This window comes from Pongo pygmaeus, chromosome 14 (genome assembly GCF_028885625.2).
Source record: "Pongo pygmaeus isolate AG05252 chromosome 14, NHGRI_mPonPyg2-v2.0_pri, whole genome shotgun sequence".
NCBI classification, from domain to species: Eukaryota; Metazoa; Chordata; class Mammalia; order Primates; family Hominidae; genus Pongo; species Pongo pygmaeus.
Window position 1 is genome coordinate 67195216 of NC_072387.2, and position 144179 is coordinate 67339394.

Genomic DNA, 144179 nt, shown 5'->3' on the forward strand with positions numbered 1-144179 from the left:
TCAGCCTTGAGAATATTTTTCAATATTCTCAACTCCTTTTAAGTTAATTACTAATATTTTTGGTACAGAAAATTATCAGTGATTGATGTCATAATTAATTATTGCAACATTTTACTGCTCTATTATGAAATATACATTTATACCTCAATGATAGAATTTCAATATACAGTGCACACTGAAAGGTTATTTTTTACTCTATCGTGAATCCTTACCTATATTTGAAATGGATATTCATCAGATATTACAATAAATTTGAATGATGACATGATTTGTTTTTATCACTGGCATTGTTATGCGAGTTCAGTGATAAGTATTAATTCTAAAGTATCAGTCTATTGTTGACCCTGCAAGTGTTCAAGTAGGCAGTCAAAGGTTAAGACCACAGTTAAAGAATCATAGTTGCCAATCAATATCTCCAGTATCTTAGTCACTAGACAATGAGCAAAACATTTACTTTAGGATGTACTTTAAGGGAAAAAGGCAGAAAGTCAAGCAGTAGCCATGTAACTACCTCTACTCTAACATTTCTTAATCACACATACTGTTGTCTTATCTTCACTCTTGTTTTATACTTTTATCTAGCAGAAAGAAATCTCTACCTGTTTACTTACTAATGTGTTCCAAAGGCATGCCCTTCTTTGGGTATGTATGTTTAAATATATTTCTCTCTTTTGTGTACCATTACTGTGATTCTTTCTGCCAAATCATTTCATTTATTTCAAATAAAAATAAGCTTAAATTACCTCAAACACATAAACTATTTTCTTTGAATTGTTTACTTATAAAATTAATTTTATAACTTTCAGTTTCTTAATTTGGTTGAAAAGTTCTACCATCTTTTGATTTCATACAGTCTTCCAAAGTCAATTCTAGGGTATTTTCATTAACATGTTTTCAATTTATAATCTATTTGCAACTTAACTCAGTATTTTGCATGCAATGGTTTACCAAACTTTTTTCTTCCAGAATATCACCACAAGAATTTATTGAATAAATCATTCATTCTTTGCCATTCAGCTGAAATATTGCCTCTATTGTTTATTCGATTCTCACATTTTCTTTTCTATTTGTGATCCCTCTATTTCATTAATCTACATGTTTATTCCTATGCAATAACTAAATCAATTTTATTAGAGTGGCTGTATAGTTTTGTATGATACATAGCAAAGCAATCCCCTATTTTCTCCCTTTTTATATATCTCTTGGAATTATCACAAGCTTAAACATTTCTTAGTCATAACTAATATTTCTATTATATGAAAAAACCCTTCTGAGAATAGAGATTTATTGTCATGTGTTTACATCTTATTTTTAATTCTCTATAAGATTACATGTATTATTCTATAGTTTATATTTCTTATTAAACTTATACCTATATATTTTATACTTCTTTTGCTACTATAAATGAACTAAAGTCTTACTTTATACAAAATTGGCTTGTATCCCTGTATACTTTACAATACATTTTATTGTTAATTGTAATTTTTACTTGTATCTTTTGAGTTTTCTTGGTATACTATCATGACATCTGCAATTAAAAAAAACTAAAACATATTTTCCTTTTCAATGTTTCTACAAAGTCTTTCATTTTCTTATCTTACTGAACTTGACTTTTATTGCAATCAATTTGAAACTTACTTTATATCGGATGAAATTCTAATTTTATTATAGCTGAATTAAAATTAAAGTATAATATCAAGAATATGTCTCTGTCCATCTCCTTATATTTAATTAACATGTTTTTTATTGATTTTTCTAATTACAATGATTTTTTACTGTATTTTTCAGAGAACAGGCTTAATTCTATTTAAGTAGATTCTTTCTCAGCTTCCCTTGCAGCTGTAACCAAAAAGGTAACTTGGAGTCTAGCAATCAGAAGCACCTTTATAAGAATAAAATTTAGAAGTGGTTAATATGAAGTAATGGCTCCTTGTAGGGAAACTGATCTTAGAAGTGCAATGGCTCAGTTTTGTCAATGCTGGCAGGGGAAGTGCTTCTGACAATTCTGAATTTCATAGATGATTAGAAGCAGTGGCAGTGTAGTTTTCTGTTAAAAAGACTTCTCAGTGGTTAACATGATTCCTGGTAGGTAGGCTTTGTGCTCTGGCTCTCTTTTCCAGAGATGGCCATAATACGACTCATTCTTAATAAATCTGTTTCCTGTTTAAACTAGCCAGAAAGGATGTTGTTGCTCACACACCCCAAACTGTGCAGTGTGCTTGGTCACAACACAGGCTGCAGACAACTCTGAAGAATATGTGAAATGGGGATTGATTTTTCTGAAATTGTTTGGATTGGAAGCCGTAAGGATCCAATTTATACCAGGGCAGGGGAACATAATAGTCCTTGACTGCAGTGGGCATTCAGTAAATTTTTACCATGCTTATGAAAACCATGGTTTTGGCTTACTGAATAGCTGGTAACACAGACCATTGTGAAGAAGACAAGAAATACATATGAACCACTGAATTGAACAAATGCTTCTAATAGTGCTGAGGAGCTTAAAATAAATAAGCTCAGAGTTTGAACTTTGTGTTTTCAAAATGGTCAGACTGGCTTAAAATAGCTTTTTCCATCTTGTAATTGTAGGGATAATGCAACTAAAAATTGAATCCATTGTAGGAACCTGTGTGTTGCTGATCTGCGGTAGTTGAATCCAGAATTTCATGAGGTCTCTATATAAAAATTAAGGTTTTTTCTGTGAAAAACTGGGGCATAAGTTTGGAATTTGGCCAAGTGAGAAAGTAGGTGACTCAAATAATTCCCAAATCCCTTAGGCCTCTCCTCTTCTATTTTGTGAGGCTGTTTTGCCTTTGAATCCCTATAATGACTTTCCCTAAGGCAGATATCTTACAAGGAAAAGTCAATTCTCATATGCCATTTTTTTTTCTAGTCCTCATTTCCTTTAGCTCCTGGGGGCCAATTACATGATGAAACCTTGAACAAGACTTATATGTCAAATAGAATTATAAGCATGTTTTTTTTTATATCTGCCCTGACCTTGGAAATATACATAAGAATGAATACAATGAATTCAGAACCAGGAAGAAAGAATCAGGACTATAGATTGGTCTAAATTTTCTACTATCTGTACACTTGCCAGAGTCTCTGGATTCAGTAAGTAATTTTGAGTAGCTACAAATGGTTCTAATTTCTGCTGTCCTTGTAAACTGACACATTCTCAGTGGTGTTCTAAATTAAATGAAGTTGAGATGCTCACAATTCTGAGCATTATGTGTTATTATGTAAAAAGAGGACTCAAAAGACAGAGAAAGGAATGTTGGAGTAGAAGACTTTGTGTACTCTGTCTACTTGTCCCTATCCATGAATCTGAGAATACCTGTGGGATAGCCTCTTCCCGAAGTAAGTGGGAAATCTATACATCTGTGAAAAGGGTACTCACTAACTTGAAAAATTCTGAAAGGATGGTCCTCTGAGGGCCTTGAATGCAAGTAGGAAACTCAGCCCTCAAACAAGCCTCCTTCATTTTACTGTGGCTATTGAGATACTGGGGCAACAGAGGCCAGCAGCAATATTTAATTGTCAGAGAAAATAAAAAAGTTATTAATAAAATAGTTATCATGGTTAGAGTAAAAACCAAATATTTTTACCCACAGGGATGTTTGGCAATTACTAGTCAATGTACAGTAAAAAATAGATAGATAGTTCATTAGGTCCCGAAGAGCTGTATTAAAAAAAAATACAGGTCATATGACCAGAGTTCCAACATGAGCTACTGCGCTAAAACCATTTCCCTTACCAGGACACTGTAATTCCAGATAGCTTCCCCACTCTGTCCTTGCCGTCCCCACCCCCCAGTGAGAAAGAATCTCAGAATAGAATAGCTGCATTTTTCCATCACCTCTCCTCTTCCTTCCTTCAAACAACTCTTAGGTTTTGCTAATTTTTTTAACTTTCTGTTACAGAATATTATTAGAATTTTCCTCATGATAAGTTATATCTATGCCAAGAATCCTTATTTCACATTTAAAAACATATTCTCAGGTTAGCAGTGTAGTCAATTTAGGATCACTCTTTTACTTAAATTCTTATTTTATTGTAGCTTTTGATTTTGAGGCAAGAATTAACATTTACCTGATACAGAATTTGTCTTAGGGGACTAACTCAGATTGTAATGATAATTATTTAGGTGTATTTTAAATGTCTAAAGAATCAGTACCTTCTCTAAACAAAAATAAGAAACTAGAAAAAAAGATCTTATAAAAATTTTAATAGGATTTAAATCTATTATAAAATATACGTTATTGGTGATCTTCAAACTCCTTTGTAAGAAAAATCAACTCTGTAAGTAACAACCATGCTTTTTTTTTTTTGTTTTGGTTTGGTTTGGTTTTTTGCTGGAACCAAGAGAGTGTGTGATGGCTTTAAAAATTTCAGGTGCCTATGGAATCTTGAAAATAGGAAATAGGAACCAAAGTGGTTTTATAGAGTTTCCTCTGGGGTAGTGGGGATGACGACGGAGCAGTTAGAAGTCAGGACACGGGAAAGACTAGGGAGAAGATAAGGTCTAGTAAGAATTTTGTATACGTAGGAAACACTACCAACTATGTATTGTGAACTCCTGATTCCTCAAAAACAACACAAAATAAAACAAAACAGACATGATTTGTGTTATTGTGGAAAACAACAAATAGGCTGATGTTATTTAGTAGGTAGTGCTCACAGATTAGGGCTCAGTTTGCATTGGGGTTATGCATGTCTTTACAAACATTGTGTATTCACAAAATGTCATGTTTATATTGATATCTGTTTAATCATGCAAGCCCTCTCACTTATAATAAGACAGTTTTAAAATTTTAAGGATATAAAACACAGTGTCACTAAAATAATTAATAATATTATGAATTGGAATTTAAGTATTCATTTCTATCTTGGAAGTAATCTTAAATGTACATTTTCTGTTATTTCAGTGTCTTATAGATAATGCAAAGTGTTTTAAAAATTAACTAAAAAGAAATCAAGAAGTATCCATATATTCCACATAAGGTTTCCTGACTCACCGATGTAGGACTTGCCCAAAATGGTTTTGTAATCCATCAGTCTTTTAAAAGAGGTTTTGCATAACTATAAATTTTCTGTCCTACTATTAACAACAACAACAAAAAATGTGGCTATACAGATTCAGTGCATTCATTAGACTAGAACAGGGAATGGAAAAATTTGTTAGGCAAAGTTAATTAGTGCCCCTTGGTGTTTTGTGATAAGGGCACAGAGAGAAGTTTGTGACTCTACGTTAAAAAAAAAGTCTGAAAAAGAATGGTAGGCTTGTAGCAAGCTAGCATAACAGATTGAAGAGAAAGGGCTAGAACAGTAGCTATCTATGTTTCCAGGTTTGATAAACTTTTCTGTCGTCTGGAAGGTATGCCTAGGAGGTAGCTGTGCTCAAGTCTTCTTGACGAGAGCAGTCCAAGAGTCCTGCCTGCTGGGGTATCCACCCACTGAGGCCGGTGGGATTGCATACAGCAGAGCTGAGGCGCAGACTGGAGATATAGTGTATGCCCATCTTTTGCCCCACGGGAAGATGCCAGGAATGTTTCTCAGCCTTGGGAGAGAAGGGAACCTCCAAAGGGCCCACAAAATGATCACATTAAATGGGAGTGAGGAGTATGAGCTGCTGAACACTTAACAAGCTGGAGGCACTTTTTTTTTTTTTTTACAACTTTTTAATTATTACTTCAAAATGCAGTTATACACAAAGAACAATGAAAATTAATTTAAATGTACAAATATTAAAATACTATCTTCACACCCACTGCAATGTACAGGATTCATATATATATATATATGTATGTATGTATATTAAAGCAAATCCAAACTGATTGAGTGACATCCTGCACAGCCAGTTATAGATATGTTTATGTTGTTTTAAAGCACTTATGAATATGATTATGAGAAGAATTCCATGGTGGTGTGATGAAGCTAAGAAACCAGAGTAGCGTACAGAAGCTGTAACGCTACCTGGGTCCATTTCTGCTTCCTGCTTGGCGACCCCAGTGCTTCACCCTTGGATCTTCTCTAGCTAGCTCTGCTGTTGGGCAGAGAGTTCAACCTTGGGAGTTTCATGCAAAATTCTACTACATTTTCAAATAGAAATTATGAGTTGCTTCCAAGGAAAATTGAGCCTGTCTCCTTATGCTCTCTGCAGAACCAGGTACTGCACCACTCAAGGTGACCAGGTGAATGGGTCAAAAAGGAAATTGTTGGGTTTTTTTGTTTGTTTGCTTTTGTATAACCACCCTAATCTCTTTCTCTAACCATCAAGAATCCAGAAGCTCTCTAGAACAGAGGTGGTAGGTGGAGCTCAGATGGTAAAAGCTCAGACTAGCTTCCATTTTGCACTGCTAACCTGCAGAATATTATATTGGGCTTTTTTGGGGATGAGAAATACTTTAAATTAGATAAAATAAAATCTTTGATATTATTTTATACTCGGCTTTCTCGTGCCCGAATTTGAATGTTTTATGCCAAAAAGTCAAATGGAAACTATGGTGCACATGATATATCATCCAGCAACAAGTTAAAATGCAGTATTGTAGAAAAGCTGATGTTTGAATATTGTTGCAACCCTCACATTCATGCAACTTAAACAAGTGATACTTATTCCCATTTTCTTTCAAAATATTCAGCGTAGGAAATATTCAAAAATCCATTAAAATATAAATTTAATGATCTTTGGAGTCCGAAAAACACGGTGCTGGATACCAGAATGCAAAAGGAAGGAAAAGTGAAGTGGGGGCAGAATGGCATAAAGAAGTAGTTAATTAAAATCTTCATGGTATAATTGCCTTCAGGGCTAATTAATTTTGTCTTGAGGTAAGGGTAAATGGAGTTTATTCTTGTGTGTTTCTGCATAGGTATAAGGAGGTTTTGGGACATAATTGTAATATTTTTTTTTTCCAAATATGGGAGAATTCAGCTTCTGAATGTAATATGAAAATTAACGTGCTCATGGGTTTGGGGAATTTATATGAGGATTCTCATATAAAGGAGGATATAATTTATTGGAGAAATTTGAAAAGGAGCTATATATATATAATATGTATACACACACATTTTTGCCTGCAATTCTGTGGTGATTTGTAGGTATTATATGTGTATAAGTACTTAATAGCCAAACTGCAAAGTAGCTTTGTTATGATATTAAGGATTATTATTGTGAAATTTTCTTTTTCTATATTTTTTTCTTTAGAGAATATAAGGAAATTTTGCAAGAATCATTGGAAATTCTTTCCAAAGGAGTTAGAGGACAGCTGAACATAATGTCAGTGTGTACTAACAAGTAGAATATTTTGCAAACAATATCAATAAATGTATGGCATTAATTTCCCATTACTACAGTGTAATGGATCCTAAATAGTTTGAGTTTTAACTTTTTATGTGGAGAACACCCAATTGGGTGAGAGTTATTTAATGGCATTTTTGGTACACTTTCCCCTATTTGAGTTTTTTCTTCAATTTTTGAGTACTACTATTGCAAAACTACCTATAATTTACTGTCTATATTTTAGAGTCAGGAAGTAAATATATAAGTAGACACTAAAACTTTCAAAAAATATTGTTGTCACTGATATAGTTTGCCTCCTTTCCTCTATAATCAATTAAATAGGTTTCAAACCTCGTTGCTCATTGGAATCATTTGGGGAGTTCTTACAGATTCCTCAACTTCATATAAATGGTCTGGGATGAGGCCAGAGGAATGAGTGTGTTTAAAAACCTCTCCAGGTGTTCCTAACTTGTGACCATTACATTAGAATAAGACTTCAAGCTTTACTGTTACCATTGTTCACAGTTATTATTCTCTAGAATTCACCTTTCTGCAATAAAGAATTTTCCTGTAACCTTTAGAATATTTAATCTACTTGTTTTTGTTATGAATTTTTAAACTATCCCTAAAAAATAGTTTGAGCATACTTTGAAAAGTGAAATAATGGATATCACAATGGAGGAAAAACTGCATTATATGAAATGTTCTGATTCAGTTCATATGGAGTATGAAGAAAAGATTTTGAAAGAGTGTTGGAAGATACTATAAAACTGACCTAACTGGCCTGGCAAGGATTAAAGATGAATTGCCTGGGATAAGTAAATGAATTTGGCAGTACTGAAGAAAAATATGAAAGAGAAGAAAAAGGTAGGGTTAAGAAAAGAGGCAACTATTTCCAAATAATATATTTGTGCCTGTGTCCTATTTCAAATTCTACTTTGTAAAATTTCTTCCAGTTTTAGGTTGGGTATGTGGAGCCCTACATTTCCTTTGTGTGAAGAAGGCTGGATCTTTCTTTTCTTTGCACATTGTCTGTATTACTGTGTTTCTATGTGTCTATGACAATCATCAGAACTTGTATTCAAAAACCAGTTCCAGGAATCTCATTCCAAGTTTTAATCAGAATCAATGCACATATAAATACCATCACCACATTTTTTTGGTGCTGTGTTTTTTACTTACATAATTTTAGCTATGACACATTTTAACCTTCTTTGAAGCTCAAAGTGGGCATGATGTTTGATTCTTCGTAATTTAGAGAAAATCATCTGGAAAATTTTTTAAAAGGCTTGCTTCCATTATAAGAGATACTCAAAGTTATAAGAATGGCAAGGCAAGGAAGACCCAGGATATCATGAACAAAATGTGCTAGGTTATAATTTCTTATGAGTAAAAATGGGCAAGGCATGGACAGATTGGTGGCACTGTGTATTAAGCTATGACCTGAATGGTGCCTGATAGCCTTGCTTAAAATATAAATTGAATAGGCAGTGGGAAAACACCAAAGTGCCTGTGCAGGGTGATGGCTGAACCCATGAGAGGAAACTAAATGGATGAAAGTTCATTGAACTACTTAACTGAATAACAAACGTCATACCTGGTAAATTCCTTCCCCAGTAGGTCAGAAGAAATGATTTCAACTATCATATAAAGCACAAGATAAGAATATTAACAGAATAAACAGGCTCTCAAGTCAGTAAACTTAACACATTTTTAAAGTGTTTCTAAATATTTTTAAAGACTATAACCCATTACTCATCTTTTCTTAACAAGGAAGTTTGGTAAATCTGTCCACATTAAGAAAAAATTTCTGATTAAAAAAATACATTTGCTTGATAGATCTTCCTCCATCCCTTTATTTTGAGCCTATGTGTGTCTCTGCACGTGAGATGAGTTTCCTGAATACAGCACACTGATGGGTCTTGACTCTTTATCCAATTTGCCAGTCTGTGCCTTTTAATTGGAGCATTTAGCCCATTTACATTTAAGGTTAGTATTGTTATGTGTGAATTTGATCTTGTCATTATGATGTTAGCTGGTTATTTTGCTCGTTAGTTGATGCAGTTTCTTCCTAGCCTTGATGGTCTTTACAATTTGGCATGTGTTTGCAGTGGCTGGTACCGTTTGTTCCTTTCCAAGTTTAGTGCTTCCTTCAGGAGCTCTTTTAGGGCAGGCCTGGTGGTGACAGAATCTCTCAGCATTTGCTTGTCTGTAAAGTATTTTATTTCTCCTTCACTTATGAAGCTTAGTTTGGCTAGATATGAAATTCTGGGTTGAAAATTCTTTTCTTTAAGAATGTTGAATATTGGCCCCCATTCTCTTCTGGCTTGTAGAGTTTCTGCTGAGAGATCAGCTGTTAGTCTAATGGGCTTCCCTTTGTGGGTAACCCGACCTTTCTCTCTGGCTGCCCTTAACATTTTTTCCTTCATTTCAACTTTAGTGAATCTGACAATTATGTGTCTTGGAGTTGCTCTTTCGAGGAGTATCTTTGTGGCATTCTCTTGATTTCCTGAATTTGAATGTTGGCCTGCCTTGCTAGATTGGGGAAGTTCTCCTGGATAATATCCTGCAGTGTTTTCCAACTTGGTTCCATTCTCCCCATCACTTTCAGGTACACCAATCAGACATAGATTTGGTCTTTTCACATAGTCCCATATTTCTTGGAGGCTTTGTTCATTTCTTTTTATTCTTTTTTCTCTAAACTTCTCTTCACGCTTCATTTCATTCATTTCGTCTTCCATCACTGATACCCTTTCTTCCAGTTGGTCACATTGGTTACTGAGGCTTGTGCATTCGTCATGTAGTTCTCCTGCCATGGTTTTCAGCTCCATCAGGTCCTTTAAGGACTTCTCTGCATTGGTTATTCTAGTTATCCATTTGTCTAATTTTTTTTCAGAGTTTTTAACTTCTTTACCATTGGTTTGAACTTCCTCCTTTAGCTCGGAGTAGTTTGATCTTCTGAAGCCTTCCTCTCTCAACTCGTCAAAGTCATTCTCCATCTAGCTTTGTTCTGTTGCTGGTGAGGAGCTGGGTTCCTTTGGAGGAGGAGAGGCACTCTGATTTTTAGAGTTTCCAGTTTTTCTGCTCTGTTTTTTCCCCATCTTTGTGATTTTATCTACCTTTGGTCTTTGATGATGGTGACGTACAGATGGGTTTTTGGTATTGATGTCCTTTCTGTTTGTTAGTTTTCCTTCTAACAGTCAGGACCCTCAGCTGCAGGTCTGTTGGAGTTTACTGGAGGTCCACTCCAGACCCTGTTTGCCTGGGTATCAGCAGCGGTGGCTGCAGAACAGCAGATATTGGTGAACCGCAAATGCTGCTGCCTGATCATTCCTCTGGAAGTTTTGTCTCAGAGGAGTATCCAGCCGTGTGAGGTGTCAGTCCGCCCCTACTGGAGGGTGCCTCCTAGTTAGGCTACTCGGGGGTCAGGGACCCACTTGAGGAGGCAGTCTGTCCGTTCTCAGATCTCAAGCTGCATGCTGGGAGAACCACTACTCTCTTCAAAGCTGTCAGACAGGGACATTTAAGTCTGCAGAGGTTATTGCTGTCTTTTGTTTGTCTGTGCCCTGCCCCCAGAGGTGGAGCCTACAGAGGCAGGCAGGCCTCATTGAGCTGTGGTGGGCTCCACCCAGTTCAAGCTTCCTGGCCACTTTGTTTACCTACTCAAGCCTGAGCAAAGGCGGGCGCCCCTCCCCAAGCCTTGCTGCCACCTTGCAGTTTGATCTCAGACTGCTGTACTAGCAATGAGCGAGACTCTGTGGGCATAGGACCCTCCGAGCGAGGTGCAGGATATAATCTCCTGGTGTGCCATTTGATAAGCCTGTTGGAAAAGCACAGTATTAGGGTGGGAGTGACCCAATTTTCCAGGTGCTGTCTGTCACCCCTTTCTTTGACTAGGAAAGGGAATTCCCTAACCCCTTCTGCTTCCTGGGTGAGGCGATGCCTCGCCCTGCTTCGGCTCATGCACAGTGCGCTGCATCCACTGTCCTGCACCCACTGTCCTGCACCCACTGTCCAGCACTCCCCAGTGAGATGAACCCAGTACCTCAGTTGGAAATGCAGAAATCACCCGTCTTCTGCATCGCTCACACTGGGAGCTGTAGACTGGAGCTATTCCTATTCAGTCATCTTGGCTCAACAAGTGGGCAAAGGATATGAACAGACACTTCTCAAAAGAAGACATTTATGCAGCCAAAAAACACATGAAAAAATGCTCACCATCACTGGCCATCAGAGAAATGCAAATCAAAACCACAATGAGATACCACCTCATGCCAGTTAGAATGGCGATCATTAAAAAGTCAGGAAACAACAGGTGCTGGAGAGGATGTGGAGAAATAGGAACACTTTTACACTGTAGGTGGGACTGTAAACTAGTTCAACCATTGTGGAAGTCAGTGTGGCGATTCCTCAGGGATCTAGAACTAGAAATACCGTTTGACCCAGTCATCCCATTACTGGGTATATACCCAAAGGATTATAAATTATGCTGCTATAAAGACACATGCACACGTATGTTTATTGTGGCACTATTCACAATAGCAAAGACTTGGAACCAATCCAAATGTCCAACAATGATAGACTGGATTAAGAAAATGTGGCACATATGCACCATGGAATACTATGCAGCCATAAAAATGATTTGTTCTTGTCCTATGTAGGGACATGGATGAAGCTTGAAACCATCATTCTCAGCAAACTATCACAAGGACAAAAAACCAAACACCGCATGTTCTCACTCACAGGTGGGAATTGAACAATGAGAATACATGGACACAGGAAGGGGAACATCACACACCGGGGCCTGTTGTGGGGTGGGGGGAGGGGGAGGGATAGCATTAGGAGATATACCTAATGCTAAATGACGAGTTAATGGGTGTAGCACACCAACATGGCAAATGTATACATATGTTAACAAACCTGCACATTGTGCACATGTAGCCTAAAACTTAAAGTATAATAATAAAAAAAAAATACAAAGTCCACCAGAAAATAGCAAACTGGAAAAAATATGGTTAAAATATAGTGACAGCTAAAGAGTTGTTTTTTCACATATAAGAACTAACAACAATCAATATATAACAGACATCAAATTGAGATTCATAGAAGAAATGGCACAGAAACATCAAGAGTTCAAAATCACCAATAAAAAAAAAGCAACTTAACATTTTATTTACTTATTTATGTATTTATTTATCTATCAGATGGAGTCTCACTCTATCATCCAGGCTGGAGTGCAGTGTCACAATCTCAGCTCACTGTAATCTCTGCCTCGCGGGTTCAAGCAGTTCTTCCTCAGCCTCCTGAGTTGCTGGGATTACAGGAGTATGCCACCATGCCTGGCTAATTTTTGCAGTTTTAGTAGAGATGGGGTTTCACTATGTTGGCCCACCTGTTTTCGAATTCCTGACCTCAAATGATCCGCCTGCCTTTAATTTATCATTTTAAGGAAGATTGAAAGTATTTATAATTCCAAATGTTGTGTGGTAAATAAAAAGAATGTTTAGTTGTAATAATGAAAATGTGTGTACTTTGAAATTTCACATTGTGTTTTGCAACTTATTTTATAACATTTTATATGATTAAAAGTTTTCACTTTTATGTAGTTTATTACTTAATTGTGTCTATCAGGATAATTTATTTACAAGAGTTATTTCATCGCAGTATCATGCATTTTTCTATTTTTAATAGTACTCTTTGCTGTGTGTTTCAGGTTAGGATTACAATATCTTAAATCCCCTTCCCCCTCAAATAAACATACTCTTTAAAATCTTAATTCAGGAATAAAAAATCCTCTCTTGAAAATAACTTTGTCAAAATACTTGGATAAAATGTTATCTGTTTTTTATCCTTTTTTTTAAAATTTTACTTTAAGTTCAGCCTATGCAGAACATGCAGGTTTGTTACATAGGTATACATGTGCCATGGTGGTTTACTGCACCTATCAACCCCTCACCTAGGTTTAGCATTAGCTATTTGTCCTTATGCTCTCCCTTCCCTCACCCTGACCCCCAACAGACCCTGGTGTGTGTTGTTCCCCTCCTTGTGTCCATGTGTTCTCATTGTTCAGCTCCCACTTATGAATGAGAACATGCGGTGTTTGGTTTTCTGTTCCTGTGTGTGTTTGCTGAGGATGATGGCTTCCAGCTTTTCTTGCTAATAATAAAGGAAACATTTGATGGGTGCTGCTATAGTTTGGATATTTGTTTCCTACAAATCTCATGTTGAAATATGCCTCTAATGTTGGAAGTGGGGCCTGGTGGGAGATGATAGGGTCATGAGGGTGGATCTCTCATGAATGGCTTGGTGCTCTCCTCATGGTAATAAGTGAGCACTCACACTATCAGTTCATGTGAGAACTGGTTGTTTAAAGAACCTGGTACCTCATTCCTTCTCTCTTGTACCTTCTTTCACTACGTGACATGCCTTCTCACCCTTTGCCTTTCACCATGATTGTAAGCTTCCTGAGGCCCTCACCAGAAGCAGATGTCAGCACTATCGTTCTTATACATTCTGCAGAATGGTGAGCCAAAAAAACCCGTTTCCTGTACAAATTACCCAGTCTCAGGTCTTTATAGCAATGTAAAATGGACTAACACAGGTGGCAGTGATTATTGAAACAGCATTCAGTTAAGATAAGCAGTTCAATCCTCAAATTCTGCTTTCATAAATATATACACCCTGTGCAAGTGCATCTTGACATGCCGAAGCTTATGATTTGAGTAACGGATGTGAGAAAAAAAATTGGTCATCATTCAAAATCAAAAACACAATAAGGAAATACACACATTATAAGGCTCAGTTAATTTGCTAATGACTAGCTCTGCTTGATTGTTTGAACATAGTGATCAAGAAAGTTTATGGTATGTAGACCAGAAAAGAAATCTAAGGTAAAGACTCTTTAATCACTCACCTTGAAAAGCTGTTAAATTTATGAAAAATGTTTACTTACATTCTGATGAGTACAACTTTAAGAAATGTGAAAATTATCCAATCCTAGCAATTTTGTTAGAATAGTCTTGGTCAACATTAAAAAGTAGGTAATTCCGATATATATACCAATGGAACAGAACAGAGGCCTCAGAAATAACGCCACACATATACAACCATCTGATCTTTGACAAACCTGACAAAAAGAAGCAATGGGGAAAGGATTCCCTATTTAATAAATGGTGTTGGGAAAACTGGCTAGCCACATGCAGAAAACTGAAACTGGACCCCTTCGTTACATCTTATATAAAAATTAACTCAAGATGGATTAAAGACTTAAACGTAAGACCTAAAAACATAAAAACCCTAGAAGAAAACTCAGGCAATACCATTCAGGAACATAGGCATGGGCAAAGACTTAATGACTAAAACACCAAAAGCTAAGATTTCATAACTAAAACACCAAAAGCAATGGCAGCAAAAGCCAAAATTGACAAATGGGTCTAATTAAACTAAAGAGCTTCTGTACAATAAAAGAAACTATCATCAGAGTGAACAGGAAATCTACAGAATGGGAGAAAATTTTTGCAATCTATCCATCTGACAAAGGGCTAATATCCAGAATCTATAAGAAACTTAAATTTACAAAAAAAAAAAAACATCAAAAAGTGGGCAAAGGATATGAACAGACACTTCTCAAAAGAAGACAATTATGTGGCCAACAAACATCTGAAAAAAAGTTTATCATTGCTGGTCATTAGAGAAACACAAATCAAAACCACAATGAGATACCATCTCACGCCAGTTAGAATGGCAATCATTAAAAAGTTAGGAAACAATAGATGCTGGGGAGGGTGTGGAGAAATAGGAACGCTTTTACACTGTTGGTGGGAGTGTTAATTAGTTCAACCATTGTGGAAGACAGTGTGGCAATTTCTCAAGGATCTAGAACCAAAAATACCATTTGACCCAGCAATCCCATTACTGGGTATATACCCAAAGGATTATAAATCATTCTCCTGTAAAGACACATGCACAAGTATGTTTACTGTAACACTGTTCACAATAGCAAAGACTTGGAACCAACCCAAATGCCCATCAATGATAGACTGGATAATGAAAATGTAGCACATGTACATCACGGAATACTATGCAGCCATAAAAAAAGATGATCCATGTCCTTTGCAGGGACATGGATGAAGCTGGAAACCATCATTCTCAGCAAACTAACACAGGAACAGAAAACCAAACAATGCATTTTTCTCACTCCTAAGTGGGAGTTGAACAGTGAGAACACATTGACACAGGGAGAGGAACATCACACACTGGGGCCTGTCAAGGGGTGAGGGCCTAGGAGAGGAATAGCATCAAGCGAAATACCTAATGTTGATGACGGTGTGATGGGTGCAGCAAACCACCACGGCACATGTATGCCTACGTTCTGCACATGTATCTCAGAACTTCAAGTATAATTTTTTTTAAAGTTACCTATTAAAGAAAACAAAACAAAATTAAGTAGGTAATTTTTTTTTTTACCTATCTTCTTTTGACTTTATTGTCTTTTTCTTATTTCTCACAAGTCCTGTAGTCATGCTAAAGGAAAAATTTGATGAATTCATCTATACATCCTAAGATATTAAGGTCACTCTGTGGTATTCTCACTTTCTAAGGGTTCCCCTTAGGAGAAGAGAGAGAAAGAGGCAGGGAGAGAGAGAGAGATTAAATTTACTATATATGGGAATGATTTTTTCATTAATGGGATTTAGATACTTTAGGATAGATATCAAAAATTATTCTACAATGAACCTGTTCTCTCTCCTGGTGCTGGTCTGCCCGCCACTCTGCTAAGGTTCCTGTTTCCCAGTGCAGTAAATGGTTATCATCACCCTTCCTGTTATATAAACTAGACATCTGAAAGTCACTCTTTTTTTTTGAGATGGAGTTTCTCTCTGTCGCCCAAGCTGGAGTGCAGTGGCACGATCTTGGCTCACTGCAAACTCCGCCTCCCAGATTCATGCCATTCTCCTGCCTCAGCCTCCCGAGTAGCTGGGACTACAGACGCTCGCCACCACGCCTAGCTAATTTTGTTGTATTTTTGGTAGAGATGGGGTTTAACTATGTTAGCCAGGATGGTCTCGATCTCCTGACCTCATGATCTGCCCGCCTTGGCCTCCCAAAGTGCTGGGATTACAGGCGTGAGCCACTATCAGGCCAGGCTTGATGTCAGTCACTCTTGACATCTCTCTCCACTGTGTCAAATCCAACTCCAAGTTGTATTGATTTTTATCATCCAAATATGTCTTACATAATTTCATTTCCATCCATCTCCACTCCCTCCACCCTTGTCCAGGTTACATTTTTTTTTCTCGATTTACTGAATAAACAAGTTCAGACTATTTTCAAGAGCCAATGGGCAAATTTAGCACAACAATTTGAGGTAATGTTCTGAAAGGAAAAAAAAAATCTTAGAGAAGCAAAGATTCAAACTCTCCAAGTATGAATATTTGCCTAGCCTCTTAGAGGAGCTAATCCCTTAGTACTAGGCTTCTTTTTATGATATTAAAAAAAGAAATATTTCCGGTTATAATTTGATAAATCTAATAAAACTAAACTTTTTATTTTGTATCTACCTAATTAAAGCATCAACTAATCATAGTAGAGATGGGTTTTTTAAATCTAATTAAGTTTGCTCAAAGCCTTCTAAGAGAATTTATGATGCACAAAATATTTGTCTAGTAGCAAGCAATTTGGCAGCATTTCTAACTGTTTTGCAAAGATATTTTTACCCAAGTGATTAAGAGATGTTTTATTTGGTACGCTGCCCCATCCCTGTGGCCAGGTATAATCTCTGAAAATTTCATGGTTTAATCCTGTGTTCAGTTACATAAAATCTCATTTTAGAACTTATGATTTTAATTGCCTCAGAGTAATAATATTGAGCACAATATATATGAGTATACTATTGTATAATGTATATATGTATTAGTATATAAGACTATACTTTTGAAATTTGCATGTGTGTGTTTGTGTGTGTTGGTGCATTTACTACTTTCTTTTTCAATCCCCAAAGTAGCTCTCTGGCATAGGTAGGTAAGATGATAGGGATTATTATAACTCCGTATTTATGTATGAAAAAATTAAGATTTTGAGAAGTGTCTTGATTTGCCCTAGATCATAGAAAATGTAAAGGCCAAACCACTCAGAAATAAACAAAAATCCATGTGAGCTCAGAATTGCTAATAAAATTCAATATAGGCCATTCTTGGGGCTTAGTGATTTTGTAAAAGCCTTTAAATAAAGTCTCTGAAATCTTAAATTAAAAAATACAGGTACTAACAGAACAAATCAAGACAACTTCTACTTTGCTCTTCAGAATACATTTTGAAATATGTTTTTCTACATATAACTTTTTAATGTGTGTGTGTGTGTTATGAATTATACAAATCACGGGCTAGTGGAGCTAACATTAACTTCTAATCTAGATATCTTAAACGTCTCTACTAATATCTCACAGTTTAATGATAAATCTGTATTTGGTACTCCTTTTGGGTCTACTAATACCATCGTTAGTTTCTTATGCAAGTCAAGAACCACAAAACTAGGCAGGACAGAGTAGAGCAGGCTACCTTGTAAGAAGAGATATTGAGAATGTTCAATTGATGACTAAAATAAGTTACTTTTAAATCAGTTTGATTTGATTTGATAAAATATACACAGTTTGTGCCAGGTGCCATGAGGAGTAAACAATAAACAAAATATAATTGTTTCCATAAGTAAACTATAATGCACGAGAAAGACAGCAAACATAAGATGAAATGAATTAAGTAGAATAACAGGGTTTAAGAAATTCATGAAAGTTCTATGAAATAAAAAAAAATCATTTCTAACTAAGGAAGTAGTTAGAGTTTAGGGTGGAATTTGAATTGTGCTAAAGGTCGTGTATAAAATTTTCCAAGACAAAATGGATGATAAAAATATTGTAAATTAGGGGATTATGAGTCAATGATTATTTTGAAGACCTCTAAACATGGTTTTATGACTTAATTTTACAATATGTAGAAGTTCGGTGAAACTTAAGCCTAGAGAGTTAATTTGGGAAAGAGGAAAAGGCTTTGAATATGATGCTAAGGAATTAAGATGTTTCAGCCAAGATTAGGGATTGAGAAAGGGTTGAGATTTGCATGCCAACTCTGATTGATTGATAGTGACTGCACAGACTGTGCTGTTGAGAGGCCTTCGGAGCACCAGTGTGAGCTTAGGAATATGTTTGATCAGTAATCTCTTCCAAAAGAGGGATGGAGAAGGAATTTGCACCATGGCTAATCAATTAGTTTATTCAAAAGCCTGAATTAGGCAGGGGACGAGCATGAAATTGTTTTATTTTCTCCTCATCGTTGCCTTTAACCATTCCATATCAATTTTCCCTTCCCTACTCTTACAGACATCTAAGTAAATCTTAGAGCCTTCCAGTAACTTTCCATTATAAGAACTTTGAGATTTTGTTCTCATTCTGATTTTAAAAAAAGGAAGCGCTTATACACTGCTGATGGGAATGTAAATTAGTTCAGCCCTTGTGGAAAGCAGGTTGGAGATTTCTCAAAGAATTTAAAACAGAACTACCATTCAACTGGGCAATCCCATTACTGGGTATATGCCCAAAGGAATACAAGTTTTTCTACCATAAAGGCACATGTACACATATGTTTATTGCAGCACTATTCACAATAGCAAAAACATGGAATCATCCTAGATGCCCACCAATGATGGCCTGGTTGAAGAAAATGTGGTACATATGCACCATGGGATACTACATAGCCTTAAGAAAAGAATGGAATCCTATCCTTTACAGTAACATGGATGGAGCTGGAAGCCAATATTCTAAGCAAATTAACACAGGAAGAGAAAAACAAATACCACACGCTCTCCCTCCTAAGTGGGAGCTAAACATTGAGCACACACGGACATGAAGAAGGGAACAATAGACACTAGGGCCTACTTGAGGATAGAGGGTAGGAAGAAAGTCAAGAAAAAACTATCGGGTACTATGCTTATTCACTAGGTTACAAAATAATCTGTACATCAGACCCCTGTGACAAGAAATTTACTCATGTAACAAAGTGGCACATGTACCCCCTGTACCTAAAATAAAAGTTGGAAAGAAAAAAAAATTAGTTCCGGTCAAAAATCACTAATTTTTTATGCAATTCAACGTACTTCTGCGTGTTTTCTCTTCTCTGATGGTCAGTCCCTTTGAATTGTCTTGACAAGATTGTTCAAGCCTGCTAACTTTTCTGGCCCACAGTTTTTGTTCCACAGAGGACGGACTTGCCACAATGAATACTGCCTGATGTAGCCTGTCCCAGTGCTGACCCTCTCTCCACGAGTCTACTTTCTCTTAGGAACTTGTTTACCCCCTTGCTTAAATAAGATAAGGGTAAATCTGGTTTGCTGCCTACTATTTTTTGTTTGAATTACTTTATCAGAAGCCCTTAAACAGGGATTTCGGGGCAAATAGATCATGAAGGAGGTGAAGGCGTGGGAATGGGTTGTGACACAGTGAAGGGAAGTAGCTCACAGGGGTGGTTTATCAAGCCAGTCGCTACTGTGATCAATGAGCCATAGTCCCTCACACAGGGGATACTCTAGGAGCCAGTGGAAACCCTTACTTCAGAGCTAGTTGATGCCAGGGACGTATGTGAATGTATAGAGCAATTTCTATCCATTATTATTGAGCACAGTTCATTGTGAGGGTGTGTTCATTCCCAGATCCTTGTGACTGGCTGGCTACACAAGTGACGAAGCAAGGTAAGAGTAAGAAAAAGGTCTCAGACAAAGGAATGCAGGTGCTAGAAATAACACATCTAGTTGGTACCCTCTAAAGTGATAATGGGAAGGGCATATGGATGGGGCACCAGCAACATCTGCTATACTGCTTGACCTCAAAGCCTATGAGGGACTCCCTTGTAGGCCCCTTTTCTTGGCTTGAGGAGTATTGCTCATTAGGAAAGAGGAGCAAGACCACAGATATCTCCCCTGAATCCAATAACTCCCAAAATGTGGCCAGTTCCAACAATTCTTGTGTTTGAATGTCTAGTCTTTTGCTCACATTGACTGATGAGGTGACAGGCACAGGATACTTTTGGCCAAATATCATAATGAATTGAAGACTTGATTTCTAATGTGGGAGGTCCTTAGCATCTATAAAAATATGTACTTATGCCACAGCTTTTTGTAGTCCTCAAACATATTTTCACATTTTTCGCTCTTACTGTTTTATCAAAATAGGTTTTCATCATATTCATAGTCAAATAATATAGCTTCAAAAAAGTACGTTTGTTACCAATACCTTATTTGCAGGATTTCACAATGGTAGATAAAATCTCAAGTAGAAGAAATACAGATCTAAGTATAGAGAAGACAAATCTTTAAAAACCTTAGTGTAAAAAATTTCTTTATTGCTTGATATTTTACCAAAAGTGACACCAGGAAAAATATAAGTGCTCCCATGAATTCTATCTTGTATGTTTTTCTTCTTGTTTTGCAGTAATTATAATGCTCACAGTAACTTAAGTATGGAATTTAAAAGTTACTTACCCAGAATTATTTTCAATTTAAAAATGGAAATGACATCCAGGAGCTTTAATGACTTCAGTGTTCCAGTTTACCTAGAGAAATTTTAGTTAAATGTTTTATTTAAGTTCTGTCAGCTGGGTATTTTTATATCTAACTCTTACTTTTGTCCAATTCCTCTTTATTCAGTTCCTGTTGTTATGTCTTACATGATTGTCTCCCATGCTAAATTTTAAATTTCATTAAGAGCAAAGATTGTCTTTCTAATATTAGATTATCAGCTTCCCCACCAACACCCCCAAATTCCAGTACTCACAAAATGCTTTGCATAAAAGCTCTCTCTTTATACATTACTTTCAGCAAAAAAATTAAAAATAGCATCTGAAAGTTTGAAATACCGTTCGTAAAGGGATCTGTCTTATCCTCATTCCCTTTTGCCCTTGAAACATTTGTGGAACATACAGTAAAACAAGCAACTAATTATTATTAAACTGAAGGCTATTCATTATAATCATTCCAATGTAGACATTGTACACTATTCTGTATGCATGCCCTTGTAAGTGGGCTTAATTTTGTGCTCTTAAAATGATTAAAAGAAAAAATACTTTGGCATATAAAAGTTCAGCTCCTTTCCTATCAATAATATATTTAATTGTGCAGATCCTAAAGGGAGATGGTGGTGGCCAAAAATAGATGCTTTTGCTGGCACCTGTAACCTGCATTTAGCCCAATCAGGCCTATAATCCTGAGGGATTCCTAAAAAAGAGGAAGAGCTTTCATTTAGCCTGATATATTTAATTTTCATCAATTTTGTAATCAAATACTAGTAATGTTTTTCATCAAATACTAGTAATTTTATTAAGGTTTTAAAATGCTATAGAGTGTTTGAAATGATGTCCTACTTTAGTACATTGTCTTTTGTGTTTCTTTTTTTTTTTTTTTTTTTTTTTGTTGCTACCTAATCATTTTACTTTTAAAAGAATAATTTAGGACTTCATAAAAAAATTTTGTATTGCAAAGAACCATGAGTAGAAATCAGAAACTCATAGGATGATCGGCTAAAAGCAGGAACTAGGCTGCTTGAAAAGAAATAATAGTAATTAATAATAATAATAATAATAATAATAAAAGAGCTAACACCATTGAATCCTATTGTGTTCTGGGGATTTTTTAAGTGCATGACATACAGTCTCTCACTAAATCTTCCAAACAAATTTATAATGCAGATTCTATAATTCTTTTCATTTTACAGGGGTATTAAGAGTCTCTGCAGTTCAGTAACTTGGCTGATGTCCCTCAGCTGGTGAGCAATAGAGCTGAGATCTCAGCCTAGGTGATGTGATGGCAGGGCCTCTTTTCTAAAACAGACTGCTAAATTATTTCAAAGAAAGACACGTTACTGTAAAACTCTATGCTTGAATTTCTATTAGAAAAGAGAAAAGTAAATATTGCATGTGTTTATTTTAAACAAATACGGTTTGTTGTGTAACAAGTATATTTTAATCCCATGACTGAAAATTAGATTGCCTACAATATTTGTCTTACTCGTTACTGAATTAAAATGTTTCTTTTCTTACTGTTAATTCAGGGATACAATGCTTCCCTCTCTATGCCAGATTTGGCTCTTGGATTAATTCTACCAGCCCAGGGACTTCTAGCTTTATAAGGCAACAGCACCCAGCCTTAGAAATAATTTCCTCACTAGTAGATTGCTGTGGCTACTTGCTAAAGAGATAACTGAACATTTGGATATTGCAAAGTTTTGGACCCTATGTAATATCTCCAAGTTTCAAAGGACAATAAAAACACAGGGTTGGCGTATTAAGCATCCTCACATGTCTTATTCTAGGAAAGTCATCTGAGCATCTACTAAGTGAGTCTCTGTTTTCTTTTTCTGTCCTCCACCTTGTTCCCTCCTTCTTGTTCTCCCTCCCTATCTACAATTCTTTCTGTTTCATTTCTTCTCTCTCTAACACCTAGATGTCTTTTCTATTTCTTTTTCTTCACTATTATGGTTCAACAACACTTACTACTTTAAGAGGTGGAAGAATGAAACATATTTTGTTCCATCCCTCAAAAAAGAGCTAAGCATAAATTTTAATACATGTATTTCTGCCCCTTGATTGCTAAAGTTCCATGAAAATTAGTCCATGGGGTAGAAAAGAAAAAGCTCTCTAATCTCAAAATGTTTATGCTATTTTCCAAACCTACACGATACAAAAGGTTTTACACGTATTAGTGTTATATGTTCAAAGGTTTAAATGGTATCCAAAACAGTACATGCAATTAGAGATAAAATTTTTCTTGATACTGTGTGGATCTGTTATAGTTATCTGATGCATAATACATCACAATGGATTTAAAAAAATAGCAATTTCTTACCTCTCTTGGTTTCTGTAAGTCAGCAGTTTAGACAAAGGAAGCAGGGATCACTTATCTCTCCTCCATGATGACTGGGAGTCAGATGTCTGATGTGAAGCCCTGTGTGGGGCTGCAATCATTTGAGGACTCACATGTCTGGTGGCTTATGCTGGCTGGGGACCTTAGTTCTTCTCCATGCTTGCAGGCCTTCCAAGAGGTCTGTCTCTGTAGTTTCTCGTAGCTTCTTCTCAGCATGGTGGCTGAATGCGAAGGTGAATATCCAGACAGGAGCAGGAGGAACCACATTACCATGTGTACTCCAGCCTCAGAAAGCACATAGCATCTGCCCACCATGTGCTTGTGGGTGAGGCAGCCACAAGTCTCATCCAAGTTCACAGAAAGGGCAAATGGGTTCCTCATCTGGATGGGAAGGGGGCAAGGTTCTGGAGGAGCATGGGAGACCAGAAATATTGGTGTGCAATTTTGAAAAATGCAATGTGTCCAAGGATTTTTTTATGTTCTTCATGCATACATAAACTATACACAGCAACATGTTAACATTGTTTTTCTTTTGTAGGTGGAATTCATGCTTTGAAATATATTTTATTTTTATTTTAGCATATACATTCAAAGATAATGACCATGAATTACCTTGTTAATAAAAAAGAGAAAGATAAAAGAAAACAGCAGATGCTTCCTTCTCCTCTTTAAGCTACAGGAAAAGAAAAAAAAAAGCAAACAAAACTCAGGACCAAGAAAGAAGCTCTTGCAACAACTGAATATCACTCTCTAATTTTCTCCCATAATATTTTTGTATTGTACTGCTGCTAGAATCAGCATCAGTTTCCTTATAACCATTGCCCCAAACGTTTCCAAAGCATCTGAGGTATTATTTCACACCTATCTACCTCCACCTCCATCTTTAGGGAAGGGAAGGAAGGAAGGTTCCAAATGCAGAAGATTCAGGAACTAAGTACAATATGTAAGCTTGACCTTGATAGTTTCTATTGAAGTATCTCAGAAAAAACTTTGTAAGTATTTTGGAGAATAAATATATGCAAAAAATACCAAAGACAAATGTACTAACCTACTTTTTCATTATTCTGAGTCATCTAATATCACTTTAAGGTTTTTTAAATTTTTGTTTATTGTTTTCAAAAGTTTCTGTGTCATTGACCAGTGATCACTCTCATGACTTATACAATAAATTTAATATATGTAACATATCTTTTAATTTCTTTGTAGCCTGAAATTGATCATCTCATCCTAAAAAGGATGCCAGCTATTAGCATCTATATAGTACTTTTCTTATGTAGAAAATGGTTTTATACATGTATGCAATTTTTTCTTTCAGAAATTGCATCAAAAGAAAAGTAATGCGGGGTTAACCTTCTTTGTCTTCAGAAGAAGGAAAAGACCTTAAGTTGCTTGCCCAGTAGTTACAGTAGATAAAACTTAAAAAAACCAAGACATTCTAATTGTACTAAAGAAGAAAGGATTATTTTAGACCTAAAATAGCTTTGTTTTCCCCTTTGTTCAAGATGTACTGGCCAGGGGTGAAAGCATAAAAGGCAATATGTTTACATATTCTAGATGCGTAATCCCAAGAACGAATACTCTTGAGAGGGTATCTCAATACCTTTTCTCATGTTATGCATGTCATTGCCATTAAAAAGTCTTTTTTTTCCAGTCTCATGCTTGACTGATTCAAAGAATCTTGGAATGTGGACACATGTCATGTAACTATCCCCTCTCATACTCTTTGCACGTTGAAGTAAGGCAAAACACTCCATATTAATTCATATGAATATTGCTAGTGGAAATTAACAGACTGCTTAAACTACTTCTTACCTTCAAAACTGCCCTGGCTGAGAGAGTGATACCCTTGGATCACTAATTAACCGTAATCATTATTAGTGTGGCTATTGCTTTAAAACTATTTCTAAGCTTACCAGTTATTTTCAGGTTCTGTGTTCCCCTTCTCCTGCCCACTTGATTGGTTTTAAATTGCAACTGTCGACTGCAGCTTTCTATAGCACTTACTCATGACTGCTCCAGCTTTCAACTTTCTCTTTCCATTCAAACAGCTAAATTGGAAGTGTGTAGTGCTTGATTCATATTTAGATGTATTTTTTAAATGAAGAGTTAAAAGTTAAAAGTCTGCACAGCTGCAGGAAACATTATTGAAAGTCCTTTAAAACCATTATGTAGACTCACTCAAATGGCCGCTACAAATGCACATTATAAAATCGGCCTTTTAGCTATTAGCATTTCATTTGAGTTTGCACTATTTTCCCTTGCTATTGTCAGTATTTAATGGTAATCATTTAGTATCATAAAGCTAGACATGTTTCTCTACATAAGAATAATAATGGCACGTATAGAAAAATAAATGGGCAAGGAAGAAAATTTTAAAATGCAGCGGAGGATTGGGATTAAGGAGTGCATCAAAATTAGTTTGTAGCAATATTGGAACAAACTGGCTCAAACAGTAAGTACATTTATCATTTTAAGAAAATGAAAGTCCATACAGAGTGTGAGATTCAGGGTGGATCGCTGTAGTGTCTCATGGGTGACATCATGGATCTAGAGTTGTCCTTTGTCTCCCAGTTCTGTCACCTTCAGTATCCGTTTTGTTCAGGGCTGGTTATCTTAGTGGGAGTAACAAGGTGGCCAAGCAAAGCTGCTTGGCCGCTTGTTGCCATTCTCATATTCAGCAAGAGAGGGAGGAAGTAAGGTGTGGAGATGGAGAAAGGCTGAGAAAGAGAAGAGAAGGGTTGCAGAAAAGAGAAGAGAGAAGAGAGAGGATGGCGGACAGAGGGAAAAGAGAAGGAAGGGGAGACACAGGGAGAGGGAGAGCATGACAACTAGAGAGGCACTCTCAAAAATCACTTTGGGCCAGTAACTTTGAGGTAGTAGATCAGGAATCCTGTACTGATTAGCTCAATCAGATATTCTAACCAGTCACTGGTGAGAATGATGGCCAACCATAATTGGAACAGACCATCAGATAAGAATCTTTCCCTGGAGCTGCAAATTAACTCAGCATCTCCTGAGGCTCTTGGAGTTCATGAGACTTCAGTAGATTCCTGGACAAGTTTAAGGTCCTTTTAGAAAGAAAGAGGATGAAATAGATATTGCATGAGAGCCAAAGGCATCTGCTATGTGTAGGTAGGTTTAGAAATCATGAAGTAAGAGTTAGCCATGAACAGAAGAACTTGACCTTTTTTCCAATGTTCAGTTCGTACTTATGAATATCTCATTGAAAAGAATTCAAATAAATTATAGATTATAAAACAAGGTACAGTAAAGTGAGTATATTTTAAACCATTCTTACTTCTTTCTTTTTCTCTTATTCAAGACCCTTGGGGGAAGTGTTGCAATTTACTACTTTTATTGAAAGAGAATATCAGAATATTTCTTTTTCCTCCAGGAAGAACTGCAACTACTATATTATTATTTTCCCATTCTGCCCTATGAAATATAATTCCAATATTGTCATAAAATAAATATATTAATTCATGTAACCTATACTTGGTAAACGCCTGCTATGGACAGGGTATACTAAGTAGATGTCTTGCAAACTATAAAAATGAGACTGAAAGAGGTTTGTTCCCCAAGCTGTTTATGGTATAATCAAAGAGACAGGACACTTGCATAGATAACTGCAGTGCCAGGTAGAAAATACATGCCATTAGAGAAGCACAGATAGTGGGCAATGGGAAATGAGTCTTTTTCCCTGGAAGATTATCAGTTATGTGAATATTCCAAAGCAAATCTCAATTTCCAGTTCTTGTAGAAATTATTACTAGCTCTTCTTACTTTATCATTACTTATGTCATTTTCAGCAACTCCGCTCACTCTTATCATATGCTAGTTTTACCTGCTTTGGAGTCACAGTAGAAGGACTTTTACAACAAAGCATTTAATTACTTCTTTGCCTCTGGGGATGTTATAAGCTAAGATATTAAGCTAAGATGGTGCCTATATGCTCAGCCTCAAAAATAGTCCTCACCTCTACTCTGTCTGTAACCTCTGAAATAAACAGTAGTCCGTTAATGCGGTAAAGTGATCCAATCACTATTTAAAGACTTGGTCAGTGATTTTTTTGGTTTGTTTAAAATTCTAATGTTGTATATTTCAAAATAGATAGAACAGTGATTTTTTTAAAAATTTGCAGCAGTCCTAAGTTGTGGAAAGTTTAGAATAAACTTACTCAAAATTTTGACTGGAGTTACTCATGAATTATAACACTATATGCTGGTTTGAACTAGTGTAAACAATTATGGTACATACAGAATGAAATTCTCAGAGAGGAAGTAATAAACAGCAAGGTAGTTAGTGAAAGTAGGCACTTTTTCAGCTACTGCAAATTGAGATCATTTTGAATATGTTTTTATAATTCATTTTGAGTGTGTTTGATTATTTGAAGTACTGTAAAATCACAAAACAGACAAAAAAGATTTGATCTTCAATCCTAATTCTACCACTTACTAGCTATATTACATTAATAATTGTATTTATTATCTGTCTGAATTTTATTCTCATCTGTAAAATGGGAGGGTTCAACCACTCAATTCCTAATATCTTCCTTTCATGTCTAAATTTTACAGTGAAATATTAGAACATTATCAAATATAAACGTAGATCACAAAACTGTGTGAAAATTATGTTCACATTATTTATATTTATCTGCATAGGAATTTTCATATATTAATATGGGTAATTGAGACTTGGCTGCTTTCAATTTGGCAATAATAATGTATTTACATAGGAAGAAATTAAGTGGTTTTCAGCTTTTTCAATGTGTCAGTTCCTGGGAACGTTGCCTGCACTGTCATTTAATTTTCAAGTAACCCTTCAAGGTAGATATTGCGATCTCATCAGGAAAGATGAACAATAAAGCACAGAGTTAAAAGTATTTGTCCAAGGTCATGCAACTAGTAAATTGTGGATGTGGGATATGAAGCCAGATCTGTCTATGCTTGTTTCCTGACATTCAAATGATCTGCATAATTTGTTGAGAAGGCCCTGTTGATCATACAGCATTTTTAATGGAAGTTAAAAATATATATATTCCCTTTTTAAGAATCATATATTTATAAATCATACAAAAAATGATACCTGCTAAAAGTTGAACAATTTTAGATTGCCCAAAGAATTTAAGAAGGATAGATTTGGATAGTGTAGAATAATCAGTCTTCTACTTCCTTTGTAGAAAGGAAGAAATTTCTCCACTCTAAGGCTCCAGAGAATGCTTTGAAGTGTGCTGCTAGGTATAATGGGGAAAATCTGGCCATAGCTTCCATTTATATAAAGAGAGTTTTTATTTTAAAAGCACTTTCACATGCATTATGTAAATATTCAGTAATGAATATTTAATCCAAAGGCATCTGAGCCTCATCTGTATTTTTATGGGGCATAATTTAAGCAACTTTTAGTCTCCCAATATCTCTGCCCTCTGAAGAACCCCACTTATAATAGCCCGTTAAAAACCAGATTTAATAAATGCCCAATATCAATTCACCTTGCATAGAAATAAAACACTTCATTCCAAAATACAATTTGTTTCAAATAGTTTTCATAGAGTCAGTGGGCAGCATGGTAGTGCAGTGGAAACAATGCACTGCAGGACACAGAGCAACCTAGTCTGTGAGGCTAAAATTGCTCAAGATTAAAATTAAAACAATAAACTTCAGCTTAGATGTGTCTTCATTACTAAAGCATTGGGTCATTTACTTTAACAATGCCAACTTACTTTCACTCTCACATTCCGTTTAATTAGTAAAGGAAGTAATATGCAAGAGCACACCTCATGGTGTCCCATTACCTTGGAGAGATGTTTTTTCTGTTCCTAAAAATAACATGTCCAACTCGTAAACTCTCTGTAGAATGAAAAGGTATCTCAATGGAAAGACAACATACAAAGACCAAATTAAAATGGCTACCAGCTTCTTAAAAAAATGTGCTTGGAATTAGAATAAAACACGTATGGCATACATTTTATATGTAACCATGTGTAAAAAAATGCATAGTTTCAAGCAGTTATATAAAAGCCATGTTGTCCAGGAATACTGACCAGATGGTGAAGGAAATCTGAAGAACAATACTCAGTAATTACTTCTAAATAAAAAAAGAACTCAAGCTTTATTACGTGTCATTCAAATTTTCATATAATAATGTTGAAATTGTACCCTTACAAAAGGTATCTTTAGTTATAGCATTTCTATCCTGTGATTTTCCTTGAAACTAACAGAAACAGTATATATTCAGTTTGGTAAACTGTCAGATTAGTTAATGCCAGTGGATGGAACGATTTAGCATATATTTTACTTCCAAGTATTTTGAAATTGTAGTGGAAAGGAAATCTGACATGTATTAGATGTGTTTACCAAACCCCTAGTGTGACCTGGCAGATTGGCAGTCATTATACAGCATTTTAAAAATAAATAATCTTAAGGGTAGTACACAATTTATTTCGGTTAACACAATGGAGAGTTTAAACAGTAGATTGTATAAGTAGGACTCATTAAGTGCAATCATAAAGAAAGTTTACTTGTCTTCCTTGTTTATTCAGGGGTATACTTTTCCCCCTGCCCCCGGATCATAACACAGATAGGCCCATATATATGCTATTCACACATAGGTAATAGAGTGTTCTGTGATCACATTAAGTCAGCAAACAAGCTGTGCTACATAGAAATTGGAATGTCCAGTCCAGTTTAGTTTTATTTCCCCCCCAACTCCCTCAGCTAGAGTCTGCTTCATGCAGGAAGCCTAAGGCCAGGGATGGGGCTTGGTTGACATCCTTCTCCACTGCTTCTCCGTCAGGTTGTTAACTCCATTTCTTCTTGGCCCCTTTGTTTTTGGAGTGAAGAGCAGGGAAGAGAAATAAAGGGAACAGGAAAGCATTGGATTTGGGGCCTCATAGATGTTTAAACCTGATCTGCCATTTGCTTTCAGTCTCTTGATGCATTTGATGCACACACTCTTCCAGTACAATTCATACCTTTTCTGTTGCTCCTGTGGGGCCAGAAATTTCTGTAGCCTTTCTTTGTAAAGTCACAAGGTGAAGCTCATTCAGACTTTTTGGTGCTTTTGACACAAATGTGGCCAGTGGAAACATGCACTCATATTTTTCCTTTGCTAACTCTGATAGTGCAGGCGGCTTGCAGAGCAGCCACCTTTCCTCAGCATGTCCTTAGCAGCATTCCAGTATCTGTGCCACACTTCCAGTTTCTCAGGTTTGATTTAGACCACTATTCATTGTATCACCACTCATCTCAAAGATCAAGAGACACATATTAAGTTCCCCAAGTATTTTCTTGAAGCCCTACTCTTAACTTGAAAAGACAAGTGACATAAATCTCATCCCCTTCCCACTTAGTGAGAAGCTGGAGGTGGCTGGGAGAATGAACATTACACTATATCTTTAAGAAATTTTCTATCTCCAAATATGCCCCAATCTCCACCCTCTGGGTAATTTTTTTATACCCTGGATTTCAGTGAAAGTTTTAAGAGTCACCTTATTAGTTTTCAGCCTCCAACGTTTAAATTTCTATAGGGTACACTGCTCTGGAATTAACTTCTATTGTCCTCATGTCTGAGCCAAAAGTGAGAGAGGAAGAATACCATTGTAACATCCTATTACAGGTGTTCCAGTACTTTTCTCCTCGAAGCTGTCTGCACAACACTGTTATGCAGAAATTGCTTGAAAAAATGATAATACAGACTCTGATTTGCCCCACAGAGTATTAGGAAGAGAATATTTAGAAACTAATTACACACTGGCATTTTAAAAATCATCTCAATATTTAGTTTTTGGTAGATAAAGCATAAGTACTGGCCACAAATGCAGTCATTGCTTTAACCTCTGCATTGATGATATCCAGCTAGATCCTTCCCCTCAGTGATACAAAAATCCCAACTAACTGCATACATTTTAATTTGTGCTAAATTTGCAAGAAAAACTTAACTTGTTTTACATGTTTTTCTACATAATACTAAATTGGAAAATTGAAAGAAGAAATTAAAAATATGTCATTGCAGAAATATCTGCATTTATAGCTAATTTCCAATTTGTGTTCAGATGCTTCACACTGAATCAATACATTAGCATTTTTCTCCCCTCAAGGATAGCAAAGAGACAAAACGGCAAAATTCAAGGGAGTACTTTAGTATTTTACATCATGAGAAAAGAATTATGTGTAAATATCCCTACATAACCAGTTGGATTTTCATCATGAACCTTTGGTCAAGATTTTATATTGATTATTCACTGCTTTATTAACAATCTGCTCAGAGATTGGACGAGATTGTTCATTAAATGCTCTATAGGAAGTTGTACTGTTGAAGAAATACTTGAAAATTGCCAACAGTGCAGTCTCAAGGAGAAAGTAGAGGTGAGAATATCTGAAAAACATTGTAGAAACATGGGAAGAGTCAGTACAATACCTATTAGGCTTACAATGAAAACAGAAAGAAATACAAAGAAGGCAAAATCTGTAACATACTTGTGTTTTCTTCTGTACAATAAATAAATGTCATCAATGGCTATAAAATTTGTAAATGTGGCTGGGCGCGGTGGCTTACGCCTGTAATCCCAGCACTTTGGGAGGCCAAGGCAGGTGGATCACGAGGTCAGGAGATCGAGACCATCCTGGCTAACAAGGTGAAACCCCATCTCTACTAAAAATACAAAAATTAGCTGGGCATGGTGGTAGGCGCCTGTAGTCCTAGCTACTCAGGAGGCTGAAGCAGGAGAATGGCGTGAACCCAGGAGGCAGAGCTTGTAGTGAACCAAGATTGTGCCACTGCACTCCAGCCTGGGCAACAGAGCGAGACTCCGCCTCAAAAAAAAAAAAAGTTATAAAGGTGATACAGATTTCTTATACTATTAGACCCAAGGCATTTGTGTCTTGATATAGTCCAATCATATCCTAAAATTTTCAGAAAAAGACAAACAAGTATAAGGCCAAAATTAAATTATTTTTCAGGCTAAGTTTCAAAAGGCAAAAGTGTATCTCCCAGTTCTCCAACTTCTAATTCCCGGGCAAATCTATAGGATTATGTTCCTGGGGAAAGCTCAGCAGTTCTAGATTATTAGAATCATCACTTCCTGGAAGGAAAAGGAAGTACTGCCTATACTGCCTGCCTTAGTCCCTAAAACAATTCTCCTTTCCATAATTACAAGGTCAGCTCCCTTTTCTCACTCCTGAATTGCAATCTCTCTACTCAGGTCAGCCTGGCAGCAGCAGAAGCTACTATTAACTGAATGTTTATATATACTAGATAGTATATAAACTGTTTAATGTACATTTTCTAACTAAGATCTACTTTACACTTTTAGGAGTAGGTTTTATAATTCCCATTAATATGTAAGGAAAATCAAGAATGAGGGATTAAATTTCTTTCTCAAATTATTTTAGCTCATAAGTAAAAGATTCAACAGACAAATCAAGGGTGCATTTACTCATACGCTTTTTTGTGCTACGTGATGCTGCCTGCCTAAATGGCTTTATATAAATGTGATACTGTATATAAGATGCTAAGCATGGTACCAGCCATATAGGCCAGAAACAGAACCTCTTCTGACTCATGGAACTAGATTTCCTTTCTTGTTATATGGCCAGGTGACAAAAGGTTCCTGGCCTATAATCCTGCTATATTATCTTTCCCAAATAGCTTTTTGTATGTAATTTTTGCTGCCTAAGTAAATAAGTCCATATACATATATACCTACACACACATACACACACACAGACACATATGTAACTGACCATTTACTCTTGGTAAGCACTAAAATAAGCATATAAATATGATTAACGCAGAATTCCTGTCTCTAAGAGCCTATGGTTTAGCTTGAAGACAAGATGGATTGCAACACAACCGGGTAAGTGCAGTGACAGAGAGATGAAAAAACAATATTTGAGTGTACAAGGATAGAATGATTTCCTCCTCTGTCTGTAGAAATTGGAGAATGAAGAGGCATTTTTGCACAGCAGATATTTCCTCCATGTTGTTACTTATATCACAATCAATCAAATTTATTACTCTATTTTTATTACTTGCATATCCAAGTAATCCATTCATTTAAGCAGCTACACCAGTAAGCATTCTTGCCATCTTGCAAGCATCTAATAAATAAGCCTTGAATGACTAAGCAAATGGGTGGGACTATGGCTTGGTTTTGTTTGAGAAGGGAAAGCCTACAATGATCTAGTTACTAACCTTAAGAAACTTAAGAGCAAAATATAAGCAAACAAATAAAAACAATGAAATGCAGAAAGTGATAAATATCATAAGTACTATGAAAGTGGCATAAGAAATAGAAGTGAGTCTTCGGGGACTGTTGTGGGGTGGGGGGAGGGGGGAAGGATAGCATTGGGAGATATACCTAATGCTAGATGATGAGTTGGTGGGTGCAGCACACCAGCATGGCACATGTATACATATGTAACTTACCTGCACATTGCGCACATGTACCATAAAACCTAAAGTATAATAATAATAATAATAATAATAAAAGAAAAAAAAAGAAATAGAAGTGAGTGTCCTGTTTTAAGTCACAATAGTTTTCATTGAACTGAAAGGCGTGTTAAAGTGAGCAACTCCCTCTTTTACTGTCTTGATTCTCCTCTGCTGCATAATCGATGATATAGCCAGCTTATTGTTATTCAGATAGGTACCAAAAATTAATGTTTGGAATCAGAGTCATTTCTCAAATGAGATTGAAAGAGGTTTGTAACGGCCATTACCTCATCAGCATTTAGCGTGTCTTCTGAAGGACAGGAGAGTATGGAAGAGAGGAATCAGATTTAGGAAAAGTGGAGATAAAAGAAAGCCCAAAGAAAAGGAATTTTTTTCATTATACTGTGGACTTTAATGGATCTCTGTTGTCAGTCTAATTTGTAAAGATCAATGGCTTCTGCTGAACTGCAGTCTAGGCTTCCCTATCTCCTTTTAATTCATCTACTCAGCACATGCTTTCCATTTTGAAAGATAAGAGCATGAGGGAGTTTTTAGATATTTTTACTAGTCTTTTTTTTTTCTTTGAGCTATTAAATAACCTAAAATGTATATGGTAATGAAAGCTTCTTATCAAGGAATAGAATTTGAAAGCCATCAGTTGAAATACCGTCAAAACACAGGCAAACTACTGTTTATCAGAGTGCCGTTAAGTTGTGTTTACAAGTTGCCAAACATGTGAAGGAAAACTTAGAAGTGGAGCCAAATTTTCAGAAATTTCTTAATAGCTAGCTGTAAAAACTATATCCCAACTGATTCAATTTTCACAATTTATCCAGATGGATTTTGTGTTTTAAAAAAAAAGCGAGCTGGGCGTGCTGGCTCACGCCTGTAATCCCAGCACTTTGGGAGGCCGAGGTAGGCGGATCACAAGGTCAGGAGTACAAGACCAGCCTGGCCAACATGGTGCAACCCCGTCTCTACTAAAAATACAAAAATTAGCTGAGCATGGTGGTGGATGCCTGTAATCCCAGCTACTCGGGAGGCTAAGGCAGGAAAATCGCTTCAACCTGGGAGGCAGAGGCTGCAGTGAGCCAAGATCACGCCATTGCACTCCAGCCTGGGTAACAAAAGCAAAACTGTCTCAAAAAAAAAAAAAAAAGCCTTAAAATTCTTTGTACAAACAAATTTTAGATATTTCATAGGATGCATTAGTCATAATACACGGCATAGATGATATGCTTCTTTTTTTAATAGTTCATACCTATTTATATATTGTTTCCCTATTTCCATAAAAAGCACCTCATTCTCAAAAAGAGAGTGATATTACAAATCAGTGCTATGTTATTGAAAACTTTTGGAATATAGAATGTGTTCTAATATATGGTCACAGATACTTTACACAATATTGAGAGGCACAGCTTATAATATTAACACTGAAATCCTAAACAACCTTCAAACATGGAAAGAATCAATTACCTTTTGCATAATGTACTATGAAGGTTGAGGAAGTTGGCTAATACATTTTAAAAGACTTTTCAATAATACATTTTGAAATGAAAGGGTTTCCTGTTTGTCTCAGTTAAACTGAAATCTAATTGACCACAATATTCCATTTCTCAAATATCTTAGTTAACTGAGATTTGCTCTGTGATTTGCTTTCACAGAATTTTGGTGTCTAAAGAAAAAAATAGCATAGAGGATGAAAAAGCATGTGACATGAGTCAGGTAGACCTGGGTTTGAAAGTTGTCTTTGTAATGGTCCAGCCCATTGCCACAGTATAGTAGAAAAGGATCTGAAAGAAATATGCTGAAATGTTTTACTTTCCTATAATGTTGCCTTGTAGCTGAAAGAACCCAACAGAGTTCAACATCTAGGGCAGTAAACCCAAAAGTGTCATTAGGAGCCACATTTACACTTTTGTTGCAAAAACTGATTGGACCCATGTCCCCTGGGCAAACAGCAAAGGTCTCCAAGACAACAAACCCCAATCAAAGCTACAATGGAACACAGGTTCACTTCCCATTCTACCCTTCATCAGTTCACATTCTGCTTTAAAAATCAACCATGAATGAGACATATATAGATAATAAAAACAATGAGAAAAGGATCTTAAGCACAAGACCTTTGAAAAGAGTAAAAATTGAAAACCATAACAAATTATTTGAAAGTACAAGAGAAGTTATAATGGGAGTGTTCAACGAAATAGTGCTCCTTAGTCTAAAAACAGTTACAGAAAATAGGACCTTTTAAAGTAAGCTCATAGCTCAGAGACGAGAAAAGGAGGTTTAAGGAAGTAATTATAAGACAAAAGGAGGTGAAATCAATCTGCAACTACTGAAACCAAAACAGAAAGATGAAACTAAAGATTTTACAGAAATGAAAGCATCATTCAATGCTTTCAGAAAATGACAACACGGACAAGGAAAGCTGAATCAACGTGAGGAGATTATAGCCATGAGGGAACATCATGGTTATCAGGCAAGTTAGAAGAGAGGACGGAAAAATAGGGATCAAGAAAGTAAAATAGGGATCAACGATCCTGACAGGAACATATAACAAAATTAAAGTAAATTCAGTGTATAAAGTATTCATCTTACCTGAAATTTGAAAAAGAAAAAGCTTAAATTTTCTAATTAAAAAGGGAAACAATTCCCCAAGGAGAAATCTTATAGTGAAATAATTAAGATTATTCAGGTGAAGCTATTGAATTTCAAGAGTAGAGAAGGTAAAAAAAAAATTAAATTCAGGTAGAAATGGGTAGAAATTAAGAATGACATTAGATTCTCTCATAGAAATAATCAGTAGCAGAATATACTGGAGATATATCTCAGTAGTTTGTAGATTTAAAAAATGAGTTATTTTGTGCTCAGAAACAAAGGAAAAGAAAGGAAACGTTCTCAATATGCATAAATTGGAATGGGTGTCATTAGACAGGATGATCTGCTTTTAAAAATGTCTTAGGGCTTAATTAGAAAGCTACTAACTCCAGATTGTGACATCATATAAGAAGTGGGAAAACCTTATCTACTGGAGATAGAATTTGGGATGAATGGAAGGATACGGGTTAAGGCAAAAACTATCCAGCCAACTTTAATTTTGGCAAACATTTTAGAAGCTTCTGAACACATGGACATTAGATCAGAGAAAAGAAATCTTCGACAGATTGGCAGAAAGTTGCTATAAGATATAGGTGGACTTTTTTAATGGGTCAGTTGAGCCAAGAAACTGAGTTTCCTGGGTATAACTTTTTTCAGGTGAACCTCTTTTAATTTAAACACTCAGAAGACGAAATATGAATGTACTTATTGTCTTATTAGAGTTCTAAATAAAATAATTTTATAAGTAAGTTACTGGTTTTCACCCATGCTCTCTTAAGAGAGAAAATCATTATAAAATCATGATTTTTTTTTTGTTCTATACAATAAAGTTTACTGAAACATTAAAAAAAACCACCAGGAATAATAAACATAAGAAAAACCCATGAGGGCTGGAGAAGGGTAGGAATGTTGAAGGAAGAAAACTTTCAGAAGTGAAATGGGGGGATAACTAAAAGAGTTCAGCACCTAAAGAGATTATTTAAATAAAATAATTCAGAAATGGAGAAGCTGTGTTTAAATGACTCATAAAATGACCCACGGAAGCAATTCAGTTATGAAGTGGAGCTTAACATGATTGGAAGTATGTTTAATAGAATAGAATGTAAATTAACAAAGGAGGAGCAGTGTGATAAAATGTGGCTGTGAGAATTTTTCTAGTTTCTAAAGCCAGAAATCAATAACTACAAGATGAAATATGCAGTTAAAAGATACATGATAACATTGGCACCACTTTCAGTAGTTTTCTTAATTTTAGAGGGACATTTTTAAGTATCATAATATTGGGTGTGTGCATGGATGGGTAAACATTTAAATTCAACAATGCCTTTCCTTATACCTCATTGGTGGCAGTTGAGTTTTATTGAAATTAGTGCTTTTTATAAAATGGTGTGTAAAATATAGTCCAAATTTTATATTATCACAGCAATCTCTTTTTCTATATGTATATGTTTATAAGAAAAAAGAGAATTTTAGACCAATATCCTTGATGAACATTGATGCAAAAATCCTCAATAAAATACTGGCAAACAGAATCCAGCAGCACATCAAAAAGCTTATCCACCATGATCAAGTGGGCTTCATCCCTGGGATGCAAGGCTGGTTCAATATATGCAAATCAATAAATGTAATCCAGCATATAAACAGAACCAAAGTCAAAAACCACATGATTATCTCAATAGATGCAGAAAAGGCCTTTGACAAAATTCAACAACCCTTCATGCTAAAAACTCTCAATAAATTAGGTATTGATGGGACGTATCTCAAAATAATAAGAGCTATTTATGACAAACCCACAGCCAATATCATACTGAATGGGCAAAAACTGGAAGCATTCCCTTTGAAAACTGGCACAAGACAGGGATGCCCTCTCTCACCACTTCTATTCAACATAGTGTTGGAAGTTCTGGCCAGGGCAATTAGGCAAGAGAAGGAAATCAAGGGTATTCAATTAGGAAAAGAGGAAGTCAAATTGTCCCTGTTTGCAGATGACATGATAGTATATCTAGAAAACCCCATTGTCTCAACCCAAAATCTCCTTAAGCTGATAAGCAACTTCAGCAAAGTCTCAGGATACAAAATCAATGTACAAAAATCACAAGCATTCTTATACATCAATAACAGACAAACAGAGAGCCAAATCATGAGTGAACTCCCATTCACAATTGCTTCAAAGAGAATAAAATACCTAGGAATCCAACTTACAAGGGATGTGAAGGACGTCTTCAAGGAGAACTACAAACCACTGCTCAAGGAAATAAAAGAGGATACAAACAAATGGAAGAACATTCCATGCTCATGGGTAGGAAGAATCAATATCATGAAAATGGCCATCCTTCCCAAGGTAATTTACAGATTCAATGCCATCCCCATCAAGTTACCAATGACTTTCTTCACAGAATTGGAAAAAACTACTTTAAATTTCATATGGAACCAAAAAAGAGCCCGCATCGCCAAGTCAATCCTAAGCCAAAAGAACAAAGCTGGAGGCATCACACTACCTGACTTCAAACTATACTACAAGGCTACAGTAACCAAAACAGCATGGTACTGGTACCAAAACAGAGATATAGATCAATGGAACAGAACAGAGCCGTCAGAAATAATGCCACATATCTACAACTCTCTGATCTTTGACAAACCTGAGAAAAACAAGAAATGGGTAAAGGATTCCCTATTTAATAAATGGTGCTGGGAAAACTGGCTAGCCATATGGAGAAAGCTGAAACTGGATCCCTTCCTTACACCTTATACAAAAATCAATTCAAGATGGATTAAAGACTTAAATGTTAGACCTAAAACCATAAAAACCCTAGAAGAAAACCTAGGCAATACCATTCAGGACATAGGCATGGGCAAGGACTTCATGTCTAAAACACCAAAAGCAATGGCAACAAAAGCCAAAATTGACAAATGGGATCTAATTAAACTCAAGAGCTTCTGCACAGCAAAGGAAACTACCATCAGAGTGAACAGGCAACCTACAGAATGGGAGAAAATTTTCGCAACCTACTCATCTGACAAAGGGCTAATATCCAGAATCTACAATGAACTCCAACAAATTTACAAGAAAAAAACAAACAACCCCATCAAAAAGTGGGCAAAGGACATGAACAGACACTTCTCAAAAGAAGACATTTATGCAGCCAAAAAACACATGAAAAAATGCTCACCATCACTGGCCATCAGAGAAATGCAAATCAAAACCACAATGAGATACCATCTCACACCAGTTAGAATGGCAATCATTAAAAAGTCAGGAAACAACAGGTGCTGGAGAGGATGTGGAGAAATAGGAACACTTTTACACTGTTGGTGGGACTGTAAACTAGTTCAACCCTTGTGGAAGTCAGTGTGGCGATTCCTCAGGGATCTAGAACTAGAAATTCCATTCGACCCAGCCATCCCATTACTGAGTATATACCCAAAGGACTATAAATCATGCTGCTATAAAGACATATGCACACGTATGTTTATTGTGGCATTATTCACAATAGCAAAGACTTAGAACCAACCCAAATGTCCAACAATGATAGACTGGATTAAGAAAATGTGGCACATATACACCATGGAATACTATGCAGCCATAAAAAATGATGAGTTCACGTCCTTTGTAGGGACATGGATGAAATTGGAAATCATCATTCTCAGTAAACTATCGCAAGAACAAAAAACCAAACGCCGCATATTCTCACTCATAGGTGGGAATTGAACAATGAGAACACATGGACACAGGAAGGGGAACATCACACTTCGGAGACTGTTGTGGGGTGGGGGGAGGGGGGAGGGATAGCATTGGGAGATATACCTAATGCTAGATGACGAGTTGGTGGGTGCAGCGCACCAGCATGGCACATGTATACATATGTAACTTACCTGCACGTTGCGCACATGTACCATAGAGCCTAAAGTATAATAATAATGATAATAATAATAATAAAAAGAAAAAAAAGAAATATTAGAAATTATGCTTAGCAGATGTTTGCCTAGGAGGTCAGATATTTTATGATAGTATTTCTATTCTTTGTATTTTTCTGAGTTCTTATAATGATCACATATAGAGAAAAATGCTTTCATTTTAGTCTTCAAAAATATCAGCGTATTTCTTTCATCTCTAATATTCTAATATTCTATTATTTTGTATTATCTTAAAAGAACTTTCCAAAAGTTCTTAATTATCATTTGTTTAGAAATGATTTATATCAAATTTATATGTAAATTTTGATTATATATTTGAATATATTTGATTTATATTTGCATTTAAAATTACTTATATCCACATATACAAAGTCTGGTTAGAACCAGACTTTTCAGAGGCTGTTCTGGAAGAAAGATAGTAATAATTAAACTAAACAGCAGGCTATTTTTTCTGTTTTAACTCAAACTTTTCTACAGATATTGAAACTAAAACAATATTAAACACACATCACTACTTCACATACCTGAGTCCCTAAAATATCTTCCTAGGCACATTCTCCAATCTATCACCACCTCTACCTGCTACATCAAGCAAGAACTATACAACATTCTTTCTTCTCATCTCTTAAAATCTCTGTTTTCCAGACGACCAAGGTTGCATCATGCCGGTATATAACCAAAATCAATATGGGCTCCACACATTCCACCTTAGACTTTTTTTGCTCCATGAGTCTGAGTTGCTCTGGTGATTGAAAGCCTTTAGGTTATTTTAAACCAGAAGGGATTAATGGTGCTCTACACTCCCATGTAAATAATTACCAATGGACAAATACTGGTCAGACTGTTGGCATGGGAGTCAGCACTCTTCCTCCCTGTTTCTTTTTCCTTTCAAGTAGGGACACATCCATTAGTATAACATTCTCAGTTCCTCTTCATCCATCCAATAACTCCTCCCTGAAAAGAAGAATGACATGTGATTAGTAAGTTTGGAAGAAAAAACTTGTCATGTAGAAAACTAAGCCTTTTGGTTTTTTGTTCTTCTTGAGAGAGGCTGTCTGTAGGGAAGCCTTCTGTGCTTATCCAGAGTAGCTTCTGGCTGTGAAAGGAAGAAGTGAAGATTTCCCAGTCATTCCATTACTGCTGGTTGAATAAGACTGTCTAACTCTGTGGTCCAGTAGCAGGAAGGCCAAGAGAAGCTACTTTACAAACGAATGATTACAAGCTAATGATTTGCATGTGCTACAATTATCAGTTTCTTAATAAAGATGATATTTTATCATTTGCCTGATGCTATGTATCTCTCAATTAATTTAGAAACTTTGAAGAGATATAGCATTGCACTTCTTACTGGAGTCCATCAAAGAGTGTTGTAAGTAGTAGAACAACATCATAAAATAGTAAAATTTCCAATCCTTAGGGTGTAAGATACTATGAAAGAGTGGTTTCAAATTTTAAATTTGCCTCTTAAATCTCTTTAAATGCAGTGTTTTGCATGCTGTAAACATTAATTCAGATATGTATTTAGTTGATAAATGTTATATTAAGGGCAAAGGGAAAATTATTATTATTACTATCATTACATTATATTGAACTTCAGAAAAAGAGCTTTTTTAAAAAATACAGTTCTTAAAAATACACTGTTCTTTCTTTCAATTCAAAGATTCATATTCTTAAGTTGAAATTTCTGACATAATGAGAGCATATCATAATTTGTTAGCATTATTCTGTTTCTTAGTAATATTAAAATAATGTTCTTATATTCAATAGAGTCTTAGATTTGGTGAAATATGATATAATAACTTTAAAAAATCTGCTTTAGACTATTTTGAAAAAAAAATGCCAACTTTTAAAATCTTTTTTTCTTAGTATCTCTACATGTATAGAAATAAGCCATTTGAAATGTGTTGCTGAAATAAAATCAAAAGAAACTGCTAAAAGATTTTACTTCTTTTTTTCTGAGATTTTATGTTGAAGAAATAGCCACATCTCTAGGAGTTAAAGACCTCTGAAAATAGGTACAGAAATAAGACTTTGGGATGTCCTGAAACTTCATTTGACCTGGGCTAGTCAGAAGTTGGAGATGCCTAGAAATGCCATCTGGTAAAAGAAGTCACTGTGCTTTCACAGCAATGTGCAGTTACTGGCCTGCTACCTGACAAATGCAGAAGACAATGGATGTGAATGGGGTCAGGGCAAGAGTCGTGTTCATTTTACAGCAGACTCCTGCTATATGCCTGGCAGCACTACACAAAAGTCCACCAGATGGCTTACAAAAATTCCAATCTTCACAAAAGAGCTGGGAATGGCCACAGAGGCCACAGAGGGAATGGCCTTTAGAAGACTAAAAATGAAAAGTATGATGGTCCACACGTGGCCCTCACCCTAGACAGCTATTGGAAGTAAAGCACATTTGTTAGGACTTGACATAATGAAGGGATGTTTACCCCTGCAATGGGGAAAATACTGCCGGGCCTCCTTATCTGTGCAAATGTCTTCATATAGTTTAAGTCTTACATGCTTTATATATATTAAAGATGTTCCTCTCCTTTGCTTTTATCTATAAGACCTTTCCATCAATCACAATAAGTGACATTACACTAAGTTCTGCATTTTAGTTAAAAATAAGGTGGTTACTTCCTTAAGAATAATTTTTGTAGAACCATTTAAGGAAGAATATAAATCTTGTAAAATAGTTTACTGTGCTTTTCTCCTTAAAAGGGAGCTTCCTTCTCTATATTAAATTGACAATAAAATGGAGAATAACTGGAGAGTAACTAACTTTAGCAAACTTGTAGTGACATTACTTTGCATCACATGCATAAATTGAGATGTAATTCCCTTCAGAATCATTAACAGACTAGATAATAAATCATGTGTGGTGGAACCCAGTTTTACTGCAGTTCAGTAGTGAGCTAAAGTCATAACCTTGCACACTCCCAGCAATTGTATTAACTATAGCAATACAAAGTCTGATATATATCATAGTCACTAGGAGTGAATTTGTCTCTTATTTTAAAATGATGGATCTATAAAGTATTTTAAAATATATATTTATTTTTGTTTTTAGATTAGGTAGCCATTTACATGCTTTTTATGTTAAAATACGTAAGGTCATTTAGCCTAAGGAAAAAAATAAATAATTGCGAGTTGTACTATGTTAGAAGTAGATGGTCACTTCTTTTCAAGCATTAAGTGACATTAAAAATTATAGTCAATATAACTATAATATCGTCAAAAACATTAACATTTTTCGTTAGAACAAAATGTGCTACTTATTCTCGGTTATTCAGCAAAATGTGGTTTTTCATATGTGGATAAATTAACTTCTTAAAATATTCAACTGAAAATAAAGAAGGCCAATCCATTTCCTTAATGGATGAAACCTGGCCCTGTTGCTCAGTGGTAGCCACTTTTTTAAAGAGACAAAAAGTCTCCTTGGCAGTGGCCATTATACAGAGTGTTATTTACACCACCTGAAAGCCATCGCGATACAAGATGGTTAGGTTTTTTTGTAAGAAATTGATTTCACCATAAAAATATCAGTTGTAAAAAAAAAAAAAGGAAAATCCCTTTCTGTGAGATGCGACATGAAATTTTCTCACTCTACTGTTCTGTCTCTTCTCCCCATTAACAAGGATACATTTTATTTAAATTTTAATAAATTTTATTTAAATAAAATGGAGTAAATTTTATTTAAATACAATGAGATAGTAAGTACATATAACAGATTGAATACTCTTACTTTTCAACTCTGAAATTTTCCTTTGTTATCATCAATATACTATTTTTATCTAAGAGAAAAGTACGTAAATGACATTTGGTGATTTTTTTTAAAACTTCCTGGCAAAGCAGTACAGCTTCTTCACACTCAATGTGGTTGAGAATTTATTATCTTTTGCTCCTCTAATCCCATCCTAGGAAACATATTGTAGAGCATATATCTAGTACTATGTAAAAATAAAAGTCCTAGGAAGTACCTATGTAAAATTTTCCTCTTTCTCACTCATGATTTTGAAATCAATACTAGTATTCAAATATTGTTTTTCATCATAATCAAATATCATAAATTATATATTATTAATATTCAACCCTTCCAAATACACTCAGCAATCCTAAAACTGTAATCATTGCAGTGCATTAGCTTCCATTCTGGAATTTCTCATCTTCTTGTTTTATTTTGTCATTTAAATGATCTCAGGTAAGAAAAGCTATTTTTAATAAATGGGAAAGAAATGAAATTCTAGGTTAAGTGATATTCACAGATGACAGTTTCTTGGAGTTTGAAATTTTAACCTTGAAGATTAGACCATGTTCAAGCAACAGTGAAAGCTGATGATACATATGATACATTGTAATTTATAATTTTGTTAAGCACACATTTGAATTGCCTGCAGTTAGGTAGGTATCCAAAAGTGAGTCATTTAGCAAGTACGTCAGATTCATTTAAGGTTCAGCATCAACTTCTCTACACAGTTTTCATATTTTTCTTTTCTTATAATATGCTGGTGATAGGAATCAGTGCTATTTGTCCTCTTAGTTACCCTGTGATCCCTGGGTACTCTAGAAATGACAGAGATAACCTGACACGCAGACTCCTATGAACATTTTTTGACCTCTTGCCATTGTGGGTATAGGGAATGCAAAGGACATAAAGTTTTCATATTAGAAAATTCCTTTTATGTTCTCTAGTCTCCAAAATGATAGCCATCAAATTAACAGTTATTAATAGATGTTTAGTGTTCCAAACAATTTCTTTCTCAGTCTCTTCTTAACACACTATTAAATACAGCTAACCCTATTAATGTTCTAGAATGCACCTGAGTATTTCTGGCATTTTTCTATCAAAGTGAGGTAATAGTATTTAAAAATTTGTAAAAGGTAAAGTTTGCATATCTATTTTGTTACCTAATACCATCATCTACAGGAAAAAAAAGAAACCTATAAACATATTTCAAAAATACTTTAGCCATTGCCTAAGTTCTTATTAAGTGAGAGATAAAACTTTAGTGAAGCATAAAATGGCAGTGAATTTATGGTGTGGGAATATGTTCAAGAAAAAGCTATCCATATCTTTTCTTAATTCCCTGCCAGGTCATAGATTTTCTGAAGTCAAGATATGTTATTATCTTTTAGAATATCCACGATACCTCTGACACCAAAGTGGTGTTAGTATAGTGGACCCTTGGTGGTTTTTATTCCCCATCTTTCTACTCCTCCCCACTTCTTCAAAGGCATGTATAAATGAATAGTCTTTAGTACAGTATTCTATCTATAAAGTCAATTTATATAGCAATTGACACATCTGCTAGCAATATAGGAGTGTTTTTGTTTTACCACATCCTCTTCAATCCTAAGAATTGTCAGGATTTTTCTTTTTTATGTTTTAAATTTTAGTTATTCCAGTGGGTGTTTAGTTTAATATTATTCTGAATTTCAAAGGTTTACCATTTGGACATTCTCCCACATGAATTGATTTTTAAGTATTTTTTGCATTTTTAATTGGACTGTATTTTTTCTTATTGATATTCAGAATTATTTATATATTCTTAATAGAATTATTTTATTGAATATACATATTACAGATCTACTCTGCCACTCTGGCTTTCCTTTTGACTCTTCCAGGAGAATCTATGAACCAAAGTTTTATTTTCAATACATTCTAATGTATAAGTCTTTTATTTAGTGCTTTTGGTCACAGTTAATAAATCTTTAATATCTCAAAGTAACAAAGATAGATTCTATGTGCTGCGGAAGCTTTATTGTTTTAACTTTCTAGTTCTGGTTTACAATCAATCTTTAATAGGCATAATTGTAGAGTAAATGTTTATTTTTTCCAATTTTCTTGTTTTTTCTTTTATTCCCATAGAAATTTCCAATTATTTATCACAACAGCATTCATTAAATGGTGCTTTGTCCACTATACATACAGTTGTGTCATCCTGGTCACAATTCAGATGATTGTATATGACTGAGAATTTCTGTACAAATGATTCTCTTCCATTGGTCTATTCGTCTAATCTTCTGCCAACAACACACTATTTTAGTAATCTTCACACACCATAGTATGCGTTAACATTTTAAAATGTTAATTTTTTATTGTCCTTGATTCTAACAACCTCACACTTAATCTAATGGTTTTTCTGTAGATTGTATGTATACTTTGTTAAAATAACATTATTTGTGAACAATAACAATTGTCTTTCTGCATTGTCAATTTTCACTGTTATTTACTTTCTTTACATTATTTTACTAGCTAATAGTAGAATGTTTAAAGGTGGAAATAGACTACAACTCTAATCCATTGCTGATATCTAGGAAAATATCTGCAAATATTTCAACATTAACTATGAAGTTGGCTTCAGGCATATTATGATACCATTTGTTAGGATGAGAAAATTTTCTTCAATTATTAGTTTGGTGAGAGTTTTTGTATTTTTTATTTAAAACGGTCTGACTTTTGTCAATGCCTTTTCAAAATCTGTTGAAATTTTTGTATATATATATTTTTTATTCCCTCAAATATTTGAAATAACTCACCAATTTGTAGAGTTTTTTATTTACATAAATATATTTAATGCATCTAAATAAAACATTTGTCTATTAATTTCTAATTGAAATTGGTAAGTTTGCTTTTGAAGAGTTATGACTTTTTAAAATTGTTATATTTATTAGAAAATGCTTTTATAATATCTTAAAATATTTGAATGTTGTAAGTCTGTAGTGGCCTTCCTTTTTTTCTTATTTCTGGTAATTTATTACCTTCAATCTTGTAGAATTTTGCTAGCAGTTTATCACTTTTATACATCTTTCTAAAAGAATCTGCTTTCTAACATTTTTTCTAGTGTCTAAAATCTATTTTTTTATTATTTCATATATTCTTTCCTATTTTTCATTATTTTTCTAATGTAATGGATTCTTATATTGGATATTATTTTTATAATTGTTTTTCTTTTCTAATGTATACATTTAAAGCTATACTATTTCTTTAAGTATAAATTTGTTTTTATTCCACAAGTTTTGATATTCTCTATTAATCAGTTCAAAACATTTTTCTAATTTTTACTGTGATTTTTATTTTCTTTGGCAGATATGTTACAAAGAAACGTATTGTTGCTAAACATTTGGGACTATTCTATTTAACTTCTGTCATATGTTTTTTAATGTAATTTCTGTGAAGTTTGAAAATTTACATTGCAAGACTTCTTACTATTAAAGTGTTTGAAGCCAGGTGCAGTGTCTCACGACTGTAATCCGAGCACTTTGGGAGACCGAGGCGGGTGGATCATGAGGTCTGAAGTTCGAGACCAGTCTGGCCAACATGGTGAAACCCCCGTCTCTACTAAATACAAAAATTAGCTGGGCGTGGTGGTGTGCGTCTGTAGTCCCAGCTACTCGGGAGGCTGAGGCAGAAGAATCGCTTGAACCCGGGAGGCGGAGGTTGCAGGGAGCCGAGATCGCTCCGCTGCACCCCACCCTGGGCAACAAAGTGAGACTCCGTCTCAAACAAACAAACAAAAAAAGTGTTAAAGAGATACTCCGTCTCAAAAAAAAAAAAAAAAGGTGTTTGAGACTTGCTTCATGAACCAGCATCTGGTCAATTTTGATAAATGTTTTTTGTGCACTTGAAAAGAATGTTTATTTTGCAGTTGTGTGCAGTGTTCCATATAAGTCAATTAGATCAAGTGTATTCATGGTATCATGCAAAACTTGTAATTCTTAATGATTTTTTGATCTTGTTCTATTAGCTGTTAAGAGTAAACTGTTACATTTTCTCATTATGATTGTAAGTTTGTCAATGTTTCATTTTATTTTATTTGCTTTATATATTTTAATCTATAGCATTAGAAACATACTTAGCATTTATATATTTCCTGGTTTTAGTAACTTTTGACATTCATTTTGGATTTATATCAGTCTCTAAAGAATCTCATTTTAATTTTTTTCTATTATTTTTGAACTAGATGTTTAAATATTTACCCATTTTGTATGACACTCGACTAAAAAGCTTCTACATAGCAAAGACAACAACAAATAAAAGAGACAATCTATGGAATGAGAGAATATATTTGCAAACCATATATCGAATAAGGGATTAATATCCAAATATATAAGAAACTCAAAGAACTCAATAGTAAGAAAACAAATAATCCAAATAACAATTGAGCAAAGGGCTTGAATAGATGTTTCTCAAAGTAAGACATACAAATGAACAAGTTTATGAAAAAAAAAGTTCAACATACTAGCAATCAGGGAAATATAAATTGAAACCACAATGAAATGTCACCTCTCACCTGTTAGAATGACCATTAACAAAAAGGCAAATGATAAGAGTTTGTCAGGATGTGGAGAAAAGGGAACACTTGTACTCTGTTACTGGGCATGTAAATTAGTATGGCCATGATGGAAAACAGTATGGAGATTCCTCAAAGCATTAAAAATAGAATTACTATATGATCCACCAATCTCACTACTGGGTATATATCCAAAGGAAATAAAATCAGTACGTAGAAGAGATATCTGCACCCTCACAAACTCATAAGAACAGAGAGTACAATGATGTTTGCCAGAGGCTTGGGTTGGGGCATGTGGGGAGATATTTGTCAACACAAAATTTCAGTTAAGAGGAATAAGTTTAAGAGATCTGTCATACTTCATGGTGACTAAAGTTAAAAACAATATATTGTATATTTGAAAACTGCTAACAGAGTAGATTTTGAGTGTTCTTACCATGCACAAAAATGCTAAGTATGTAAAGTAATGCATATATTAAGTAACTTGATTTAGCCATTTCACAATGTATATGTACATCAAAACATCATGTTGTGCACCATAAATATATGTACAATTGTTACTTGTTCATTAAGATTTTAAAAAAATAAATATTTACCCATTTTAGTTTCTCATTTTAATATTGAGATCTCCAAGATGTTTATATATTCTAAAAATAAGCCTTTTGTTAGGTGTATAATATATATTTTTCTAACTATTACTTTATTTATGTTACTGTGCTTAAGTACAAATGGAAAGACGCAACCAAGAAGTTCTGCTTTATTTCAGAAAATGTTTCCAGTCAATTCCAATGATATGCTGACAAATAACTAAGAACGCTGACATATTTGGGTCCAAACTGAAAGAAAGAATGGGTTCTTCTGCTGCAGTTCATCTCCAGCAATAACACAGAACAATGGTGCACCGCAGTTCATCTCCAGCAATAACACAGAACAATGGCGAGTACAAGCAATGCTAACTCTGGAACAGAACTGGCACTGATTGGATAATCGGCTCTCTTTTCTGAAGCTAGAATATCAGGTGAAATAAATGGCTTTAAAAAATATTTAAATATATATGTATATAAACATATACATGTATATATATCTATACACACACGGAAGCAATATAACATAGGGTATATATTATATAATTATATAATTTTTCACTATTCTATGAATTACTTTTCATTAATAAAGTCTTTTAGTATGTCGAGTATTTTTTCTTGATATATTTGTTTTGTGTAAGAAGTCTTTATATATTTGTTTGAGTGTGTCTTTCTATATATAGTCATTAGTATATATAATTATTTATATATGTGTATATTCTTTTTTTTTTTTTTTTTTTAAGACAGAGTCCCCCTCTATTGCCCAGGCTGGAGTGTAATGGTGCAATCTGGGCTCACTGCAACCTCTGCCTCCTAGGTTCAAGTGATTCTCCTGCCTCAGCCTCTTGAGTAGCTGGGATTACAGGCACCTGCCATCAGGCCAGCTAATTTTTGTATTTTTAGTAGAGAAAGGGTTTCACCATGTTGGCCAGGCTGGTCTTGAAACCCTGACTTCAGTGATCCACCTGCCTTGGCCTCCCAAAGTGCTGGGATTACAGGCGTGAGCCACTGCGCCCGGCCTATTGTGTATATTCTATTCTATATAAGGGAGTGTCTATTTCTGGACAAATGTTTTCTTTTCCATTACCCTACAATTTTGTCCTTATGCCAACTGTTCACTATTTTGATTATTGTAACTATACAGTAAATCTTAACTATGCAGTGTAATGTTCTCTAATTTGCTTTTTAAAAACAATGTTGTCCACTTTAAAAAATTTTATTTTTTATGTAATTTTGTCTAACGGTGTGTCAAATAGTATGAAGAAGCCTCCTGAAATTTGATTGATCCTATAACAATATTGGTATTTTCAATCCAGGAACATAGTTTTTCTATTTACTTAGATCTTTTAAAAGTTCTCTCAATATTATTGTATAGTTTAGGTGTATGGATTTGTATAAACTAGATTAAGTCTGTCCTATAAGATTTTATATTTTGCTGTATTTTAGAAATTTTATTTTCCAAATTTTCTTGCTAATATATAATAAATGCTAGGATTTTATGTAGATTTTGCATTATATGATTTTAAAGTTGTTGCTTATTAGTTCTATTTCTTCTTCTTCTTCATTATTATTATTATTAGACGCCTGGTCGCACAGGCTGGTGTGCAGTGGTACAATCACAGCTCACTGCAGCCTCCACCTGACCTCTTGAGTTCATGATCCTCCCATCTACTTCCTCCTGAATAGCTAGCACTACAGGCGCCCACTACACTTGAATGTTTTTTAATTTTTTGTAGAGATGAGGTCTCACTGTATCACCCAGGCTGGTCTCAAACTCTTGGGCTCAAGCAATCTTCCTGCCTGCCCCAGCCTATCGAAGTGTTGAGATTAGAAGCATGAGCCACCACCTCTGGACTTTTTCTTATAATTTTTAAAGATTTTGTGAATACACTATGATGTCATCCTCAAGTAAGGAAAATGCTAATTCTTACTTTCAAATCCCTATGCTTTGTTGTTGTTATTGTCTTATTGCAATGTCCAGGAATTACAGCATGTTTTTGAACAGTGAGAATAAACACATTTATTATACTCTCATTTTTAAAGAGTAAACATTCAATATTTCAAATTAAGAATTACCTCAGTAAAGGTGTTTTTATAGTTGTTCTTCATCAGGTTGAGGAAGATACTATGTATTCCTACTTTGCTAAGACTGTTTTGTGAATGGCTTTTGTATTCTGGCAATGATTTTTCTACATCTCCTGAGATTATCATATGCATTTTTTCATGTATTCTGGTCATCTTATGAATTACATTGATCAGTCTTCAAATAATTAAATATAAGGTACAAATTCCTATAGTTATTAATATGCTACCATTTTGTATGTTGCTGAGATGAATATGATTTGCTAATATTTTAAGAATTTTTACATCCATATTCATGTTCATGATGGATATTATTCTGTAATTTTTACTTCTTTTTCAGTTTCATTTCCTTTTTCTTGTTATTTGTTTGTTAGGTTTCAGTATGGAGAAAATCTTGGCTTTCTAAAATGAGTGGGGATATGTTAATTCATTTCATATTTTTGCAGGAGTTTGTGTTAAATTAGGATTATTTCTACTTACATTATTAATAGAATTCACCAATGAAGTAATCTGCTTCTGGAGTTTTGCTTGAAGGGAATTTATTAATTATGATTTCAATTTGTTTTTTTCTGTGTGTTCTAGATTTGGTAGTATTGGATTTCAAAAAAATCACATTTTCTCTAAGTTATGGAATATATTGATTTCAACTATTTTCTGCTTTATTTTCCTATTCTACATATGTCTGCCATTATTTTTCTTATTCCCTTCTTTCTACTTATTTTGGCTTTAATTTGTGCTGTTTTTAAGACTTTGAGCTATGGGGTTTTCTGATTTTTGAGCTTTCTTCTTTTTCTATTGTAAGCATCTCAAGCTCTATATTTACATCCTCGATCTGCCTGGCTGCTTCCTACAAATTTCAATGTCTAGCACTTTAATTACCATTTTGTGTAAAATATTTTATAATTTATCTTGTAATTTCTTCTTGGATCCACAGGTTATTTAAAAACATAGCGTTTGATTTATATTTTGTGTGGTCCTAAATTCAGGCCGATTAGTAAATAGTTCATGTGCATTTGAAAATGATTGCATTTCACACTTAAGGAGTAGTATTCCATAAATGTCAATGAGATCAAATTAATTGGCAGTCTTGTCTAAATATCTTATGTCATTATTGATTTTCTGATTCTTTTCTCTTTCGATTACTCCAAGAGAAGTGTTGAAGTCTCTAACTATATTTGTGGTCTATTTCTCATCTTTGCTTTCACATTTTGCTTCCTGTGTTTCAAAGCTGTGTTGTTATTTACAGGCACATATAGAACTGTGTGTTTGGGAAATTCTGCAATTTGGAACAATGTGGATGAACCTGAAGGGCATTAGGATAAGTGAAATAAACCAGGGACATCAAGACAAATACCACATAACCTTGCATATATGTGAAATCTAAAATAATCAAACTCGCATAAGCAGAGGGTAGAATGGTGGCCTCCAAAGGCTGGAGGAAGCAGAAAATGGGGAGCTATTGGTCAAGGGTACAAAGTTTCAGTTATGCAAGATTATTAAGTTCTAGAGATCTAATGTACAGCATGTGACTATAGTTAACAGCACAGAATTTGCGCACTTGAAATTTGCAAAAAGGGTAGATCTCAAGTGTTCTCACCACATACAGAGAATGGTAACTATGTGAGGTGATGCACGCTTTAATTAGCTTGATTGTAGTGATCATATTGCAAGGTATATTTATATCAAAACATCAAGTTGTACACATTAAATATGTACAGTTTTGCCAATCCTACCTCACTCGGCTAAAAAACAAACAATAAAAGAACCATGTGTCTTTATGAGAAAACGACTGTCAACTGTGTTTCTATTATGCAGTTTTTTGTTTTGTTTTGTTTTGTTTTGTTTTTGAGACAGGGTGTCACTGTGTCACCCAGGCTGGAGTGCAGTGACGTATCTCAGGTCACTGCAACCTCCACCTCCCGGGTTCAAGTGATTCTCCTGCCTCACCCTCCTGAGTAGCTGGAACTACAGGCCTGAGCCACCATGCCCAGCTAATTTTTGTATTTTTAGTAGAGACAAGGTTTCACCGTGTTGGCCAGGCTGGTCTTGAACTCCTGACCTCAAGTGATACCCTGCCTTGGACTCCCAAAGTGCTGGGATTACAGGTATGAGTTGCTGCACCCAGCCTGATTTTTGTTTTTAATCAAGAGTGTGTTGCCTGATGTTAATATAGCTACACCAGTTTTCTTTGTATTGGCATTTTATACTTTTCCTTATATATTTACTCTGTACCTCTCTGTGTCTTTTTATTTAATGTTAATTTATTGAAAAAAGCATATAGTTGATTTTTTAAAAATCTACTCTGATAATTTCAGCATTCAATTGATGTATTTGATTCACTTATTTTAAATGGAAAAGTTAACAAAGAAGGTTACTTTCCTGTTGACAATCTGGCTATTTATTTTCTATTTGTTTCAACTATTTTTTGTTTCTTCTTTTGTTCTGCTTTGTATTTGGATTTAAGAATTGTAATATTCTACTTTATCTCATCTGTCACTATTTTTGCTTTATTTTTAGTTGTTTATACTGTTTTCTAAATTATGCATTTCCAATACATTCAAATCTATCTTCAAAAGGCATTATACATTTTTGTTTAAGAATCTCAAACAATGTACACACATTTTCACATCCATTTTTTGTACTATTATTTTAGATTTTCAGATTTTAGATTTATAGAATTACGTATGCTATAAAACATCGCTATTATTTTCATTTTAGACATTCTCTTATTAAAAATCCATACATTCACCATCTCTACACTTTTTATCCATTGTATAGTCTGAGTCTATGTTTTGGGTGTGGGTGTGTTTGTGTGTGTGTGTGTGTGTGTTTTACTTGTATTTCCTTTACATTTCTTGTGAAAGTTTTCTTGTGGTGAATTTTTAAAATTTCTGTCTATGTGAAGATATCAATGACTTACCTTCATTTTCCATGCTTTTTAATGTAAATAAATGTTTCTCTTGATATGATATTTTTCTTGATGTAAAATTACAGGTTGATTTTTTCTTTCAGCTTATCAAGGTGTCATTGCATTGTTTTGTGACACATTATTTCCTTTTTTTAATTGACAATTACAATTGTATGCATTCACCACGTACACCATTTTGTTCTGAAGTATATATGCATTGTGGAATGACATCATCTATCTAATGAACACATGCATTGTTCACATAGTTATAATTTTTGTGGTGAGCATCTGCTCTCCTAGCATTTTTCAAGAATATAATATATTGTTCACTATAGTCACCATGTTTTAAAATAGATCTCTTGAACGTATTTTTCCTATCTAATGGAAGTTATGTATCCTTGCCAACGTCTCCCACGTACCACCCCCCACCATTGATCCTACCACCACCATTTTACTCCCTTCTACAAGATCACAGAAACACAAATACCACATGATCGCACTCATACATAGAATCTAAAAAACTGGCACACATTCTTTCTGAAGAGGTGTCAATGGTGATATTTATATTTGTTCTCCTGTATGCAATGCATCTTTTTCTTTATCTAGGTGCTTTTAACATTTCTCTTTACTTTTGGTTGGCAGAAATGTCTTTATATGGTATCTTTGGCATGGTTTCCTTTGTATTTAACTTCCTTAAATATCGTTAAACCCTTTAGATCTATAGTAATAAGTTGTATCAAATCTGAAATATCTTATTTATCATTTCTTAACATATTTTTCACACACATACCCATTCCTTTTGGGTTCTACAGACCACTGAGTCTCCATTTATTTTCAGCCTTCTTTCTTCTTGGGCCTTAGTTCAAAGAGTGTCTATGAGTATGGTTTTAAGTTCACTGACCTTTTATCTGCAGTGGTCATTTTGCATATAATCCTATTATTATCAAATGCTTTACTTTTTTATCTCTATTTTTTTTTTATATTTCCAATTGTCACTGTTTCCATGTTCTTTTTAAGATTTTTAATATATTCATAATACCTGTTTCAATATGCTTGTCCACTAATTTCATCATTTCTATCATTTCTGGGTATGTTTTTATTCACTGATATGTCTCCTGATTGCAGATTACATTTTATGACTTCTTTACATGTCTGTTAATAGTTGTTTGGGGCTGAACATTGTGGCTTGTGCTTTTGATTCTTTGTCATCTCTGGAAGACAGTTAATTATCTTGTGGATTCTCCTGATTCTTTTGAGGCTTGTTTTATAACCTTTGTTAGACTGGCTCTGGAGTAGCCTCTTATCTACATAAGATGAGATGTAGCCCTGCTTATAAGTTGTAATCTTTCTGCAGTCTCTATCGAATGCTTGAGGTGTTTGACAAAGTCTCTCCTCTCGACTAGTCAGGGCTCACATGTTTCTCTGCCTGGTAATTATTCAATTTATAGATTATCTGTTGTTTTGTTACTTGCCAGTTGTTCTTTGCTGGCCTCAAGGGGTCTTAATCTATATAAATCAGGTTTATTATTCAGTCAAAATTTCAAGGAGACTTATGCATGTTTCTGCAGCTCTTTTTCTGCGTAGGTCCATCATTTTGGGTACTTAGCCCCCAAAATTCCAGACACCTCAGTTTTGCCACATCCAATCTTACATCTCAGTGAAACCACTTGGCTATACTTGAGTTCGTATTTTCTAAGCTGTGTTATAGAAATTTCCTACGGGGAGAACGGTAGGATCTCTAGGGCATATGCCATTAAGCTGCCTTCTCTCAGGGATTGCAGTTTTATATTGCCTTTTTCTACCGTTGGATACAGTGATTGCATATAGATTTTCCAATTATCTAGCTGTTTATGCCTGTAAGACTAACCTGGCAGAGTTACACTATATGGCAGAAGGAGAAATTCATTAAGTATATTGTATTATGATGTTTTCCCCATTAGTAGACTATTTTACACTGTTTATCATTGTGTCAGCTACATTAAAGATGAAGACTTGTATTCCTGAGTTTTTGAGTCAGTTATTAGTCCTACCATTTCTCGTGTAATGAAAATAGCTTAGAACACTGTCTCCATTTGATGTTTACCCACATTCTGTGTTTTGATTATGATGTATTTTGATATTACACATAATATAAATCTCACTACATATAACTATTGTTTTACACAGGTGATCATTTTTTACATTGAAAAAGATGTTCATTCTTTAATGTGCTCTTCTTTGTTATTTCTTTCTTATTATGCTTCCATCTTATACCTAAAGCAATATTTTAAGATGACTCTTAGTGAAAATTTGATAAGTTTTTTCAGGGTTTCTTTTCTTCTGAAGTTATTATTGTTTCTTTTCACACGTTTTGGAGGCATATTTTAGCAGGCTATTGATTTCTGGGTATTGGCAATGTTTTAATGTAGGATCCCTACTAATGTCATTCAGTTTTCTTTTGTTTAATATTATTTCTGTGGAAAAATCAGATGCCAATCTTATTATTGCTCCCTTAAAGGTACTGTGTCTTTTTTCATTTTTCTTCTGACTACTTTCAAGATATTCTTTCTATCTTCGGTTTTCTTTCATTTAAAGATTTTTAGATTTGCTAAGCATCTTCATCTCTGAATTGATGTCTTTCCATCAATTTGAAACGTTATTACCTGATACCTCCTGAAACATTTCCTCATTTCTTCCTCTCTTTTCCCTCAACACTTTCATTACACTAACCATAATACCTCATCATCATGTTCTCGGTTCATCTGAATGAATATGCTATATGTTAGCTACTGCTCTATCTACCAATTCAACAATCCTTTCGTCTCTAACATATGCTTTCTTCCTAAAAAAAATTATAACTAAAATTTCCTATATTATAATTGAAATCAAAAAGTAAAATGTTTTAAATTAACTTACTTCTTGATTTCTGTTATAATATATTTTAAATTTTAGAATTTCCACCTAATTATTTTCCATAAATTTCAAATACTTGGTAAAATATTTTGATAACATTCTCCCCCATTTAACTTATTTTTCTATACTTATGAAGAATTTTTTTCAAAATACATATCTGATATCTTCAGTATCATGAGCATCTCTGTTTCAGTCTTTTAAATCTCTTTTTTCTCCTAGGTTTTCAATCATTTATTCCTGTTTCTTGGTATGCCTATTTATATTTAATTGATATTCAGACGTTATTTATTAAAATCTATTTTGAGGTACTTTTATGTCACTTTGCTTCATAGAGGATGTGATTTCTAAGAGGTGGTAGAGAAGTGTCATGTTGCCTTAATAAAATTAGGTAAGAAGATTATTTAAGACTAGGTTTGAATTTTTGTGAATACTCCTGTATTACTTTTTTCTCTTTCTAGGTTATAGCATTTTAGGAGTCTCAACTTTAATTCCAAAATTTAACTCTCCATTTCTGCGACTGGTAAGTGCTCTATTGATCTCTTTCTTGTCTCTTAGCTATCGCTTTCTGGTTACTTTCTCATCCTCCAATACTATTTAACATAGGACTCAGCAATACCTTCTGAAGATCAGCAATGGATAATGTCAAACTCATTTCAATATGCTCCCTTTCACACTGAGATTTGATCCCTTATTTCTTCAATCTTTGGCTATTTTTGTTGCTTTCCAATGCTGTTTGAAGAATAACTTTATAAAAGATTTGTTTAAGGTTGTTTTTAGTTAGGATGATTATTCTGATGAAATGCTCTATCATATTCAGAAACGGAAGTGGGATGTTTATTCTTTAGCTGTATTAACAAGTTATATATCCTCCAAATGCAAATCCATTATCATCATCTTTAATGTATACCTCATTTAAGAGATGAATTATTTAAATGTTGGTCTCTAAATTGATGAATCTAAAATTTAATCTATACTGAGTTGGAGACAGGAGGAGTATGGCCCGCAAATTAGTTTGTTGAAGGATAATGTTATTAGAAAACACCAAAACTGTGGTCATAAAATTACTTTGTTCCCTTAGATGATTATTGCCTCTAAATCTTAAATAGGTCCAGTTCGAAAGCTGGGTTTTCATCAACAAATTGTATAATGATTCCATTTTAATCTTTAAAGTTATACATGTATTATAATACATAGACCATCTATAAGGGAGTGTATCTATATAATTTATTAGGAAAAGAGAAAAAACATTTTTAGATTTTGTACTTATTTTTTTCAAAAAAACTATTATCAGTTTGTGTAGAAAAACATTTAAAAATTGCTGTAAGATAAAACACTTAAAAAATGTTGTGAACTTGAGACCTTAGTCTACAGGAGATAAATTCTACTAGATTTTGGCATCCTGGAAAAAAAACCAAAAGCTGTAGTCTTACACAGCATGTTAAATTAAAATAGTGATATACCATCTAAATCACAATTACTCTCATTGTTCTGTACTGACAACAAAAAACCATGTATATCTTTTATTCTTGATTAGTTTCATCTAATATTTAGACTATATAAATAAGAATCTGTATCCTTTCAAAAACCAAGTCTATAAAAGAACATTTTAATTAGGTAGTTTTATTGATCAATTGGAGAAATATTTTAGGCACTAAGTAAGATGCTGAATTTATTTTCTGAACTGGTGTATCCTCTCAATTTTTATTTACTTGAATTGTAAGGACTATTGAGAAAATGAAGGTTTGTTACAGGGCTACTATTAATTTGGTCTGATTACCATTGAATCTTATAATCAGCTTCATATTTTAGCATGAATAACATGCAATTTTGCAGCTTGGGAAAAAACATTTGGTTTTTACATCTTTATCAACATCAACCCAAGGCTGCAAGTTACTTATTAAACAGCACAATTTGGTTTATATTCAGCTCATAAAATATAAGTTTATCATTTTTCTATTTAAGATGATTGACTTTCAGGGGAAAACACTATAATGTTGATATTGTATAATTCATTAATTAAAAATAAGCAACTATATTCACTACAGATTCTGCAACCATAGTTTGCCAAAAACTTTTGCAATTTTCATTTTGTAATAATAAACTCCACCTGTACTCATATTAGGAAGGCAATATTTATGGATTCCCTCTGTGGCAGATAACAGATTTAATATTTCCATATATCTTTAGGAAGAAGCTAGAAAGCCTGGTTTTCCATACATGGCAATCATCTTTTTTAACTGGCAGCATTTGTGACAGAATAAACTCCATTAACTTGTTCTATTAGTGCTCTGTGCAGTCAGCAAGATCAATGCTGCATAGAATGATGAAATGACTAACAGACTTCCTCAGAGCCCTGCCGAGTGCTTTCTGCCACCCAGAATATACAATTACTGCTCACATAAACAGGTAGAATTTGCTATTTTATTGCTCAGGCAATTCCTGGAAATTCAAGGATGTTCTTAATGGGAGGAATAAAAATAAAATCTTTTCTCTGTGTACATGCAGAGTCATTTATATTATGTTCTATTTTATTATGAATCTTTCATATTAAAAATAAAACTGTAGGGTAAAATCTAATCCTTTTCCCCCTTATTAGCTAATATGATGACCAAACAACTTGGCACACTTAAAGAGCTTCAAATATAAAAGATATTCTGACCAGATGCCTCCCCAATGCCCATTAGTTACTTGTCGACAGCAGAACACAAGGTGAGCAAAAAAAACAGCATAAATGGGAGCTAATGAAGCCAGCAGACATGAGAATACTTTACAGAATATAAGTAAACAGGAGACAGGTATCACACCATTAAAAATAATCCAAGTGGCATGTTTTGAAACAGGTATCTTTCTCTGCAGATGGCACAGCTGCTAGTACTTATCTGAAGAGGGGTATTCTCTTCTAGAATAACTTGTGCAACAAGGAACATTAGCCACTTCAGAAATATAAATGCTTTTTTTTTATTCTCTACCTCCATTTTCTGCTTCCTGCCTTCTCTCCTCTAAAACCCTCCCCTGCCTTGCCCATTTGAGATGAAAGCTAGCTTCAGAGCTGACTAGCTGCATGGGCCTGCCAATATAAACCTTGAGTACATTACATTTCAGTCTAACAAAATATAGGAAGCATGAAGCTAAGCAATCACAAAGGAAATGATTGAAAGGAAGAGTCAGAATAGATGTAGAATGAGGGGAAGCATGAAAAAAATCAACATTAAAATCAAATCTAAGTCACTTTTTGCTAGCAAGAATGAGTTTATGATTTGCAGATTGAATATAACAAAGAAGAAAAGTATTTTTCATAACAATGATTTATATATTCAGCCTTTTGTAAGAAAAGAATTCCTTTTGTATTACAGCTGTATCTCTTCTTGCCCTTATATTTAAAGTTCTTTCTGCATTTCCATTATAAGCCCCTAGATTGAGTGTTTTGTAACTTGGCCACAAAAATTCACTGCAGACAGAAATTTTAAATTCAAAACATTATTTTTATGGTGGATATTCTAGACTATTAACATTATTCATTTGTCTATTTTTGAGTTAACAGAACTATATAACCTGTTTAAATGTTCTGGTTATAGAGAATTGTTAATGCTTTCCTACTTGAGCCTTTTCCTGAAATAAAATTTAAAAATTAAATGAGGTAATATTTTCTTCTGAATTGGTAATTTCATGTTCATAACATCCATATTATCAGTAAGTCTTAGAAGTTACCTTTGGCTCCACAGAGCCACTGAATCGTAGAGTGATAAAGAACTTAAAAGTCATTTAATTTAGTTAGAATATAATAATTACTCCAGGCAATAAGGAAAGTATATGAGCTTACTTCACAACATAGTTACAGAAATCAACTTACGTTTTGTTCAGAATGAAGTCAAGGTTTTTGTCCATGCACAATAGATGAAGGCCATCATTTTCCCAAGGTAAGTTCAAATGTCATAGTGTGTCTAATCTGATTTTCATTGGACTTCAGAGGAATGCCAAAAGAGAGAGCATGTTGTATTTACATATCACTATATTTTATATCAAGCTCTTTGTCATCCTTTGTATTTTTTTTCTTAGATGGCTCTTAGAAATGTCTTCATGAGATTTGATACAAACTGTGATCTAAAATATAGTATATTTGATTAATTTTGTGTCTCAAGATATTTTATAGTATAAGAACATTAAGCAAAGTGTCAAAGACTGTTTATTTCTATAATTGGAATAAAGGAATGGATACTCTTTGGTCACATATAGGACAAATTATTCTAGATCCTGGAAATATAAACATGAATAAAACATGATCTTATCCTTTAAGTAATTCATACTCCAACAGAGGAGAAATACAAATATTGATCATACAGATAGAATGTGACACATCTTATGACAGATATATGTACTTGGTGCTGTAAGAGCACAGAATAGGAGTGTTTTATTTATTGTGGGGGTCCTAAAATCGTCTCCCAAAGAAGTACATTTTTCTCCAAATATTTGAGATAAAAAATTGTTAATATGGCAAAACTTTTTTTTAAGTGAACCAAAGGCATTTCCAACACACACAAAAAGAGCATATAGAGATACTCACTGGAGGTATAAGATACTGAATATTAAAAACTACAATAAGTAAAAGACTGAAGAAGAATAAATAACATGACAAGGACTCAAGTAAGATAAAATTATAGAGATAAAAATAGTTGGGTGGGGTAGGTAATGCAGGGCTTTTCTACCATGCTTAAAATTTGATACTTAGACAAAAAGTGATGTATAACTGTTGAAACTTTTAGACAGTACATCTGTTGTGAGCAAATATGTCTTGACTAGGATATTCTGGTGCCAAAGCTATCCCAGTTAAGAGACAACTCAAATAGCTCTTAGTCTAGGATGTTTTCACTAAGTGTAGAGAAAAGGAATACACAAGTCATAATTAGAAATAAAAGCAAATAAGTGTTGATAAATAGAATGGAGGTGTCACCAAATGAGATTGACGTAGGATATTTTCAGTGCCTCTTTGCCAGCCAGAGTCCTCTGCAGCCGGCAACACCCATGCCCAGGCGTCACTCAGGCCCAGGCTTGCAGTAGAATGTGACCAGCCTTCTCAGCCCACTGGGCCTGCTCTTGGCTTGTGCTCTAGCCTGGATCTCATGTTTGCCATGGGATCCAGGCTCAGCCTCCAGCTGGGTTGGGCATGCCCCAGCCTGACTGTGTTACAGCTTATTAGTTCCTGCTGCCACACTCTGGCCTGTGGCTCTGGAGCTGGCTCAGCCCTGCCGCTGTTTCCTGTCATTTTGTGGGGGCTGCCTGGTGCTGACAGAGGGTGGAGGGCCATAGTGTTACAGCCTTTTTTGTAACTACATTCAGTGGTTCCCAAGTTCTTGTCCCACATCCAAGAAGAATGAGGTTGTTCTGGCAATCGAAGGGTAAAAAGGGCAGAGAAAATTTTTATTAAGTGATGGAACAGCTCTCAGTGTAGAGGGAGCTCAAAGTTGGTGGTCCCCCACCTAAAGGTGGGTATTCCCCACCACCTGAAGGAAGGTAGTCCCCCAGTGTGGATGAGTCCAGGGCTTTTATGGGCTCAGAATGGAGGTATGTGTGCTGATTGGTTTGGGAGTATGCAAAAAAGGCTAACTCAAAGGCTCCACTCAAAGGTGGATACTACAGTGAGTGCAAAGAAACCAATTAGGAAAGGGTATGTAAATGTAAAATAGGTGAAGGATGGGGATCTATCAGAGGAAAACACGCCAAATGGGAAAAGAGGTTCTCAATCCGGTCCATGGATGTATCTGAGACTTGTAGCGTGGCTTTCGAGCTTTAAACTGTCTTTGGTTTGAAGGTGGGGTTTCACCAGGGACCCTCCCGGGTCTGCTTAGGGATTTGTTTGCCTCCTGCCACTATCAAGATCAAGAAGAGGAGAAAATATAATGAGTTTATTTGAAGGCATTTGGAATTTGAGATGATCTGATGATACCTAAGGGTAGACAATTATCACATTTTCAATGTAGGAATTTCATGTAAATTATTAGCCGGAGATATAAAATTATGAAAAGAGAACTGGTGTGTAGATAGTACCAGCAACTTGAGGAATGTCGTATTTTAAGTTGTGAATTGAGAAGGAGTGGTTTATTTAAAGACACTGAGAAGGCAAAGTCAGAAATGGAACAATGTAAATTTTTGATTGTATAAACTTAAAGAGTAGAATGTTATAAGGTGAGGTTAATACATAAAATGCAAAAGACATAGATGAGAATATAAATGCTGCAAAGTCTAGTTGATTTGTTGATGAAGAGGTCAAGAGTGAAACTGATTCACTGGAGTTGTTAAGGGTAGAAACACAGCTACAGTAGGTTGAAGACTGAATGGGAAGTGAGAAAATGGAGCTTGAAGTACCAGAAATACAGGACCAGGTCTATCTTGTTTTTCCTAGTATCCCCAGGCATTGCACAGAACCTGACATAAAGAAGGTTTTCAATAACTGTGTGTTGACAGATAGACAGAGATTGACTGATCCATCACAATTCTTACCAGAAAATGAGCTGAAAAGAAATTGAGCTATAGCCAGAGGGGAATGTAATATTCAGAAATTTTATTTTCTTGTATTTCTGTGTAGAAATTGAAAAGCAGTTTCCAGTATTAAAAATAAAGACTAAAATATATAAGACATTGGTAGAGAGCTACATTATGAAACAAGGTGTAAGAGATGAGAGCCTATAATATTGAAAGTAAAGTTGTGGCAGTCTTATTTACTTAGCCTGGAGGGAAGAAATTACGCTGGGGGTGATACAGATAAGGGAATAGGTGGGCTGTTTCTCAGTATATAATATAGATATTATATTTCTTAATATAGAAAGCAAAACAACTTTCTGAAAGTAAAAATAGGGGGTGGCTAAGACTATGAGAATAGTTGTAAGAATTATAGATAACAGGCAAAAAAATGATATGCAGCACTGAAGTTCAATCTAAGGTTAGAAATATCAATTTAGAATATCACCCACTCACAAAGCTGAGTAATTTCAAGGATTAGATATACCAGAGGAGAGGACTGATTATAGATAATTCTAGGATTAGGTATTTTAGGTAAAAGAGGAATGAAAACTAATGTGCAAGGTAATGAAGCAGTTCTGATGATCTTCGTCTGTGATGCTCAAGTAGGGGAATAAAGCCAGGAGAAGAAAACCTTTGGCCTTGTGGGAAGGGAATTATCAACAAACTGAAGATTTTGAGGAGGTTAAAGAACAACTGTTAATGAACCGAAGGTATGAGATGGAAGGGATAAGCAATTACATCAGGAAGTGATATTCGCATTTTATCCATCTGAGGTGGAGAAATATGTTAACCCACAGGCTGTGGCTATGAAGAGTCAGTGGCTAAAATATACTTGAGTGAAAATTACTGGAATTGGGTGGCTCAAGTTGCTTTTTAAGCCAAGATGTTAGAGAGAGGTTCTCTACATAGTTATTACCCCAAGTGGTGTCACAGCTGGAAATGGAAAAGAAGATAGTAAGTTATGTGCAAAGTGTTTATGGTCCACCAGAGCAGTCATTGATAGTGATAAAGTCACTTAGGAAGCATGGAAGTGGAACTCCAGGGATAGGAAAGATACTGGAACAAACAAACAAAAATGAACAACAGCAATAACAAAAACCTCTGACCAGAGATATTTAGGGTTAAGGAGTCATTTCAGTTTGAAAATAGGACGAATTGCACAAATCTAAATGCAATTTCAACATTACAATAAAAATCTCAATTTTTTGATTTCTTTTAGTTTAAAACCCTATTAAGTGTGCACTTTGTATCAGTTCATGTGTTATTTGCCATAGATATATAGGTGATTAAGCAAATGTAGACTTGTGGAGCTGACAGACTACTAGGAGCTCATGGTTTATCAGATCTCATAAATGGAAATGGTTGTCCATATAAATGAATTAATACACATCAACTCTACCGTAGTTTTTATCCATAATTTACAGTGATTGTTTACTGAGAATCTGCTAATGGCAGCCATTGGTATATGAAGTGGGATCAAACTGTATTCCTTTTTGCTTAAGGGCATAATAATTCATTTGTAAGTAAAGTGGAAGAATAATATGACGTTACATAAATGGTAAAGACAATATGGGCTTCAGGAGTGCAAACAGAAACCAGGCCATGTTATCTTATTTTCCTGTAAACCTCAAGGAGTTCGCCCTCAATGATCACCACTGTTACTTTTTTTTTTTTAAGTAAGTGGAGTGAAAGACTCCTCTTATGTCCTCAGACATGCTAGAGGGCATTTATAGAAAACAGAGCAGCATCTGAGTTTTCTCATTCCCTGTTGGATCTGCCTAAGAGAATAAAGATAATTATGATGATGAGCTGTATCATTATTGTTTTAATTTATTGAAAGCTAATGATGCACTCAGCACAGTAGTAAGTAACTAAAAGGAAATGGTCCCCACCAGCCTCAGGACAGAGGCAGAATACAATAACAAATAGCAATATAGAAGGGGAGGGCAAATTCAATATTCAGTGGCATTTTAGGAACACAAAATTTGGAATAGATTGCTTAAGCTGAGACTTAACAAATAAATAGCAGATAAACAAGAAAAAAAGTGTGGTGAAGGTAGAGCTCTGTGATTGGTGGAAGGATAAATAGCACTTCAATGGTCTTCACTGGTGGTTAGATAATATGGGACCAAATCAAGGACATTCATAACTTCAAATATGTAGCCCATCATCACACCGTATCTCACATCATATATGCCTGGCTTTGATTTAAAATTTATGATTGCTACTATGAAAATGAACCACCCTGAATATTAAATGACCCAGAAGTTCTCAGTGAGACAACAGGAAAAGTTAGACAATAAATTAGTAACCACTATTAGATGACCCAGAAGTCCTCTGTGAGACAATAGGGAAAGTTAGACAATAAATTAATAACTACAAGGGAAGTGGGAGGTATGGGTGCTATAGGAACAAGAGGACTTAACCAACTCTGGAGGGGTTACAGACATGTGTAATTGTATGGTTCTACCATGTAGATTGGAATACAGGGAAAATTGATACAGGGAGAGAGTAAGATAGAGAAGGACAAAGCCAGTAAGAGAGAGAGTAGCACAGAAGCGGGACCCGAGAGTGGAAACTGCTTCAGATATAAAGGTTTTTTAGGCTTTGTCTCTTATTTTTTTCCTGAAGCCCATATACACTTCTACCTTTGTTTCCATTAGCCAGCCCAATATACTTACAAATACATCTTTTTCATTTGTAATGGTTTTGTTAGTTACAAAGAATTCTAATCCTTAGTGATGCACCAATATTTAATGACACCAGAAGATAGTTAAAGTCTAACATATTCATAATATTTAAGAAAGGCAAATGACAGTAAAAATGATTCAGTGGGAAAAGATATGGAGCTATTATGTGATGCAGTCTGGAAAAATTAGAGTTGATATGGATTGTGATATATTTATTTATTTAATAGATTTAGGGATAAAAGTACAATTGTGTTACATGGATATATTGCGTAGTGGTGAAGTCTGCGCTTTTAGTGTACTCATCACCCAAATAATGTTCATGGTACCCAATAGGTAGTATTTTATCCCTCACCACCCTCCCACCCTCCTATCGTATGAAGTCTCCAGTGCCTGTTAGTCCACTCTGTATATTCATGTGTACCCATTGTTTAGTTCCCACTTATAAGTGAGACACATGGTTTTGGGGCTTCTGTTTCTGAGTTATTTCCCTTAGGATAATGGTCTTCAGTTCCATCCATGTTCCTGCAAAATACATGATTTTACTGTTTTCTCTGGCAGAGTAGTATTCCATGATGTGTATATGTATATGTGTATACACTTTTTTTAATCCAGTCATCCACTGATGGATGTGTAGGTTGACTACCTGACTTTGTTATTGTGAATAGTGTTGCTATAAACATACAAGGGCCGTTGTCTTTTTTATATAATTATTTCTTTTCCTTTCAGTAGAGACCCAGTAGTGGGATTGCTGGATCAAAGAGTTGCTCTAGTTTTACTTATTTGAGAAATCTTTATACCATTTTCCATAGAAGCTGTACCAATTTACATTCCTACTAACAGTGTATAAGCATTTTCTTTTCCTACAATCCTTGCCAACATCTGTTGCTTTTTGACTTTTTAGTAATACCCATTCTGAAGGGTGTAAGATGGTATCTCATTATGGTTTTAATTTGCATTTCTCTGATGATTAATGATGTTGAGCACTTCCTCATACGTTTGTTGGCCTTTTGTGTATCTTCTTTTAAATAATGTCTTTTCATGTCCTTTACCTGTTTTAATAGGGTTATTTGTTTTTTTCTTGCTGATTAATTTGAGTTCCTTGTAGATTCTGGGCCTTTTGTTGGATGAAAAACTTGCAAATATTTTTTCTCATTCTGTAGGTTGTCTATTTAATATGTTAACTATTTATTTTGCTGTGCAAAAGTATTTTAGTTTAAGTTCAATTTGTCTATTTTTGTTTTTGTTGCATTTCCTTTTGAAAACTTAGTCATAAATTATTTGCTGAGGCCAATGTCCAGGAGAGTTATTTCTAGATATTCTTCTAGAATTTTTGTAATTTCAGATCTTATGTTTAGGTTGTAACCTATCTTGACTTAATTGTTATATATGGCAAGAAGTATGGGTCTACTTTCATTCTTCTGCTTACAGCTCTTTAATTTTTCCAGCACCATTTATTGAAAATGGTGTCCTTTACCCAGTGTATATTTCTGCCGAATTGTCAAAGATTAGTTGGTTGTAGGTATGTAGCTTTATTTCAGGGGTCACTATTCTGTTCCACTGATCTATGTGTCTATTTTTTTTTTAACCAGTACCATACTGTTTTGGTTACTATAGCCTTGCAGCATAGTTTTCAGTCAGATAATGTGACACCTTCAGCTTTATTGTTTTTGCTTAGGGTTGCTTTGGTTCTTCAGGCACTTTTTTGATTCTATATAAATTTTAAAATTGTTTCTTCTAATTCTGTAAACAATGACATTGGTAATTTGATGGGAATTGCATTAAATCTGCGGGTTACTTTGGGACGTATGGTTATTTTAATGATATTGGTTATCCTAATACATGAGCATGGGATGTGTTTTCATTTGATGTATCCTCTACATTTTTTCATCAGCTTTTTGTAGTTATTTCTGTAGAGATTTCTCATCTCCTTGATTAAATGGATTTCTAGGTAGCTTTTTCTTTGTAGCTATTATAAATGGGATTAAGTTAATAATTTTGTTCTCAGTTTGATTATTATTGGTATATAAGCATGCTACTGATTTTTCTACATTGATTTTGTACCTAGAAACTACCCTGAAGTCATTTACAAAATCTGAGATTTTTTTGGAGGAGTTTTTAGGGTTTTCTAGTTATAAAATCATATCACCAACGAGCAGAGATAATTTGCCTTCATATTTTCCAATTTGGATGCTTTTTGTTTCTCTCTCTTGCCTAATTGCTGTAGTTAGGTCTTCCAATACTATGTTGAATAGGAGTGGTGAGAGTTAAGTATCCTTGTCTTGTTCCAATTCTTAGAGGAAATACTTTCAGTCTTCCTCATTCAGTATGATGTTGTCATATATGCTAGAAAAATAAAACACACTGAAATGTAAACCTAGTAACTTACAAAATCATTTTGGCAAAACATAAACAAGAATACTTTAATGTACTAGGCATCTTAAAACCAATGAAGTTGTCCCTGATGAAGGTGGCTTTCCTATTCTCCTATGCTTGGCTAGACTTCAGACAGGCTTCCTTCTCCTGAATCTCTGCCTGACACCTGATCTTCCTTTTCCTTCTTTCTTTTTTTTTTTCATTTTCGGGTAGGGGTGGGGGTGAGACAAGGTCTCATTCTGTCACACAGGCTGGAGTGCAGTGGAGTGATCACAGCTCACTGCAGCCCTGACCTCCCCAGGCTCAGGTGATCCTCCAATCCCAGGCTTCCAAGTAGCTGGAACTACAGGCACACTGCTGCCTCAGCCTCCCAAGTAGTTGTGACTATAGGCGTGTGCCACCGTGCCTGGCTAATTTTTTTCTTTTATTTTTTATTTTTTTATTTTTTTATTTTGTGGAGACAAGGTTTCACCATGTTTGCCAGGCTGGCCTTAAACTTGTGGGCTCAACTGATCCACCTGCCTCTGCCTGTCAAAGTGCTAGGATTACAGGCATGAGCTACTGTGTGCCAGGCTCTTGATCTTCCTTTTCTCAGAGCATTTACTTTCTCTGCCCTTTGAAATGTAAATTTTTAAAACACTTCTTAACAAGTTTACCACCGAAGAATATCATTTGGGTGTTTCTGAGAGTAATCCCTTTGAAATGTAACTATCAAAGAAGTGGAGTTTCTATCTCTTAGATTCTGAAGGAGGGTAGGACTAAGTTGTAAAACTACCTCCTATCAGGAAGATATGAGAAAGTTGACTTTTCCCTTGGGTACAAATGATTAGCAGACACAGATGGCCTATAATCCTCCTCACCACTGCCCCAGCTCTTAAAACTCTTCAGCCTTTTCTTTGAGCAGAGTTGAGATAAGGCTGAGTTCTGGCCTTTATACCTTACTGTAATAGCCTTGGATAAAGTGTTCCTTCCCTGCTTAATTAAAATTGTCTGGTGTAATTTTTACTTTGGCATTCATAATTAAGTTCTGAGTTTGCTAAAAGTCCATGGAATGAATTTGACATGTAGTGGCAATAGCAAGGTCACTGCCCTGAAAAAAAAAATTAACTCTAAAGGGTTTATACACCTAAATGTGAAATGCAAATGATAAAACTCCTAGAAGAAAACATAGGAGAAAAATCTTCCCAAACTTTTATTTTGCAATAATTTTTTTAGATAAAATACTGAAAGAAAGCAGCATATGTGAAGGAAAATAAATCTATAGGTAGGTTTTCATGACACCATAAAAGAAGAAATTTTTTTCAGCTAAAATATAATTTTTTAAGTGTGAATGTAAGATTTTTTAAGATAAATCTTAAAACTAATTGGTTTTATAGTCCCAAAGATTGGGCAGAGAAGGCAAATTCTAACACTAAAATTGTGGAAAAAATGAATCCAGATTTCCATTATAATTTATTTAATTCATCATATCTAGTTTATGGAGTTTTGTTATTTAGTTTCTATCACTCCCAAAAAAATGAATTCAAAAATGTGCTAACATTTTGCTATGCAATATCATCATATGTTAAAATTCAAGAAATTGACCTAAATGCTTACATGATAGAATTCAATGAATAATATCATTACTATGATCTCAATGTTTGTGTCCCCCCAAAATTCATATGTTGAAATTCTAACCCCTAAGTTGATGCTATTAGGAGGTGGAGACTTTTGGGATGTGATTGGGCCATGAAGATGGAGCCCTCATGGATTGAATTAATACCCCTTTAAAATCAGGTCTGAGAGAGTATATTTGCTTCTTTCCACTATGTGAGGACACGATGAGAAGGTACCATCTATGAACCAGGAGACAAACCCTCACCAGACACCAAATATGCCAGGGGCTTGATTTCGGACTTTTCAGTCTCCAGAACATTGAGAAATAAATTTCTATTTTTCATCAGCCTCCCAGCCTCTGGTATTTTGTTATGGCAGTCCAAAAAGACTCAGACACATGCACACTATGTTAATATTTTTAAAGGCATCCCACATTTTAAAGCATCACATCCCATATTTTATATAGTTAAAGCCTTCCTTCCAATATGATAAAAGTCAATGACCCTTACTCTTGAGGAGAAAAGTGGAAAGTCAAGTCATTGTCAGATAGAAAAGATTATAGTAATAAACTGTAATGATGAATAGAATGTTCACCCCCGACCTAGGACTTCTTTTTCTAAATCCTTTGACTTGAGGAAACATGCCCAATGATAGCCAGAAATTTGAATGTCTCAGATAGTTGAGACCTCAGGTCACTGCTGTGATTCAGGGAAAGTACAATTATATGTTCTCAATCACATTCAGATGAGAGATCTTGATTATGGCCTCTATTATTGAAGGTGTAGGGAACAGTGCACCTAGATAAGAACAAAGATTATCTTGGAGATTAAAAGGAATCACTAGCAAGGAAACAGCAAGATATTATCAAAAGAATATTATGTATTTGTCTTTATTTGTCATACTTCCCAACATTTTCTTAATTAGACTGAGGTATCCATACTGGATTTAGGAGAATTGATTGTTATAATTTCAGGAGAAAGACAGGCAATGTCTAGCTTATTGGACCTTCGTAATGCACCGTTGGGAATCAAAAAGAAAATCTCTGAAGGGAGCTGGAATTAACAATGATGTCATAAGAAGAGCTTAGAAGATAATTCAGAGAAAGCCAGGCTATCCTGCCAATGGCTGGATATGAGAGGAAGAAAGGGGATTCTCCTCAGAAGAGATCAGGGCCTGAGAGGGAGGCACCAGTCCTAGGGGCATCAGTGAGCCTGAGGAGAGGAGAACAGTCAGCAGCAAGGTACCTTCTAATTCTTCTTTGCCCCGTGCCCAGGAGACCTGAGTGTCCCGGCCAGTATCTCCACTCCACCATTTAACATTTTAGTGAACATATCATGTAGCCTATACCGGCTGAACAGTCATACTATTCTTATCACTTTTAGGAAACAGCTTTCCATCTGCAGCTATCTGAAATGTTTTTTTGTTGTTGGTGGTGGTGGTGGTGTTGTTCTAAATAAGATACCCTGTTCCTTCCTCAAAAATGCTGTCTCAACCTACACTATTTTATGTGGAGTGGACTATGCTGACTTACCAGTCATATTTAAGGCTAATATAGCCTTAAACTCAGTATAATAACTGTAACCACATGATTTTCTGGTAAATATTTTTCATTGAAAGCAAGGTTACTTGAACTAAACTTAGTTTAATTGATTTATTCAATGGAGACACTAAGAATAGTACTTGAAAGGTTCAAATTAGTCTAAAACTAGTAAAGGAGCTAAGGGATGGAATAATGCCTCAATCAAGGCCTGCCTATCAAAGCATTCCCACTGAAGAATTCTTTCAAGTAAACTATTTCTGGTTCCCGGGACTACAGAACCTCTAAATGACAATTTCTCATTGCATCGCAAGTGCCAAGATATTTATGTTGTATTCTGTAGGCACCATAATATTAAAGAGAATAACCAATAATATTCATGGAATGAACAATAAAATTAATGATTTTGGCAGTTATAAAAAGAACACTGAGTTATTAAAATCAGTCTGATCTTTAAGAAATTTCAGCCCAGCAGTACTGTTATTAAAAATAGCAAGATCATAACAAGTAGTCATTTGAATTTGCATATGTGAATGAGAATGTTCTTAATTACAAATTACATTCTTTAAATTATTTAGAAGCTGTAAATCAGTACAACAAAGAAAAACATGTTTAAAGAGTAAAGTGTTTAGGGAATTTTCAAATGCAGATAATGGCAGCAACAATAGTAAAACAAGGGTTTTGCTCTGTTTCAAATAAAATATTTTATTTAAATAGAATATTATGAAAGAAATTATAAAAATTTCTAAAATTCAGGGACACCTCCCTTAATCTAGAGTGCTGTTTTCTGGAAGATATGATTATCTACAACATCATCTTAAAACAAAAGTAAGTGAAACTGATTCCAGGCATCCCGAAAAGGTAGACATAAAGTTCTGCTACTAAGTCATTTATTTAACAATGATCTATCAACTATTTATTACTTAGTAGCCACTACGTAAAATGTCAGGAAATGTGGATTAACAGATCTTAAGCAATGTCCTCTTTCAGGAAGATGAAGTAGACATACTTTTTATCTATTTTTTTCACTAAGTGCAACAAAAAAAATCCTACGTTATATACAAAACAACTGTAAGATTACCCTGAACGGTAGAGTATAAGTCAGACCAGCTAAGAACTCAGGACCTGAGTTTTATTTTTGCCTCATATATCCTAGACTAGGTACTATAGAAGCTGGCAGCCTGAAAATGACAAGTGTAGATCAAGAAAAGTCAGCTCTTTGTGAACAAAAGACAAGGACGGAGGTAGCCTAGCAAGAGTTGAAAACTTTTTACTTACTAACCGTCTATTCAGTAAACTACCAGAGACAAATTTGCAGCCCCAACTCAGCAAAAGCAAGTGATGAGGCTAGACTTCCTCCCTTTTCAGGCGATACCAAGGTGACCAACTCACCCAAAAATATGGTGTCAGAGAAACTAAATGTAGACAGCCTTGCACCCTCAGTCAGTGTCAGTGAAGTCCTGTGGAGACTAATGACAAGGTGCCCCTCTCCCTGCCATTTAGGCTACTATCAGCAAATTGCTAACAAGTACCCTAAATTCCCACTTCAGCCAAGAAGTAAAAATTAGCCCTAGTTCCTGGGAGTCAAAAGAGACCAAATGGAGAATCTGGACTTCTAGCCAACCTGGCAGTAACAAGGGAGCATTCCTCCCTCCAGAGCAGGGCCAGAGGAAGTCAACTAAAATTCAAGACTCAAATGAGATCCAGAGTATGAAAACATAATTCCAAAAATGTCCAGGTGCTATGACCTAATGTTTATATCCCCCAAAATTTATATGCTAGAACTTAATTCCCAGTATGATAGTGTTAGAAGATGGGGCTTTTAGGAGGTGATTTGATCATGATGTTAGTTCCCTTATAAAATAGACTCCAGAGAGCCAGCTAGCCCCTTCCACTCTGTGAAGATACTGCTAGAAGATACCACCTATGAAGAGGGCCTTCACCAGACACCAATCTGCTGATGACTTGAACATGAACTTCCCAGCTTCCAGAACTATAAGAAATAAATTTTTGTTGTTTTTAAGTTACCCAGTCTAAGATATTTTTTGTTAAGGCAGCCCAAATGGACTAAGACACCGAGCTTCAATTTAATATCACCCATTACAGTATGAACCAGGAAGATCTCAAACTGAATTTAAAAACACAACAGAAACTAACACTGAGATGATACAGACAATAGAATTTACATGACAAAAATTAAAACACTCATAAAAAATGTATCAGTTGGTATTAAGAACCTGATTGAAACAAATGAAAAAAAAAAACAGAAGGCCTCAATGAATAGGGATATAGGGATGAATCAAATGGCCATTTTAGAACTGAAAGCTACAGTAGCTAAATATATATATATATTATAATGAATAATCCAAAAATAAATTTAAGAAACAATCCTATTTACAGTAACAACAAAGAAATAAGATACACCCAACAAAATAAGTGTAAGATTTCCACACCTAAAACTATAAAACAATGTTGAATGAAATTAAAGAATATTTAAATAAATGCAAATATGTCCAATTTTAATAGATTTAATGACATCACATTGTTAAAATGGCAGTACTCTTCAAATTGATACACAGATTGAACACAATAAATTTTTAGGGATTTTAATTCACTATTAAAATTCCAGCTATATTTTTTGCAGAAATCGACATGCTGATTCTAAAATTAATGTGGAATTGGAGTAACTCAGAAAAGCTAAAACACTCGAGAATAAGAGCAATGTTGGAAGACTCATACTTTCTGATTTCAAAACCTACTACAAATTTAATTAGTCAAGACTATGTGATGTTTGCATAAGGATTGACATGTAAATCAACAAACTAGAATTAAAGATTCAGAAATAAATCCTCATATTTATGGCCAACTAATATTTTGACAAGGTATCTGTACAATTCAACTGGAGAAAAACAGTCTCTCTACAAATGGCTCTAGAACAACTGGATATCCACGTGTAAAATAATGAAATTAAACCCATAATTCAGACTATAAAAATTAACTCAACATGTTTAGTTGACATAATGTTACACATAAATGTAAGCACTAAACCCATTAAATTCCTGAAAGAATACATAAAAGTAAATATTTGTGGACTGGAGTTTGTTTTCTTAGTTACAACAAAAAATAGCATAAACTGCCAAACAAAAATTAATACGTTGGATTTAATCAAGGTTAAAAACATTTGTCTGTCAAAAGACACCATGAAGTTCAAGAACAAACCTACAGAATAGAAGACAATCTTTACAAATATAAGTTTCAATTTGTAATCTTTACAAATTCAAGTTTCTGATGAGAAACTTGAATGCAGAATATTATATAAAGAACTTCTACAAGGCAACAACAAAAAGACAACCCAATGAGAGAATGGGCAAAAATTTTAAGAAGCCACTTCTCTAAAGGAAAACAAATGGTCAACAAATACATGGAAAGATGTTCATCATCATTAGTCAGTAGGAAAATGAAAATTAAAATCACCAATGAGATACCACTTCACAACTACTAGGATGACAAATGTTATAAAGATAAAAATATTGTGTCGATGTGAATGTGAATAAATTGGAACTCTCATACAATGTTGGTGGAGATGTAAAATGGCACAGTCATTTTTTAAAGCAGTGTGGCACTGCCTCAACATTTTAAACATAGAATTACCATATAAGTCACCAATTCTAATCCTAGGTATAGTTCTAAAAGAATTGAAAACAAATGTTCACACAAAAATTTGGGCACGCACAAATTTTCATAGCAGTATTATTCATAATAGCCAAAGTATGAAACAATCTAAATGTTCTTCAACTGGTGAATAAATATATGCAGTAGAGCCGTACAATAATATGGAATATTATCTAGCAATAATATATTGCTATAACCTTCAGCAAGAAAGAAGTACTGGTAATAATTAGTAGAGCATAAATAAACCTTGGAAATATTATGCTAACTAAAAAAAGCCAGCCAAAAAATTCTACTGTTGTATGATTTCATGAAACATGCACAATAGCAACCCCATAGGGGCATTCTGGTTAATAATAACACATAAAAGATATCATTGTATTAATAACACATCTACTTCATGGGGATACTGCACTATGAAATATAATCTCAATGCAAGCTGTTTATGGAAAAGAATAGCAATGATTTATAAAAATTCAATGCCAATTAACTGAGTAACTAGAAAATTACTTCAGAGACCTATTTTGTCAATTATGCAATTTTCCATAGCCTAAATATATAATAGAGGTTCAGTAGAGATAGCCTGAGATATATGAAATAAATACTCTGGATTAACACATATAATTAGAATGTAAGAGAAAATGTAAAAATATATATATATATATAAATTTAAAAATACTTCATGCTATTTTAGTATGTTTTGTATATGTACTTCCTCTCATTGTCCAGAGAAGCATTTCACACTGTGTTGCTTAAGGATGACAACGGTATTTGTCAATGTTGTTTGCCATACCTGTTCTAATAGCTGTTCGGTTTTCAAGTAGGAAGGCATTGAGGAGAAGGCTACAATTGATTAAACTAGTTCAATGTTTTGATATAATCAAATCTATAATTTTTAGTGCTGATAATAGGATTTCCTGATTTTAATAGCTACAAAGTTATAAAGTCCAAATTAATGGGGAAATAGTATAGAAATGGCCACCTGGTCACAGAAAGGCAGAGACTGCTTGCTAAACTTGATGTTATGTTACTTGAAGTACATTGACAGAGACGGTGCTCTTTCTCCATACAAGATCTATTATTGTGACACTATCACTTGTCCCCAAATATACACTCTCAAATTAGTTTTCAAATTGTTTCCCTCAAATTTTTGGCTGAAAATGACAAGTTCTTTGTCTTTTCTTTTTTAACATCCCTTCCAGTACCTTCATGTATTAAAATCCTAATCTGTACAAATAAAATATTTACATTTGTAACTTATTTCACCCTATATTAATTCAAAGTAATGGAAGTAGAATATTTGTTTCAGTTGTAACTTCAATTATTTTCCATTTACCAGAGGGAATTATGGGATCATTTGGGTACTTTTATTGTTGGTTTGGTCAAATTTGATGCTGTCCTTTTTACTATGAAATATCTAGATGAAAAATTTATTTAGCCAGGTTTTCCCTTATTTCTGGGCCCAGAAGTATCACTCAGTCTGCTGTGATTTATAATTGTGCTTTAAACTTTTGCTTCTTCATTCACTGGACTCTTATGCTCTTTTATATTACCATATTTATCCTTCATCACTCATTTTATGACACCATTTATTCTTCTTTCTTGGTTTTATTCTTTCTCATCTCCAATGATGTTATAGCGATATCTTATTTTGGATTCAAAATATCTCCCTTGCATGTCAAAGCATTCCTTTAATTTTACTTCCTTCATCAAGCTTTGTAAATTGACCAGCTTGGTTCCAAGTAAAAGCTTTCAGTGAAGAAGATTCTGGCTCTATGTCTATCTTGAACATCTTGAAAAAAATCAGCAATTACAAAACAAAACCAGAATGGTTTTGATGATTATGATAGTTGTCCTTATTTTCATTTAAAATGTATTATTTTTAAAGACGTCTAGATACATCTAATTGGCATAATACTATAACATGCATTCCTTAGACACTTTGACAAGTGTGTTATATGAGAGAAGTACAGAAAAAAGAAGAGAGAATAATTTTCTCCAAAGACAAGTGTGATATGATATTGTAGGTTATCTGTGCACTAAAGAGCAATTTTTAGAATTTTCATTGAAAGGAAATGTCATAACCTATAGCCCATTCTTATCTGCTCTAATAAAAAAGGCAATGAATGGCACATCTCTTTGATATCTCTTATAAATTTTAAACATAGCAAAATCACATACTATTATTCCTATAAAAATTCCATGAGGTAAGAAAGCCAGAAATATCAGTTCAGGCAACCATACACTCAGTATGTTTTTGGGACTTTAAAATTTTATTTTACATGATTTTTCAAAAATAATGTTTAATTGTGGACATCTCTTCTGGGCTTACTTATTCTCCAATTTTATTTGTTTTGGCAAATACCTCATAAGTAGCTTGGTTGGCATGGCGCTATACAAATAAAAAGTAGCATTACCATTATTATTGTGATGATTACTATTATTTTTGATTGACATTTATACATTTCAAGCTCAGAAAACATGTCTATCTATAAGTGTTTATTAATGTTTTGACGTGGTATCTAGACATTTGAGCAAGATACCATTTTAATAAAACATTATACAAGAAGGAAGAATAGCCTTCTAAATCTCAGCATGAGATGATATTAAAGGTTATCTATGAGCTCAGGAATGAATTTTAGAGGTTTCCTTGAATAGGAATGTCGTAACCTGTAGATCAAATAGAAGAAAGTGAGGGCTAAGAAAGGGTAAATAGGATGTAAATTAGTATTAAAAATTGCATTGTGCTTTGTAAAGATTTAGTGCCAAGTTTCAACATAAAATTCAATTAGCATTTTGAATTAAATATCCAACTGAATGTGATTTATTTAAAACTAAGCACTAGGCTGCTTCGATCTGTACAGAATTACAATGCAAATAATAAATAAATGAAATGGTTATATCTTTTAGTTCAGTGCAGACATCTTACTATATGCAATGGATATATTGCAGAAAATTATATATTACACTTAGCAAACCAAGTTTTACTTTTGAAAATAGCAGATTAAAAACTTTAAAGCTTTAAAAAAAAGGCTTTGGTAAATGTTTTACTAAAATTATTTATTTTGCAAATAAAAATATTCTCATTTTTATTTTTATATGTTTGCTATCTTAAATAGTTCACAAAACTTTAATATTATGAAAGATAATTATTACTATAAAGATAGGCAATAAAAAATGTTCATTTACTTAGCCTTTCAACAAGTATTCACGGCTCAGTGACAATCTATGTCTTGGTAAGTACGCAGTGTTCTCAGACAAAGTAATGAAAGATGACTAAAACTCTCCTTAGGAACTTTGAAGTTCAGAAAAAAAGGGAAATAACCGTATCACGTGTATTTGGACCACATCATACTATTAATTGCTTTTCATGATTTTCACTGGTAAGAAAAAGCAAGAGAGTCATGATATTTTAAACTTTCTGTTTTATATTGAAAGTACCCTAAGTCTGACTCAAATTGCTTCAAGTTGGCAAAATGAAATCTTCCTACTTGCTTTAGCAACCTCAACTAAACTTGGTCTCAGGGATTTCATTTTGATTTGACATTTGGAATTAATATGTCAGATTTTGTGGTTGTCACTTGGGTGACAACTCAAGAATAGATGTTAAGAAGATTAAGTTTAGGGCTCATAGTGGTAGAATGAAGGTTGAGATTGGCTTAAGAATCTGATCACTGTATATTGATCCTATCTTGTCTATGAAGTTTATTTTACATGACCAACACATATCACAGACCTATCTTTTCTCCAATTTCCTGTAGTCTGTAACTATTCATTTCACCTGTTTTTGTCCGTTTTCTTTCTTATCAGTTAGTTCATGAGTGCCTTAAAGGCAAAATCATTTCCTCTGTGTCTGTTATATTTACCATAACATCAGGTAGCCCTGTATCTTTTGTAAAAACTCATGGATTCATGATTTTGTGTCTTAATGGAAATTGCATTAAGTGAAAAGTAATTGAAAATTCTTCAGAGTTTTGCATACTTTTGAAATTATGATAGGTGCGACCTGTTGATGGAGAGACACATAGGAGAGATGCCTACTTAGCCATTTTTTTTTTGCCTCTCAGAGAGCACACTTAATGCCTTGTACATAGTAATATATGTTAAATTCCTTATTCTGATAAGAAAAAACATATATATAATCTGACTTTATGGAAAAATCTATCTCTGCCATATAAGCGAGTGTATAGGAACTCACCATACTTAGAATTTTGCTTAATTTACAAGGCGAACATGGGGAGAGAAAGAGGGTTGGTGGGAAGAAATTGTGCTAAGCTTCTTTTAGTCCCCAGACATCAAAGGTTTTCACATTCCCTCCAAGGTCATTTTACTTCAGTGAATTGTGGCTTGCACATTATTCTTCCTATCTTCTTCCCAGGGTGTTGTAAGAATTAATGAGATACTCAGCCCAATTCACATATTTCTCCACACCTCTGTGGATCTCCTCCACACCCCAAGGAGTACTTCATAGGCATCCTTTACTGGAATTTCAGTATGCTCAATTAAGGAAAATTTAATTAAAAATTTATTTCAAAAATAACATCAAACTCCCCAATGCTCTCAAACTTACAAGCGTTCCTCTCAGTAAAACACATATTAATTAGGAATCCCAGCTACATTTGGTGTTCTTTGGATGTCTTGAACTATTTAACCAAGCACTTCCCCCTCTAATTTAAAAAAAAAAAACACAAATGTAACTAGGGGAAATGCTCTACAAAATTAATATGCATCTTGCACCCTACTCATTGCTTCTGTACATGGAGTTCTCATTGCAATTAGTTGGAACTCTGAACACTGATGAAACGAGGCGGTGCAGAGGGGAATGCCAATCTGGCCCTTCACCTCTACTTTTCTGATTAATTTAAACTTAAATCATCAGGATTCAACTTTTAAGGATCAGTTGACTGTTTCAAGATAACTCTTTCGGTGTTTTATAGCTATTCAAAATCTCACCCCACCCCCAATAGATTATCGAACACTTAAAAAGGAAAAAATATATATTTAAAAAGAAGGAAATAAGAGAGACGGGGAGGGAGAGCAAGAAGTAAAAGCAAAGCAACCAAGTTTTAATTTGTACCCTAAAGTGTTGAATTAATTTGCCAACTCCTGAATCAAATGGTTTGTGTGTTGTAGTAGAGATTGTACTGTCTCTGTGGTTAAAAATATATATATATATCTTTGTTTTACTCTCAACAATTGGCTCCATTACAATCATACTATGTGGCTTTGCGCAAATCACTTCTGTGCTCCTCAGATTTCTCATCTTTATAGAGAAGAACTAGATAATCGCTGGGGCCTCTTCAAGCCCTAATTTCTGTGTGCATGTGTTACATACCCATTGTCCACACCACGAACTGGCCTTGTGTCACAGAAATCATATTTTATACCTCCACATTTTCTGTTAAATAAGTCTCGATGGCAGGGGTTGGGATGCTCTCTTTTTATATCCACAGTTCCTGACACAAGGCTTAGGCCTTGAATATGTTTGCTAAACTATCACAGTTGAAACAGTACAAATAAATAAATAACATTAAACTGAAGATATTATATAAATGTCATTTTTTTACTCAAAGCAAACATTTAGATAGCTGGTATTTTTTAGCTTTATAAATTTTACATTTTAAGGAAGGCAAAAAATTTTAAAAACCCGGAAACACAAGGCACACTAGTGAATCAGACAAGTTTTATTAAAAGTTCAAATCAAGAGAAATAAAATAAACTGTATTGCAAAGTCTGTGAGAAGAGAGGGAAATTTTATAAAGGAAAACTGGTCCACAATGGCTTCTGTCCCCAACTGCAGACTACATATATAGTTTGTGTTTAATGGTCCATGAGTGGCAAATTATCATTTTTCATTTGTTTTTATTTCTTCTTAGTAATTGGAAAGATAATATAACTGCATCAGAAATAACATGTATGACTTCTAACAATAAGGATCTAACAGAAAGCAACATTTTGAGACTTAATATCCATGTGTGGTTCTAAAAATGAGTTAATTACTAAATAAAGCTTCGTGATGTAATATCAATTTTAGTTGTTTTGGAGAGATATTATCTCCTGCCATGTCAGGCACATTAATTTTGGCTGCCACATTATTCTGCCCTTCCAGCTTCTTTCTGTTAATTTTATACATGGCAATTAGTGCAAAGTAACTTACCTAAAACAGATCTGTTTCACATTATTTTCTTAACTCTCCAATACCTACATGGTTTTCCAATCCTTTATTCTCTGGTTACTCTATTTCTTATATTCAAAAAAGTTTCATTTATTTTCCTGTTTCTATCTTATTTATGTTCACCTTCTTCCTCCAACTAAATCAATTTATTCTCTATCTTACTGTTTCTATCTGGCATCCAATAGTCACAGATTTGATCTTAACAAAAAATAGAGAATCAGCTTTGCAAGTCTGGTTAAAGAGTCATTCTCAATCTGCTATTGGCTCCTATTACATGCCATTTGGAAAGAAGTTATATCTTTAAAAGATCATTTAAAGTACAGGCTAAATCCTATTACTATATGAAGCCAGGTAACCACATTTATATACTGGATCATATCACATCAATTTAGCCTCTCACAAATCGCTTTTTCTGAATTGAGTTCCAATGTCTGCCTTTTTTACTTTCATTTAAGGATGTTAGAAGAAAAGGATGTTGACAATTGCAACAGTTAAAACCCTCTAAATACATTCCCTTCTGGGAGACAGAAAAAAAAAAGGGGAAAATAATTGCCTACCTTCAAGAATTGGTATTTTCTTTTTTTTTTTCTTTGTTCTTTTTTTTCTTTGACAGCTAAGAAACTCAACATCAAATTGTATATTTAAGTTCTAACAACTGGTATCAAAACAAGATAACTGATGTAAGTCTAAAAGCAGCCTGCAGTTTCAAATGTTTCTGATTTCTATTATTGACCTTTATTATTGTGACTTCTAGATTCACGCATGTGTGTCAGTGTGCTGCATTCACAGTCTGAGGAAATATACAATATAGTTGTTTTACAGGGATGTCTCCTGCTATATGAGAAAGAGATTCTTCTCAAACAAAACAATTAACCAGTACTGACTAGATATAAAGCATACATGCATTAACATGCATGACATGTGATCCCACTGTACATTATAAAATTGACTCTATTTTGAAGAGATGCAAGCTGTTATTTTACATGCAACTCATAAATTTAGAATTATATCCCATCATAATAAAATATTCAATTGAGTTTTTAATGGTGAATTAATAGGTTTTATTTAAATCACAGAAAAACCCAATATGTAGAATTTCTCAATTGAATTTCAAAATTATGCTATTGTTATGAATAAATTTAACTGTATTAAATTGCAGTGGAAATGTATTCCAATAAGGAGCTTTATGAGGATGTTATACAGGAGCTTGAGATTCCCTTTGACAAATATCTTTATCAGCATTCCAGATTATGATTGCAATGAGATTAATGTGGACTTTAGTTTTCTACTTTTATGGAGTCAATATGCTTGCATTTTAGGCAACTTTCTTTCAAAGAGCTCAAGTCATGTTGATCGAATGCCTTCAACGTTAGTGAAAAAATAGCTTTCAGAAGAGAAAACTGTAGATATTCTTTATTTATAATTTTAAATCTCTATGAGTAATGTAAGAGAAAATCATTGACCTTGGGAACTGTTATTATTTTACTGTTAAGTGTTATTAATATTACCGCAACCAGGAACTTCACAGATTATACACAGCTTCTTTCTTTAACAGCATTAGATTTTATTGCCAGAAAATGAATGGCCAGGGGACTCTCAGTTTTCTCTGTTACAATGATTCATACATCAATCTCATCTTGATTTCTTTAACCTTATTTCGTAAATCTTGATAAAAGTGCAGGCAGAAGGTGAACAGCCAATTACCAGCCTGTTTATTTCACAAATAAAGAGCAGCCTTGTGGGAAATGTAAATGAGGATGAGAAGTTAATACGATAGTTCTGGCCATTACATTGGCTTAACAGTTTATATAGTGAGCCCACTTCCTGTTATGGCCGATGTCAGAAGATTGGCATAGTTTTCATTTATATGCAACGCAAGTGCTGCAAGACACTAAATGTTCAAAAAGAAGTTCATTGAGAATATTCTGGAATGTCATAAAATAATATATAGAAAACTATTTAAAAGGCCATGGAAACTGAATTTCTCTGTTTCCTCCAGCTCAGGAGCTAGAGTATCTAACAACAAACGAGTACTAGAGACAATCATAAATTTGCAGTCATTTTATTTAAATTAAGCATCTTCACACGTCAGTTGTTTATTATTTGTAATATAGTCCCTATGATACATCTCACAAACATTCGTGACACAGTAAGACTGCTGCTCTGGAGGCAATTTAGAGTGAATGACTACTATTCTCTTGAAGGGCTTTCTCAACTTTCAACTGTGCAAATAGTTTATTAAGCATCTCTTACCCTGTATCTTTCCCAGCAAAATATCTGTTACTCCCCAAGACCCCTAGGTGCAAGAAAGCAGTCTATTAGGATATGTATATTTGGCTGGGCGTTCCCCCTCGAATGCTCTCTCTTATTCAGGGATCAAGCATAGTATGAAATAAAAAGTATAATCATTTTTTAAATATTATAGTGGGGAATATAAATAGGAAATGATCCAATTTATTATACCTGTATCCATCATTTGTAATTTTAGCATAGTTTTTTCAGAATACAGTGAGTAATTTCTAGTTACCTCTCAATCAGATTCTGGTCTCAGAATTTTACAGTATGACTCCTGGCAATATACTGATTTTTCTTATGCTTTGAGTTAAGTGGCAAATACACAGATTTGAATTTAACCCAAGCCAGGCTATAGAAATAGAATGCTAACTCTTATTAACTGTTATAAATTTGAAAAAAAAAAACCCAGCTCTATGCTTCATAAAGTCAATCTGTTGAAGTCACTATCATGGCAGGTCACCGAGCCCAATACCATGGCTGTATAGTTTTATGGCTCTTACTATTTGTTGTATGCAAACCATAGATAATGACATAGGAAACCAAACTTATGCTTCAATGCATATATGCCTATTCTTTGTGATTCATGAAGAATAAAAGAATACATTGAAACCCACAACTGGCTGCCAAAAGAAGGAGTTAAAAAATAATTTTCATGGATCTAATTTTAGTTGATTTTCTAAGAAAGGTAATGTATCATAATTTATTTTTCTGTATTATAATGCCTCTCTTTATTTTTAAAAATAAATGTTAATATATGCTAGTTAAGGAATGGATTGATCTATGAAAAAAATTATACAAAAAGAGAAGTTTCATTTTGATATCTTTAGCCGTTTTTTGCTTTTTCTTTCTTTACCTAGGAAGGTTCTCTGCAGGGTGGAAAACATCTTATCAACTAAAGTTTTAAAAGACAATCATGTTAGATATAATTACTTGACGCATTTAAAATTTTTATTATGGGATAAACCTAATATATAATAAAATCAAGATAAAAATATCTTTAGGAATTTTTGAGACTTTGTAGGGAATGGTTATTTAAATAGGGACTGTGTAAAGACCTTTTAGTTTGTCTTGGGGACCACTCGATTTGGAATATATTTTCATTAGATAGATAATAGTTTACTAAACACTTCTGAGATGGAATAAAATTTGATCAAAACATTATTTTGCATGAATAATTAAAAGTCTCTTCCTTTATGTCAGAACTAGTAAGTGATAAAGCTAATTCTAGGAATCAGCTCATAAGATGGTTAAGAAGAAAGTTTGAAAAACAAAATTGCTCTTCAAAATAAAATATTATTTTCCTTATTTGTGTATCATAGCTAGGATGAACTATGAATTTATTGTCTACATTCTTTATAAGCTTAGACGAATGTAGATTAAAGAAAAAGCAAACCTAGATTAGAAAACCCATTGACATAGACACATCATTCATTCTCTTGACACTTAAGGTTGGAAATTATAAGAAGTTTAAAAAAAATAGTCTGTGGGGTATGCTCATTTATAACAGAAAGAATATTTTAATGCTGTAAAAATTGATGAGGATTTTTGATTTGTCAAATTGAGCTTATTAATTTCCTTCTTGAGATTATTAAAGCATTTGGTACCCAAAATAATTGGAATCATTGAAAAATAAAGATTTAAACATGACAATTCAATCTGACTGCTAAAATTCATTTCAATAAGTAAAATTATTCACTTAAAGTCTACAATGATACTTTCTAGTTGCATAATATGTTTCCTATTTAAATAAATGAGCTACATTATTAAATATTAGTTCTTTGGATTTGGCTTAGTAACAACAAAGACTGGCAATGTCCTCCCTTGATTAAAAGTTTAAGGAATGAGTTAACTACAGAAGCTAAGAAAAAATGTATTGTTTTATGGCCACCTGTAGGTGTGTGTAGCTTTGGTGGTCATGTAGGGAGAAAGAAAATGGACTTAATGTACACAAGAAATAATGGTTATTTTTCGTTTCAGAATTATCCCTGGATGCTATTAATATCATACAATCATTTCTCAAAACATTTTCTTTAAAATACCATGTGCTAAGTATCTGCAATATTACTTAAAGAAAAAAAATGAGAAATTTAAGTGCCAAATATTGGTGCAAGTCTAAGTGTACTGGACTTATGAACATTTATGAAATACACATTTTTAATTGTGTGTATTTAATACATTTTTAAAAAGAAATATTTTATATGTAATACCTGATGCCAGATAATATTAGCCATTTAGTGGTATATCTTGTTTTACTTTATATTAGAATTAATTGAGGGCTTCTGGTTAAACCAATTACTTCATTTTCTGAAATAACCTGCAGTTTGTTTCATTGAAAGTCACCGTTAAATTTGTTCTCAGGCCATTTTGTAACCAGTTGTATAGATTAACCATCAGATTCCGTTTTTGAAATCAAGATAAAGTGATACTGTTTGTGGAGGTGGTGTTCTGATGACTAAACAAAACAAGGCAAAGTTGTTGTTTTAAATTCTAGGCTCTTCAGACCTGGTTTTAAGCATCAACTACATGTGTTGTCAACTTTATGACATGACCAAGTCAATTAACATCTCTTATTTTTCTCCTATAGAAACTAAGGAAAATTATATCTGCCTACCTGTATTACATCTTGTGGAGATCGGGCTACATTAATACCCATAACGTGCTTTAAGAATTACGAATAGAAATTGTATTTGTTATTTTTCAATTGCAGGAGAAAGACATGCATGAATTTAAATATGAGACCAGAGGAACATGTGTATAATAAATGCCTCTTTATACAGTAGAAGCTACAAAATGAAAAACAGAAAACTGTATAGCGCAGATACTGAATAAGAGTGCCTTTATAACTGCATTTATTTTTTAATATTTTCCACGTATTCCTTTATCTCCTGTTATTCAAGTTGTGTATAGAAAGGTGCTTTGAATCATTTCCCTGTGATTTTTCAAAGGCAGTATGGAGAAAGTTCCTTTGCATCATTTTTTTTTTTTGGTTGGTTTTCTTTTTTTTTTTTTTTTTCTTTAATTATTATTATTATTATCATTATTATACTTTAGGTTTTATGGTACATGTGCGCAATGTGCAGGTAAGTTACATATGTATACATGTGCCATGCTGGTGCGCTGCACCCACCAACTTGTCATCTAGCATTAGGTATATCTCCCAATGCTATCCCTCCCCCCTCCCCCCACCCCACAACAGTCCCTGAAGTGTGATGTTCCCCTTCCTGTGTCCATGTGTTCTCATTGTTCAATTCCCACCTATGAGTGAGAATATGCGGTGTTTGGTTTTTTGTTCTTGTGATAGTTTACTGAGAATGATGATTTCCAGTTTCATCCATGTCCCTACAAAGGACATGAACTCATCATTTTTTATGGCTGCATAGTATTCCATGGTGTATATGTGCCACATTTTCTTAATCCAGTCTATGATTGTTGGACATTTGGGTTGGTTCCAAGTCTTTGCTATTGTGAATAATGCGGCAATAAACATACGTGTGCATGTGTCTTTATAGCAGCATGATTTATAGTCCTTTGGGTATATACCCAGTAATGGGATGGCTGGGTCGAATGGAATTTCTAGTTCTAGATCCCTGAGGAATCGCCACACTGACTTCCACAAGGGTTGAACTAGTTTACAGTCCCACCAACAGTGTAAAAGTGTTCCTATTTCTCCACATCCTCTCCAGCACCTGTTGTTTCCTGACTTTTTAATGATTGCCATTCTAACTGGTGTGAGATGGTATCTCATTGTGGTTTTGATTTGCATTTCTCTGATGGCCAGTGATGGTGAGCATTTTTTCATGTGTTTTTTGGCTGCATAAATGTCTTCTTTTGAGAAGTGTCTGTTCATGTCCTTTGCCCACTTTTTGATGGGGTTGTTTGTTTTTTTCTTGTAAATTTGTTGGAGTTCATTGTAGATTCTGGATATTAGCCCTTTGTCAGATGAGTAGGTTGCGAAAATGTTCTCCCATTTTGTAGGTTGCCTGTTCACTCTGATGGTAGTTTCCTTTGCTGTGCAGAAGCTCTTGAGTTTAATTAGATCCCATTTGTCAATTTTGGCTTTTGTTGCCATTGCTTTTGGTGTTTTAGACATGAAGTCCTTGCCCATGCCTATGTCCTGAATGGTAATGCCTAGGTTTTCTTCTAGGGTTGGTTTTCAAAGACAATCCTTGGCTAAAAATAAATATATATGCTCCTCAGAATGGGGATTAAAATATAAAAAATAAATAAAATAAAATAAAGTAAATATATAAATAAGTAAAGTACTTTGATCCTCCCTCTCTAGTTTCATCATTTTCTATTCCTTTCTTTGACTTGCTTGTTTTCCCCCTAGATCTCTATCACGAAATGATCTGAAGCAAGATAAGTAAATGGTGCTTGGATCCCCAAAGACACATGTTCTCAATGTTTCTGACCAAGCTTACTACCTAGAATGTGTATATAGAATTTTGCCATTCAAAAAGAAAGATTCAGCCAAAGAAAGTTTAAATTTGGCACTTCATTTATAGTGCATGTATCCTTTATCTAATATGATCATGTGCACTCATTTCTTTTGACCTTGATCTAAGAGAATAAGTTATGGATTCAGTTTTTTAATTGGGTTGGATTTATTTTAATAAGACTATTTTTGTTTTAATACATTATTTTTACTACAGATGGTTTATTTTATAATTTATTTTAAAATACCTGAAAGCAAAGTGAAATATTTTAGTACATCATAATTATTTACAATTTCAATTTCATGTCCTCTGGGAATTTATTTATTTTATTTTATTTATTTATTTTGTTGTTGTTGTTGTTGTTGTTTTTTGTTTTTTGAGACAGAGTCTCGCACTGTCGCCCAGGCTTGAGTGCAGTGGGCATGATCTCGGCTCACTGCAAGCTCCGCCTCCCGGGTTCATGCCATTCTCCTGCCTCAGCCTCCTGAGTAGCTGGGACTACAGGCACCCACCACCACCACCACGCCCAGCTAATTTTTTTTGTATTTTTGGTAGAGACGCAGTTTCACCGTGTTAGCCAGGATGGTCTCGATCTCCTGACCTCATGATCCACCTGCCTCGGCCTCCCAAAGTGCTGGGATTACAGGCCTGAGCCACCGCACCCATCCGTCCTCTGGGAATTTAGAACCCAGTGTGTTAGCATGATTGATTTCTTAACCTTCTTTTTTAGTGTTCTTGGGCAAATCAGGTAACTATTTCATAAATCTACATTTCATAGGTAAAGATTAATTATGTTTATATCCCTCAGCTCCAAATAAATTACACTAACTAAATTTTTGGTTTATCTCTTTTTAATAGCTTTATTAAAGTATAATTTCCCTACCATAAAATTTGCTCATTTTAGGTGTACGATGTAATGATTTTTATATATCTACAGAGTTGTGCAGTCTCCAATATAATACAATTTTAGAACATTTCCATGACCTTAAAAAAGTCCTTCATGCCCATTTGCAGTTATCCAGAGCTCTCACCTCTAGCACTAGGTAACCACAGGTCTACTTTTGTGTTTATATGTTTGCCTTTTGTGGACATTTAAAATAAATGGAAACATATAATATATTGTTTCTTACACCTAGCTTCTTTCACGTGGCAAAATATTTTTATCAATGTTATGTGTGTATCAATATTTCATACTTTTTATTGCTGAATAATATACTACTTTATGCATATACTTCATCTTTTTATCTGTTGATGAAAATATGGGTTGTTTACACTTTTGTCTATGTGTTGTAAATAATGCTGCGATAAATATTTATATATTCTTTGTGTGTGGACAAATGTATTCATTTCTGCTAGGTAGATACCTAGAAATGGAATTTTTGGATTTCCTAACTGTATTTAACTTAAAAAAAGGTTGTCAGCATGATGCATCCAGCTTTACAGCATGGTACTGGTACCAAAACAGATATATACACCAATGGAACAGAACAGCGGCCTCAGAAATAATGCCAAACATCTACAACCATCTGATCTTTGACAAACCTGACAAAAGCAATGGGGAAAGGATCCCCTACTTAATAAATGGTGTTGGGAAAACTGGCTAGCCATATGCAGAAAACTGAAACTGGACCCCTTCCTTACACCTTATACAAAAATTAACTCAAGATGGATTAAAGACTTAAATGTAAGACCTAAAACGACAAAAACAATAGAAGAAAACCTAGGCAATACCATTCAGGACATAGGCATGGGCAAAGACTTAATGACTAAAACACCAAAAGCAATAGCAACAAAAGCAAAAACTGACAAATGGGATCTAATTAAACTAAAGACCTTCTGCACAGCAAAAGAAGCTACCATCAGAGTGAACAGGCAACCTACAGAATGGGAGACGATTTTTGCAATCTGTTCCTCTAACAAAGGGCTAATATCCAGAATCCACAAAGAACTTAAATTTACAAGAAAAAAACAACCCCATCAAAAAGTGGGTGAAGGATATGAACAGACACTTCTCAAAAGAAGACATTTATGCGGCCAACGAACATATGAAAAAAAGCTCATCATCACTAATCATTAGAGAAATGCAAATCAAAACCACAATGAGATACCACCTCATGCCACTTAGAATGGCGATCATTAAAAATCAGGAAACAACAGATGCTGAAGAGGATGTGGAGAAGTAGAAACGCTTTTACACTGTTGGTGGGAGTGTAAATTAGTTCAATCATTGTGGAAGACAGTGTGCTGATTCCTCAAGGATCTAGAACCAGAAATACCATTTGACCCAGCAATCCCATTACTGGTTATATACCCAAAGGATTATAAATCATTCTACTATAAAGACAAATACACACGTATGTTTATTGAAGCACTATTCACAATAGCAAAGACTTGGAACCAACCCAAATGCCCGTTAATGATAGACTGAATAAAGAAAATGTGGCACATATACAGAATGGAATACTATGCAGCCATGAAAAAGGATGAGTTTATGTCCTTTGCAGGGACATTGATGAAGCTGGAAACCTTCATTCTCAGCAAACTAACACAGAAACAGAAAACCAAACAGTGCATGTTCTCACTCATAAGTGGGATTTGAACAATGAGAACACGTGGACACAGGGAGGGGAACATCACACACTGGGGCCTGTCTGGGGGTGGGTCTAGGGGAGGGACAGCATTAGGAGAAATACCTAATGTAGATGACGGGTTGATGGGTGCAGCAAACCACAATGGCATGTGTATACCTATGTAACAAACCTGCACGTTCTGCACATGTATCCCAGAACTTAAAGTATAATTTTAAAAAATGTTGTCATATTTTTTCTAGTGATTGCATCATTTTGAGTTTCCAACTTATCTACATTATCACCAACACTTGTTATTGCCTATTTTTTTTATTATAGTTATTCTTGGAGGTGTGAAGTGGTAGCTCATTGTGCTTTAAATTTGAATTTCTCTCAAGTCTAATAGTGTCAACAATCATACCATGAGTTTATTGGCAATTCATATATCTTCTTTGTTGAATTTTTTTGGTGAAATGAGTTGTCTTTTTATTATCAAGTAATAAGATATATTTTTATATTCTAGATATAAAATTTATATTTATTTTTATTTCCTTTTATCACATATTATTTATATAAATTCTCTCCTAATCTGTGACTTGTGTTTTCATTTTAATGGTGTCCTTTGAAGTACAAAAGGTTCTAATATCTGTCATTTTGTTATTTGTTTTGATATATTTAACATAATAAAGAAATTTATATAACAAAGTGAGGAATATTTAGCATATATTCATCAAATATAAAAAGTTGATGAAATTAAATAAGTTTTCACATAGTTAAATTAAAAAGAAAATAAATAGGCCAATCAAACAATGACTACAATGCATGCACTAACATTTAGAATAAATCACATTGCAAATGGTGAGTCGACATAAAAATATATATTAAAAAATTAATATTCAAATAAATTTAAATTTTAAAGTAATATTTTACTTTGCTTCTTAAATCAGCAAAATTGAAAAAAATAATAAGAATGACCCTTGAAGTAGTGAAGAAAGGGTCTGTTGATAGGACCTGTTTTCTCTGTTCTGGAACAGCTTGACACAATTTGTAAGGCCACATATAGAGAACATTTATTAATGATTAAAAATTGGCTGGTTTACATACCTTATTGTGAGAACCAAAATGAGTTTTCTCATTCCATATTCAACCACATTCCTAGGATAGCCCATGGGAGGCTAGATTTGAGTTTGTAGTGCCCCAACATATCAGCTCTCATTGGCCCAGGTAGAGAGGAGGAAATATAAACCAGGCAGCATTTAATCAGGTAAGAGAACCACATGAGAACCAGGTAAGACATTATTTATTTTTATTTTTTTACATTACACAACCATGAGAATTGCTGAGGAAATTAGTATTTAAAAGAGAGATTTGGAAAATCAATGATGTCACCAACCTGTCAATCTGGTATTTAGCCAACAATGTGGGACCATTAAGGGATGCTGGTGAAAAACATTTATGGGGAGCTGTTTCTTCTGTGGTTCTGCAGCTAAGTGTGTATTGAAGGAGTGGTGACTCTTGATCAGCAGGGCCAACAGTTTGGACAATGAGTTGGACACAAAGTGAAGGAAAATAAGAGCTGGCTGGACCTGGCCTGCAACTCTGTGATTTCTTTCATTGCCTCTAATTGCGTGATTTTCAAAAAGTAATGATTTCTGATTCAACTTTTCATATCTCACACAATTCTAACTTGGAATCACATAGTCAACAAGATTTGAGGGAATATAATTCTAGTCTAACCAATTGACAGTGTAAGTTTTCAAATGAGAATAAATTTCCCAAATTAGTCTTTCCCTCTCCACAAAAATGGATCAATGACTGTTAGCACCAAACTATTAACTTGCTTTTCTGTGGAATGAAGTAAGGTATTGGGCTAGAAGACCAGAATATTTATAGAAAAAAAAATAGACGTCAGGAATAGGCAAAAGAGGCTTCCCCAAGAGATGCTTGGCTATTTCTAATGTTGATGATATTTCATAGAGGGCATTCACATATAACATTGGGGAAAACAAATATTAATACATTTTTGGAAGGGAGGTCAAAAATATGTAATAAAGTTTAGAAATATGAATCCTCTTTAATACACTATTACCATTTGTAACGATGTATCATACAGAAGTAACTAGGAAAGCGTGAAAGATATTATCTGTGGCCTTGTTTATAATAGGAAAACCTTAAAAGCAACCTCAAGGTCCTTCAATATGGGATTGCTTTAAAAAATTATGGTACAAATGTGTTTGTTATTAAAAGTTATTAAGTCTAAAGTATGTAATTATGTCTATACTAGAAGAATATAGTGTTGTGATTGTTACTGAAACACCCACGGTTCTGTCTAGGTCCTGTTGGTTGTCCCACGGAAAGCCAATCATTGAGAGAATGAGTATTGCCAGAGAAGGCTTTATTCAGGTGCTCCAGTTGAGAAGATGGGAGATAAGTCTCAAATCAGATCCCAACTGACTAAAATTAGGGGTTTATATATCTGGGAAGAAATGTAACTACATGTGGGAAAGCAGGAATTAGGGAGGGGTAAGGAAGAGAAATTGGTCAAAGGTGGTCAGTTAGGCAATCATGATGAGTGAGGGGCATGGTGTCTCATTGTCCAGGGGTGATGATCTGGAAAGTCTGAGCTCCTTGAAGCAACCTGGGAGGACTGAAGACAAATGTAACATTTCTCAAGTTTTAAGACTGAGAGGGTCAATTTCCATGTGTATTAAAAAAAAAAAACTGTAAACATTAGTTCTATGAAATAACTGGGCCAGTTTCATTATGACAATGTATAGTATATGAACATGTTAGGGTTGTGTATGGGTGAAAGAAATTCAGCTAATATTTATTTTTCTATACTTTAAATGCTATCTGAATTTTTATCATGTATATTCATTACACTTAAAAATAGAGCGTTTTTTAATATTTTGGGGGTAAACAATTATGTGAAAATTGACTATGCAAGTAAACATTCTGAACAAGTACAAACCCTATGAATAAAAAGTTCTGAATATAAAGTTGAAAAATATATAAACACATTTAAACCTACTGAAGTTTTAATAGAATAGTATCATACCTTTAATGGTTTTAATATAATCCTCCTAAGACAGTTTACTGTGCTTAATGGGAGCATCAGAAGAATTTTCACATTCTTTTCATGCAAGATGATAAAAAGATGAGCTTATTGTTGCTATTCTATTTTTCATTCTTTCTTTGGCTTTGATTCTTAGGACAGAGCACCCTTTTCATCTTGCTACAAATATGACTCTGCATAAATCTCTTAGGTTAGGTCTCTATGCAGGAAATAATATGGTGAAAAAAATTCTCCCTCTTTTCTACATAATTTTCCTTCTGTGAGCCTATGGTCAGACTCAGGGTTTTATTATGAATCCCAGTTGCCAACCAACTTTCTTTTGTAAGTTATAATCCTTGGCTTCTTGTTTTGTTAGATGCATAGATATTTAAACTATAAGGGCTTACACATATAAGTATCCCTGCAATACACCCTTGTCTTCTTTTTCAGCTCTTTTTAGGTGCATAAAAGTACTTTTACAATGAAGCTAAAAGTCAGAATTGTGGACAAACATTTCCTTTGAATTGACTGAAAGTAAGACTATCTTATTTACATTATTTAAAAACCATAAAAATACAAGGACATTACCTAGTAAGAGAGAAGGATGCAAGTATGGAATTAAAATTTCTATAAACCTTCACATAAGTGAGTGAACACAGCACATTCTGTAGTGATCCACAAAGTGATGCCCATTCTAACAACAGCAGTATCGCTTAACGTTACAAGCAGATTCTGAAGTCAGGTTTCCTTAGCAGCAACACTCATGTCTGTTGTAAATCCTTAGGTAAGCTTGAGAACCTCTCTGTCCCTTGATTTCTCATTTATAAAACAGGAATAGTAATAATGGCTACCACACAGAATAGCTATGAGAATTCAGTGAGTTATTATACGTGAAATACTTGGAAAAGTACTTGTTACTGCTACTAAATGGTACGTACTATTTGTTAATTTTAATATCTTTTTATCACTATTTTCTTACTGACATAATAATTGCACAACTTTAATACCTTTATAAACGAAAAATAAGAATCATTAGAGAAGGTCAATGCCATTCTTCTAATGTTAAAGGGCTTAATGGTTTGATGTTCTGTGTATATAAAACTCAATTTCATAATAACATAATAATACCTCAAAGCAAGCATAAGGGCTTACTAGGAGATAGGTTTTGTACTCAAACATTTTATGTGCATTATCTCATTTTCTCACATAAAATTTTTGAGGCAGATTAAATTTATATATGAGGAAACTGAGGCTGAGAAAGACTGCCCGAGATCACTTAATGAATGGCAAAGCCGGTCTGCTTGATGCGAAAAGTCTTTGCTGTCAAACAATATACTGTGACCTTCCAGAACTAAAGTTGAAGGCAAGAGACAACATTCCCTTTTATGTGATTTCTCTAAACCTTTGCTTCTATATTGCTCTTAAACTTTTTTTTAAAAATCCAACTATCAATATCTCCTCTTATCAAATACATTATATATGAGCTATTTATAACCCATTGGTTTATTTTATAAATACATTTCCTGTATTTACTCCAGGTAGCCATTATATTTCAGTGAGTTAAAATAGATAAAAGATTTTTAAGTTGTGTATAGGGTTCATTTTGTATAAACTTTGGTGATAACAGGTAAGAAGTAAGAACTAAAATATCCAGACTTTGCATGGCAAGGAGATGAGCAAAGTTTTATTCCCCAACATTATTATGAGGTCATATGTTATCACTTTCCCAAAAGGCTCTAGACATTATTTTCTCTCTTAACGATTTGCAATTTTAAATAAGTACATGTTTCTTTATTTTGTTAGCCCAGAGTTAATGATGTTGTCTTAAATCTTTATATATTTTTCTTATTGAATCTCTGTGAATTAGAGCAATCCACATTTTATGTTATACATACATATTTATGAAATAAATTTTGTTATACATTTTATTTTAAAAAACAATATAAATAGGATTTGGTATCAACTGGGGATCTTAGAACATATCCCCTGCTAATAAGGAGGAACTAACATTAAGGGCACATTCTAAGATATTGGGAGTTAGAAATTCAACATATCTTTTTGAGGAACACAGTTCAATTCATGAGAGTAGGAAAAAGCCACTGTGATATAGGGCCTAACCTAGAGCTGGCATTTGTAGCAGTATAACATTGGATAAAGCACATACCCTTTCTGGGTGTCCATTCTCTTCTCCATAAAATGACCATTTGGCTGGAATTTAAGGTTATTTCTCTCTCTGACCTATTTGCTGCTTGTTCATTATATAATGCTTCAGTTCATTATACGTCTCTCCATCCCACCCTGCCTCAATTTAAAAGGCTTTCTAGGTTTGAAATATAGTTTGACAATTATGTTTGAACTTTCTTTGCTTTTCATTTGTTTTGTCCTTTTGAGATACTATAATGGAACACTGTAGAAGAAGTGGTTTATAAACAACAAATATTTATTTCTCACAGTGCTGAGGGCTGGAAAGTCTGAGATCAAAGACCTGGCAGATTTGATGTCTGCTGAGGTCCCCTTTCTGGTTTATAGTGTTACCAAAACACCAGGGATTCTGTCTAGGTCCTCCCCACATTGAAAGCCAATGACTGAGATGATGAGTATTACTAAAGAAGGCTGTAATCGGATGCTGCAGCCGAGGAGACAGAAGCTCAGTCTCAAATCCATCTCTCTGACCAACTAAAACTAAGGGTTTATATAGCAGGGAAGAAATGTAACTGTGTAAGAAAACAGGAACTAGGGAGGGGCAAGGAAGCAATCATGGTAAATGAGGGGCCCGGCATCTCATTTTCTGGATGTGGTGATCTGATGCGTTTCAGTTCTTTGATACTTTTTTTAAAAAAAACCTGAGGTTGTTTCCTGATGAAGGAACTCAGATAAAACAAATATAAATTTCAAGCTTTAATACCAGAATTTCTATGTTTATCAAAAAAAAAAATGTCTACGGAACAATTGGGTTGGTTTCAATAGATGCCCTTCTTCTAGTTGTGCGCTCACATGGTAGAAGGAGGAAGGGAGTTCCCTAAGGTGCTTTTTATAAGAACATAAGAGCTTCATCTTCATGACTTAATAAGCTCCCAAAGATCTCACATCCAAATCCCCTTAAATTTGGGATTAGGTTTCAAAATATGAACTCTGAGAGACACACACATTAAGTCTACAGCATTATTATTTTCTATATTGTTGCTTTTAATGTCAAAATTATGCCAAATTAAAAGCACATAAATTAAAACAATTTTATTGATATTATAAATTCAGATCTGGGCCACATTTCAACAAATTAACTGATTATTTTGGCCAGCCTCTGTCTTTATATATATGTTATCCTTATTCTCATTTTAGATTAGGTTACTGAACAATTAATTCAATTAATTTTATTCAGTTACATAGCTGTGAATGTGTTATGGCCTGAATATTTGTGTCTTCCTCAAATTTATATATTGAAATTCAAATCCCCAAGGCAATAGTACCAGGAGGTAAAACCTTTGGGTGGTGAAGTTATGAGGGTGGAACCCTAGTTAATGAAATTAGTTCCCTTATAAAGACCCCACCCTCTCCAGAAGACTCCTATGATCCTCCTACCATGTGAGAACAAAGTAAGAAGGTGCCATCTATGAACAGAAAATATGTCCTCACCAGACACCAAATCTCTCCACCACTTATCTTAGACTTCTCAGCCTCTAGAACTGCGAGAGATAAATTTCAGTGGTTTTTAAGTCACTCAGTCTATGGTATCTTGTTATAGCACCTCAAACAGACTAGTATTGTATTAAAGATTCTGTGCCAATTTAATAAAAGTCACCAACAACATTTTATTGGCTTTAATATCTTTAGATAAATTTTATGATCAATTTCTTATATATTTGAAATTAACAAAAAAGTCAATAGGACAATGAAATTTTATTCCAGATAAACACCTAAAGATGCACAGTGAAAACGAAGATTTCTCTTTGGAGTCTGGGGATCGTGTTAGTCTGTCATTTTTTTAATACACCTACTTATTAGTAATACTTGGTGCTCTCTCTATGCTCAATCACATTTTGTGTCTGAAATTTAAGCTAACATTCTGGGTTTTAGTTTCAGTTATATTCACTGTTTCAGGAAGTTCCTTGCTAGATATTTCTTACTTGTTTGATGTAGCTTGATCCTTCTGTCTGACCTTGTTTTAGAAGTAGTTGCTTAAAAGCAGTGAGTTCTTACTCCATTTATCACTAAAAAGTTTTTCTTTGACAAAACTGAGCTAAATTCTCCCCTCTGGGAATGCGTTCTTTGTGTTAAGTAAGGCAAGCCCCCAAGCAAAGTTGTGTTCGTTCTCCAGCGTGGACTACTGGGGAAACACACTTTCTTTTTTACAGAGTGGCGGAGAGCCACTTCTAGGCCCTGGCCAGCTCCCTGCACACTCCTTGCAGCCTTGCCCCAGGCCACAGGGTTGCATCTGCCTTGCCCCAGGCCACAGGGTTGCATCTGCCTTCTCTCCTTTTTTAAAGCCCCTCTATAAAGCTCTCCTCTATAAGCCTACTGTGCCTGAGAGCATGGAGCTCAACATCTGGTTAAAGCCTAGGATACTGTCTCGCTACATTAACATTTCTTTCTGGCTCCCAATACAGATATTTGTATCATTTTTAGTGTAATTGTTTTTCTTGTTAACCTAATGTGGCACTGGCAAAGTTTTAAAAAATTACACACACACACACACGCACGCGCGTACAGAAAAGTTAAAAGACAAATTGCTACCATATTCATTGGTTGGAAACATTTGATCTACTTACTGCTAAATTCTGCAATGTGGGGTAGAATTTTCCTTTTATGTGATTCTTCCCCTATATTACAACATGCTGGGAAAAAAAAACATTTCAATTAAGGTAGAAGTGATGGATAAGTTTTAATGGACTCTCATACTGACATAGTTACTTACGAGAAAACCAATTCAAACACATTCAAGATATAGAGATAAACAAGCAGAGAGTGGGATTATTTTTCACATAAAGGGCTATCATTTCTGCATTAAAAAAATGATCGAACTATTAAGTATTTTAGTACTTGCTGTTTGAAACAGCATCCCCACATCCTAACGTTCCCCTTCTCTCGAGAATTCAACATTTTTGTTGAGGGAATGAAAATACATTGAGACATACTTTTCATATTCAAATAACCACTAAGCTATACAGCATGCGTCGTCAAGTTGATACATCAAGTATGAAAGGCAAAGTAAATCAGTGTTGTCTTTCCTTCCTTCCTCCCTCCCTCCTTCCCTCCGTTCCTTCCTTCCTTTCTTCCTTCCTTCCTCCTTCCTTCTTTATGCTTTTATTATATATGTTTCAAGTTGTGTAATATCAATTCCAAACTATTTACATAGTTTAACACAAGTTATCTGGGGAATCTTGGAAAGATCATTTAAAATTTTTAGTCAGTTTCCTTATTTATAAAAATAAAGCTAAAGAAAAGTAGAATGGATAATATCAAATGAATCTTACAGCTATTAAATAGTATTTGTTATATTTAGAATACTTGAGAATGAAGCGTTTTAGTTATTAGTTTTTACTTGCAGAAAACTTCCTTCCTTGTAAAATTGAGCCAAGCAGAAGCCAAGCTACAGATGTTTCATGTTTTAGAGTAACTATCCCAAGACTTTTGTCTTTCTCACCCAGGATCAGCTACTGCACTTAATCCTTGTACCTAAATTACTCACTCAGAATTTTGTCTATTTCCAAACCCTACCCACAATGCCAGATCTTCTTGATTTTGAAAACAGGTCTTGTTCTACCACTCATTGACTGTGGAACTTTGTACAAGCTACTAAGCCTTTTTGAACCCCAACTTCCATGACAAGGTGGAAATTATAGATGGGATATAGAGGGATACAGGAACGGAAAAAAGAAGAGATATAAATAAAAATTTAAAATAATATGAATTAAGAAATGTACAAAAATGTATAATGTGGTATACTAATAGTTCTCTTTTTTGTGGCTAAAAATTCAAATTAAAAAATTAGTTATGATTTTGGTGAAATAAATTACCCTTTCAAAGAAATAGTCTGCCATTCTTAAGTAACAGTAAAGTAGCAATAGCTTTAAACTTGCAATAATGTGAAAGATGTGCTTTTTAAGTAATAATAACTAAATTAAAAATAATATATTGTGTAATCCCACTAATATATATGTATAGATATAGACAGATATATAGACATGGATACATATATTTGTGTATAAAAATACTCTAAATGAATATACTACAAAAACTTAATGCCAATTATATATGGTGCTATATCCACTTAATTTAATTCCTTTAACATTTTATGTATTTCTAAACTATACTGATCTCAAAAAGAAATTCACATGTAGAACACAAAACAATGCCTGAGAAACCAAATGTAACAAAATATACTCTTCAAAATGACTATCAAAGAACAGTTCTAAGGAATTAATCCAATAAAAAATAAAGCCAATCTAGAACACCAAAATATTTTAAAGAGAATTTTTAAATTATTATTTACATATTTGATAATCACTCCCTTTCCTTTTAGCTTTACAGCTGAGGAAAGGGAAAAATGATTCAGTTACAGGTGATTCATATTTCATAGAAATTCATTTTTAAGGAATCGAGCCTTAGCAGTTATTAATTATTAGAAGATTTATAGTACATTTAAGAATGATGCATAGCCATGGCTGCTGGAAAAGAATGGAGCCTATCCAAATAGCATGGAAATAAGTGTTGCATTTATACATAAGGAAAGAGGATTTAATTTCATCAGTATTATTGCCATTTTAACAGCAATACAGCGCTGCAGCAGCCATCATAATTATTGTCATAGGCTGGGAGGTTGTGGGAGGGCAAGAACATTTTTATAGATTAATAATCTCTTGAGGTCGTGGAGTACCAAATGTGTTTCTTCTCTGTTGGGGAGAGCAGGAGGAGAGGGAGCTGCCTCTGATTAAATCTGAGGAGCCTGGGTTTCTGTATGAAGATCTTAACAAGGAAATGAGATTGAGCCGCTTTAAACTCATCCAGTTCAACTACAGTAAATATTGCTTGGCAGCGGTGAAATCTTAATTAGTATTTCCCTCCTGTTAAACAATTCTAGTGGTTAAGAGACACTGAAATCGTGATATTTGCTTCCCCTGATATGTTCTGTTTTAACTCTTTTTTATCTCATATTTTCAGAGAAAGAAGTCTATCTACTGCCTATTTTAAAAATATGTTATTTGCCATTACCTTATATTCAGCTGCTTATTTTTTCACTTCCTATTTAAAGTCTCTATTGTTAGATACAGTACAAAAAGGTATTTCTCTCAAGTCAGGTCAATCACTTCAATTTTTATTACAATAAAGATGTTTCCACAAAAACGCTAAGCTGAAAAGTGAATTATGTCAGCACTGAGTCTATTTTTAGAGGCATAAATAATTTCAGATGTGACTTTTGAAGATGTATCTAGAATAATGTCATGACCTTTATACTTAATTACGATGCAACGTAATTTAAAATCGTGGACATATAAGTACCAGGTCTTCTGAAACTGAGACTTATTCTTTCTAGGTTTATTCCTAAATTTCTAACAGAATTTGGATTCATTCTAAAGTCATCTTCATGCATATTTTTAATATTTATTTAGAAAATAATAATATGTTGAGAGATGTACTAAAGACATTTTGATGTGAATTTTATTCTCAGGGGACATACAAACTATTTGAAGGAGATACATTATGTATAGGAAGAACACATAAATATCTGCGGCCGGGCGCGGTGGCTCAGTCTGTAATCCCAGCACTTTGGGAGGCCGAGGTGGGCGGATCATGAGGTCAGGAGATCGAGACCATCCTGGATAACATGATGAAACCCCGTCTCTACTAAAACTACAAAAAAAAAAAAAAATTAGCTGGGCTTGGTGGCGGACGCCTGTAGTCCCAGCTACTCAGGAGGCTGAGGCAGGAGAATGGCGTGAACCTGGGAGGCGGAGCTTGCCGTGAACCGAGATCGCGCCACCGCACTCCAGCCTGGGCAACAGAGCGAGACTCCGTCTCAATCAATCAATCAATCAATCAATATCTGCCTTTCAAAAGATCAACTGATATAGATTGTGAAATAAAAGAGCCCCGACAAGACAAAGTTCAAAAAACTCATTAAACTAATTTTGGATCCATAAATTTTTGTAAGTGGCTTAATGTTTTATTTTGTTTTTCTCTTTTATGTTAATAGATCAGGGCCACATTCTCTTTGAGCACCTTGATCCCAATCAGTATCTTTTCGTGGATGAAAAGGGGCGGTAAGGAATATGAAGAAAACTGCTCTAAACCAAGGCTGTCTCCAATACGACAGGATGTATAGTTACCTTACTTATGCTGGAATATCAGAACGCGGTAGTCATTATCACTTTTTTAGTTTATTTTTCAGTAGATAATAACTCTCTTCTCTTTTCTGCCTACCATTATTTTTACAGACATTGACATTCTTCATTCCTTAAAAATAATCTTGGCAGGCAAGAGAACTGAGCCAGGGGTGTGTGGTTAAGATAGTTGGACAGTCTTTGCACTATAAATCATGAAATGATTGGAGTATAGACCCCAATGGTAAGTTTAGATCAGAGTGGTTTCTTCTCCTGCTAGCCTAACGTCTCAGCTCTCTTGTCATTCTTCCAGGAAGCTCAATGGAAGTTGTGGAAATAGCTAAGCAAATACAACCAAAACAGTTGTTTTCATCTTTTGTTAACGTCAGCTCCATCTTCTTCAGTTGGGAGCCTGAAGACAGTAATCCCAAAATTTGTGGTTTGATACAGTTTCAGTCACTGTTCATGTGTTCTTTCTCCTGTAATACCAGTTTTGTCCTGTGGAACTGCTTGGCCACAGATGAGTCTTACTCTTCATTGAGAAAGAGGGTCTCTAAATTCCCACCCAGAGTGTACTCCTATTTTGTAAATCATATGGCTACAGGAAATATATATTCTTAGCTTATGAATCATTTAACGGCAAAAATTAATAGTTGCAAAACAACAAAATTCACAGAGTATGTAATACTTTTGAAGTTTCTCCTAATATATTATCAGTTTTGATTCTAAATAACTCAAAAAGTAAACCAGGCAGTCTTTTTGTGTATGAGGAATATCATTAAAAGAAGATCATTGACTTTACCAGAGACATAGATTCATAGACTCTTAGATTGAGGCAGTCTCTTTTAGGTACAGTGACCACATTTTCATTGTATCTTATAGAAACTTTTGAAAATAAAAGAGGCCTATTAATAATTTTTCTAAAGCAACAGGCAAAACTAGAAATTTCTTTGAAAATCAAAATATATAGTCACATTTTAAAAATCATCTAGTCAATGATATTTTTCCAGACTTACCCACGATAATTATTTAGTTTTGGTTTAGATAATTCTAATGATGGGAGAAAACATATTTTGCACAAGTTATTCCTTTAATGGACTTTTTTACTTCTTAAATATTTTTATTTATATTTATCCAGAATTTTCGCCCTTTTATCTTTCACCCCCGATCTTAATTTTAGCCTCTGAAACAAACCCCCGCATGAGAACCCTTTAAATATATAAATAGAATACTCACACCTCTCCCAACCTTATTATTTGTAGTTCTCATTTCCATCACCTCCACATTTTTCCCGTTGTCCTTTGTGAAGCATAAATTTCAGACACCTGAACAGTATTGAGACCCTCAAATGTACTTCAGTGTTGTTGGTTTTCTTCCCCTCATGGATCTTTTAAAAATGTATCATTTAGGAAGACTACAGTAAAACCAACCAGTGGAACCATAACCAATTATATTTGAGTATTGGTAGTTTTAGGACTGATTACAGTTTAATCTTAGCTGATAATGACTGGCATCCTACTCTCATGACAAAGGCTGGTTATTTTGTGGGAGTCATTGTGGATTGCAGAGATCCGCCCTTGGTGATAACCACACTGTCTGTTTCTTTGACAGGAATAGTGCTCTCCTCCTGCCTCTTGCCTTCCACCCTCCTCTTGATCCTGTGACAAAGACTCTTAATTCTACAATCGTCTCTCCTGTTTAGTCAAAAGCAAAGTCTCCTTAGAATGAGCTACTCAGCTTCTGTAGTCTCACTAGAGCTCAGGCATCTTTGCCTTGGCAACTGGGGAAATTTCTAGGATCTCCCTTAGAGGATTCCTTTTTTGGTTGCTCCAGCCAGAAGCCTCCCTTCAGACTTCTGGCAGGGGAAAGAAAGCAGGCATCAGTCTGTATGTTCATATGTGCATCAACCTCTATTAAGCCCACATCATTCTGTTCTAAGGTTGTCTAGTGCAAAACCTCACAGCTGCTGCAATGCCACAGCTTAGTAAATATCCTGATAAACAGAGAAATGTTAGGCTCACCCTCTTGCAGGAAATCACCATTTCTACTCCAGAAATTCACTTGAAAGACTCTCTTCTTTTACTTTTCTAGTCTTATACAACCTGTAAAGTAGGGTGCTTGACCAGTGTTGCTACCTTTTAGCATATGCTGCATGGCTTTATTCTAACACCATTCTTCGGAATAGATAGGTATTTAATACCTACACTCTGCAGCTTTTGACTTTCACTGCAAATTAAAAAAAATACATTTACATTTTTATATACTACCTTCTACTTAATAGCACATGGAAAAAGACTAAAAACCATTAACCTTAATCTGTGTACAAATCATGGGAAAAATAGAGTTGTAGTAAGAGATGCTGAAACAGTCCTTTGTACCTCAGTTCCCCGCTGTTATGGAAAATATTTAACAGCATGAAAACAACTTAATAGTCATAGACTCACTGGTCCCATCATTTCAACTCCTGAGTGCATCCATCCTAAATGTGTTTATATAATCCTTATTTCTATAGGATTTTCAGTATGAAAGAAAAATCAAAATGCATGACTAGCACAATGCTGTCAATATTTATGACACCATGTAAATCTAATCCACGTTGTTGGGAAAAAAAATCAACTTCTTATAGTCGAATAGCTCTTAAATAATAAAGTTTACTTTGGATAATTAATCATAAGAATCCTGCTTGCACATCTCAACCCTAATCTTATAAATCATATCACATCTTCTTTTCATTTAGTAAGAATCTAGATGATTTGTATAACTTTTGTTGATTTATGGTTTTAAAGTAGAGCTCTCGAAGGGCTCAGTTAACATGGAAATCAATAATTGCTGAAGCTAAAAGGGCACTGTATAGGTGAATTTCCTTCTCTCCCTACAATTCTCTGCAGTACACAATTTCCTATGTTTCTCCAGATATGTTGCTTGAGCATTACCATGGAATTAGCAACCAAGAGTTCCTCATCTTAAAATCTAATTGGGCTTTAATTCTTATGATTAGTACTGTTAATCTGATTATTAACAAATATTTTATTTCCCAAAACCTAGCCTTAAGAAATTACAGTGAGAACACATGGATACAGGAAGGGGAACATCACACTTCGGGGACTGTTGAGGGGTGGGGGGAGGGGGGAGGGATAGCATTGGGAGATATACCTAATGCTAGATGACGAGTTAGTGGGTGCAGCGCACCAGCATGGCACATGTATACATATGTAACTTACCTGCACATTGCGCACGTGTACCATAAAACCTAAAGTATAATAATAATAATAATAATAAAAAGAGTAAAAAAAAAAATTACAAAAAAAAGCTTTAGAATTGTCGGGGGAAATTAAAATTTATGGATTCTCTTGATCTATATATTAATACTACTCAGTTCCCAAGTGCCCTAGATGAGTTACTATACTTCAGATGATGTTCATTTAAACAAAATGTTTACAGTGTGTTAACTCATGTTCTCCACTGTTCCATTAAATATTTGAGATGGTTTACAAAACATGTGTAACTCAGCAACATAGCATTCATTGTTCAGTAAGTAAAAGACAAACAATGAGTAAATTTAGCTGAGGTAATTAATTAATGGAGAGAGGATTAAGATTATAAAGTATCTTTTTACAAAGAATCTACAGTGTTACAGTAGGTCTAAACCTACCTTTTTTGGAAGAATTTTATCCATACCAGAAGGAGAAAATGTATTTATGTCACAAATATTCTTCAATAGGAAAATGTTATTATTATACTTTTCAAAATAAGTCACTTAAGTTTCCAAATAAGTCACTAAGTGTTTAAAACATTTAACACGTTTTAAAATTTTTACTGTAAGCAAATTTTTTAAAAGGCATAATATGAGGTAATTGCAATACACAACATATCTGTGCTTTCCTTTTTATTTTCCTTGATAAAAATAGACAATAACTGTGATTATAGTCCATAAGATAACCCTTATAAACTTTCAAAGTTTGTAATCACCTCTTCCTTGACACTTCAAAAGATATCTTTGTTTCTTTGAATTTTGTATATATTCCATTTTAATGTAATTGGAGATTTTGAGCTTCTTCACAATTCCTTCTAAGTTTTCAGTAAGCATACTAAATTGTGGATCCAAGATCTGACTCCTGGAATACTTCTTAGGAGCTGATAGCTGATAGGCTTATTACTGAATTTTTCCCAGGAGTATTGAATCATTCCTGATTGTTGATCTTTCCCTAGAGAATCTTTTTCTGGGGTGAATAAACAGCCAATCTGTGCTTAATTCCACTATTTAGAGACTCATAGTCAAGATTTTTCTTAAATTGCCCATACCTGCCTTCATGTGTAAAGATGCCTTTCTAATGTGAAAGAAGTGTGAAAAGAGGGACAAAAGACATGTGGATCCCTCTATTTTGCACAGACATTGAGAGATTTCTTTGAAAGAAGCCACTCATTTAAGATCTGGCATGTCACACAATTCTGTTTCCTTGCCCTAAAGAGCTACTCAGCATCTGGCATCTGGGTTACCTTATTTTTAATATTGCTGAACAAAAATTTTATTTGCCGTAGGTGATAGCTATAAGGTTTGCATTCATATGTAACAATAATTATGAACACCTATAAGCTTCACCCACTGCCTTGGAAACACTATAAGGCCATGGACTGTACATGATCTTTTCACTATTACATGCCAGCACATAGCATTCATTCATTCACTTAACACAAATTTATTAAATACCTACTATGTGCCAGGCTCTGTTATAGGGTTAGCAGAGAACAAAATAATGAGTGCTCTCAAAGAACTTACATTCCATTGGCTGGCTCATGGAACTACTCAATGAGCTTTAGATTGCTTTATTAAATGAGTGAATAAATAAAAGAATTGGTGTCTGTAGAAATAATCTGTATGTTTATAAAATGATTCAAAAATAGGCCGGGCACGGTGGCTCATGTTTGTAATCCCAGCACTTTGTGAGGCCAAGGCGGGCAGATCACCTGAGGTCAGGAGTTTGAGACCAGCCTGGCCAACATGGTGAAACCCAATCTCTATTAAAAATACAAAAAAACTAGCCAGGTGAGGTGGCGGGTGCCTGTAATTCCAGCTACTCATGAGGCTGAGGCAGAAGAATCCTTTGAACCCGGGAGGCAGAGGTTGCAATGAGCCAAGATCGTGCCTTTGCACTCCAGCCTGGGCGACAGAGCTAGACTCTTACAAAAATAATAAAATAAAATAAAATAAAATTAAATTAAATTAAATTAAAAAATAATTCAAAAAATAGCTATGTAGTTTTTATCCTCTGGAGACAAATCACTAATTAGTGGTATAAGTGAGCATTTTATGTAATGTATTTTTTTATCTTTTTTTATTCAGTGTTTTCTTTCTTTACTCAGTTTTCTCTCTTTATGCACCCATTAGGAGATGTCATTATTTATCATGATTTCTTATTTTTGCTGGAGGATGGCTATACTGAAAGGTAATCATTATCATCCCCAAATATAAAAAGTGACACAATAAAAATATAAAGACTTCATGCTCATATTACTGCTATAGAAAATACACTGATAATATCAATAGTGTTTTGATTACATGTATTTTAAATAGAGAGATTAAAGGCTTATAAAGGGAAATAATTTGTCAATATATAGATAAATTTAATGTACACCATTTCATATTTTGATCTGATTTAAAGAAACAAATGGAACTGCTAATCCCTCCCTCCAAAAAACAACTACAGATTAAAATTTCCCAACTTTTATTTGCTCCATAAATTCCAATCACATGCAACAAAGTGCTCATGTAATTATATTTCACTAAACTGACATTGATTTGGGTTTGGTTTTATTTATATTTACTTTCATCCATTCATTTGTTCTTCTGTTTTTCACCACATACTTATCTGCTTCCAACTGCTCTATTTCACACTAATCTCTATCCTCACGTTGTTTACAAACATAAATGAGAAGTCCTTGTAGATCATGATTTCTATTTATATATCCATTAAAATAATAATTATTGCTATAATTGGATCAGATGCAATTTTCACTGTAATGAACATTTTAAACTCAATATAAATTATTCACTTTTAGGATTTATTTAGTATTTGCTTATATTTTAGTATTTAGTATTCAATTTTAGTGTTAAGATTTATGTTTATATTATTTTAATGAAAAAAGCCACTATTACTTTTACACCAAGCTAATATTACAAATTATTTACTATTCATGTAAAATATTTATATTTAACATATAGTATTATCAGTAGGATTGTGAATGAAGGAATAATTTAGAGCTGGGAGGATTAATAAAGGCCATCACTGAGCCTAGGTCTTTTTTTCTTTCAGATGATATCCCCATTTTTTTTTTCTTTTTTTTTTTTTTTCTTTTTTCTTTTAGAGACAAGACCTCACTCTGTCACCCAGACTGTAGTGCAGTTACAGGATCATAGCTCAGTGTATCCTAGAACTCCTGAGCTCAAGTGATCCTCCCACCTCAGATTCTCAAGTGCTAGGACTACAGGTGTGCATCACCATACCTAGCTATTTGTTTTTTTAAATTTTCTTGTAGAGATGCGCTCTTGCTTTGTTGCTCAGGCAGGTCTTAAATTCCTGGCCTAAAGTTATCCTTCTGACTTAGCCTTTCAAAGCACTGGGATTATGGATGTGGCTCATTGCACCTGGCCTATCCCTCTTATTAATATAACTATGTATCCTCTTGCTTTTGTGTTACACAAGATTTGGTAACCTAATGGGTATATTTTGGTGTCATTTCTATACAGCTATTTACTAGTGTGCAAATTAGGATTTTTCAAATATTATTAATATTGCTAATTTTCTTATCATTTTCCCTTAACGATTTAAATTCCAGATTATGCATGTGCTCTATAGGGTTTCAGTGATCCCATGCCACAAATCTAATCACTTGAGTTATATTTCAATATATCTAATGTGTTGGTCAGAATTATTTATAGCCTATGCTATGTACAGCATGACAGGTAATTTAAGATAGAGTTACAGGCCTTTATTGAAGAACAGACTTTTGGAATAATAGAAAAGTTAGCATGTCATCATCCAGTGTATATGTTCTCATGAGTGCTCTCATATTCAACATATGAACTGTCAGAGAAATCATTTACCATGGATGTCTCTGATGGATGAGTTACTCATTCTGCCTAATGAACCTCTCAGCATTTCAACTCAACAGTAACTAAGCATATTCTTTACAGTTTTCAATGTTCAAATACCTAGTATATTGCTAAGTCCTTAGGGTAACTCAACAGTTGTTTGATTACTATTTGCTTATGATCCAAATAGATTAGGGAAGCAAAAAATAGACAGAAACATTATCAGCGATAAAATTTGACATATTTAGGCACACCAGTATTAACTTTAAAGGGGGCTGGCACATTTATCTATTAAACCCGTGACTACAATAAAAAACTATTGTTCAAAACTGATCAATTAATTAATATACTTATATAGTACATATGCTACATGGATAGATCTCTCTCATAAAAGCCTTCTTCAAGGTGTTTATATGTACTCCAAGATATATTTTACATCTATATATTTATATATCTATTTACATTGATACATATATCTGTATAAGTATAGAGAAACATATAGATATCTATAGCCATATAACTTTATAGACATATCTGATACATTGTATATATTAATCTCAATACTATTATTATAATTACAGCAGTATATTGAGTCTTTACAATGTTTAATATATATAATATATTGGAATATTTTTCATTAAAGATACTCCTTACTTTCAAATTAAAAAAAAAGATTAAACTTAGCAAAATAGATGATATAAAATCGTCTTGTTTCTATGAAAATTGTTAAACCATGTTTTATTTGACATTTGGAATGATTTTGCAATCCATGTGTTTATTTAGCATCAATTATCATAACTTCCTAAGAAATTCAACAATTCTTTTATGCCAAATATAAATCATAAAGGGAAAAGGGCAAATATCTCTTCATTTCTTTCTTTGCAACTGATATTTGATGATAGATTAGTAGCCACACCTACTCACAACCTATTTTTAAGTGGTGTAGAACTGATTATGCTGTAGAATATATGAATAATATGTCATTTTTATTATTAAATGTCATATTTAAGTAGGAAAAAATATGAAATTTTAAAGATGTGAAGATTTCTTTACATTCTCCATATTTGCTGAGCCTTTTTTTCCCCTATGTATTCACAGTAACACACAGAACTCTAGCTCATTCGACTCTATGGATTAGCTTTATACATTTTGCACACGTGAATCTGGACTTAATTTTTCTGGAATCAGAACTCATCTATGGTGAAATATGGAGTATTGAAATGCAAACAAAATCAACACTGCCAAGAAGCCTCCCCAACAATCTGCTATTTACATAAGTTAACCCATATTGTGGACTATTGAGTCCTGGCAGTAGACAAGTTGGCTACCTAATCTGTGCAGTCACTGAATTTTTTAATATCTGGAAAGTTTCTATTCCTTAAAATATTATGTAGTTTTAAATATAATTTTTTCTGGGTAGTGACTAAGTGTATATGCTGGAATGAGACAAATGTATATTTTACATACAAATAACTAAAGTGTGTATATTTGAAGCAAATTATAAGTGATGGAAGAAAATAAGAGTTTGATATTAATTTCTAGTTTTTCTATACCAGTCTAAGAAATTTATGAAAGCCCTTAGTTGGTGCAGGAAAGTGTTTCCACTCTGGATTATGTTTTTTCCTACATATTCCCATGTTCTTTTCCATCTACACTCTGAGCAAAGAGTCTTTGTTTCTTATGAAGTCCTATTGCTACATGCAAATTTTTCCTCGTTTTAACTGATGAAGTAATTGAAGTGTGCTTCATGTACTATACCAGTATAGCTTACCCCCTGCATGACGCCTTCCTGTGCCAACATCCTGGGTTACTTGGTATGTTGTTTTCCTGTGATTTCCCTAACCAAAGATCACAAACTGGGAGGCTTGGAAACAGAAATTTATTATCTCACAGTTCTGCAGGACAGAAGCCAACCATTAAGGTGTCAGCAGGCATATGCTTACTCTGCCTATGGATAGAATCCTTACTTGTTTCCTTGTAGCTTCTGGTGATGGTCATCAGTTTTTGGTGTTCCTTGGCTATATCACTGTTATTTCTACCTCTGTTATCACATTGGCTATCTTCTCTCTATATGTCTGTGTCTCTTCTCTTTTTCTTTTATTTTTTATTTTTTGTAGAGAAGGGAGTCTTGTTATGTTGCCTAGGCTTGTCTTTAACTCCTGGCCTCAGGTGATCCTCCTGCATAGCCCTCCCAAAGCACTGGGATTATAGACATGAGCCACTGTGCCTGGCCTCTTCTCTTTCTCTTAAAGAGATACCCAATCATTGAATTAGGGCCCACCCTAACTGATTATAATCTCATCTTAACTTGATTACATCTGTAAAGACTCTATTTCCAAATAAGCTGATATTTACAGGTCCTGGGGGTTAGGACTTCGACGTATCTTTTAGGGGGACACAGTTCAGTTTCTAACACTCAGTAATCAGGAACGGCTCCTCTTGTGTTAGCTCTTACTGTTCTGACTCTACAGAGTGCTCGGTGTCTTGTTTTGCCTTCCATTTCTTTGAGTTATTTCCTGATTTGAGAACAATCTGAAGATGCTGCCTCCCATCCTTGCTATACTATTATGCTTCCTGGGAGATTAAGAGTCTGCCAAATTTAGGGAGACTGATCCTTGCTGGGTCAGATAATAGTTTGATTTTTCCTTTTTTAAATTTACATTAAAGTAGAAGATCTGCAGACTTGAAGGCAGAATATAGTCAAAGGAATTTGCCTTTTTTTTCTCCCATTAAAGGAAAAATCTAAGCAATAGGCACCATTACCACTTGCTCTGTTTTCAGGTTTTTGTCTTAATGTCAGAAATTTCAGTGACTCAAAAGACCTTGGGGATAGGAGCTGATATTGTAAAGAAACTGGGAATGTTTGGGGAAGGAAAAAAAGTCATCAACCAAGTCCCAATAAGGAATCTCCAGTTACCATTCTAGCAAGAAGGAATTTGTGTTTTGACCCTTTATTATATTCTTAGGGCAGGATTGTCAGCCCTTTTATTTTTTTCCCTGAGGCAGGATGGTAGGTCCCTGGTGAAATTTAATTATAAACCCCACCTTATCTTTATGAAAACCAATCACAACCTTGCCCTTGTTGAAATGAGTTACTCTCTAATGGATTTAGGAAGAAATATATATATTATAAAAAAAAAAACTACATAAGGTGCCTCAAGCAGGGAATGTTCATGTTATTCACTCTCCTTTATGCCGATCTATGCTGATATATAGATCAGCATACTCATATATATAGGTTAACATGCATACATTACTTAGGAAAAGTGATGGTAAATGCTTTTTTTGTTTTTTGGCTGGCATTTCTACATGACTTAGAGTGTGGTTTCTAGCATATTTTCACTGATATTTTTTCCAAACACTATGCAACATATCACTACCTGTAGGAGTAGGGGCTCTTTTCTTTTCTTTTCTTTTCCTTTCTTTCTCTTTCTCTTTCTTCTTTTTTTGAGATGGAGTTTCACTCCTGTCACCCAGGCTGGAGTGCAATGGCGTGATCTTGGCTCACTGCAACCTCTGCCTCCTGGGTTCAAGCAATTCTCCTGCCTCAGCCTCCCGAGTAGCTGGGATTCCAGGCACCCGCCACCATGCCCAGCTAATTTTTGTAATTTTAGTAGAGACGGGGTTTTGCCATGTTGGCCAGGCTGGTCTCAAACTCCTGACCTCAGGTGATCCACCTGCCTCAGCCTCCCAAAGTGCTGGGATTACAGGCGTGAGCCACCACACACAGCCTGAGTAGGGGCTATTTCTATCTATATGTTTTAATACAGACAAATAAGATCTACCACCTATAATAGAATGAGACACACTATTATAACAGCCTATAAATGAAGATTTTCATATTTGGAGTTGACAAGTTCCATAATGAAAATTAAATTGGTTTGGATGTAACACAGAGAGAATTGTATGGCTTCACAGTGGGACAGATTGGGTTACAATTATGGTTTTATTCCTTACTAGCACAGAGATTTGGGGAAGGTCAGTTGAAAAAACATAAAAAAGCATCTATCATATACATGGTACTCATTTAGGTTGTCCAGTTATAAACCTTGAAGCCAACTGCCAACTGCTATCAAATGAATGTGCGACCCTCCACCACCCCCACCAAATTTATAGGTTGAAAGCTAAATCCTATTGTGTTAGTATCTGGAGATGCAGCCTTTGAGAGGTGATTAGATAATGATAGTAGAGACCTTATTAGCTAATCTTTGATGGGATTAGTGCCCTTATACAAGAGACCCCAGAAAACTCCCTTGTCCCTTGTGCCAAGTGAGCATACACCAAAAAGGTGTCCTCTGTGAACCAAGAAACAGGCCCTCACCAAACACCAAATCTGCTAGCGCCTTAATCTTAGACTTCTTAGCTTCCAGATCTATGAGAAATAAGTGTTTTTTAAGAATCACAGTCTATGGTATTTCTGTTATAGCAGTCAAAAGGGACTAAGACACTCATCTTTTGACAGTTGAATTTAACATCCTATATAAACATGTAATTTCTGTTGTGAATTAGTATTCTTAAGAGAAGAATATGCAAAAAAACCGTTTCAGCGAAACTCTAAAGATGGAGTAAAAATAGAGCCTAGAATTTGTATTCTGAAAAGCTGCTTGCCATTCTGACTACTTCTCTGCCTCAAGAAAACAGTGAATAAATCCTTCATCCTCTCCACAACCTATAAGTTGAAGATCAAATTGGTATAAACTAGCTACAAATTAATTTTAAAAATATTTCAAGGGGAGCATTTCATTTTTGAAATATAAAAGTTTTAATATTTTATATTTTATGTGCTAAAACCTTTTAAAGATCAGAGAATTGGAAGTTTCATCTTTCTTTCAATAAAAATGAGGTAAAATAATATGAACTTAACATTTTATTAAACTATTTTTACATAAAATGTAAGATTTTGATATCCCAAATTATACCAACTTTGAATAAACTGTTTTGAAAAATGAAGTGTAATTAACATATATGAAGTACAGAAATTATATGTGCTGTATAAATTTTTGCAAAATAAACACAACAGTACAATCAGACATTAAACAGTAGATTAGAAACATCTTTGTGTACATTACCAGTAACTATTCCTCTTTTAAAAGTTAATCCCTATTCTGACTACTTTCACCATAGATTAAGTTTGCCAATTTATCAAAGGCATATAAATAGAATTATATTATATAATAGGTATCATTTTGCTTCCATCTTCTTTTGATCGACATTATGTTTTTGAGATACAACCATATAATTCTCTATAGTAGCAGCCCATTTTCTTCATTGCTAGTTAGTTTTCCATGATATGACTACACCAGTATTTATCAAATGTATTTTTTAGGGTTATTTAGGTTATTTCCAGTTGGGAACAATTATGAATAAATAATTTGCCAATGACTGTTTTATTTATGTATTTTTTAGCATATTTATTGGCATTTTGTTGAATATATGGAGATACTACTGTTTATGATTTTAGACATTAGCACTATTTTGGAAATTAAAACAATCCCACGATGACCATTTGTGAATGTATATTTATATATGCTTATGTGGAGAATATACCTAGCATTATGAACAATTTCTATGTTTTTATAATTTAATTTAATTTTTTTAAGATGGAATCTCACTCTGTTGCCAAGTCTGGAGTGCAGTGGAGGGATCTCGGCTCACTGCACCCTCCACCACCCGGGTTCAAGCAATTCTCCTGCTTCAGTCACCCAAATAGCTGGGATTACAGGTGCATGCCACCACACTAGGCTAATTTTTTTTTTTTTTTTTTAAGTAGAGATGGGGGTTCACCGTGTTGGCCGGGCTGGTCTCAAACTCCTGACCTCAGGTGATCCGCCTGCCTCCGCCTCCCAAAGTGCTGGAATTACAAGCGTAAGCCACTATGTCCAGCCATCTTTGTTTAACTTTATTAAGCACTGCCAAATAACTTTCCAAAATGGTCTTTCTAATTCACATCTGACAACAGTTTTTGAGAGTTTCAGTTTTTCCACAACCTCACCATTGTACTTAGTATCATCAGTCTTTCATTTTAGTCATGTTGGTGGCTATACAGTGATCGCTAGTTGCAGTTTTAAGTTGCATCTCCCTATGGTTAATGGGGTTGAGAACATTTTCATATGTTTCTTTGCCATTTGGACATCCCCTCTTATTAATAGATGTCTTTAGGTAGATTTTTGAAACTTTTAATATTTGTATTTACTCATATTATTCTGAAAGTAACTATAAATTTTCTGGACCAAGACCACATTATTATTATGTACAGGAATAACTGCATTACTACTCCATGTTGTGTTCTTTCCCCCATGTGGGGCAATGCATGAGAGCCAGATAAGTAGACCTGCTTGGGCAACAAAGAAGTTTTCTAATGTTATAGTGGAAGAACACTGAAATTAAGAACCTAGGAGTTTATATGTATGCTGTCCAGATGCCACCAACCCCGAACACCACTCCGAGAAATGAGAGGAATCTAATCTTTCTAATGTGAACAAAGTCTCTTTCAGAAAAAAAGAGGACTGTAGGAGGGATTTTATCTTTTGGAATGTAAGTAAATGTTTATTTATATGGGGTGGGAGGAGAGATAAGGCAAGTATTGTTTCCATGCCTCCAGGTTTTCTCTTACCTTAAAATGTAAATACATGCCTCCAGGCAGTTAAATCTCTCTAGTGTTCTCACTGTCCATTCTGTCATCTTCTGACTTTCAAGCTCTGCTTATTAGAGTAAGTTGCTGTTTCTTTGCTCAGAAAGTCCTTACTTTCTAAAACATGAAAATAGGTATATTGCTTCTCAGCTGCTTTTTGTCCCATTTTCTGTTAAATTCTCTCTTATTTATGTAGGGTTGTAGAAATTCTTTATATATTTGGGTTGTATGTTTTGTAGCTTTTTGTTCTATGCTGGATTTCTGTATTTTTTACTCATTTTATTTCCATGGTTTAATATCAATATTTTATGCTATCTTCCAGTTTAATAAACCTCTCAACTGCTGCATCTAATCTGTTATTAAACCCATTTACTGTAATCTTTTTTATTTTTTGAAATGAGTTTTTGCTATATTGCCCAGGCTGGTCTTGAACTTCTGGGCTCAAGTAATCCTCCCACCTCAATCTCCCAAGTAGCTGGGACTATAGGCCCATGTCACCATGCCAAGCTTACTGCAATCTTAATTACAATTTTTATATTATTTAGAATTTCTATTCTATTGTATTTCTGTATGCCTGATCAGTGGTAAATTTCTGTATTTTGTCACCTTTTAAAAAAACATACTAATCACAGTAAATTCAGAGACAGTGTCTGATACATCTGATAGATGAATCACCTATGTGCCTGTTTCCTCTTGGTCTTATTTCCTGAAAATTTTTGATTGAATGCTATAAATTCTAAATGGAAACTGTAGATGTTCTATATGATGCTAAATTTTCCATAGAGGATTTAATTTTGCTTTTGATGAAGAATTTGATTAAGGGCAAAATCACCTTACACCCTAATCCACTCTCAGATGAAGGGGACTGGATTTTGGAATTTTGTCTGGTTCTTTTAAATCTTACTCTTAGGGTTTAGTATTTCAGTATTTTCTTCTGAAATCCTGGATATAAGAATCCATCCTTCCTGAAGAGCTCTGATATCCAGTTTTTGTTTTCTTAGAATTTTTGGCTTCAGAAAACTTTGTATGGGTTCTCAATCTGTAGGTATTATGCCATTTATAAATCATCAAATAATTTACAGAGGGAAGTGACACTAAATGTCAGCTTTACCTTAGTGCATTTACTCATTTCTTCAAGATCATGGTGCCTTAAATTCTGGCTGCCTTAGCAGTTCCTGATACTTAAAAAAAATTGTTTTTGTTTTGTTTCTTTTGGCTGTATTTTGCAGATTTTGTTTTGGTATTTTGTTTTTCCAGTTATTATTCACAAAAGGGCTTATTTTCTAAGTTGATACATTACAGCCAGAAATTGAAGTCTTACTAAAGCTACAATAATTCCTAAGTTTCTACATATCAGTTAGCCTTGATCAAAAATTTTACTTTATTCATAGAATATTTTTGATGTATCATATTGTCATGTTTTATTATTTCATGTTCTTAGAACTCCTACACACTCGTACTAGTTTGTAATTAAATTGTTTCCTGATTAATTCAGTTTACATCTCTATCATCACTAGACTGTAAACTCAAAGAAAGGAAGGGCTGTGCCAATTTGCTTACCATGCTATCTCTGATGCCTATCATACAGCCAACACTCAATGAATACTTTAAAATTCTGTCTAAACAAATAAGTACCTGGGAAATATTTAAGAAAAAAACATACAAAATTCAGCTAGCTCTCAATTAAGTGTTATATTGGTCTAAATTGAATAAATTCATATAGGTTGGTCAAACAAATTTTATAGGAAAAGTTTCTCTAGAAATTAAAATTAAAATATAACTGAAATTTTACATGAGCTATTTTCTTTATAACATCATTATTAAAAATTCAAGCACATACTGTAGATGCAGTACTTTTAAAAAGAGTTTTAAATTAAAAAAACAGTGTCAAAAAGCTCTGGTGTGGAAAACAAACTTAAAAGTAGATAATAAATAAGCATGATTTTATGTAAATTCTTATATCAGAGACAAATGGGATAAAGTTTATTAAAATCTTAAAAATACAGTTAAATAAAATTTGTTTTAAAAGGCATTTTTAATAGCAGGAAATTTTATGGATGGTCTATTAATAAATGAACACAATATAAAAGTTGTTATCCTAAATTCTCAGTTCCATAAACAATATAAATTCTCTGGTAAAATTCTCATCTTTGACATATGGCCTAAAAATTTCAACAGATTACTTTACCACATAAACTTTTTGTTGTTGTTGTTTCTAACAAGTGTTCTTTTGAGCGTTAATTTTTGACAATCAGTCCCTGAAACCCGCTATCCCAGCATGTTGTCTACTATTATAAAGCTATGTTATTCAAGGGAGGAAAAATATCTATGAACATACCTACTTAAATTTTCTACTTATGGAAATTTTTGTAAGGAAATTTCAAGTCAGAAGTAGATAAATGACAGATCAGTGCCAGAGTCACATAGTTCCTATTGGTAACAAGATAGAAATCTTAACATTTCTATTTCAAATGACATATTCTAAAATACAGAGATACATTTTGGAGTCAGGATTTAGTAGTTGTTAGAATAACATCCCCATATGGCCAAGAACAAATAAAATTTTATCATCAATAAGATACTAGATAAAGGCAACTAGAAAAAACGCCTGATTACTTACAAAGGTAACCCCATCAGGCTAACAGTGGACTGCTCAGCAGGAACCATAAAAGCCAGAAGAGACTGGGGGCCTAGTTTCAGCATTCTCGAAGAAAAGATATTCTAATCAAGAATTTCACACCCTGCCAAACTAAGCTTCATAACTGAAGGAGAAACAAAGTCTTTCTCAGACAAGCAATCACTAAGGGAATTCATTGCCACTAGACCAGCCTTACAAGTGTTCTTTAAGGGAGTTCTAAACATGGAGATGAGCAATATCTGCTCCCATAAAACCACACCTAAGTACATAGCCCACAGGCACTTTAAAGCAACTACACAATAGAAACTACAAAACACAAGCTGACAACTTTATGATAGAATCAAAACCTCCCATATCAATGTTAATCTTGAACTTAAATGGTTTTAATGACCTACTTCAAGGGGAAGAGGGGCAAGTTGGATTTAAAAAAAAAAAAAAAAAACTCATCTATCTACTATTTCAAAAGACCCACCTCACAGTAAGAACACCATAGACTCAAGGCAAGGGATTGGAGAAACATCTATCACACAAACTAAAAACAAAAAAGAGCAAGGGTCTTTAGTTATATATCAGATACAATAGACTTTAAACCAACAACAGTAAAAAAAAGGACAAAGAAGGGCACTAAAAAAAAATACAGGGTTCAATCCAACATATGACTTAACCATCTTATATACACACCCAGCATTGGAATACACAGATTCATAAACCAGGTACTTTTGTAGGTACTTCTAGACCTACAAAAAGTCTTAAACAGCAACACAATAACAGTAGGGTACTTCCACATGCCACTGACAGTGTTAGAGAGACCAAGGCAGAAAACTAACAGAAATTCTGGGCTTACGTTTGACTTTTGACCAATTGAACCTAACAGACATTTACAGAACACTCCACCCATCAACCATAGAATATCAGTTCTTCTCAACTGCACACAGATCATAATCTAAGACTGACTACATCCTCAGTCATAAAACATGTCTCAATAAATTCAGAAAAGTCAAAATCATACAAACCATACTTTTGGACCATGGTGGAATAAGAATACAAATCAATACCAAGAACATCACCTAAAACCACAACATTACATGAAAATTAAACAACTTGCCCCAGAAAGACATTTGGGTAAACAACAAAATAAAGGCAGGATTTAAAAATTATCTTAAATAAATGAAAACAGAGACACACATACCAAAATTTCTGGGCTACAGCTAAAGCAGTGTTTATAGTGCTAAGAACCTATACCAAAAAGTTAAGCAATCTCAAATTAACAATCTAACATTACACCTATAGGAACTAAAAGCACAAGATCAAACTAACCCCAAAGCTAGCAGGAGAAAAGAAATAAATAAAATCAGAGAAGAATTGAATGAAACTGATATCCAAAAATCCATACGAAGGATCAACAAAATGAAAAGCTGGTTCTTTGAAAAAAATCAACAAGATTGATAGATCACTAGCTAGATTAATAAAAAAAGAGAAAAGATCCAAATAAGTGCAGTCAGAAATGACAAAGGTGACATTAGAACTGATCTCACATAAATACAAAAGATCCTCAGAGACCATTATGAACACCTCTATGCACACAAACTGGAAAATCTAGAGGCAATAGATAAATTCCTGGAAACACACAACCTCCCAAGACTAAGTCAGGAAGAAATCAAAACCCCGAACAGATGAATATTGAACTCTGAAATTGAATCAGTAATAAAAAACTTACTAACCAAAAAGAGCTTTGGAGCAGATGGATTCACAGCCGGATTCTATGGGATGTACAAAGAAAATCTGGTATAAATCCTACTAAACCTATTCCAAAAATAGGGGAGGAGTGACTCCTCCCTACATAATTCTACAAAGCCAGCATCACTCTGATACCAAAACCTGGCAAAGACACAACAACAACAAAACAACTGCCGGTCAATTCCCCGATGAACAAAAATGCAAAAATCCTTAACAAAATGCTAGCAAACCAAATCCAGTAGCATATCAAAAGTTAATTCACCATGATAAAAGAAACTCACCATGATCAAGTAGGCTTTTTTCTTGGGATGCAGGACTGGTTCAACATACAGAAATCAATAAATGTGATTTGTCACATAAACAGAATTAAAAACAAAAACCATATGATCATTTCATTAGATGCAGAAAAAGCTTTTGATAAAATCCAGCATCCTTTTGTGATTAAAAACCCTGAGAAAACTAGACACCAAAGCAACATACCTCAAAATAATAAGAGATATCTATGACAAACCCACAGCCAACATTAGAATATACAGACAAAAGCTGAAAGCATTCCCATTAAGAATGTGAACAAGACAAGGATGTCCACTCTCACCACTCCTATTCAGCATAGTACTGGAAGTCCTAGCCAGAGCAATTAGGCAAGAGAAAGCAATAAAATGTATCCAAATAGTAATAGAAGAAGCCAAATTATCTCCCTTCATTGATGTTATGATTCTATACCTAAAAACCCTGAAGATTCCAACAAAAGACTGCTAGGGTGACAAATGACTTTAGTAAAGTTTCAGGATATAAAATCAATGCACAAAAATCAGTAGTGTTTCTATGCACCAATAACATTCAAACTGAGAGACAAATCAAGGATGTAATCCCATTTACAATAGCCACAAAAATTGTAAAATGCCTTGTAATATAGCTAACAAAGAGGTAAAATATCTCTACAAGGAGAACCACAAAACACTGCTGAAAGAAATCATAGATGATACAAACAAATGAAAAAACATCACATGCTTATTGTCTAGAAGAATCAGTATCATTAAAATGGCCATAATGCCCAAAGCAGTCTACAGTCTACAAAGATTCAATGCAATTGCTACGTAATTATCAACTTCATTTTTCACAGAATTAGAAAAAAACTATTCTAAAATTCATATGTAATCAAAAAAGTGCTCAAATAGTCAAATAAATCTTTAGCAAAAAAGAACAAAGCTGGAGGCATCACACTACCAGACTTCAGAATATACTGTAAGGCTACAGTAACCCAAAAATCATGGTACTGGTACAAAAACAGATACATAGACCAATGCAACAGAATATAGAGAACCCAGAAATAGAGCTGCACATCTACAACCTTCTGATCTTCAACAAAGTCAACAATAACAAGCAATGGGGAAAGGAATTCTTATTCAATAAATAATGTTGGGATAAATGGCTAGCCATATGCAGAAGAATAAAACAGGACCTATATACAAAAATTAACTCAAGATGGTTTAAAGACTTAAAGGTATGACCTAAAATTATCATAATCCTAGAAGAAAACCTAGGAAACACCATTCTGGATATTGGCCTTTGCAAATAATTTATGACTAAGTCCTCAAAAGCAATTGCAACAAAACAAAAATTCACAAGTGAGACCTAATTAAACTAAAGAGCTTTTGCACAGCAAAAGAAAGTATCAACAGAGTAAACAGAAAACCTGCAAAATGGGAGAAGATATTTTCAAACTATGCCTTCAACAAAGGTCTAATATTCAGACTCTATGAGAAACTGAAACAATTGAACAAGCAGAAAAATAATAATAATCTCATTAAAAATGGGCAAAAGCCATGTACAGACACTTCTCAAATGAAGACACATCTATGGCCCACAAATATGTAAAAAATAATATCACCAGTCATTAGAGAAATGCAAATTAAAACCACAATGAGAAACCGTCTCACAGCAGTCAGAATTTCTATTATTAAAAATGACAAAAAATAACAGATGTTGTTGAGGCTATGGAGAAAAGGAAACACTCATACATGGTTGGTGGGAAAGTAATTTAGTTCAGCCACTGTAGAAAGCAGTTCTAAGAACTTAAAATAGGACTACCATTTGACCCAGCAATCCCATTACTGGGTATATACTCAAATAATAATAATAATTGTTCTACAAAAAAGACACAAGCACTCATATAGTCATTGTAGCACTACTCACAATAACAAAGACATGGAATCACCCTAGTTTCAAATTGACAGTTGACTGGATAAGGAAAATATGATACATATATACCATGAAATACTATTCAGCCATAGAAAAGAACAAAATTATGTCCTTTGCAGCAACATGGATTCAACTGGAGGCCATTATCCCAAGCAAATTAATGCAGGAACAGAAAACCAAATACTGCATGTTCTCACTTACAAGAGGTAGCTAAACATTGAATACACATGGACATAAAGATTGGAACAACAGATAATGGGAACTCCTAAATGGGGGTGATGGTGAAGGTGGCAGGGTGAAAAATTACCTGTCAGATACTATGCTCACTACCTTGGTGATGGGATCATTTGTACAACAAAACTCAGCAACACATAATTTACCTGTAACAAACCTGCACATGTCACCTGAATCTAACATAAAAGTTGAAAAAATAAGATATTAGAAGTAATATCAAGCTTTGTTTTATAAAGGGATGTGATTGTTTAATCTGTTTATTGAGTTTAGTGTAAGATATATTATTGCTCATATTTAAACGTTCTTCATAAGTGAATTATATTGATGTAAAGAACAATGTATTTAAAGCAAGACAATTCTAAGTTTGAATTCTAGCTTTACAATTTATCATTTGCTTCACCTTACAGTTTTGTTTCCATATCTGTAATATGGTGCTGAGGTTACTTAGCATTCATTCAGACATAAAATGACTAAGGTAAAACATACACGAAGTGCCTAGCAGAATTCCTGGCTCATATTAAACATCTCCGATATGCCAAGACTTTTTCTTTTCCCCTTGTGTAAATGTTGTTAAATTATTTTATATCTATTGTATAATTTTTATTCATTTAAATATTCATCTTGTAATCACCATATTTTGTTTATAGGTTGAAATGTTTTCTACAGATTTTGGCATAAATTATTTTCCTTTTTCAGAACAACTCTTTAAAAAGATAATTGTATTAAAAGTTGGAATGTAAATAAAATATTTCATTGAGAAAAAAGTTATAATAACCTTTTGACCATGGACTAAATTGTAACCATGTGCTATTACCAGGACTAAGAGGTCTGAACCTCTTGAAGTCACAGGGGAAAATGATGAAGATAGAGCTTAGCCTGATTTTCAGAGTTTCAGGGAGCTCTACAATCAGATAATTTACACTGTCTTAAACACGAAAGAACATAAAATATAATTCATCAAATGCATCTCCAAATTTTATAATGCCAATTCCAGAATCTATTCCTTTGATGACAACCAATTGTTATTAACGTTAGCCTGTCAAGAACTGAATGGAATCTACAAAATGAAGGTTTAAGTTTAATATTTCCAGGTCAAATAACATATTCTAAAGTACAGAGATCCATTTTGGAGTCAAAATTCAGAAGTAGCTATTTTTACTCAACTCACCTTCCCAGGGCACTCAAAATGGTGCAAGAGATTGGTTTTCCACTCTCAGGCTACCCAGGTGAAGATCCTCTTGTTGATGGCAGAAAGCCCCCGACTGACACTCATGTTCCTACATCTCAGATTGGTCATCTCAAGCTTGTTTTCTCAGGTTCTGGGTAGGGACAGGTAGCACTATTATGAGGGCTGAAGTTAGAGAATGGGAGGAATGAGAAAGTGCTGCCCTGGCATTAGATACACACTCAGTAGAAAACATACTTCACGTATTCATATAGCCATTCTGTTTTTTCACTTTCACTACAGTATTTAACAAGTGAGATAGTCAACACTTTATTATAAAATGGGATTTGTGCTGGATAATTTTGCCCAATGGTAGGCTAACGTAAGTGTTCTGAGCATGTTTAACATAGGCTAGGCTGCTATGATGTTCGATAGGATAGAAGTGTTAAATACATTTTCAACATCATATTTTCAAATTACAATGGGTTTATTGAGACATAACCCCATCGTAAATAGAGAGGCATCTGTATATTTTGGAAATTAAGCCCTTATCTGATACATAGTTTGCAAATATTTTTCCCATTCCACAGGCTCCCTTTCCACTCTCTTGTTGTTTTCTATGCTGTGCAGAAAAAAAAAAAAAAAGAAAGAAAGAAAGAAAAGAAAGAGAAGAAATCAAAGACTCTGAATGTGTAACTGATTTGCCCAAGACCACAGAATTAGAAAAAGGCAGAATCAGAACTTGAACTTAATTATTCTAAATCATCCACACTTGTTTGTGCAAAATAAATCCTAAGACATTGTTAAAACTTTTCTAGAAACGCCATATGAAATGTTAACTACTTTAGAGAACTTTGAAATATAGGCAAAAGATACCAGTAGAAAATCCTGGTAATGAAGCCAAGAAGGAAACAGCAATATGTGACAGGCCCTGCGGGCAACATCTGTTTTTGTTTTATGCAGTACATTTTCTATGGGAAATTACTCCGAAAGAGACTACTGCCATCTTTTATTCAAGCCAATGCCACACACAATATATTGTTTATGTCTACCATCTAAGAGGAAAAGGACCACCAAACAATAATATGTTCATTGAACCTGTCTTTTAACTAGCAGGGCCAATTTATGGGTTGATCCAAGAATTTCAGTTGTCATAGTGACCTGCAGACTGATAGATATTTGATGTAATCATTTATCTTAACAGATTGGATTAATAATGTCCAGTGCTTTTTTCATTCCTTACCACCACTGTTAGAATGTTTATGTCTCCTTACAATTCATATGTTGAAACCTAATCCCCAGCCCAATAGTATAAGAGGTATGGCCTTTTTCCTTCCCTCCCTCCCTCCCTCCCTCCCTCCCTTCCTCCCTCCCTTCCTTTCTTCCTTCCTTCCTTCCCTTCTTTCCTTCCTTCCTTCCTTCCCTTCCTTCCCTTCTTTCCTTCCTTCCTTCCTATTTTTTTTTTTTTTTTTGACAGAGTCTTGCTCTGTCGCCCAGGCTGGAGTGCAGTGGCATGATCTCAGCTCACCGCAACCTTTCTGCCTTCTGGTTTCAAGCAGTTCTCTGCCTCAGCCTCCCAAGTAGCTGGGATTACAGGCGTCCGCCACAACGCCTGGCTAATTTTTATATTTTTTAGTGGAGACGGGGTTTCACCATGTTGGCTAGGCTGGTCTCAAACTCCTGACTTCAGGTGATCCACCCACGTCGGCCTCCCAAAGTTTGGGGATTACAGGCATGAGCCACCACGCTCGGCCAAGGTAGGGCCTTTAGGAGGGGATTAGATCATGAGGTGTCTGACCTCGTTACTGCTACAAGTGCCCTTGTAAAGAGTCCAAGGCAGGGCATGGTGGCTCATGCCTGTAATCACAGAAATTTGGGAGGCCAAGGCAAGTGGATCACCTGAGGTCGAGAGTTCGAGACCAGCCTGACCAACATGGAGAAACCCCATCTCTACTAAAAATACAAAATTAGCTGGGCGTGGTGGCGCATGCCTGTAATCCCAGCTACTCCAGAGGCTGAGGCAGGAGAATCACTTGAACCTGGGAGACGGAGGTTGCGGTGAGCCTCCAGCCTGGGCAACAAGAGCGAAACTCTGTCTCAAAAACAAATAAACAAAAAAAAGAGTCCAGAGGGAGTTTCTTTTTCCCTTCTGCCACATGAAGAGATGGTGAGATGGTGCCATCTATGAACCAGGAAACAGACCTCACTAGAACTGAATCCTGCTGACACTCTGATCTTAAACTTCCAGCTTCTGGAACTGTGAGAGCTAAATTTCTGATATTTAAAAGCTAACCAATTTGGTGTATTTTGTTATAGCAGCCCAAATGTACTAAACCACTAACATACAGGATTCAGCTCCATTGTTTGGTAATTGAGTTAAAAAAAATCAAGTTTTTATAGAACAGTTCTGATGACAGCATTGTGTGGTTCATCAGAATGGTGGGGGAAAAAATGAGTTCTATTTTCTTACTTCATTCAAAGTAAGAGATACAAAGCAATAAGAAAATAGAGAAAAGGTTAATTAATATGGTTATTCATCAGATATATTGGAATTTTTACGGTATTAATAAGAATAAACATACTCTCATATTTGAAGTGACCAATGATATATCCTTATTGGTGCAATTATGAGGGTGTATTCCATTCTGCATTCTGATTTTATAACACTAGGAAGCTCTTACTTGAATCAATCCCAATAGCTATTTGGAATGACAACAATCCTTTTAAAAACAACCTGTTATCCTTCTCAAAGATAACATGATTATGTAATTTCGTTGTGCAGAACTAGTTCTTTTCTGTCTTAGAAAACGTGAATGTTCTAATTACCCACTCATCTTGGTTCAAAGACTATGATAATTCTTTAAATTGGATCCTCTGCTGCAGAATACAGAGGTTGGGAAATTATTTTCTGATTGAAAAATGTGAAAAGTCAATTTGCTGACTTTATACTCTTTCTTTGATGTCAAAATATTTACAGTAATGTTGAATGATTCTACAAAAAGTACTTAATATTAACAGTGCTTAATGGTTATACAGAAGTGTAGTCATTATAAATTGTTTAGAAATTGGAGGTATTTTTTACAGCCTCATTCTTAGATAAGTCAGTATTCAGGCCACATTTTTATGCATGCTAGAAAAACAAACCAAATGAAGGAAACCTGTCAGAGTAGCTTACCATGGTCTGTCTTCAAAATAGGTATGAATTGCTGCTGCTATATCAAGAATATGCAATCTATCCAGATCTTTAAAACTGCTGCAGTTAGCAATACTGGCTGATTTTGGAGTATGGTGATTTTTTTCCCTCCATTATGAATATAACATAGATAAGCCTTCCAAGATGATATTCTGGAGGTCAGGAGACACCTAAAATATGTCATCATTCTCTGGTGTCTTGCGCAAAATCTTATCCAAGGTGAAGCCCTAGCAAATGTAAGTTTAATGAATGAATAAATGTTATTAATGCCAGTTTTACATGGAGTAGCCAAATAAAATCAGTTCCAAAAGCTCTAATTTAATGGGACAAGTCCATTCTGTCTATACAAATCTGATCTAAGGGGAATCAGATCTTTTAAGCTTGACTGACATCATTGGCTCCTCTGTAAGTTAGTAAATATTTGTGCTGATATGGCACTTTTACACTGAAAGAACTGAGCAGATTATAGGAGAGGTATCTTTTCTAATTTAATGCCAGTAGCATTTAACAATGTGCAGCAACAGCTAACACCAAGGGGCCAATTGGTCGGGAACTTTCCCAAATACTTTTTGCCTATGATTATAACTACATGGACATAGGCTACAGTAACCAGTTAAAAGGCAAAATTAAAAAAAAAGAAAACTGAATATAATTAGATGAAATAGAAGGGATGAAAGAAAGAAAAAGAAAAATCTATAAAGAAAAGGATAAACTTAATAAGATTATTATATTTTTAGAAGCTTTTTTGTGGCATCCTGTCCACAGGTTAATTAGGATACTTCTCAGATGTGTTCATCAAAGCCCCAGAATTCAGAGAAGAAACATCAGAAGGAAGAGTATCAGATGGGTGGATTTATGCCTCCTTCTCCCACTAACTCTTTCAAATAGGGTAGTTCTCCCTTTATTTATAGTTTCATGATATTTCTACAAAATATTTCATGTGAAGAAGGAGTTCCACTTTTTAGAAGTGTGTTATTGTTACTTGTTTAAATAATCACCTTGTCTAAGAGAAGAAATAATAGGTAGGGTGTAAGAAGGTAAAGGTTTAGGCAATTATCTTCATTCTACATTTGACATGTCTATGTTTCAGTCTGCAATACACCCCCCATTAGCTATAGAAAACAGATCTTCAGACATGGATCTTTTATGGCTCCCATTTATCTGCACAATCCTTTCCTACTATGTCCTATTTAACTTAGACTCTTCCTAAAGTAGAAACTCCATTTTTCTTCTGACACGGCCTATACTTCCTGCCTTCCATTACCTTGCTCATCTGGTCTCTCTCCTACTTAAAATACTCTGACTGAGATTTTTAACTTCTCTTCATATCCTTCTTTGAAATTCTTCCTTGAATGGAAATATATTTCAATGCCCTTCTTCCAACTCCCATATGGATGGGAACTTTTCTTTCTCTGTATTACATGTTACAAACGTGTAACATTTATTATATATTTGCTTTTAGTTTTTGTGTAGATAAATTAGAAAATCAGCAGCACAGTACATTGGTGAAGACAAAATGCTCTGGGATCAGAACGCTTCTGCTCAAATCTCAGTTTTCCCATTTAATATATCCATATGAATCCTAGCTAATTACTCAAGTATTTGATGCCTCAGTTTTCTTATATGCAAAATGAGAAAAATAAATTGTTCCTTGATCATAGGCATTTTGTGAAATTTAAATTATAAAAGCAAAAGGCTTATAATAGTACTTTGTATATAGTAAGTGTTCCATGAAACTACTTATTGATACCAGTATTATTTGACACTTTCAGTATTACTTGGTAGTTATATGAATATGCATTATTATCCCCAAAAGACTGCAAGTCCTTTTCACATGATGCATGTTTTCTTCTATTCTTTATATAATATAGAATATATCAAGGTGATTAGTATGCAATAGGTAAACATTAATTTTTAACTGAATTGAAATAAATTAATGTCTGCTGTACTGTAGAGTTCCTCAATAACATAATCTTGCATATTTTTTCTCTCTCTTTTCTGAGTTTCCTGATATAGTTCCAACTTTGGTGATTACATTTGGTTTATAACATGCCTGGTGTGCTTTAATTGGAAATGCTGTTTTCTTCTCTCCCATAAGGGTAGAAAAAATAAGAGGCATACCATGATTCCATCCGTAAGTGGCTGCATTCCAGTGTGATAGAGAGGAGAGTAGCTCTACCCCTGCCTACCAGAGTTCTGGGGAGGCAATCTACACATCCTGTAAATGAAAACTCTTTGTGAGGTGCCTTCAAATCCTCTCTTGATGAAATAGGCACAATGGTTAATATCCATTGGAAGCTTACTATGCTAATATCTCTGTGATAAATTTCTCTGATATATTTTGTATTTATCCCTTCAGCAGTGCTAAGAGAAGTTTAGTATGATTATTCCTCCCCAGCCCTTTTTTTTGCAGATAAGCCAATGAGCTCAGAGAGTTTATACGATGTGCTCAAAGTTACACAGCTAATAAAATGGCAGCATATGAATTTGAAGGCTATTTTATCTGAGTTAGGAGACAGTACCTCTTTGCTAGACAGATTCTTTATATATCAATATCAAAAGTCTTTCTTTAACCCATTTATGCCTGAGGTTGCAATTTTTTGAATTTTTGCCATCATGCGTTGGCGATGACCTTGAGCAGTAGGATATAAATAACTCCTACATGCTTAGCGTTCAAAAAATGGAATGGTAGGCATAAATACGTAAACCATCAGATCCATCTTTGTTAATAAGATTATTTTCAGTGGCTTATATCTCATACCCTTTACAGAGAACAAATTTTAGCCAGAAGAAGAGCACTAAGGCATTTAAACCCTATCATGAGTGGATGGACAAGTCCATAAAGTATTATGTCTGATAATAATAGACTATCAACTGACAGTTGTGTTCTCTAGGATTTTGTTTCTCTTCTTTGCCCTTCCTCCTACCCACCCTAAGCTTCTATGTTACAGGAATCTGATTTTAATTTCAAAAATGTAAGCCCTGGGCCAGGCACGGTGGCTCACGCCTGTAATCCCAGCACTTTGGGAGGCCCAGACGGGCGGATCACGAGGTCAGGAGATCGAGACCATCCTGGCTAACACGGTGAAACCCCGTCTCTACTAAAAATACAAAAAATTAGCCAGGCGTGGTGGCGGGCGGGAGGCTGAGGCAGGAGAATGGCTTGAACCCGAGAGGTGGAACTTGCAGTGAGCCGACATTGCACCACTGCACTCCAGCGTGGGCGACAGAGCGAGACTCTGTCTTTAAAAAAAAAAAAAAAAGAAAAGAAAAAAATGTAAGACCTGAAAGAGCACGTAAAATTTGTGTTATAAATAAAATATTTTCAAAAACATATGAAATATCACATTACTACAATCGAGGCAAGATAGAGTTCTCTTGACTGGGCGAAGAATAAGGACTAGAATAAGGAAGACAAAAGGGAAGACATGTAAATGGCTGAGTCTCCGTAAAGAGTTCTTGTGCCTTGTTTATGCCTTGTCAAGATAGAGTTTTAATATGGTGGGTACTAGAAAGTTCAGACGGTTTGGCAAACACGTATCAGAGAGAACCCGCATAACCTAGCTTCAGAGGAGCACAGTGGAAGCTGAAAATCCCTCATCGTTTTTACACAGTCAGGACGATAAAATTTGGAAGAAATGTTTGCCTACTATGTCTGGATAAAAGCCTTTAAACAGTTGTCTAAAGGCTTCATGTGCTTCAGAGTGTCATAGGGCACAACAGAGTATGTTGCCTGTTTCTGAAAGAATACACATGTGTTATAGATAACTGTAAGACAAGAGGAGGACTTTTATCCACAGCACAGTTACTTAGCATACACCTCCAGGGAATGAAATCCAAAGTCCAGTGAGGAACAAGAAAGACAGAAAAGTACAAAGACCAACTGCCTTCAATTCCTAGAAATTGACACTGTATAATTTACTAAGGAACCCTGACATAACCCAGCATAGGCGGTAGAAGAAGAGCCTGAACTTTAAGTGTTCTAGTTCTCCCATCCTGAGGAAAGGGGGCTCATAACAGAAATTTAATTTCAGATGCAGAAAATAAAGTTATATTCTGTGCACAATTCTTGTGATCTGAGATCCATAGCCATTTATAATTATTTCACATTTTAACTTTACTATTTCAATTTAAACCAATATTTTTAGATCTTAGATTTTAATTTATTCCATTTGAATAAATTAATTTTAAAAAACACTATAAAATGTGTGCATAATCAGCATTAAATGCTGATTCTAAACTCTGTGTCTATCTTTTTTAAAGTGCTGTTAGCAATGGTATATCACCATGGATATTTCCATTGGGAATAACATACCTCTCTTCATTGCCTACTCTTGGCATGAAATTATTATATGATTAAAATATACACTATTTTATACACACATCAATATAAATGAAAACATTTTAACCATTTTTTGCATCTTCTTTAGAAAATTTTCCAAAGGGTTATGTATCACTAATGTTCAGAAAACTTGTTTTAAAATATTCTTTTCCCTTTTCACTCTTTCAGTTCTCTTACCAGTTTTGTTAATGTTTCAAGGTCTCTTCTTCCAAACCAATCTGCTAAAAAGTGACTCCCCGTGTTGTTCAGGCTAGCTTCTGACTCCTGCTCCCCTACCCACTTCAGCTTCAGAATATACCTTTTGGGCTTTCAGTTCATGATTCTCTTTCTTCGTTTTGCTTATCTATTATTACATAATACCCACTCCAAAATTTAGTATCTTAAAACAACAAACATTTATCTGCACCCAGTTCTCTAATTTGAGCAGCATTTGGAAGAGAGAGTTTTTCTGTGCTCCATATGATGTCATCAATAGAAGCTCAAATGGAGCTGTAAGACCCACTTCTAAAATGACCCCACTCAGGTGTTTGGTGAATTGTGCTGGCTGATGGATAGGAGCTCTGCTAGGGCTGTACTGTCAGAAGCCCTAGTTTTTCTCTACCTAACTTCTCCATGGGGCTAGATTAAATTCACATAATGGTAGTCTCAGGGTAATTAGATTTCTTATATGGAGAATGGCTTCCCAAAAAGGAAAAACGTTGCTAGGCTTTCTTACCTCTTAGGCTCAAAGCTTGAGAGCATTACTTCCAACACAACTTATTGATTATAAATTCGAAGGGAGTGGCTTCACAAGACCATGTACAGCAGATGCTATGGTTCCTTAGGGGACATCAATGAAATAGTTTCTCATGCTGTTTTATCATGTCAGTCTCCAGCTGTCATGTATTTAAAAAATGTATCCATTGTTTTGAATTTTTCACAATGAAGACCAAGAATGGAGAATGATAGACATTAATCAAATAATAAAACAGCAATTGTAAAATTAGGAGAAGAGGGCAAGGAAATAGTGTTCCAAGAAAATAAAATAGCTTAAGTAACATGGTTACATGGAGACATGCTGTATTAGTCCATTCTCCCATTGCTATAAAGAGCTACCTGAGATTGGGTAATTTATAAAGAAAATAGGTTTTCATTGACTTATAGTTCTGCAGGCTGTACAGGAAGCGTGGCAGGAAAGGCTTCAGGAAACGGCAGAAGGTGAAGCGGAAATTTACAATCATGGCTGGAGAAGGAGGAAGAGGGTGAAGGGGGAGGTGCCATACACTTTTAAACAACCAGATCTCATGAGAACTCATTCACTATCATGAGAACAGCCAGAAGGAAATCTGCCCCATGATCCAATCACCTCCAAGCAGACCCCTTCTCCAACACTGGGGATCATATTTCGAATTGAGATTTAAGTGAGGAAACAAATCTAAACCATATCACATGCTAAATATGAAGAAGGCCAGTGTGGCTGAAGTACAGAGAGTGAAGCCATTAGATAGACAATGCTAGAGAGAGAAGTAGGTCTTATAGAGCCTTTGGGCAACATTAAGAGAGTTTTTCTTTTATTTCAAGAGCAATAAAAACTTATTTAAGAGTTCTAAAACAGAAAGATAACACGGTAATTTGCATTAAAAAAATTACATTGGCTGATGTGCAGAGACCAGCTGGAGTGGAGGTGGAGATAGTGTCTATCAGTAGAACAGTTCAGAGTTGGATAGTATAGCTGATAAAAATGATGCTGGGTTATACTAGATGGATATGAGGGATCAAATGAAGAAATACATAGAAGTATAACAGGGAAGAGATGGTGGATTGCATATATTAAGGGTGAGGTGTGAGAATAGTGTGTTGAGAATGACTAGACAAGTGGGTGGTGCCATTTCCTGCAATAGGGAACTCCGGAAGAGATGGTTTGAGTTCCCTTTGAGATTTTTAATAGGAGATATCAAGATAGTAGTTGGATGCATAGGACTGAAGCTGATAGAAAATATGAGCCATCTGTGTGTAGGGATGATAGAAATCATGGCATGAGTACAGTTTCTTGAAGGAAATGCTTAAGCACAATAAGAAGAGTTTCTCCATCTATAAAATTGGGACAATAATATCACTTACTTCATAATGTTTATTTAGCATTTAACCTAGCGCCCCACACATATTAAACAATAAATGTTAGTTCTTCTTATTACTGCTATTGTTCCTATTACTGTGGTTTGTTGTTTCTAAGGGCTTAGACCAACATTTATATTAATAAAACATAATAAAAGTTAAGCCAGAAAGTCAAATGGTGAGGATATTGTTTGCTGGAGATGCAGGAATGGGAGAGAGGGGTTCTGAAGTCAGCCACAACCATTACAAAAAACTCGGCAGAAGAATCAAATGCTTCCTTTTAAATAATATGCTCACTCAAGCACAGGGAATGCTTGAAATATGAGTAAAGTGGAACAATATTATGCTTCAGAGAGCCTGTCAAAGTAGACCTTTGTGGTGAAGCTCTATTTAGACAGGAGACATATAAGAATGTTACAGTGGACTTGGGGGATTCAGGGGAAAGGGTGGAAGATGGGTGAGGGATAAAAGACTACACATTTGGTACAGTGTACACTGCTTGTCTGGTGGATGCACCAAAATATCAGAAGTCACCACTAAAGAACTTATTCATGTAACCAAATACCACCTGTTTTCCCAAACTTATTGAAATAAAAAATGAAATTTAAAAAAAGATGCATAGTGAAAACTAGCTAATGCATGCCCACACAGTACAAATCCAGTCTTTCAGTCACATGGCCTGGTACCGGATGACCTTTCAGCGTCTTCAATGAGTAGTGAGAACACTGTTTCACCTACGACCTCAGCAGCCCATATATGCCTTGCTCTCCCTTTGTAAGGTTTGCTGGTATTTTTGGTCATTTGCCTTAGTCATAATTACCTTGGTTTACCTTTCTGGTCTTCTCCAATGACACTAAGTGACAGCATGAAGGAACAGCAACAGCAGAGGGGTGGATTTTTATCATGTGCTCTATGCCTGACATTTATTTATAAATTCAATATATATTCATTCATCAAACATTTATCAAGAGGCTGCTGTCCTTGACATTTTTCCAGATTCTAGCAATCCAGAAAACTGGCTCTCAGAAGCTTGTGTTCTAATGATAAGAGGCAGAAGTAATGAGGATTTTAAAAGGTAAGAGGATAAATGAGAGGAAAAATTAATTTTCCTTAATTATTAGTGCCAACAGATACTACAATTAGTAGATATAGTGAAAAAAACACTGGGATGATGGAAATGAAAGTTAGATACCTTGTATTGAATGATGTAAAGGAGCCACGCTTGACATCTGAGGCCTAGCATTTCAGGAAGAATGAACATTAAATTCAAAAGCTATAAAGGCATAATTAATAGTGGGGCATCAGAAGAACAGAAGAGTAGTCAGTGTTGTTGATTCATGGGGTATCAGCAGAGAGTGGTAAGGGAGTAAGTGAAAGAGGCAGGCAAGGGTCATGGTGTATAGTCTTGTGCCCATGCTAAGGGCTTTGAATTTTCTTACATGTGTAATGGAAAGTCATGGAATAGTTTTTAGCAGGGGAAATACATGATCTGATTTATGTTTGTAACTATTACTCCAGGTGCGTTGTATTGAGCAGACAAGAGGGACCTAAGGGAGGCAATTTAGGATGCTGCTTGAGGAGAAAAATAAGGTTGTTTAGACCACAGAGGTAAAACTGAAGAGAGAGACAACTGAACATTAGATGCATGACATACCTCTGTTAGAATGAGTAAGGCCACTGAATTTGTGGACAATTTTGGAGTGGAAGTCTTGCAAAAAGTGAAGTTTATGATAACTAGCAATGTCAGTGCACAGGGATTGGCTGGAAACAAGAAGTATGAGATAGCATATGCACCCTTAGCATTTAAAGAATCTTACATAGTTTTAGAATGTTTAAAAATGGTTATGATGGAGTTCCCAAGAATAAAGATTTTTAGGCATTTCTTCTATGTGAGTGTAGAATTTGGTAGTCTAGTTGTAGGCCTGCCTTTACTAAAAGTCAGAGTTGTTTTTTTTTTTATCTTAAATCTGTTTTGATGTAGAAGAGGGATGCATGTAAAAAAAAAAAAAAAAAAAAAAAAAAAAAAAAAAGGCCTACATGTCACTCCTGCTAGAAGTGGTAATATTCATTGGCCAAAAATATAGAAATATTGAAATATTTTTCATCTTCGAATATTTGATACAGTAAAAGGGCCAATATGGATTACCTGAGGGACAATTCCTGCTTTTGTGCTTCTTCTTTTCCTTGATGGAAGTGATTTAATGAAAAGAAATCCAGACTGAAAGTCAATTGACATATTTTAGTTGGGCTGAGAATATGGCACGGGAGAAATTTTTCATTAATGAGCTATGTGATAAGCTGCCCTGAGTATGTCTCATTTCCCGATTTATAGAGTCATGACGTTCCTTTCTCCTCCGTGATTCAAAGATAATCATGCATATCATGTATAAGCCATTTAAGGGAAAAGCACATTTGAAATACAGTCCCTAATATTCTGATCTTTAAATGTGAAATTGAACCACTAAGTGATTTAGAGACTTGCCCTAAGTATCATACGTGCTTAGTAGAATAAACTGATTTTATATATTGAATTCTTAGCTGAAAATCCCTCATTCATGCCAACAGTCAAACTGCTTTTTAAAAATGCATGTTTTAATAACCAAATCTTAACACTCTATCTTTAAATATCAATGAGTGGAGGTTCAGGTACATTTCATATCTAAGAATGAATGTGATCATTCTTAAAGACTGGAACATTTGGGAAATATAAAGTAGTTAATAAAAATTAGACTATAATGTGTATGGTTTTCAAAAGATTCATCTTTTCAGATCCTTTAAGTATGTATAAAATTGACTGTGAATAATTTTTCATTACTAGATTTACAAACTTTTGTTTAATTTCCAAATAGCCTGCCGATAAAATGTCACAAAACAGTAAAATGGTTAAGAATACATAAGAATTGCTTAAGTGCAATGACTGATCTTTCTTATTAGTGCATAAGTCATTAAAATGGCATGCAACCATCATACACATACACACGAGTTCAAACCTCTAGGACTGGTATTTGGTATAATTCGATTCTCATATTATTATGAGGGGTATATTAAATGACCAGTTTTAATACATGGTGCACTTTGAATTGGTTGTCATGCTTCCCCATAGTGATGTATTTGGTTATACTGCGGTGGTTGTTTACATGAATGTTATTGATGTTTAAAGCAACTTGGCTCACAGGCTCTTTTAATAACTCCTGCTGAAGAAGAGGTAATAATACTGGACAATACTGTCATCTGTCATACAGTACTTCAGAATGTTCCCATTAAGAGAGAACCACTCAGAAGTTTTTCCAAGTGTTACCTATCAGCTACAAATACCTCCTTATTTTCAGTTTTTCTCTGTGTCAACATAAATTAACAGTGGTTTTACAAGTTAATTTCTGTTACTATCCAATGCTTTCTCTGAGAGCATGTAATGAATTCATGAACAGGAGTGACACATCTCTCATATCTATAACAGCACTTTTACTTAACATATTTGTTTTGTCAGTTAGCAAGACATAAAATGATCTAACAAAAACCCAAGTAAAATCATATAGGATACCTGCCCCCATGCATCAGTACCATGTAGAATATTGAGTTACAAGGACATGTGAATTGATGTAGTAGATAGAGGGCAATGCTGAGGAGAGAGTCCTTTACCATATAAAGATCCTTGTAAATATCATGTCTAACTCCTGTTAGCAGTAGGACCATGAACACACAATGAAAACTCTTCAATTCTCAATCTTCATCTTTAAACTGGGGATGATAGAAGTAACTATTTCAGAAGATATACTACAGATAATATCCTTAATATATGCCTGGCAAATATTAAGCACCTGATACATTTTAGATACTGTTATTAATGTTACTATTGTAATTTTTAATATTAGAAATAATAGAAAATTAATAACATTTATATTTCTGGTAAGGTTTTTTTGGTGGGGAAGACAGGCTAGAGTGCAGTGGTAGGATCACCGCTCACAGTAGCACTGATGTCTCCGGCTTAGATGATCCTCCCACTTCAGCCTCCTGAGTAGCTAGGACTACAGGCTTGTGCCACCATGCCCTGCTAATTTTTCTATTTTTTTTGTAAATATGGGGTTCCACCATGTTGCTCCCACTTGTCCTGAACTCCTAGCTCCAGTGATGGGCTGATCTTGGTGGATTGCCTGGGATTACAGGCACCTGGCCTATTTGTGGTAGTTTTAAGCATATCAGCTAATTTTTTGACACTTCCCCTATCAAAAGGTAGAATTTAATCCTCCTCTCATTCAATATAGGCTACCTTAATAACTTTCTTTCTAACAAATAAAATGTTGCAGCTGTCAACATTTTAGCTGTTGATGTGTCAATGTGCCTGCATTGCCCATAGAATTTCCTTCTGGCTTTCTATCTAGTGGAACACACACATTTGGCACTCTGCACAGCCATGTAGCTACTTTGTTGTAGAAACTACACAGAGCCAGACAGATGACCAAGAAGTATAGCTGTTCCATCTTCCAGCTGTTTGATGATTGCAGTATATAGCAGTACCCACTGCCAGCTACATGATGATACCAGCCTCAGTAATGTCTGACTGTCACTATATGAGAGCTCCTGAGCACAATGCTATTGTTTCAATCCACTATTTGGGAACAGCTTTTAAGGCAGCAGTTGATTATCAGAACACTATTACTAGTTTATCTCATTCTGTTTTTCTGCCTTTGACATCTCTTCCTCTCAACATCTCAGTAGTTAATTTTTCTTTTCATGAACAGAATAAGAATATTATATTTAAACCATGGTATTGAATTACTTAGAGGTCGGTATTTAAGACGTATGGAGAGTAAAAGATGGAAGACTATTGTCCGGGCCGCAGGTGTCCATAAAGTTAAGTTGTCTTTTATGCAAGAGAACACAGTTTAGTCTCTGTGGGCACATGTAGAGCCATTAGTCAGCCGCACTATGTTTCTTAGACTGCAGAGCCAGTAAAAGGGGATGGATTTAGGAACATTGGCAACACAGTTGCCATCTTCACAGACATCACATAGCAGTTATGAAGCACCACTCTCCTCAAAGTGCTCCACAAATGCGCATGTGGATATCCCAGATGTCACAAAGTTCATGCATAATGGAAAGAACCATCCAACAATTATCCACTCTGAGAGACTGGGTTAAATCATCTACGTCACATAATCTTAGAATATTAGACTTGACATGGACACTTTAGACTCCATTACAAAATTTCCCCAAGAAAAAATTGGGACAAAAATAACCCGAACAAGCAAGCCCAGTCACCCCTCAAACCATTATCAATTAATTCTGAATTTCATTGCTAGTATTTAGTTAATTTATTAATTAAATGATGTAGCACAGTGATGAATTTGTTCTATTTGTTTCACAGAACAATTATTAAACATTTCACTGAGACCACATTAAAAGGTGATACTTATTTTGCAGTTTTGCTTCAGGAAATTTCATGTGAAAGAACTTTTCATAGCTTTTCTCACTTCATAATTTAAATTAAACACTTCTCTGTCTCCAAATAGAGTCCAATTACGGAGTCATTATAGGCTTGCAAAATTGTTAGTTTGTGGCAGAAATTTAAGCTTGCTATAGATCCATTCTCAAGGTCCTGCACTCTTCCCCAATAAGACTGCAATTTTATGTATACAGAAAAGGTGAGACCCTCTCAAACTCAGGAGAAAGGTCAGTCTCCCATAGGAAACTTGGAGTTAATCTGCATTAAAGAGATGTTAGTTTGTAAGTGTAAACCTTTATATTGAACTTTTTTTTTTTAACCTAATTTCTCAGTATCACTACAACTTTCATCAACCAGTCGTCAACATTGAAACCATAAGCATTGCCCTCCATTCCTGTTTCGTCAATCTGTTTCCCTGGTATGACTCTAATGTATGAGACCTCCAAGGTTCAACTGTTTGTGGATGGGAAGAGAAAAAGCAGATTTTTGTCTGCTCCCAGTGTTCTCCGAAATATGTGACAAGCCCTGCAGGAAATAACATTTTGGATGCCAAACTCTCATTACCACATTAATTGCCTCTGTCATGACAGTTTGGGCCTGAGCAAATGGCTGGGAACCTGCTGTGCTCCTCAAGAGAGCAACACAGGCCAAGGGAAAGTGGGTCTGAAGTTCCCCAAGCAGTCAGCTGAAAGGTGCTGTTATCAGAGCATAGTCTGGATTTGTCTTTACGTCTTGAGTCACTGTTAAATTGGTGGGGAGTGGCTCTCAAAAATCTTTGTTCCTAAAACTTATGAAAGATATTCATGTAAACAAAGTAAAAATAGGGTTAAATTCTATTTTATCAGCAGGACATTTTCACCATAAGTGATTGTCCATTTGACTGTCAAAGCAACAAAAGGTGAAGGAGGTGAGTGTCTAGTCTAAAGATAAAAGCTCCAAATGGGCTTTCTGTGTCCCTTCATCTCGAAGCTGAATGAACAGGATGTAATCACAGCAGCGCATGAGAGGGCAATTTGAACAGAGTGGATACTAAGTAACATTTGAAGTCAAAGCAAAATCAAAAGAAAATTCTCTTAATACTCCCTCCTCCCAATATAATTAATCTTAAAGTATTCTTTTTAATTAACATAATTAGAGGCTTAATTATTGAAAGTCAGGTTAAAGATGAAAAGTATCATATAATTAAAATAATCATTTTTCTTTAACCTCCAAAGGAAAACAAAGCACAGTTTTTCTCTCATAGTCATTTCAACTTCAGTAATATTTCTTATATAAAAGTAGTTATAAGATTTAATAGAGACATTGGTAAAGGAGTGGGGTGAATAGAGTTTGTGAAGACTCTTATTGTACACAACGAGAAGATGTTTTTAATCTCTCTTTGGTCACAAAGGAGTTCAATAATTTAGGTTTTAATGGTAGTACTATTGTCATGCACAGAGCATGTCAAAATAAATTGGTACAATCTTTTCATAAAGTGATTTAAAAATAAAGGTTCTAAAAAATTCAAAATACAGAATAAAAACTATGAACATATATGCATCACAGCCTTACTGGTAATATAGAAATTCTGGTAAAAAATATTGCACATTATTGGAATAAAGACTATGCTACTGTAATAACAATGCCCTAAATACAGCTTGGATAAGAGAGAAGTTTATTCATGTCTTGCACAAGAGTCTGGTTAATAACTCAGGCAATTTTGTTCATAAGAACAGAAAGTACTGTTCTTAATAGACAGTTATGCTCTATAAGATTCAGAAACCTAGGTTGTTTTAATTTTCCTCCTCTGCTGCCTCCATGTGTAATTTCTCTCTCTAGATAGTCAAAGCTGGGTCACTACCACCTCTGGCATTCAGCCTGAGAAAAGAGGAAGGAGCATGAGCAAAGACTGCTTTTTAAAGATGTAGGTTTGGGCTGGGCGTGGTGGCTCACGCCTGTAATCCCAGCACTTTGGGAGGCCAAGGTGGGTGGATCACCTGAGGTCAGGAGTTCGATACCAGCCTGGCCAACATGGTGAAACCCCATCTCTACTAAAAATACAAAAATTAGCCGGGCATGGTGGCACATGCCTGTACTTACAGCTACTCGGGAGTCTGAGGCATGAGACTTGCTTGAACCCGGGAGGCGGAGCTTGCAGTGAGCCGAGAACATGCCACTGCACTTCAGCATGAGTGACAGAGCGAGACTCTGTCTAAAAAAAAGAAGAAGAAAAAAAAAGATGCAGATTTGAAGGTGCATACATCATTGTGTCCTTGGCAAAATTTAGTCCCCTAGATATTGGCAGCTATAAGGGTATCTAGGAAATGTAGTCTTTTGAGTGATTAGCCATGTCCTCATGTAAAACCTGGTTGTGCCTTGACTCCTATACTAAAAGCAATAAAGAGAGTAAATATACTGACAATAGGTGTCAATGTCATTGAGTCTCACAATAGGGAGTTATAGAGGCATGTCAATATATTTTGAAGTATCTTTTTTGATGGAATAGTGTAACATCAGTGACATGGTTTGGCTCTGTTTCCTCACCCAAATCTCACCTCAAATTGTAATCCTCACAATCCCTACATGTCGAGGGCATGACCAGGTGGAGGTAATCGGGTCATGGGGGCAGTTTCCCTTATGCAGTTCTCTCATGATAGTGAGTGAGTTCTCATGAAATCTGATGGTTTTCTAAGTGTGTGGTAGTTCCTCCTGCATTCACTCCTCCTTCCTGCTGCCTTGTGAAGAAGGTGCCTTGCTTACCCTTTGCCTTCTACCAAGACTGTAACTTTCCTGAGGCCTCCCCAGCCATGCTTAACTATGAGTCAAACCCCTTTCCTTTATAAATTACCCAGTCTTGGGCAGTTCTTTATAGCAGTATGGACTATACAATCAGTGAGCAATTTTACCAAAAATTTGCAGCACAAAACATGTCATTCTTCTAATACACACACACACACACACACACACACGTATCTATATGACCATGCACATATATCTATATGAACACACACGCATATGCATATCTCTCTGTGATGATTAATCTTATGTGTCAACTTGGCTAGGCCATTGTACCAAGATAGTTTGGCAAATACTACTCTGATGTTGCTGTGAAAGTTTTCTTTTTAGAAATTAAAATTTAAATCATTAGACTGACTAAAGATAATTATCCTCCATAAAATGGGTGGGTCTCATTCAATCTCTTAAGAGAAAACAAACTAATGTCTTCCAACCTAGAGGGAATTCTGCCTCAGAATGTTCTCTGACTCAAGCTACTATACCTGTCTTTTCCTGGTTTTCCAACCTGCCTGCCTACCCTGCAGAATTTGGACTTGCCAGCCTCAAAAACTGTATGAGCCAATTTCTTAAAATAAATTCTACCTCTATCTCTGTCTCTTTCTCAATGTGTGTGTGTGTGTGTGTGTGTGTGTGTGTGTATACACATATTCTACTAGTTCTGTTTCTCTGGAAAACCCTAATACACTATACACACATATAAATTATATATTAAATATTATAATATAACCTAAGAAATTTTAAAGAAAGCACAGTCCTAATTTTAGAATATTGAAGTTGATATATATTAATCAGGTATCTTTGTAGATTATGTTGTTAACATTTTATATATTTGGGCTTAACAGGTCTCAATTTATTCTGAATTTAGAGATTTACTAAAGCCTCATTAAAAATTTTTTTTCCTCTATCTCCTGCATTTTTTGTGTAACCAAATTACAGCCAGGCTATGTGATATGTAGATTTTTTCATAATTATTATCTTCATTGTATATTATAAATTACAGTTATTTGTCTGTTTTATTGTTTTTAGCTGAAAGCATGTACTTGGAATAACTTTACTCAATCTTTTGTTTTTAAAATTTAAATGACATTGTTTTGAATGAATCATTTTAATTCTTTTATAGGTTTAGATTTTGCTTTGTAATAAAATCTGAAAATCAATATAATTCCTCTGCTGTCTGTTTTCTCCCTCTCTGTTTGCCATTTTTTCTAATATTTACAAAATTTCAATTATTGTTCTAGAGATTATATAATGACTTCATGAAATACTTTTAGTTCTGTGTTTGTGTATAGAGTATGAGTTTTCTACTATGAAAAAATAACAAAATTATTTCCTTTTCCTCCCATATCCCATACCTGTCTTCTACTGACAGAATTAGTCTATGGTATACTCTTTCTTACTGTTTAATCTTGTGCAGTGAAATTTACTTATACTTCTATCAATTCATTTGTCAGTTTTATGTTATAATCTTTAATTCCATGGGGCAGTATGTAAGTTCTCAACTTTTCCTCTCATCCCTTTCTAGTATGTTTTAGTTCTTTAATTATGTTTAGACCTTATTTTGCCACTCTGGTCTACATTTTTCTTTAGAACTTAGTTTTATAGTTGATTGTATTTGATGCTTGTTATTGTGGCTTTGGCTAAATTTTCAACCACCAACTCTTGGCAGGCTGTATTCATTTTCTATTAGATTCCTCAAGAGATTCTTGGGAAAAACTATTTGTCTGTAGCTTTTATAACTGAAAGATCTTGGCTGGATATAAAATCTTTTGCTCAACCTTTATCTTCTTAAGAACATTTTAAGCCCAGTGTCTTCTGGAGTTGAATAATGGAGTAGAGTAGCCTGAGGAGATGTTCATTTTATTTTATGTTTTTCCTTACAAGTAACTTGGATTTTTGCTTTGCTGCCAAACTACTTATTTTTTATTTTTAAATTTCAATAACTTTACTAGGTTATATCCCAATATTGACCATTTTATTTCATTTTTCCTGGCACACAACACAACTTTCAACATGTAGATTCAAGGCTGCTTGTTATATTTTAAAATCTTTATTCTGCCCCATTGCTGTGAAACATTCTCCTTTGGATATCTTCTAAATCTGTCATTTTCTTCCTACCACTTTCTCAACTCCTTGATTATCTCATGTGTGTATGGTGGTGGGGTATTTTCATATAATTCTTCATTTATATCCTTCATATTTCTTACTGTTTCCACATGGTATCTTTTATTGTGCTTCACTCAATTTCATCTTAAATTCTAAAACTGTTTTTCTTCATTTTTTTCCTGAATTTTGCTAATTCACGATTGTGCCAGTTCGCATATTCTTCTCTTATTCTCAGCCCTATTCCCTGAATTCTTATTTTTGTCTGTGTTTTTTACATGCAAAGTTTGTTAAAATATTGTTTTAATCTTCAACAACTTTCTGACCCTTCACCACAATGTTGTTAATATTAATAGTATTGTTGTGCCATATCCCTTTTAATGACTTATCATTCAGAGTTGGGCTTTTCAGAACCAGTCGCA